General features: G+C 41.1%; 2 protein-coding genes across 4 annotated transcripts; both read left to right on the top strand.

Moving 5' to 3' along the window:
• Window positions 1-9,088: 9,088 nt before the first annotated feature.
• NXPE3 (neurexophilin and PC-esterase domain family member 3) lies at window positions 9,089-58,953 on the top strand. 2 transcript variants are annotated; one of them, XM_082654131.1, is made up of 7 exons: window positions 9,089-9,245; window positions 9,890-10,001; window positions 11,310-11,598; window positions 32,279-33,033; window positions 37,290-37,363; window positions 54,092-54,298; window positions 57,422-58,953. In XM_082654131.1, the coding sequence occupies exons 3-7, from the start codon at window positions 11,506-11,508 to the stop codon at window positions 57,970-57,972; spliced, it is 1,680 nt and encodes a 559-aa protein (XP_082510257.1). In that variant the 5' UTR covers window positions 9,089-9,245; window positions 9,890-10,001; window positions 11,310-11,505; the 3' UTR covers window positions 57,973-58,953. The 2 variants fall into 2 exon arrangements, with proteins under 2 accessions (XP_082510257.1, XP_082510258.1); XM_082654132.1 differs by lacking the exon at window positions 54,092-54,298.
• Window positions 58,954-81,814: 22,861 nt separating this feature from the next.
• NFKBIZ (NFKB inhibitor zeta) lies at window positions 81,815-104,829 on the top strand. Of its 2 annotated transcripts, none has more exons than XM_082655228.1 (12): window positions 81,815-82,206; window positions 84,560-84,699; window positions 85,222-85,252; window positions 85,375-85,478; window positions 85,576-86,354; window positions 87,287-87,392; window positions 87,782-87,928; window positions 88,121-88,184; window positions 88,475-88,644; window positions 89,533-89,643; window positions 89,774-89,941; window positions 104,708-104,829. In XM_082655228.1, the coding sequence occupies exons 1-12, from the start codon at window positions 81,918-81,920 to the stop codon at window positions 104,801-104,803; spliced, it is 2,205 nt and encodes a 734-aa protein (XP_082511354.1). In that variant the 5' UTR covers window positions 81,815-81,917; the 3' UTR covers window positions 104,804-104,829. The 2 variants fall into 2 exon arrangements, with proteins under 2 accessions (XP_082511354.1, XP_082511355.1); XM_082655229.1 differs by lacking the exon at window positions 104,708-104,829 and adding an exon at window positions 92,273-93,392.
• The last annotated feature ends 10,086 nt before the right edge of the window (window positions 104,830-114,915 follow it).

The raw sequence follows: 114,915 nt of genomic DNA, 5'->3' as shown, positions 1-114,915 counted from the left end.
TGATTACTATAGCTTTACACTAAGTCTTGAAACCAGGTTATTTATTTATTTATTGCCATCAGAATAAAGCTCTTTATTCATCTTCCTTGTTTCAAAGAGTCATGGTAGTTCTTACAGTACAGATATCATTTATAGCACATGGTAGCACAGAGCCAAGGCACGCTCAAACACGCTGAGCCCCAGCATCTCCCTGGAGGCGGTCAGTTACAGAAAATCCAAATAGGGACAGAGGGGAAATGCCAGTGAAATGAGAACCCTAGGTCAAGGCTCGGCTTTAGACTTGGGCTGTGATCCTGGGACATCCAGGCAGGACCAAGCTCAAGCCAGAGAGCAGGTCATTCCCAGGAAGTACTGTGACTGGCCTGGATACAGGTCCCCACAGAGAAGACTCATTTAGGAGTATTCAGCAGGCTGAGAGTGCAAGCCACAGAGGGACACAACTTGCTTCTCCCTTGGGGAAACTTGCTCTGGCCTCTCAGCTCCAGAAGGCCAAGGGCCTTTGGCTCCTTTGTTCATTCAGCATAACTTTACTGTTGTCTACTCTGTGCCAGGCCCTGTGCCGGGTGCAGTGGACAAAGAGAGGAATCGGACACAGTCCTTACTTGCAGGGAATTCAGAATATAATAGAAAAATATATTTATAAATAAGTTGTCATGATTCAAGGTAAAAAGGATGCAGAAAGGAGTCAGACAAACTTGGCCCTCAAGGAGTTCACAGCCTAGCAGAGGCCTAGGCTAGGTCAGAACATGGACAATAACACAGGGCAGCCTGTGATAAGGACCAAAGAGAGGCTCAGGCCATGTGCTCTGGCAGCACAGGGAAGGATGACACAACAGCCACTGGATGACGCAGTGGAGAAAATTCACAGTTTATCAGAGAAGACTGAGCAGCCTAATCTGGCCAAAGTGGAAGTAATGAATCCTACTGCCTTGGGGAGGGGATTGTGCAGCCTCAGGCTGACCTTTGTGCATCCCTTGGGCTACCCAACAGGCAGGGTGCAAGGTCTCTTATCTATGGATGCAGCTGCATGATATCCTGTGGATATCTGAGGGGAGACTGGTGACCAGGGGGAACAGGTCCAGATAACAAGGGCCCATAGTAAAAGTTAGAAGCCTAGGAATGAGTGAACCAGGAGGGCCTCGGGGGTCAGAGGACCGCAGCCTACACAGATCCCACATGCCATGGAGCAACTAAGCCCGTGCACCACAACTACTGAGCCTGTGCACCACAACTACAGAAGCTCATGAGCCCTAGAGCCCGTGCACTGCAACTACTGAGCCCACATGCTGCAACTGCTGAAGCCCACGTGTCTAGAGCCTGTGCTCCACAACAAGAGAAGCCACCACAATGAGAAGCCCATGCACTGCAACAAAGAGTAGCCCCCGCTCACTATAACTAGACAAAGCCCACATGCAGCAACGCAGAACCAGCACAGCCAAAGAAAAAAAAGAAAACAGAGGGGATTGAAAGCAAGTCAGCAGAATAACACGGCTTTCTGTGTACTTTCTCTTTTGTCTTTGAAGGAAAAGAAAATCTTTTTGCACCTCAAAAAAGATTCTTCTAGGGGCTTCCCTGGTGGTCCAGCGGTTAAGACTCCACACTTCAACTGCAGGGGGCACAGGTTCGATCTCTGGTTGGGGAACCAAGATCCTGCGTGCCACATGGTGCGGCCAAAAAAAAGATTCTTCCAAATTTAGATAATTTAACATACAGAGCTGAGAGAGGAGTCCTTTTAAAATGCCGTAAACTGAAGCTGACTCCCAATTTGGTGATTAGGTGGATATTGGTTAATTGTTTTAGATATATCTGAATCAGCAAGAGTAATCGTTTCCAAACTTTTTGCTAATCAAAATATTGGGAGTACATATTGCATGATTCCATTTATATGACATTCTGGAAAAAGGCAACACTATAGGGAGAGAAAACAGGATTAGTGGTAGCCGAGAGTTGAGGGCAGGTGAGGCTGCTCGTGGGAATTTTTAGGTGATGAAACTATTCTATACAGTACTGTGGCTGTGGATACATGATTCTAGATATTTGTCAAAACCTATGCAACAGTACACAAAGACTGAAGTTTTACTATATGCAAATTTTACCCCCCATCTTAACTAGGATATCAGGGGATCTCAAGATGGAATGAGGACTATGACAAATGAATTTTTTTTTTTTTTTTTTTTTTTTTTTTTGCGGTACACGGTCCTCTCACTGTTGTGGCCTCTCCCGTTGCGGAGCACAGGCTCCGGACGCACAGGCTCAGCGGCCATGGCTCACGGGCCCAGCCGCTCCGCGGCATGTAGGATCTTCCCGGACCGGGGCACGAACCCGTGTCCCCTGCATTGGCAGGCGGACTCTCAACCACTGTGCCACCAGGGAAGCCCCAAATGAATATGTTTTACAGATGTATGACATAAACTCACTGAAGGGGATAGGAAAAAGGGAGATGACCTAAGTAACTTTGGAAAATTGTTTTGACTGTATACTGTGTCAGTCCGTTTGGGCTGCTATAACAGAATACCATAGACTGGGTGGCTTATAAACAACAGAAATTTATTTTTCAGTTCTGAAGGCTGGAAATCCAAGAACAAGGCATTCAGTGTCTGGTGAGGGCCAGCTTCCTGTTTCATAGATGGCCATTTTCTCACTGTGTCATCATATGGTGGAAGGGGTGAAGGAACCCTCTGGGGAGAGTGGAGCAAAGGAATACGCATTAAGTCTGAAACAGGGAAAAATACTCCCAAACAAGGCAACAAGCTCAGCACAAGCCACAAGCTTTTACCTCTTGGTCAGGAAGTGTTCCAAGCCAAAGCCTCATGCCTGAAAGACTGCCTTTCCCAACAAGAGGCAATTAAGGTTAAATGAGATCATAAGGCTGTGGCCCTAACCTGATGAGAATGGTGTCTTTATAAGAGGAGGCAGAGACACCAGAGAGTTCTCATTCTCTCTGCCATGTAAGGACACATTGAGAAGGCTTATCTACAAGCCAGGAAGGGAACTCTCACCAGGAACTGAATCAACTGGCATCTTGAACTGGGGCTTCCAGCCTCCAGAACTGTGAGAAAATAAATTTCTGTTGTTTAAGCCACTCAGCCCATGGCACCCTGAGCAGACTAATACAGGCACCAAATACCTCTTCTAGTCTCCACCCTTGGCAGCATCCTCTCACTGTCTGTGGTGTTTTGGAATAAGGTGGTTGGTATCCAATGTGACAGCAGTCACTTATTTTGAACAATGGCTTGATGGTTCTTCTGGCCCAAATTTCAGTCACTTGTTCAAAAAGAGGAAGCAAAGGAACTGAATCAGGAGCTGACATGGACTCAGGAGTGCTTATGCAGCAAGCTTCTGCCATCAGAGATGGAGCCAGACTTGCTGGTGAATACCTCTCAAGTTAGCTGCATCATAAACAAGCTTAATTTGCTTTTGTTTATCTAAACTTAGGATCCGTTCTTTGTTTTACTTAGAGAAATAAAATTTAGTAACATTAGCATCTAAACCATTTCTGCAGACAGGTCAGAAATGACCAGTTCCTTCGGTTTCATAACAAAATATACAAACCTATGTTCTCATTTTTTTCTCCCAGCTCAAAGTTAGGTTATCATAAATGCAACATTTAGAAATTCCTTATGCTATGTCATAACCTGAGATAGGGAATTCAACAGGAAGAGATTTGGGACACTCTTTTAGGTACTTTTCATTTGTCTTCTCACTTATTCCTAAGTGCAGGTGGTGTTGCCCCTAATTTACAGTTGAGGAAATGAACTCAGAGAAATTAAGTACTTTGTTTGGGATGGCACTGCTAATAAGAGACAAAGCTGTGAATTAGACTGAGTCAGGCTAGGATCCAAAGTGCATGTTTTTTTTGTACAGTAGTACTCTCCACTGGGAGTGTGGTGACTTTGCAGTCAGAGATCTTTTAAGAATCTAGTAGTGATGGACAGGCATCTCTGGTCCCTGCCACTCTTGTTTGTGTCTGTAATAACTGTAAAATATAAGATCACTAACATGCCTTAGGGTTCTGAGTGCCTGTGTGAATGGGGGTTAATAAGGCTCACCAATGGTCCAAAATCATGACTAGGAGCCAGCATGTCCTATTTAAGTATTAGCCACTTGCCAGACAGCCAAACTGTGAAAGACAGGTGGCAGGGAGTCCACCTACTGGAAGATGGGACTTAGAGCAGAAGCCTATTATATGGGGCTGTTGATCATTAGGCACAGAGGCAATGGAAACCACCTTTTATGAGTCCAAAAGGCTGATCCTCGAGAAAGAAGAATGAAATGATTACTCCAGAAGAGACTGCCCCATGTAGAACCTCCTTTTATTCCAGTCATATGGGTCACCCATGCATGCAGGTCTGACATGAAAACTTCTGAATGAGCACATAGAGTCCATTGTGGTCAGTAAATGTCAAATATTTTGACCTTGGAACAATAGTCTTGGGCAGTCTACTTTTGGTTTTTTTTTGTTGTTTATTTGTTTGTCTTTTTGGCTGTGTTGGGTCTTCGTTGCTGTGAGCAGGCTTTCTCTAGTTGCAGCGAGCGGGGGCTACTCTTCGTTGTGGTGTCGGGTTTCTTGCTGTGGTGCCTTCTCTTGTTGTGGACCATGGGCGCTAGGGCCAGGGCTTCAGTAGTTGCAGCACACCTGCTCAGCAGTTGGCAAGGGAAGGCCCTGGAGCACATGGGTGGGGCAGTCTACTTTTAGAGGCTGCGTTTTGCTGGGATAAACTGGGGTTAACCCCACTGTGTTCCCAGCCCTGAGGAACACGGAGCACCCCTGCCATCTCTTCCGGTTTCCTGAGCAAGTGCTTCTGTCTTCAAAGGGCTCTCAGTTCCTGAACTTCACATAGTTGCTACAGATGTTTTACTGCTTAGAAGAAAGTCCAAAATAGGATTACCTAGAATTCGGGTGTGTGTGGGGCGAGTATTCAGGTCTTTTTGCTGGAAGACCCATGTCACGTACAGGGCGAGTAAAAGCAAAAGGGTTGTTTTAAGGGCTAACAGAATACGTCCACTAATTTCAAGCAAGGAAAGATTCAAGGACCCAATGGCTCTCTGCTGGAGCTTGGCAAATCTTTTTTTTTTTTTTAATTAATTAATTTTGGCTGCCTGGGGTCTTCATTGCGGTGCGCAGGCTTCTCATTGCAGTGGCTTCTCTTTGTTGTGGAGCATGGGCTCTAGGCATGCAGCCTTCAGTAGTTGCAGCACGCGGGCTCAGTAGTCGTGGCTCACAGGCTCTAGAGCGCAGGCTCAATAGTTGGGGTGCACGGGCTTAGTTGCTCTGCAGCATGTGGGATCTTCCCGGACCAGGGCTGGAACCGTTGTCCCCTGCATTGGCAGGTGGATTCTTAACCACTGCGCCACCAGGGAAGCCCCAGCTTGGCAAATCTTATTTCTCTGGTGCAGGGAACAAAACATTGCGCCACTGAGCGGAAAGACGGCCCAAGTAGGGGCATCTGGGGTTTGGTCACTTAGGCAGAGAAGACAAAAGCTTCGAAATGGATGCTCCCTGGGGAAACCCTGATGTCTGAGGGCGACAGGAGCTGGGGTCCTGATAGGGGCCAGAGCTCAGACCACAGGGCGACAGCAGCAGGACACCCTCCCGCGTGAGCCCAGTGGTGCGGAGCTCGACAGGCGCCAACTCTGCGTCCTTGCTCCGGGGGACGCTTGCGCTCCAAGCCCGCGGCTGTCAGTCAGCGCCCTCGGTCCGCCCCTCCCAGAGCTTAACCAATCGCAGCCGGGGGTCGGGGGTGAGGCGACACAGCTGGTCCCGGAAGCCGGGGCCAGGCGGCCTGGTGCAGCTGCGGCGGGCGTTGGGGTACCCGGCAGCCGGAGGGCGCACGTCGGGAGGCCAGAGCGGAGGTGAGTGCCAGCCTGCGGCTTGTGCTCCAGGGCCGGGCCGGGCCGAGCCTCTGCCGCCCGAGCGAACCATTGCCTGGCTCCTCCCGGGCGCCTCTCGGCTGCTAAGCCCCTTCCTCCGCGCTTTGGCTCCCGAGCTCCCGGCCCGGTGCAGAGGAGCTGCAGCCTCGGGGTCATGGCTGGGGCATCTGAACCTGGAACGGGAGGCTCCGGCCCAAGGCGGGGCAGAGTTAAAGCCACTGGCTGCCGCAGCCTTGGTCCGGAGTAGCCCGAGCTGTAGCCGGTCCCTGGGCGGGGCTGGGCGCGAGCATCTCCATCCTCAGCTTTCTCGACTTGCTGCAACACCCGCAGGAGCAGCCGCAGCGCGGCGGAGCCCAGACTTCCGGGCCGCTAAAGACCCCTTCCCCTAATACCTTTTCTAAGCGAGTGCGGGGCACTTGGAGACGCCTCCCTCCTCTGCCCGCATCTCCAGTCTAATCGCTGCTCCGAGACCCCGCTGCCTCTTGGCTGGCGGTCCTCTAATGCGTTGGACTATTCTGGTTTTACTGAGCTGTCGTTTTGGGACATCAGATTGAGGTCACTTGGGTAAAGTGTGACTCTACAAGGTGTGATGTGGAGACTCTGCCTGGCCTGTCGCTCATCTCCACTTGATCAAAGACCACTAGTGTGGTGGTAAGAGGGGTTCACAGGATTTATACAAAATTTGTAATTGTCTGTAAAATTTTCCTTGCTTTCATTATTTATTCTAAAGGAGGATTGTTGCCACATTTTCTAAAGAATAAAGGATCACGCTGCTCTGATGGATCTCTCCCCTTCTCACTGTGGTTAATTATCATTCGGAACATCAGCGTGCTCTTGAAGCTGGCGGCACTCCCAGACCCTGGTAACTGTCTCAGTCCACGCAGTAGAACAGCACACTGTTCCTCCATAGTGTTTGGGCTCCGCTTTCCTTTGACTGTGTTTAACATCTTCTGTGTCTTTCATCCTCACAATCTCTCTGGGCCTGATACAGTGCAGTTATTTGTTATTGAGAAAGGAAACGAAGGGCTAGATCCCTGAAGTAGGGTTGGCTATCCCCATTGACCCAGAATCGGATTGTCCTGGAGGGACAATGTAAGTTACAATTCAAGCATCATTTCTGAAAGGCCATCCCTGAGCAATTTGTACAAATAAGACCCTCTGGCCACTCTATACCATTGGTTCTCCTAGCTGGCAGTGTATTATAATTATCTGCAGACCTTAAATAAAAACTGTTTCTCGGGCCCTACTCCTATGGATTCTGATCCAGTTGGTTGAGTGGAATGCAGGCATTGGTATTTTTATAAGCTTCTGGGATGATAATTAATGGGCATGCAAGGTTAAAGACCACCGCCTATCAACATGCCCTATTTTTTTCTTATAGCGCTTATTGCTCTGTGACTTATTTAACTGATTTGTTTACTTCTCTACCCTACTGCCCCCGGGTATTATGAAAGCATTGGGGTGCTGCTTTGAAAGAAGAGAAGGCCTATGTGAGTCAGCATTTTGGGCATGTGAGATGGGGGTACATGAAAGAGAAATGGAATGGAATATGGGGAAACAAGTCCTGTAGACTTCTGTCCCTGTGTAGACTCCTGTCCCTGCTTCATTTTTATCCAAGGATTGATCTTATTTGGTTGACCCATCATCATCATGGTCTTGGATGAGTCTCCAGTTCTTTCTCTAGACGTTCCCCTGTTAAGTTTCAAGGTTTTACTCAGCACCCTATGAAATACAGCTGATCTTTGGAAAGTTCGAGATATGAACATTTAAGTCGGGATATATTCCATGTAAATCTGTGCTTTTGTCTTTTATGTGTGGGGTCCTTGTATTCTGAATTAAAATTCTAGATACTTGCTCTGACAAGTACATCTATGTGGCTGGCAGGTCAGAGTATTTAGGATGGGGACTGTTCCAGAAACTGGGTGTGTGGTTGTTCAGTAATGTATTGTTTTTGTGTAGTGGTTGTCTAGGATCGTTAGCCCCCCCAGAGGGTGGGGTTGCTGCCTAATTTTTATTTATTTATTTTTGGCTGCGTTGGGTCTGTGTTGCTGCGCGCGGGCTTTCTCTAGTTGCGGCGAGCAGGCTTCAGTAGTTTAGCACGCGGGCTCTAGAGTGCAGGCTCAGTAATTGTGGCACACAGGCTTAATTGCTCCGTGGCATGTGGGATCTTCCCGGACCAGGGCTGGAACCCGTGTCCCCTGCATTGGCAGGCGGATTCTTAACCACTGCGCCACCTGGGAAGCCCCTAATTTTCTTTTTAGTACTGAACTCAAGTATTTCATTTGTGTTACTGACAATTGTAATTCCAAGTGATATAAGCAATCACTTTGTAATTCTCTTGTGAGATGGGGGTAGGAGGTCAGGTGCCTAATGGCAGTATAGGGTTGTTGCCACAGGCCATAAAGAATTTAGATTGGCTGGTAAATAGTCTTAATCAAAATTTGGCAAAACAGACCCAGCAGACCATGGATTTTACTTTTTGCTTGTCATTTGAACATAAATATGAAGCATGGATAAGTGGTGCTCTAACATTTCAGAAAGATTTGAAAACAAGACTGCTCAAGTTGAGATTCCTCATGGAGTGATCACAACTTTTAGATGTGTCCAGATACTTCTTGTTTTCTCTAGTGGTAGGATGGGTCATTGAACTACATGATGATTCTAGTCTATAAGAAAATAAGGACCTACTGTATAGCACAGGGAACTCTACTCAATACTCTGTAATGGCCTATATGGGAAAAGAATCTAAAAAGGAGTGGATATATATATATATATATGTATAATTGATTCACTTTGCTGTACCCCTGAAATCAGCACAGCATTGTAAATCAACTATACTCCAATAAAAATTTAAAAAAAAAGAAAAATAACATATGGAGCTTTCATCTGTGGTTTATATTTTTTCCAGTTATGTTGCTATTTATAAGGTTTTGACCTTTAGCTCAGATCTGAGAATGATTTGCCCTATGTAAGTTCATGAATATAAATAGCCACTTATTGTTGGGTTTTTTTTTTTTATTACTAGGAAAGGAAATGTTCCTATCCTTATTCCGCCCACTACTTTGTACTGAAATCTATGTACATCTCTTTGCTATAAAATTGTATTCTTGATTTCAAATATATTTTCCTTTGCTTCATTTTCAATATCTTTAACCTGTATTTCATGTGCTTATCTCTGTTGCAGCAGGAAGAATGGTATAAAAATGAAAAACTTCAACATGTGCTTCGAATGTGACAAGAAAAGAATAAGGGCTCTCACAATTGCTTGAGTTCAGATTTTACACTGGAAGGAAAGTTAGATGTAAACCCTAATTTCTTAGTTCTAATAAGTATCTCTTCTTGGGAACTGGAAATTTCCAAAAAAAAAAAAAAAGGTAAATTAAATTCAATTATATTTTTTAATTTTTTGGTTGATCTAGGAAACTTTTTTTTTAGAGTCATTCCTATCTAGCACTGTTGTTCTTACTCAATTCTAAGGCAATTTGAGATACCAAATGATATTTTCCTGCTCTCTTTGCAAATAGATTTCTTGCTATAATGCCTAGGTTTTATACTTGTAGGAAAAACCCAGAAATCTGTTACAGATTTCTTTTTTCACTTTGGAATCTTTCATTTTAAATTTGTTTTCTCATATCTGATTTAATGCCTTGTTTCTCCTTATAAGCTCATCTTTAATTATTACTTTTAGAAACCAGCTTTTTTCTTTATATTTGTGAGTTTTATTTCCTGGTGAAGATGAAGGAGAAAAACAAAAACCACCCAGAGGTGACAACCATCAACATTTTAGTATGTGTCTTTTCAAAGAGAGGTCTGTCTAGTACACCTCATCTAGTAGTACACCTGTATCTACTTAGGTGTACAGATGGATCTCTCAATCTCAGTGTTCCACCTACTTGTAGCAGGAAGTCAGATCTTTTCCTGGCATGACCTTCCATGATGATTTTTATAAGAAGTCCCTGGCTGTGAGGGGCTTCTTGCATGTTTGCATTGCTGCCTATAAGGCCTTTCGTTCCTTCAGCTCTGAAGTCTGCTGCCCTTGTGCCGTCCTTCTGCGCCACTGACCATTGCTGTGCTGCTGCTGAACAGCTCTGAACCACACTGACGTCCTCTGAGCTGCTGGCCTTTCCACAGTACGTAGACCACGGCTAACGTGGTGCAGTGGAGTATTATCTTTGGTATATCATGTAAAGAGCTAAGTACTGGGAAGGAATCAAAAAGTATGATACATTGTTATCCTTAAGTTGCTTTTCTCTGATATATAGTTTCTGTTTTTTTTAAAATATAGTCTTAATTCGTATAGAGTAGTTGGGGAGATGAGAAATGAATAGAAATACAGAGATCAGCTGAGAAGTGAAAAACGTAAGTGTTGTGGGAATTCTGAGGATGGAAAGCATACTGGAATAGCTTAGCCTTGTCTCCTTTATGAAGCTGGGGTGAGGAAGTGTTGTTGTATGTCCTTGTGGTATGGGACTTGTGGTATGGTAACGTATTAGACCAGAAGAGTGGAGGAGTGAGGGAAGAGGGGGCTTGCCAGGTCCAACACAAAACTGTAGGAGTATTGGTACAGCTGAGGGAGTCTGAAGTCCTCTGCACTGTGGTTATGCACCCTTTTCACCTTTACCTCTCTATCCTGCCTTGCATGGAAAGCCTCACTGGGAACTAAACACTAACATTTTCACTGCTTACCTATATCATAAAAGCAGCTGGGGAGAGCATTTTAAAATAATTACGTGGAAGAACAGTTAGGAGCCACATACTCTCAAGTCTTCTGCCTCTAGCAGGTGTGATGAAGGATTTCGGTGAGCTGTTACTCCTGAAGCTTAGCTTTCCTCTCCTACATCTTCAGGGCAGGTGTCTTTCCTCCTGTGCCTTGTTACTCAGCTGAGGGGGCATCAGAACCACATGTGTGGTGAGGGAGCCAGAAACCCAAAGGGTGTTTCCTGTCTCCTGCCATACAGAGGGATGGCATCCCTGTTTTCCAGAGGTTATCAGAATGGTTTGCACCTAATCCCAGATCTTCTCATAAAATCACAGGTTTTCTTCTTACTGCTCTTTAAATATAATTACTCTAGTAATGTAATAAAACTTAAACTGTAAGGGAAGGGAAGTGGTTTTATTTACTTAGACCTCTTTAGAATATTAACACTTGAATTTTGTAATTTCTAAGGGTTTGAAGATACTCTTCTTTGCTCTCTTAAAAGTTAAAACCTAAATAGGTAGTAGGACAAATATCCCTGTATTTACACAGAAGCCTGGAGCTGGGTTTAAGTAGATTGTCCAGATATGGAATAGATGTTACTGTGCTCTGTTTCTTTGCTTTCTCTTATGACTTTGGGTCTTCAGTAAGGTTAAGGAAGAGGAAATATGGTGTCTTTCCTTTTACTCCACTCTAAGCTGTTGTAATTGGTAATCTGTTTTCTCATCTCCCCTCTTCGAAGGAGTCCTTTGGAGAAAAATGTGCTTCTTAAATCAACCCCAGTTGCTCTTTTATACAAAGAACTCGTAAGTAAACTAGCAGAAAAGAAGCAAGTCAAACTGAAAGCTCATCTGCCGCTCAGAAAAACAAAGACATGGCGTTTTAAGGAGTGAAGGGAGCATGGTGTCGGCCATGGGTGATCAAGACACAGCCAGACAATGTGGATCAGTTTCTTCAAACTACGTTTTTTCTGCTGTCTGCTTGCAGTATTGATGGTGGTAGTGCTGGTCATCAATGTCACTCAGGTGGAGGTGAGTACTCAGCATGCTGCTTCATAACTAAGGGAACCAAGTCGAGGGATTTGGGGCTAATTAGCCTGGAAAGTGTTGATCATCCGGAAACTTATCTCAGTCACAGTTCCCGTTTTCATTCATTCAATAAGTGTTTGAGTGCCTTCAATGGTTATATACTGTGCTAGTCACCAAAGGTGTGGTGGTTTCTTCACTATGGAGTTCGTATTCTAAATGTGCATGGGAGAAAATAAGAGTAATAAGTAATCATAGAATATAATAATAAATGATAATTAGAAATTGTGAGAAGTACTGTAGAGAAAAGAAAGTGGGTTCTCTAGAGTAGCTTTAGAGTGATGAAAGAAAGTCTTTCAAGGAGGGGACCTTTTAGCCGACTCCTGGCAGAAAGCTGGAGTATTTCAGGGGAGGGAGATGATGATGTCTGTTTGTTTTTTGTTGTTTTTAAATTTATTTATTTTTGGCTGCTTTGGGTCTTTGTTGGTGTGTGCAGGCTTTCTCTAGTTATGGTGAGCAGGGGCTACTCTTCCTTGCGGTATGTGGGCTTCTCATTGCGACGGCTTCTCTTGTTGTGGAGCACGGGCTCTAGGCGTGCGGGCTTCAGTAGTTGTGGTGCACGGGCTTAGTTGCCCTGCGGCATGTGGGATCTTCCCAGACCAGGGCTCGAACCTGTGTCCCCTGCACTGGCAGGCGAATTCTTAACCACTGCGCCAGCAGGGAAGTCCGATGAGTCTGTTTTGAAGACTGGGTGTGGTGCTCAGGACAGGGACCATGTCTTATTGAACCCTCACAAGTGCCTGGCATCGAGAAGGTACTTAGTAGTAGTCGCCTCTCCCCCCTCTTCCATTCCCTTCATGAACTCACATATCACCAAAATTTGTAGAGTATTTTTTATATAAACTGATGCTGTACTTTTAATTTTGTTGGCTTGTGGTACTTCTCAGGTTATAGGTTGAACTTAATTATGGTATTTTTTTGGTTTTTGGATTTTGCTGTAGACTGAATGTTTGTGTCTCTCAAACATCCCGGCCCTGTGGGAGCTCAGGTTACTGTTTTCTCTCATGGTTTCGTGTGGTTCTTTCCCCAGCCTCCAGGAGTTTCCTTACACACATGTGCTCTTCAGTACTCTGCTGAATACTTAATTAGGACTCTCTGTAGATCTCCTGAGTTCTGTGTGCAGCTGTCTCCTACTGTTACTGTCCTGTGGATTCTAATCAGCTTGGTCTTTTAAGACTCTCAGCTCATCTCCTCAATTTAGGGGGTTTTCCAGGCTCCACCTGCGTTCCCCTCTTGCTGCTGCAGCCTGGAGGTGCTCTCAAGGCTGTAAGCAAAGGGCAATCAGTCATAGGGATCACTTCCTGTATTTCCCATCTTTCAGGCGTCATGTCTTTTGTTGTCTGATGTGCGGTGTCTGGAAAACCACTGTTTCAGGTGGAGGAGTGGATCTCACTGTTTCTGTATCTTGGCTGCAAGTGGAAGTCTGAGGGACTTGCATTTGAGGGGAAAGAGTTCATAGAGGAGCTGGAGAGAAGGATTAATGGACCAAGGGGAGGAGGAGAGGATGGGACCTAGAGTACAGATGGAGCAATAACTATGTAGAATGAGGGACATGGTACACTGTGAGTGTTCTTGTTATCATTTTATTATTAATTATGTAGGAGGAGCCATGCTCCTTCCTCTGACCTAAGAGGGAAAAATGTCATAATGGTTGGCAGTGTAGATACATTTGCTGCTGGAAGGTAAGACATTGAGGGAGTTCTTCCTTAGACAGGAGGTGGAAGGTGGAAGGAGGGTGGAGCCCAGGAGGTTGGTACATAGGGGCTTGAAAGAATGGGGGTGGAAGATGGAGCTGACCCTGCACGATGATAGCGGGGCAATAACTTTCAAGATCATATGTGTGCATGGCGCTTACTTGCATTGGTTTTGTGAGTGTGTGTTTTGTTTTACCACGTTCAACAGCCTGGGTGTAAGAAAAGAGAGGATAGTTGTGTAGGTCTAGGATGGCCGAGGAGGTAGGCGAAAGAGAGACTTGAGAGGTTAGGCCATAGTCCCACGTCGTTATTGTCATTATACTCAGGAAGAAATGTTAGGAATTATTGTTAGGAATTCCCCTAATAGCCCTGCTGTAGTTCTTGGAAACTTCTGGAGAATGTCCGCTAACAGCTGTAGCTATCTGCACGAACACAAACTGAACAATAATGGAGAAGGGAGGTGCCAGTAATATAAATGATGTAGGACAATTTTAATATTGAAAATATAAATAGATCTTTTAGTGGAGTGTGGTGAGACACTTCCCCTCGTCTAAAGAGGTTATCTTGTCCAGGCTGAGAGTACTGTTATGACTTCTAAACTGTTCAATTTATTACTATGATGATAATTGTTAAAGAAGCTTGGGGTGGGGATTGGGGAGTGGGAAAGGCTCTGATCCTTGGCCGTCTCCCGTCCCTTAATCCCTGGTCTGTCCTAGGCTTCTGATCCTGATTGTACTCTCCTTGCAATTACAGTATCTGAGTATTTTCTAAAAAGCACAGATTCAATTTTAATTAAAAATATCACATAAGAAAATTAACCATCACAGGTGGTAAGGGGAGAAAAAGCATTTTCAAATATGCCAAATTCAGAGTTGGGTAAGATAAACAAACAACAAACAACACTAAATGCAGCAAATATTCTTTCCATTGGTAACAGGTCTCTTTCATGTTTTTGTTTCCTCATCTCATGCTCAAGTTAGTCTCCCTTATATTGTATATGCGGAGTTTTTTGAAATTTAAGAAAGGAATATTTCCTTTGTCACGACTATTACATTTTTACTTAGTTTTCCAACATAAAATGTGGTTAGATACTTTAAATTCTTCAGCTTCTGAAACATTAATAAAGATTTATTGAATGAAAGTTGAATAAATTTGAAATAATTCATGGGTGTTTAAAAAATACAAATCCTGGGGCATCCCGTCTGCTCCATCTCAGATGTATCACACCAAAATCCCCACATTTCCTAAGATTTGGCCAAATTCAGTTAAACAAATAGAGGAACAAATAAGATCCACAAACTAGCAAAACCTCTCTAGTTAGGTGATTGTGAGTAGAGCAACTACTATAGTGAATTCACAGATTTCTGAATTTCTAGACGTCTCCGAATGTAAAGGACTTATTATCATGTTGGTATATACGGTAGGCTGAATAAAGCCCCCAAAGATGTCAGTGTTTGAATTCTCAGAACCTGTGAATATGTTATCTGATAAAAGAGACTTTGCAGACAAGTTTAAGTTAAGAATCTTGAGATAAGGATATTATTCAGGATTATTTGGGTGGGCCCAATATAATCACATGGGTCTTTATAAGAGAGTGGCAAGAAGGTGGCGGTGATATGTTGATGGAAGTGGAGATTAGAATGATGCAGGTAGAAACCATGGGAGAAAAAATATCACATATGAGAAGGAGATGTATATCAATATCTAGCAAAAGTTTGTAGGGAGAATTCTCTGTTAGTTCTCTGTTAACCTCTCATTGAGCATGGCCTGTATTTATTTGTTTTTTCCTTATTCATTGATATTTTAAATATATATGTTTTCTGATTATGAAAACAATACCAGTGTATTAGGGCTTTTGGCTGCAAATAAAGCTGATTCAATCTGGCTTTAATATTAAGGAATAATATTCATTTAGAGTAGAAGTCAGGAGGTATAGTTGGGCATAATTCATTTTGCTACGTTGAGCATAGTTCAGGCTCCATTTCTCTGTAAGTCTCTCTCAGCTGTGCCCTCTGTGCATTAGCTTTGTCTATGGCATCCTCTTTCATGGTTGGATTTTAGGTTGCTGCCACAGCAACAGGTGGTTGCTTTCTTGTACATGTCCAGCTTGAGATACAATTTTTTCCCCAAAAATATTCTCAAGAGTTACTTGCATTTTTTTCATTGGCAAGTAAAATTCAGAGAGCTGTTCCCAGAGTACTGGTGGTGTCTGGATTCGGGTGCATGAATCCATCAGAAACATGCAGCAGCTTTTCATAGAACAGAATTGGGTCGCAGGCCCATTCCTGAATCAGTCACTTGGGATTATTCTTTGATCAGTCAGGCCCGCCCCTGAGCTGACAGGTCAGTAAACAGCAGTGTTGTGTTTCAGTAGACAGGAGTAAAACAGGCCTGTGGGACAGGCAAGCATAGTGTTCATTCCAGTCCACACCTTACAGTGGCTCCAGGAGAGACCATTAGTGTTTCCTCTTGGCTCTGAATCTAAAAAGATGGCAGACCTTGAAGCTGCCCTTGTTACTGGCCTAGAATAGGGTTATCATTTGGGAAAATTAAGTAAATTGACATTTTTGCATTCTTTTTCATTTTTAAGTAAAATTCAGGTGACTTAGCACCAAGCATCTGGTGATTCTTGGATTGGGCTGTATGGGTCACTTTGCTGGCCTTGAGTTGGTAGCTGGTGGCTACCCAAGGAACAAGAGTGACCATGGGAGAGGAAGAGAGGAAAAAGAAAGGAGAAGGAGGCATGCTGTGAGCACACAGTGCATGGTTTGGTCCTTAGTGGTTTGTCATAGCCTCACAACAACTAAAAATGAGAGGGAGGCTGGAATATTTCCTAAAACGTAATCAGTAGGTAAGGGAAATTTTTCTGTTTTTAAAAAATTGAGATATAATTTACATATAACGTTGTGTAAGTTTAAGGTGTATGATGTGTTGATTTGATACATTTATATATTGTAATATGATTACCACTATAGTGTTAGCTAGCACTTCTATCATGTCACATAATTATCATTTCTTTTTATGGTGAGAACAATTAAGATCTTGTTTGTTAGCAACTTTGAAGTTTGTTACATAAACTTATTATATTTATATTAATACAATAATACACTATTGTTGACTACAGTCACTATGCTATGCGTTTGATCTCTAGGACTTATTTATCTACTAGTTGCAAGCTTGTACCCTTAAACAATATCTCCCTAATTCCCCAATCCCCTAGCCCCTGGTAATCATTTTATTCTTTGTTTTCACGAGTTCAGCTTTTTTTTTTTTAACACTTTATTCCTTTTTTTTTTTTGGCCGCACCACGTGGCTTGTGGGATCTTAGTTCCCCAACCAGGGATTGAACCCGGGCCCTTGGCAGTGAAAGCATGGAGTCCTAACCACCGGACTGCCAGGGAATTGCGGAGTTCAGTTTGTTTAGATTTCACATATAAGTGATATGGCGTATTTGTCTTTCTCTGTCTGACTCATCTCACTTAGCATAATATTCCATTGTGTGTGTGTGTGTATATATATATATATATATACACACACTGCATTTTCTTTATTCATCCATCAGTGGACTTAGGTTCTTTCCATATCTTGGCTATTGTGAATAATGCTACAGTAAACATGGGTGTGCAGATATCTTTTTTTATACCTTTTTTCATTTCCTTAGGATATACACCCAGAAATGGGATTGCTGGATCATATGATAGTTAAATTTTTAATTTTTTGAGGAACCTTCATGCTGTTTCCTGTAGCAGCTGAACTAATTTACATTCCCAACAACAGTGTATAAGGGTTCCCTTCTCTCCCTATCTTCTTTATCTTCCTTATGGTAGCCATTCTAATAGGTGTGATGTGATATCTTATCATGGTATTGATTTGCATTTCCCTGATGATTAGTGATGTTGATCATCTTTTCATGTACCTGTTCACCATTTGGATGTCTTCTTTGGAAAAAATGTCTATTTAGTTCCTCTGCCCGTTTATTTATTTATGTATTTTTGGCTGTGTTGTGTTTTTGTTGCTGTGCACAGGCTTTCTCTAGTTGTGGCAAGTGGGGGCTACTCTTTGTTGCAGTGCGTGGGCTTCTCATTGTGGTGGCTTCTCTTGTTGCAGAGCACGGGCTCTAGGCACGTGGGCTCAGTAGTTGTGGCTCGTGGGCTCTAGAGCACAGGCTCAGTAGTTGTGGTGCATGGGCTTAGTTGCTCCACGGCATGTGGAATCTTCCCGAACCAGGGCTTGAACCTGTGTCCCCTGCATTGGCAGGCGGATTCTTAACCACTGTGCTACCAGGGAAGTCACCCTCTGCCCATTTTTAAAATTGGATTTTGTTGTTATTCTTATTGAGTTGTATGAGTTCTCTATATATGTTAGATAGTCACCCTTTATCTGATATATAGGTTGCAAATATTTCTCCCATTCCATAGGTTATCTTTTCATTTTATTGGAGCTATCTATTGCAGTGCAGAAGCTTTCTAGTTTGATATAATACCCCTTGTTGATTTTTGCTTTTGTTGCTTGTGCTTTTGGTGTCATATCTAAAAAAATCATTGCCAAGACCGATGCCAAGACACTTCTTCTTCTAGTATTTTACAGTATCAGATCTTATGTTTGTTTTTAATCCATTTTGAGTTCATTTTTGTGAGTGGTGTAAGATAGGGGTTCAATTTCATTTGTTTATTTGTGGTTAACCAGTCTTCCCAGCACCATTTTTGAAGAGACTATGCTTTCCTCATTGAGTATTTGTTTGCTCCCTTATCAAATGTTAGTTGACTGTTTATGTGGAGGTTTATTTCTGAACTCTTGATTGTATTCCATTGGTCTATATGTCTGTATTTATGCCAGTACCATACTGTTTTGATTACTATAGCTTGTAGTGCAGTTTGAAACCAGGATGTGTGATACCTTTAGATTTGTTCTTTTTTCTCAGGATTGCTTTGGCTATTTGGGATCTTTTGTTGTTCCACATAAATTTTCGGATTGTTTTTTCTATTACTGTGGAAAATGCCATTGGAATTTTGATAGGGTTTTCACTGGATCTATAGATGACTCTGTTAGTATAGGTGTTTTAACAATATTAATTCTTCCAATCTATGAACATGGGCTCTCTTTCCATTTGTTTATGTCTACTTCAGTTTCTTTCATCAAAGTTTTCATTGTATAGATCTTTCACTTCCTTGGTTAAATTTATTCCTAATTATTTTACTGTTTTTGATGCTACTGTGAATGGGATAGTTTTCTTTATTTTTTTCCAGATGTTTTGTTGTTAGTGTATAGAAATGCAATTTATTTCTGTATGTTGATTTTATATCCTGCAGCTTTACTGAATTTGTTGATTAGTTCCAACAGGTTTTTGATTGAGTCTTTAGGATTTTCTAAATACAGGTGACCCTTGAACAAGATGGGTTTAAACTGTATGGGTTCACTTATACATGGATTTTTTTCAGTAGTAAATACTACAGTACTACATAATCCACAGTTGGCTGAATCTATGGATGTGGAACTGCAGATATGGAGACATTGTGTCTAAGGAGGGCTGACTATAAGTTATATGCAGATTTTCGACTGTGTGGAGGGTAGGTGCCCCTAACCTCTGCATTGTTCAAGGGTCAACTGTATGAGATGATATCATCTTCAAATAATGACAATTTTACTTCTTCATTTCTGATTTGGATGCCTTTTATTTCTTTGTCTTGCCTAATTACTCTAGCTGACACTTATAGTGCTATGTTGAATCAGAGTGGTGACTGTGGACATCCTTGTCTTGTTCTTGATTTTAGAATAAAAGCTTTTAATCTTTCACCATTGAGTGTGATATTAGCTGTGGGTTTGTTGTAAATAGCCTTTATTAAATTTACCTTCTATACCCAGTTTGTTGTGATGTTTTTATCACGAAAGGATGTTGTATTTTATCAAATACATTTTCATTCTATTAATATGGTGTATCACATGTATTGTTTTGTGTATGCTGAATCATACTTGCCTCCCAGGGATAAATCCCACTTGGCCATTCTACTTCCCTGAGGTGTAAAGTTAGGTTGCATGAGATAGATCTGTTTTCTTAATATATACATTTGTTGCTGTGAACATTCCTCTCAGAACTGCTTTTGTGGTAGGTTTTCCATAGGTTTTAGTATGTTATTTCCAGCTTCATTTGTTTTGAGATATTTAAAAATATTCTTTTTCAACTTATTCTTTGATCTATTGGTTGTTCAGGAGTACGTTGTTTAATTTCTACATATTTGTAGATTTTCCAGCTTTCCTCTTGTTGTTGATGTCTAGTTTCATACCACTGTGGTCAAAAAGGATAGTTGGTATGATTTCATTCTTCTTAAATTTGCTAAGACTTGCTTTGTGGCCTCTCATGTGATCTAAAGTGGGGCATGTTCCATGTGCACTTGAGAAGAATGTGTATTCTACTGCTGTGATTGAATGTTCTATAGACGTCTCTTAGGTTCATTTGATCTAATATATGGTTCCAGTCCAATGCTTCTTTATTGATTATCTGTCTGGGGGATCCATCCATTGCTGAAACTGGGGTATTGAAACCCCCTACTATTACTATATTGATGTGTATTTTTCCCTTCAGTTTTGTTGGTATTTGTGTAATAGATTTAGGTGTTTTGACATTGGGTAGGTATAGATTTATGATTGTTATATTTTCTTGATGTATTGACCCATTTATCATCATATAATGATCTTCTTTATCTCTTGTTACTGGTTTTGGTTTAAAGCCTATTTTGTCTCATATAAGTATAGATAACCCCCTTTCTTTTGGTTTCTATTTGCATGTAATGTCTTTTTCCATCCCTTCATGTTGAGTCTTTTTGTGTCATGAAATCTAAAGTGAATCTAGGCTGCATGTAGTTGGGTCTTATTTTTTTATTCATTCAGCCACTCTGTGCCTTTTGGTGAATTCAATCCACTTACATTTAGAGTATTTATTGATACATAAGGACTTATTAATGCTATCTTATTAATTGCTTTCTATTTGTTTTGCATTTTCATTGTTTCTTTTCCGCTCTGTTTGTGCCTTCCTTTTTTTGTAAATTAGTGATTTTCCATGGTGGTATGCTCTGTTTTCATTTCTTTCGCTTTTGTGAATTTTCTTTATGTTTTTGTTTCGTGGTTACAGAAAACATTTCATAGGTAAAGCAGACCATTTTAGGCTGATAACAGCATAACTTCAATTGCACACAAAGCTCCACCTTTTTATTCCCTCCCTTTTATATTTTTGATGTCACAGTTTACCTCTTTTTGTACTGTGTATTTGTTAACAAGTTATAGTAGCTGTAGTTATTTTCTTTAACCTTTATACTATAGTTAAGTGGTTAACACACCATCCTATTACAGAATTAGAGTTTTCTAAATCTGTATATTTATCTTCACCAGTGTGTTGTATACTTTTGTATGTTTTCATATCACTAGCATCTTTTCATTTCAGCTTGAAGAACTCCTTTCAGCATTTCTTGCAAGGCAGGTCTAGTGGTGATGAACTCCCTCAGCTTTTGTCTGTCAAGGAAAGTCTTTATTTTTCCTTCACATCTGAAGGATAACTTTTCTGGGTATTCTTGGCTGGCAGTTTTTTTCTTTCAACACTTTGGATATGTCATCCACTCTCTCCTGGCCTGTTTTCTGCTTAGAAATCCGCTGAGAGCTGAATGGGCATTCTTTTGTAGATTACAATAATTTTTCCTTTGGCTGCCTTTAGGATTCTCTCTTTACGCTTGTTTTTTGACAGTTTCATTATAATGTGTCTTGGAGAAGGTCTTTTTGCATAGAGATAATAGGGTGATCTCTTAGCTTCTTGAACTTGGTTGTCCAAGTATATCCCTAGGTTTGGGAAGTTCTCAGCTATTATTTCTTGAAATAAACTCTGCCCCCTTTTCCCTCTCTCCTCTCTCTCAAACCCTGATTATTCTAATATTTGTACATTTGGTGGCATCGCACAGACCATGTAAGCTTTCTATGCTCTTTTTCATTCTTTTTTTCCTGCGTTCTCTTCTGATTGGTTTATTTCAAAGTTCCTGTCCTCTAGCTCCCTTATTCAGTCTTCCATTTGATCTCCTTTGCTATAGATGCTCTCTATTGCATTTTTTTCATTTTATTCATGGAATTTTTCAGCTCCAAAATTTCCATTTGCTTCTTCTTTATGATTTCTATCTCTTGGTAAGTTTCTGATTTTGTTCATGTATATTTTGACTTGTTTGTCTCTGTTTTATTGTTGCTCATTGAGTTTCCTCAAACAGCTATTTTGAATTCTTTATCTTCTAGGTTGTTAATTCTGTGCCTTTGAGCTTGGTTATTGGAGGATTATTGTTGTCTTTTGGTGATGACATGTTTCCTTGATTCTTTATAGTTCCTTGTACATTTGCATTGCTGCTTTCACACTTGAAATAGCAGATACCTCCTCCCGTCTTACTAGTTGCCTTTGGATGGGATAAAATGTTCATTAGTCCTGTTTTATCTGTGGTTTTTTCTGCCCTTGTACGGGTACACTTGCTTCCCATGTCTTGCTTCTTCTTGTGGCGCAGTTCTTAACCTTTTCTTACAATCCACCAGGCTAGCTGCTGTTAAGCTTTTGTTTTCCAGAAGGAGGCACTATGGCTTAAGTTTGTATTTCTCCCTTGTCCACAGAGACTGATAGTGTCCTGTTTAGCAGAGTCTCACTTACTGCCTCATTTGGGAGCATGCACAGGAGCTGCTGGTTCCAGAGTGTGGGGAGGTGTGGGTTTAGCACTCAAGGCATTGGGAGTGCCCGTGGGCTCTGTGGAAAGATTGTCGGGTGAGGGTCTCCCATGGGCTCGTGGGCGGACTCCCTGCTAAAGTCCTGAGCACAGTTAGCAGGAACTGCATCCCTTCAGTGCCCTTTGGTATTCTTATCTGCCTCTTTCCTGATCCCTTCCCTCCCTCCAGTCATGGAGATCCCACCTCAGTACTTGGGGTGCTGCTGAGTTAAGTGGGTTTCTCTCACAGTGGGGGTAGCTGGGCACTAACTTGCCACTCTCCTTTTCCCTCTTGGAAGAGAGCGCTCCTGGGTTGTTCAGCCCTGGGCTTGTTATGTGTGGGGAGGGGCAGTGCTGGCAAAGTTCCTCGTACCCTCTTAGTCACATCCAAACTTGTATTTTTTTTCTTTCTGGGATTTCCCCTTGGGAAGTCTGGATTTCTACAAATTCGTTCTCATCTGTTGGTATCTGCCTGGGTCAGCACGCTCCAGGTTTTCCCTGACTATGGCCAAGAGGGATTGGGACAAGTTCACTGGCTATGCTGTCTTCACTGAGGTTTATCTGCCTATTACCAGATACACATGTGGTCGAGACTCCTCCTAGGTCCCTTGGCATGTGGTACTGGATCCCACAATTCCCACAGAGGCACTTTTGTTTTTGGATGGGTGCCTAATTTGTTGTTAAAAAGGGGGACAAAAAAGGAGGAATGTCTTATGCCATGTCATGGCGCTGATGTCAACTCTGCCAGGGAAAAATTTTCAAAGTCATTATTACCCTTTTTAATGAACAAATAATACTGTGTGTTCCTTTAAAATGAAGGAGCCCAATGAAATTCTTCCATTTGAGAGTGTCTGGATACAAGTGTAAAATGAAAGGGAAAAAATACAGAATCTAAGAAGATCATTAAAAATCCTTTTGTATTTTGGGATTATTTTTACCTTGTTTGGCATTATGTTTACCTCGTATAGGATTTTTTTTTTTTTTTTTTACATCTTTATTGGAGTATAATTGCTTTTCAATCGTGTGTTAGTTTCTGCTTCATAACAAAGTGAATAAGTTATACATATACATATGTTCCCATATCTCTTCCCTCTTGCGTCTCTCTCCCTCCCACCCTCCCTATCCCACCCCTCCAGGCGGTCATGGGGAGCCTGAGGCCTTGTTTAAGTGGTTTATAACAGGTAATACTAGCTATTGAGGAGAGTGATTTTCAGTTTTGCTTTGCTGTTGTTGTTTTCCCTTGCAATTTAACTTATTGCATAATGTCAGATTCAGTTCCCTGGGTTAGGTACTAAAAAGGTCCTACACCCAATTTCCAATGTGGGTAGGGGGGATTTTTCCATACCACCAGGCAATTCTTGGACACCAGCAGGGTGACCTACAGTTCAAATCAATTCTGACACTGTAACTGAGCAGGACCCTATGGGCCCTTCCTGGACGGACCCCCTCCCCCAGGTCCTCTGCCTGCCTCTCCTTTGTAGAAAAGCTGTAGTTTCTCAGGCCTCCCGAGAGTCACAAAAGCCTGGCCCAAGAATTAATGATTGAAAGGACAATATAGTGACAAAAGTAGCAGTTGGGCCAGGAGAACTGGTAACAATTGACACAGTAAATCAGCCACATGGCAGTCACAGTGTCCATAGTTCCTCCCTGAAATACATAGATAACAGTATCTGATCCACATTCCTGAGTTGTTTTACAGATGCTAAAACCCAAATGGAAGAAGTTAACTATTTGATGATCATGAGCACATAGCCCCCAGACCATCTGGAACCTGAAGATTGGTAACGTTAACCCCTGTGACACCGCCTTGCTACCACACCATCAACCAGTCAGAGAATTGTGCACGAGCTGATCATATACTCTGTGACTCCCCTCCCTCACCTTCCCTTTAAAAATGCTTCCCTGAAACCCATTCGGGAGTTGGGGTGTTTCTGAGCACTAGCTGCCCTGGACTCCTAGTTGGGCGCTTTACGATAAACGCTGCACTTTACTTCCCCACAACCTGGTGTCAGTAGATTGGCTTTACTGTGAGCAGGCGAGTGGACCCAAGTTTGGTTTGGTAACAACACTGTCTATCTGGAGATGGCATCAAATCCCACAGGTTAAGGGCTCAGTCCTATAAGACTCTCCCCCAAGCCCAACTTCAGATGCCAGTCACAAGTCCAGGTTGTCACCTGTGCTTCTGACTGACTGTAGATCAGAAGTTCCAATGGTCTCTGCCTTGGCTTCAGTTGATTTGCTAGAGCAGCTCACAGAAATCAAAGAAACATTTTACTTACAAGATTACTGGTTTATTATAACCAATTATAACTCAGGAACAGCCAGAAGGAGGAGATGCATAGGGCAAGGTATATGGGAAGGACATAGAGCTTCCATGCTCTGAGTGCACCATTCTCCTTGAATCTCCATGTGTTCACCAACCCGGAAGCTCTCCAAACCCCATCCTTTTGGGTTTTTATGGAGGCTTTATTCCATAGGTGTTATTGATTCAGCCTCCAGGGGTGGAGGTCCAGGATGGGACTGAAGGTTCCAACCCTCTAATCATGGTTGGTTCTCCTGACAACCCAACCAGCCCCCATCCTCAGGTGCTTTCCAAAAGCCACCAAAGTAACATACACCCTGCTGTGGTGGAAAGGGGCTTGTAATGAAGAACAAGGCACCCATTTCCCCTTTATGACTCTGAAGTGTTTTCAGGAACTGAGGACACGAAACCAAATATTACAGCAAAAGATGCTCCCATTGCTCTTATCGCTGCCAAGGATTTTGGGAGCTGTGAGCCAGGAACTGTGGATGAAGACCAAATGTATATTTCTTACAAATCACAGTATTGCAGGTACATAGCTATTTTTCCCATCCATGTGTTCATCTGTCCTTCTGTCTATTAAGAAAATAATTAATGAAAAGTATAAAACACTTGAAAAAATAGAGAGTGGTATTAAGTACATAAATGAATTCCCTCCCCAGTCGTCACTCTCAATGTTGTTTCTTGGATGTAACTGCTTGTTTTTAATTATTTGCTTAGTTAGTGCTAATTACACATTACACAGTTATATCTTGTTCTGTCAGCTTTACACTGTACCTTCTGACCTTTCCACATCAGGCAGTACAGCATGGATGGTTAAGTTAAAACACAGACCGAACTCAGACTGCTTGGGTTCTAGTCCAGGTTTGCTGCTTCTAACCTATGTGACCTTGGGCAAATTATCAAGCCATTCATTGCCTCAGTTTCCCTGTCTATCATATGGCATAATAATAGGACTTATCTCATGGGATAATTTAAACATTGTATTAAAAGATTTATGTAAAGTCTTCAAAAGAGTGTCCGGCACATAGGTGCTTAGTACATGTTGGTTGATACTGCTGTTCCTGTTAAGATAATGAAAGATGAGGTCTTCTGCTGACTCACACTTTCTGTCACTCTCTTTCTAAACTTTATAAAATTATTTTTATTTCTGTGCATTAGAATAATGTATTTAGACCTTTTCTTTCCCTAATAGCATTAGATAGCACATTTTAACTCCCTCCTGTAAGTGAGGAAGAAAATCACTTCTGCATTATTTTACATTTGACTTCCGTTAGCTAGCGTATAACTTTTGCATCATCAGGCTTTATAATCTTTAGTTTTATTGCTCTAACTATAATTAAGGCTAACGTGTAGCCTTAATTATATCAATCTTTATGGATTGATTCTTTTTTTTAAAATTTATTTATTTAATTAATTTATTTTTGGCTGCATTGGGTCTTTGTTGCTACACACGGGCTTTCTCTAGTTGCGGCTAGCGGGGGCTACTCTTTGTTGCGATGCGCGGGCTTCTCATTACGGTGGCTTCTCTCGTTGTGGAGCATGGGCTCTAGGCGCGCGGGCTTCAGTAGTTGTGGCATGCAGGCTCAGTAGTTGTGGCACACGGGCTTAGTTGCTCCGTGGCATGTGGGATCTTCCCAGACCAGGGATTGAACCTGTGTCCCCTGCATTGGCAGGCAGATTCTCAACCACTGCACCACCAGGGAAGCCCTGGATTGATTCTTATACTTAAAAAAAAATAACATTATGATAATCATGTAAATGTTAGTCAATATAGAACATGATCCTTTGAAACCAAATCTATATCTCTTGATGGAGAATTTCCCAAACATCAAGGTCAAATGGATCTTTTTTATACACTACCTCAGTTGCTTAATCATGCTGCATTTTAATTTGCTTCATATTTTAATGATGACTTTCTTATACCTCTTCTTGTTTTTTTTTTTCCTGGAGTGCTAATTGCTTTTTTTTTCTGTTGAGAGAGAATACCACCTTCTGTAACATGTCATGAGGATTTTCCTTCATATGATTTGTTGAATTGAATCCACTTGCTTCTTCTCCTTTTTTTTTTTTTTTTGCGGTACGCAGGCCTCTCACTGTTGTGGCCTCTCCCGTTGCGGAGCACAGGCTCCAGACGCGCAGGCTCAGCGGCCATGGCTCACGGGCCTAGCCGCTCCGCGCCATGTGGGATCCTCCCGGACCGGGGCACGAACCCGCGTCCCCTGCATTGGCAGGCGGACTCTCAAACACTGCGCCACCAGGGAAGCCCCTGATGTGGACCATTTTTAAAGTCTTTATTGAATTTGCTACAATATTGCTTCTGTTTCATGTTTTGGTTTTTTGGCCGTGAGGCATGTGGGATACCAGTTCCCTGACCAGGGATCAAACCCACACCCCCTGTATTGGAAGGCGAAGTCTTAACCACTGCACTGCCAGGGAAGTCCCTCCACTTGCTTCTTCAAGGCATTTTGGTTCTTTTTCCTCAGAGCCCTCTATCTTCCTGTTGCCCAGCTGTTGCCCAGCTGTTATTCTGAGTTTGCTTTTCATTGAATTCCTGGGTTGGTTTCACTCTTGCTCATGTCTTTCACTTCCTTGGATTTTTCTTTCCATTTTACTGGGTTAAATCTTCAAATAATGTTTTTCTGTTGCCCAGCTGTTGCCCAGCTGTTGCCCAGCTGTTATTCTGAGTTTGCTTTTCATTGAATTCCTGGGTTGGTTTCACTCTTGCTCATGTCTTTCACTTCCTTGGATTTTTCTTTCCATTTTACTGGGTTAAATCTTCAAATAATGTTTTTCTGTTGCCCAGCTGTTGCCCAGCTGTTGCCCAGCTGTTATTCTGAGTTTGCTTTTCATTGAATTCCTGGGTTGGTTTCACTCTTGCTCATGTCTTTCACTTCCTTGGATTTTTCTTTCCATTTTACTGGGTTAAATCTTCAAATAATGTTTTTCTGAAAGGGCACATGGGAACAAAGCTTACATGTCTGAAACTGTCTTTATTTTGCCCTCATGTATGATTTGTATTTAGAATGCCGTATTCAAAATCCTTTTCCCTCAGAACCTTACAACTTTGCTCTACTGTCTTCTAGTGTCCAGTGTAGCAAAAGACAAGGCTAATGCGAATCTAATTCTTGTTTTTTTATTGGTAACATTGTTCTCCTTTCTGGAAGCTATTAGGACCTTTTCTTTACCTGTGAAATTTTACAAGGCTCTAAGGTGAGGTGTTTTTTTTTTTTTTGGTAGAAAACTTTATTATCAAACAGGCAGATCTGCTCACTAATAAGAAAAGAGCTTAAAAATCTGAAATTTAGAGATAGAGTATAAAATTTTGAGATACAAAATATTAGAAAGCCATTGTGTTGTACGATATATAGAGCAAAATGCCACAATATAAATAGCAATTAATGTCCAAACTAGAAAAGACTGAAGTCCTTATAAGGTTGTCTTCTAAGCAGAAAGGCCAAAAGTGAAGATTAAGGACCAGTTCTAAGAGGGTGTAAGACATGGTCTTTCGGAAGCACTGGAGTTCTATTAAGGCACTTTCTTGCATACCTGGGATAAATCTCACTTGGTCATGGTGTATAATTCTTTTTACACATTGTTGGATTTGATTTGTTAATATTTTGTTGATGATTTTACATCTGTGTTTATGAGGGAAATTTGTAGTTTTCTTGTAATGTCGTCTAGTTTTGGTATTAGGGTAATGCTGGCTTTATAGAAAGAAGTATTCCCTCTGCTTCTATATTCTGACAGAGAGTGTAGAGAATTGATACAATTTCTTCCTTAAATATTTGGTAGAATTCATCAATGAATCCCACCTGGACCTGGTGGTGTCCGTTTTGAAAGGTCATTAATTATTGATCCAGATTCTTTACTAGAGATTATAAGCCTATTCAGATGATCTGTTTCTTCTTGCATGAGTTTTGGCAGAGTGTATCTTTCAAGGAATAGGTGCATTTCATCTCAGTTATCAAATTTGTGGGTATAGAGTTGTTCGTGGTATTCCTTGATTACCTTTTTTTAAAAATTAATTTATTTATTTACCTATTTATTTTTGGCTGTGTTGGGTCTTTGTTGCTGCGCACGGGCTTTCTCTAGTTGTAGTGAGCGGGGACTACTCTTGGTTGTGGTGCGCGGGCTTCTCATTGCGGTGGCTTCTCTTGTTGCGAAGCATGGGCTCTAGACAGGCAAGCTTCAGTAGTTGTGGCTCGCGGGCTCTAGAGCGCAGGCTCAGTAGTTGTGGCGCATGGGCTTAGTTGCTCCACAGCATGTGGGATCTTCTCTGACCAGGGCTTGAACCCATGTCCCCTGCATTGGGAGGCAGATTCTTAACTACTGCACTACCAGGGAAGTCCCTTGATTATCCTTTTAATGTCTATGGGATCTATAGTGATGTCTCTTCTTTCATTTCTGATAATGGTAATTTGTGTCTTGTCTGTTTTCCATAGTTAGTCTTGCTGCAGGCTTATTGATTTTATTGATATTTTCAAAGAACCAGCTTTTGGCCTCATTGTCTTTCCTCTATTGATTTCCTGTTTTCAGTTTCATTGATTTCTGCTCTAATTTCTAATTTCTTTTCTTCTCCTTACTTTGGAGTTGATTTGCTTTTCTTTTTCTAGTTTCCTAAGGTTGGAGTTAAGATGATTGATTTTAGATCTTTCCTCTTTTCTAATAATGTGCATTCAGTGCTGTAAATTTCCCTCTAAGACCTACTTTTATGGCATCCCATAAATTTTGATAAGTTGTGTTTTCATTTTCATTTAACTAAAAAGATTTAAATTTTCTATTGATATTTCTTCTTTGACCCTTGTTTTATTTAGAAGTGTGTTGTTTAGTTTGTTTTATTATTTATTTATTTATTTATTGGGCACCCCTCATGGCTTGTGGGGTTTTTTAAGTTCCCCAACCAGAGATTGAACCTGGGCCCTCATCAGTGAGAGCGTGGAGTATTAAGCACTGGACCGCCAGGGAATTCCCAGAAGCGTGTTGTTTAATCTCCAGGTATTTTGGGATTTCCTAGCTATCGTTCTGTTATTAATTTCTCCTTTAATGCCATTGTAGTCTGAGAGCAGACATTGTATGGTTTCTGTTCTTTTCAATTTTTTATGGTATGTTTTATGGCCCAGAATATGATCTGTTTTTGTGCATCTTTCATGGGAGCTTGAGAAGAATGTGTATTCTGCTGTTGCTAGGTAAGTAGTTTATAGATGTCCATCATATCTAGTTAATTGGTGCTGTTGAGTTCAACTGTGTCCTCACTGACTTTCTGCTTGCTGGATCCATCCATTTCTGATAGTGGGATATTGAAATCTTTAACTACAATAGTGAATTTATCTATTTTTTTCTTGCAGTTCTATCAGTGTTTGCCTCACATATTTGACTTTCTGTTGTTAGGCACATACATGTTAAAGATTGTTATGTCTTCTTGGAGAATTGACCCTTTTATTATTATATAATATCCTTCTTTATCTCTGATGACTTTCCTCGCTCTGAAGTCTACTCTGCCTGAAGTTAATATAACTATTCCTGCTTTCTTTTGATTAGTGCTAGCCTGGTATATCTTTCTCCATCCACTTACTTTTAATCTATATAAGTCTTTATATTTAAAGTAAGTTTCTCAGAGACACCATATAATTGAGTCTGACAACCTCTGTCTTGTAACTGGTGTCTTTAGTCCATTGGTGTTCAAGGTGATTATTGATATAGTTGGATTAATATCTACCATAGTTGTTACTGTTTTCTATTCATTATCCTTGTTCTTTGTTCCTATTTTTGTCTTCTGCTCTTTTTCTGACTCTTGTGGTTTTAATTGAGCATTTAAAAAAAATACTTATTTTATTTATTTATTTTTATTTTTGGTTGCGTGGGGTCTTAGTTGTGGCATGAGGGATCTTTCGTTGCTGCACGCAGGCTCTTCTTGCAGCATGAGGGCTACTCTCTAGTTGTGGTGTGCGGGCTACTCTCTTGTGGCGTGCGTGCGGGCTTCTCTCTAGTTGTGGTGCACGGGCTTCTCTCTAGTTGTGGTGCGCAGGGTCCAGAGCGCGTGGGCTCTGTAGTTGTGGCCTGTGGGCTCTCTAGTTGAGGTGCTTGGGCTCAGTAGTTGTGGCCGTGGGCTTAGTTGCCCCGCAGCATGTGGGATCTTAGTTCCCCGACGAGGGATGGAACCTGTGTCCCCTGCATTGGAAGGCAGAATCTTAACCACTGGACCACCAGGGAAGTCCCTAATTGAACATTTTATAGATTCCATTTTGTCTCCTTTCTTAGTGTATCAGTTATACTTCTCATTTTGCTTTAAGTGGTTGCCCTAGAGTTTTCAGTATGCATTTACAAGCAACTCAAGTCCACTATCAAATAATACCATACTGCTTCATGGGTAGTGCAGGTACATTATTAACAACAAAATATTCCTAATTCCTCCCTCCTGTCCCTTGATAATTGCTGTATTTTTTTCCTTTTAGTATGTCTTGTAATTTTTGTTGAAAGCTGGACATGATGTACTGGGTAAAACGAACTCCAATAAATAGGCTTTTAGTGGTGTGGGGGTGAGGTGTAAGGGAGGTGAAGCATTTTATAGTCCTATGATCCTCAGTCCTTTAGTGAGTCTGTGAACTTCAGAATTGTTTTTTAGTCTTACCCCCAACCCTTAAATTGGATAGAATGGTTAGAGTGGGCTGGAGTTGGGTATGTTCCTTACCTCAGTTTGGTTAGGCTCTGATAAAACCTCAGTAGGTTAGGCTCTGGTAAAACCTCAGTAGGTTAGGCTCTGGTAAAATAGTTTGGCTTGAGGGCAGGCCTTGTTAAGAAGAATGGAATACTCTGGTATTCAGTACTCCCTCCATCCACTGTCTTGCTTTCTGTGGTGTCATTTACCCATGGTCAACCATGATCTGAAAATATTATATGGAAAATTCCAGAAATGAACAACTTACCAGTTTGAAGTTGTGCATTGTTCTGAGTAGCGTGATGAAATCTTGTGCCATCCTGCTGTTTCCCACCCAGGATCCTCAACCACTGACATCACTGTAGCTCAATCCACGATCACCTGACACAGATGATCCTTCTTCTGATGTGTTGTCAGAAGGTCAGTAGTAGCCTAACACTACGTCACAATGCCTACATCATTCACCTCACTTCATCTCATCACGTAGGCCTTTTATCCTTTTACGTCATCACAAGAAGAAGAAGGACAGTACACCAATAAGATGTTTTGAGAGAGGGACTTCCCTGGTGGTCCAGTGGCTAAGACTCTGTGCTCCGAATGCAGGGGGCCCGGGTTCGATCCCTGGTTGGGGAGCTAGATCCCACATGCATGCTGCAACGAAGACTTCGCGTGCTGCAACTAAGAGTTTACATGCTGCAACTGAAAAATCCTGCACACGGCAATGAGGACCTTGCACACGGCAACAAAGATCCTGCATGCCGCAACTAAGACCCAGCGCTGCCAAATAAATTTAAAAAAAAAGATATTTTGAGAGAGATCTCGTTCACATAACTTTTATTCTAGTATATTATTATAATTGTTCTATTTTATTATTATTGTTAATTTCTTACTGTGCCTAATTTATAAATTAAACTTTATCATAGGTATATATGTATAGGAAAAAGCAGTATATATAGGGTTTGATGTGACGCAGTTTCAGGCATCCACTGGGGGTCTTGGAAATATCTCCTGTGGATAAAGGGGGACTACTGTCCTTCAAAATGATTCCTTTTCCCTTTCTCCTTCTGGAAGCACCAAAGGGATTTTTCTCTGATATTTGCTGTGGGAATCTGTAAAACTGGTGAGCTGTGGTTTTTGAAACAATGTCATCTCAAGTAAGTTTTATTAAAATTTAAGCTGAAGCAGGGATTTATTTGTTGACTATAAGGAGATTTATTGTAGCTGTGGTTTCTGTTGTTTGTGTCTTTCTCTTCAGTACTTGGACCATGAGACTGCATCAGCCACATTCATCGACAGTGGTGGACAGTTTGTTTTCTCCCAGGTGACAGGAATTAGCCGGAATCCTTACTGTGGCTATGAGCACCAGACTCTGTCCAGCCGGGAGCGCCTGGAGGAGGACTCCTTGTTGGCCGCCTTACAGTGGCAGGTGCCTGATGTGGGCCCAGTCCCCTTTTTGAAGAGCACTGACCCTTCTTCCAGCTACTTTGTCATCTTGAACTCTGCAGCCTTCTTCAAGGTGGGAAGCCAGCTAGAGGTGCTGGTTCATGTACAGGATTTTCAAGGAAAGCCCAAGAAGTATGGTGGAGACTACCTGCAGGCCAGAATCCACTCCCCTAAGCTGCAGGCAGGGGCCGTGGGTAGAGTGGTGGACTACCAGAATGGGTTTTACAAGGTCTTTTTTACTCTGCTCTGGCCAGGCAGAGTTAAAGTGTCCATATCTCTGGTCCACCCCAGTGAAGGAATCAGAGTTCTTCAGAATCTACAGGAAGAGAAACCAGACAGGGTCTATTTCAAGAGCCTCTTCCGTTCAGGAAGAATTTCTGAAACTACAGAGTGTAATGTGTGTCTTCCTGGGAGTCTTCCCCTGTGCAACTTTACAGATCTCTATACTGGAGAACCCTGGTTCTGCTTCAAACCAAAGAAGCTCCCTTGCAGTAGCAGAATTAACCATTTCAAGGGCGGATACCTGAAGGGCCTCCTAACTGCTGCAGAGAATGCTTTCTTCCAGAGGTATGTGCTCCTTGCTCTAGGGGGTAATTTAAGAGGTCCCTTTTCATTGTCTTTGTCCTACTTAGGAGACTTTCTTGTTTTGGTTATGTGCTTCTTATATCTTTCTGAACTTGGCCCAATTCAAGAGAGGTGGTAAGAAAATAAATATATTTTGTGATTAGTGTGCTTATTTCGGTTCAAATTAATGACCTTAAATTTTTGTTCTTTTACCCTAATATCTTTAACTTCAGAATTGCATAGTATATCTGTATAAGCAAGATCACTTATTCACAGAACAGATAAAAAAAATCATCCAAGAACAGGGCTGCTAGAGGTCTTATAGTCAGGGTAGTGTTTTAGCTTCATGTCTAATAAACTGAAAGAAGTTTTATATAGTCAGGGTAGTGTTTTAGCTTCATGTCTAATAAACTGAAAAAAGTTTTAAGTGACATATTATTAGTTGTTAAAATCATATAAACATTTATGGATAGGAAAAAGACTATGAATATGGTAACATTGCTGGACTGATATAATGATAAGCATGGGAAGCCAGGAATACCACAGCAAACTGTATTTTTGAAGGTTAATAATTGTTGAAATTATTGCATTCCATATAGTTCTGAAATAAAATAACATTCTTAAGTAATAAAAAGAAAAATAACATAGAAAGTACAATTACTTGAGAGAATGTAAAACATTTTTTATTTTTAAATGAAATCTGTACTTTAAAAATATTCCCTTGGGCTTCCCTGGTGGCGCAGTGGTTAAGAATCTGCCTGCCAGTGCAGGGGACACAGGTTTGAGCCCTGGTCCGGGAAGATCCCACATGCCGCGGAGAAACTAAGCTCGTGCGCCACAACTACTGAGCCTGCGCTCTAGAGCCCATGCTGCACAAGAGAAGCCACCGCAAAGAGAAGCCGGCGCACTGCAACGAAGAGTAGCCCTCGCTTGCTGCAAGTAGAGAAAGCCTGCACGCAGCAGCAAAGACCTGACGCAGCCAAAAATAAAATAAAAATAAAAAATAAAAAAATTTATATAAAAAAATATTCCCTTGTAGAGAGGGATCACATAAGATGTGTGGTCTGTATGAGCTTCTAATATAAAACTCTGATTTTTTACTCCCTGAGTCAGCTTTTGGTGGTTAACAGTTTTAAGTACATATTTGATGCCATGCTTTCAGAAGGCCAGCAGAGGGAGCACTACTCCCAGTGTATTCACTGTACTCTTGAGGGGACTGCCTAGTTTTTTGTGGCTCAGTACAAAAGGACTTTAGGTTTATTCTTGGGTTCAGATCTTAGACACATTATTTATCAATGACTATGAGCAGATGATTTTATTTCTGTGTACTTTTTGCCTATGTATGAAGACTTTTCAGTTACCCCCTTTTATTTTATTTTAAATAACTTTTTTTTAAAGTTTTTTTTTTTTTTTATGTGGACCATTTTTTAAAGTCTTACTCCCTTTTAGAGTTGTGTTGTCAGTCTACTTAGTGGCTTAGCAAAGAGGAGGAAGCATAGCATGTAATTTACTGAAATTCCACGTGGAAAAAAGTGGGAAAAAGGTTAGAGAATTAAGTTCGTGTAAAATTTAAAATGTTCCTAACACTAAATCCTACCATTAAAACCAAAGAACACCTGTGAATCCAGAAGGATAAAATAATGTCTGCCCCTGCCTTTACTTGCATATCCTGGATGAGGCTGGCTGAGGGTACTTTGTAGTAGAATCATTAAAAAAGGTTCTACTTACCTGGAAGTTTTCCGGGAAAGCATTTGAGGTGGCATAAGTTTTTGGAAACCAAACATTTGACAGAGTCCTGATACAGATTTTTTTTTTTGCATTGTTTGCTCTGTTAAAAATCTGAAATTTTGCATTAGGCTAACTGAAAAGAAAAAGAGAAAGATTGAAATTGATCATTTGAGGGATCTTTGAGTGCAGTATTTTGAGCTCATGGCCTGAATATGTTAAGCTACGCTCATTTTTACCTCTCTTCCTTGGTGGCTCGTAATGTTGTTTAATTCAGAAAGGATTAAGAAGCTTAGCCTTGGTCTTTGGTTCCCAAATGACAGTTGGACAATTAAGGTGATCTAATCTCTCGAGGAAAAAAAAAAGTGTTGGTTTTAGGAAGAACCATAATACTTTGCTTAAAAGATTCTGATAATAAGAGGACGTCTTTTGAAAGAATGAGCTTATCACATTAAAAGCTTCCCTTTTATTTTAGCATGATTTATACTTTTTTTTCTTTCTAACTTTGTATTAAAAATGTTCAGGGGCTTCCCTGGTGGCGCAGTGGTTGAGAGTCCGCCTGCCGATGCAGGGGACACGGGTTCGTGCCCCGGTCCGGGAAGATCCCACATGCCGCGGAGCGGCTGGGCGCGTGAGCCATGGCCGCTGAGCCTGCGCGTTCGGAGCCTGTGCTCCGCAACGGGAGAGGCCACAACTGTGAGAGGCCCGCGTACCGCTAAAAAAAAAAAAAAAAAAAAAAAAAAAAATGTTCAAATCTGTAGAACCCCTGCAGGAATAACAACAGTGAGCACCCATATACCTTTAACTTAGACTCACCATTGTTATGTTTTGCCGCATTTGCTTTCTCTCTATGTGTTTATATGTGTGTATTTGTGTATAATTCTTTCCCCTCAGACCATTTGAGAGTAAGGTGCAGACATCATGGCACTGCACCCCAGGCGTATGCATCTCCTAGGACCTTCTCCAACGTATAACCATGACACAGTGATCACACTTGGGCCTTTTATCATTGACACAACATTGTTATTTAATATGCAGTCTATATTCAAGTTTATCCAGTTGTCCCAATAATATCCTTTATTGCTATCTCTTTTATTTTAACTGAGTCTCTGATCACATACAATCTTTTTAGTTGTCTCTTTAATCTTTTAGTCCAGAAGAGTTCTCTAACTTGTTTTGGTTTTTACGACATTGACAATTTTGATGTTGCTGTTTTTGTAGAATATTTCTTAAATTGGATTTGCTGCTTTATTGTTTCTGCGTGATTAGATTGAGAGTAAACATTTTTACAAGCAAATTACAGTGGTGAAGGTTTTTTCTTTTCCTTACCTTAAAGCTTTAAACTCATGAAAGTAGTTTATATGTGCTCTCTTAAAGTCATGTATATTAATTGTCTCTTTTATAATCTATGAAATGCTGTTATTCTCTAACATAGCCCCCTATAATTCTCCCTCATTCATTAGAATGTCAGTGCCATGAAGGAGGAGATGCTGTTTTTTTTTTTGTTTGGCTGTGCCACTTGGCTTGTGGGATCTTAGTTCCCCAACCAGGGATCGAACCTGGGCCCTCGGCAGTGAAAGCCTAGAGTCCTAACCACTGGACCTCCAGGGAATTCCTGATGCTATGTGTTTTGTTTACTGTTATATCCCTAGTAGCTAGAATAGTGCCTGGCACATAGTAGAAGCTTAAGAATTATTTAAGAACAAACCTGTTTTGAATTGATTTTTGATGAAATGAAATATCGTGACTGCAAGTTCCCATATCGAGTTTGGAAAGTTAACATTTTATTGTTTTGTTTGTTTTTGGTCTAAGTACAAGAGGCCTAATTATTATGAGCCAGTTTCTGGAATAGTTACACCATGTTTTCAGTATACTTCTCCTGGACTCCACTGTCCCCCACCTTTTCACACAGCCCTCTATCAGATATTTTCTGAGCATGGACTCTAGTCCAGGGCCTGTGCTAAGTACTGAAGATGAAAGATGAATGGGACATAATCCATGTCTTTGAGGAGTACATGTTTTATTAAGGGGAACAGACACTACAGAGCCATAGTAATGATGAACAGAGTACATGCATGAGCACGTATCTGGGGACACATGTCCCTAGGTAGGACTCAGCTCTGGGCAAGGCCTAAGGAATCTGACGTATTACTTAATGCTCCGTAGTCTTGCAGCCTGAAAACTAAGTAGTGACAAAATAGACATTCTCATCAGTGTGAGCCATTCTCTGAGTCCAAGGGAGGTAAGTAATTCAAACAGAATTTGTCATTTTGGAGTTTGCACTCTAAGGGTGAAGCAGTGAAAAATTAAAAACTTGTTTAATTCTTATTCAGTTTATGTATCCATATAACCTGCTTATTATAATATACCTAGTTTATTAATTATCAATTTTATTGAGTAACATTTATAAGAATATTTCATCTTAGTAAAGCTTTGTGAAATCCTGTCCATTTAAAAATTTGAAAATAAAGATACATATTAGAAAATAAATGTTCCTGAATCTAAGCTTGTACTCTTTTTATTCCTCTTTCAAGTGGTGTCAATATCAAAATGCCAATCAACTCCAGTGGACCTGATTGGGTGACTGTGATTCCCAGCAGTATAAAAGGTAAAAAGGAATGAGCTTGATGATTTGTTGTTTTTCCTGCTAAGTGTGTTGAGGCTCTGTAGTTACACTGATGTTACAAAGCCCTTTTTTTTTTCCTTTTTTAATATGTCCCGGTTACTGCTGGGCACGGTTTTAACTCTGTTTTAACAAACGTTCCAGGTGATTCTGATCCATTGTATAGGATACTATTAAGAGTAAAAGAATGAAATTTAGAAGAGTAAATGTATGTGTTTTGTTTTTGCATAATAGGTATAATGAGCTATAGTGACTTGTAGAAAGAAAGGATGAACATTATTAAGGAGGTTATGCAGATGGAAGGTGATCACTCCTTGGCCTTTTGGCTAAGATCAAGTGCAGATGGCAGACGAGGTCCTTTTAGCTGTTGAAAGCATGTATGTAGTATCCTACAGAGCAGATAGTGCCAACACCAATGCCACAGGGATGAGGTATATAACACATATGAACCCACCAGTGTGGGTATTGACTCACACTGGAGCTGCAGAGCAAGGGCCATCTAAAGGGGGAGCTGCAGAGCAAGGACCATCTAAAGGGGGAACTGCAGAGCAAGGACCATCTAAAGGGGGAACTGCAGAGCAAGGACCATCTAAAGGGGGAACTGCAGAGCAAGGACCATCTAAAGGGGGTGTCCGCTCAGTTCCTATGTTGCTATGCAAACATTGTTGCTATGCAAAAATGTAGACCCAGCATAGCCAGATCTATAGATTTTTTTCATGAAAAACCAGAAATCAATTTTTGAATGTTAATATCTCCAGATTTCAAAACATTGGCATCCAGTTAAAAACTTTAAAACTATTGTGTGGGCTAAATAAAATTTGAGGCCCAGATGCAGGCAGGACACTGTCAGTCTGTATCTCTGGTGTTCACTGTCATGTGCCACAAGAAATCCTGATCTTTTCCTAGTGAAGAGCTGTATTTGATTTACTTGAACCCAGTAAGTTACTAATTTTAGAGGGTACATATGCGAAACATCGTTAATAGAAATTGCTTACCTTTTATCTGCCTGGCCCTCAACCCCACATCCGAGATATCAGTAAACATGGGATCACCCAGTAGTGCTCAACCCTTCATATCCTCACATCTGACACCTCCGGAGGCCCCGTCCCACTACCAGATCTATCCCCCTCTTCCACAGCCCTGGTTATCTGGCTCACCCACCTTGTGATTCCCTGGCTGTCCAGTGGGAGGAGCTTTGGGTGGTTTACTTGCACCTGACAGGTCTTGGGATTCAGCCAGGAAGTGGTTGTGCGTTTGTGATGTACATTCTGTTTAGAGAGAAGAAAGATTCAGTAACTAGTGGGGCTTTTGATGGATTTTTAGAGGAAGAAAGAAACCATGAATCAGTAGGAGCAGGGTAGCCTGGCTTTGATAAAACTGTCTCAGAGCAGGTAAATAATTGGAAAGAAAAGAGAAGGACAATTACTTTATAAATCAACGAAGTCCGGCTTGGGGGAACTTCACCTAAATTCACCTTAGTGACCAGCAGGGGGCACTCAAAGATGCTAAACGAAGGGCTCACATTCTTTCTTCTTTAATTCCTTCCTTCTTCCCTCTCTCCCTGCCTTCCTCTCTTAATTCCTTCATTCCCTTTGTTCTCTTTTTAAAATCTTTTGTTTTCAGATAATTTTAGACTTAAGGAAGAGTTGTGGAAATAGTACAAAGTGCCCATATAGCCTTCACCAAGTTTCCCTTATGCTAATTTCTGATTAATCGATTAATTGCTTGGCTGTGCTGGGTCTTCATTGTGGCATGCGGGCTCTCTAGTTGAGGTATGTGGGATCTTAGTTCCTGACCAGGGATCGAACCCAGGCCCCCTGCACTGGGAGTGTGGAGTCTTAACCACTGGACCACCAGGGAAGTCCCCCCTTATGCTAACTTCTTAAGAAATCACAGAATCAAAACCAAGAATTTAACATCCATATAATGTTATTAACTAAACTATAGAGTTTATTTGGATTTCGTCAGTTTTTCCACTAATGTCCTTTTTTGTTTCAGAATCCAGTGCAGATCTCACATTGCATTTAGTTGCATGTTTCCTCAGTCTTTCCTCTGTGACAGATCCTCAGGCTCTTATTGTCTTCCATGACTTTGACACTTTTGAAGAGCATTGGTCAGATAGTTTTTAGAATCTCTCTAAACTTGGGTTTGTCTAGTGTTTTCTTTTGATTGGAATGAGGTTATGCATTTTTGGAAAGAATAGGACAGAAATGATGTTGTATCCTTTTGAGGGGGTACATGATGTTGATATGTATTGCTAACAATGTTAACCTTGATCACTTGGTTAAAGTGGTGTCTACCTCGGTTTTCCACTGTAAACTAATTAGTTTTCTTTCTTTCTTTCTTTCCTTTTTTTTTTTTTTTTTGGCTGTGCCTCTCGGCTTGTGGGATCTTAGTTCCCTGATGAGGGATCGAACCCAGGCCCTCAGCAGTGATAGCATGGAGTCCTAACCACTGGACTGCCAGGGAATTCCCTAAACTAATTATTTTTATCTTTGTATTTACTCAGTATTCTGGGGAGGTACTTTGAGACTGTGGTAGGCTGAATAATGGCCCCTAAATATATCCAGATCCTAATCCGTTGAATTTGTGAATGTTACCTTATATGGCAAAAGAAACTTTACAGATGTGATTAAGTTAAGAGTTTTGAGCTGTGGGGGAGATTATCTGGATTATCTGAATGGGCACTAAATGCAGTCACAAGTGTCCTTTTAGGAGGGAGGCAGAGGGAGATTTCATACAGAAGACAGAAAGCCATGTGAAGACGGAAGCAGAGAGAGATTTGAGGATGCCATGACATTGGCTTTAGAAATGGAGAAAGGGGCCATGAGCCAAAGAATATAGCTCTAGAAAAGGCAAGGGAACAAATTCTTCCCTAGATCCTCCAGAGACAGCGTGACTCTCCTAACACCTTGGTGTTGGCCCAGCGATACTGATTTTGGACTCCTGGCCTCAGAACTGTAAGAGAATAAAGTTGTGTTGTTTTAAGCCACTAAATTTGTGGTAATTTGTTACAGCAGCTACAGGAAACGAATACAGAGACTATGTAAACATTCTGTTTCTGCTTAACCTTTCACCTACTAATTTTAGCATTCATCATTCGATCTTCCCTGCAGCAGTTATTTCTGTTGTGTTCTAATGGTGACTTGCTCTGTCTCTCATTTTTAAGACATTTATTAATTGAAATTTTTCTGTAAGAAAGAGTTGTCCCTTCTTCACCATTAATTTAATTTTATCAGCATAGACTCCTGACTATTTCATTCTTTGGATTATAATCCAATTCAGTTGTTCAAATTGTTCCACTTTTGGTAGTTGAGAACTTTTTTAGTTTGGCTTCTGTGCCCTTTTGACATGCTCTCATTCTTTTTTTTTTTTTTTCCATTCACGTATGTTTTAATTCAATGCAAATAACTTACATTTATCTATCACTTATAATTTTATTTTCAATGTGATAAGTAGGACAGGGATTGTTATTTCCATTTTATTTTATTTTATTTTTACATCTTTATTGGGGTATAATTGCTTTACAATGGTGTGTTAGTTTCTGCTTTATAACAAAGTGAATCAGTTATATATATACATATGTTCCCATATCTCTTCCCTCTTGCGTCTCCCTCCCTCCCACCCTCCCTATCCCACCCCTCCAGGTGGTCACAAAGCACCGAGCCGATATCCCTGTGCCATGCGGCTGCGTCCCACTAGCTATCTACCTTACGTTTGGTAGTGTATATATGTCCATGCCTCTCTCTCGCTTTGTCACAGCTCACCCTTCCCCCTCCCCATGACATGCTCTCATTCTTTTAATTAATTAACTTATTTTTTTTGAGCACTTCCTTACTTTATGGTACCACAGGATATTTCAGGTCCATCTTATATTTTCTTTGCCCAGGCCTTGGAAGTGTTCATAATATTTACACTTATATTATTTCACTTATGAATCCTATATTTTGAAGGTTTTATTTTCCCTATGACACTTCATAATTTATATATTAGTTAATTGATTTTTGTACAAGGTAAAACTCTTCTCAGGTGCATGTTTAGAGTCTGGTGGATTGCTTGAGGCTGCCAGTGCTACCCCCATGCACACATAATTCCAGTCAAAAGCAAAGAAACACAGCTTTCAATTAGACTAGACTATCTTATCAAGGGCAAGCATCTGGTTTCTGACAGGCTTTTCCAGTGTCAGAATTACTACTGAATTTTCATAAGCATCTGCACTGTGGTCCTCAGACCATTATAGCCTAATGGTGTGGGACCTTGATGGCTTCTAACCTCATCAGCAACTAAACTAGAGCTCATATTTTTGGGGGAGTTTACTGAAAGTTTAGGATAGGACTAGATTTAATAGCAATAGGATAAATATCAACATCTTTATAGCTTTTTACTATTTTCTCTGTTTATTGAAATTTATCTCATATGCAATAGAGCACACAGATCATAAGCATACAGTACGACGGAGTTTTACATGTGTACATATCTTTGTAGGGTGAATTCTAAGATGACTCCCAATGATCCATGCCCTTATATAAACCAGTCCCTTCAATTATATGACAAAGTTGACTTTAAAAATTAAAGATAGATTGGGCTTCCCTGGTGGCGCAGTGGTTGAGAGTCTGCCTGCCGATGCAGGGGACGCGGGTTCGTGCCCCGGTCCGGGAGGATCCCACATGCTGTGGAGCGGCTGGGCCCGTGAGCCATGGCCGCTGAGCCTGCGCTTCCGGAGTCTGAGCGCCTTAACGGGAGAGGCCACAACAGTGAGAGGCCCGCGTACCACCAAAAAAAAAAAAAAAAAAAAGAGATTTTCGTGGGTGGATCTGACCTAACCAGATAAGTCCTTAACAGGGACCAGGTTCTTCCAGAAGAAAGAGATTGAAAGTGTGAAAAGGATTCCATGTGAGGGAGATACTTCATTGCTGGCTTTCAAGATGAAGGAGGCCATGGGGCAGGGAATGTAGGCAGCTTCTAGGAGCTGAAGGGCATTCCCTGGCTGACGACCAGCAAGGAAATGAGAAACTCAATCTTATAACCACAAGGAACTGAATTTGGCTAACAACTTGAACAAACTTGGAAGCAGATTTTTCTCCAGAGCCTTCAGAAAGGAACACAGCCCTGCTAACATCCTGATTTCCACCTGTGAGATCCTGAGCAGAGAACCTAGCCATACCACGTGCAGATTCCTGACGTGCAGAACTGTGGGAAAAGAAATGCCCCTTGTTTTTAAGCCGTTAAGTTTGTGGTGATTTGTTACACAGCAATAGAAAACTAATTAACTACCACCCAGATCAAGATATAGAATGTTTACAGTGTATAGAATATTTCCAGCATTCCAGTATGGCCCCTTATTGTGACAACTGCACTTTCACACTATTACAGTATCGAATTTTCACAACAGCCCTTCAGAATAACTAGTAGTTTGTCCGTTTTACAGATAATGAAACCAAGGTCCAGGTCCAATTAACTTAGGAAATCAAAGGACTCACATCCTACACATAACATCCAGCAAACTGATATCATTTGGGGAAAGGAAGCCCACAGCCGTTTCAATAATAAATGTAGGTCTCTGTAAATGGTCCCATCTCTGCTACCTCCTGTCTCTTCAACTCTGAGAAACGTTGGCAAGTCACTCTGACTTGCTTTCTTTACCTCTAAAAGATATTTGGACTAGCTATTCTCTGAGGTCCCTTTCAACATTCTCTGAATCTACAGGTATTTCTACCTCACATAGCATTTTTATCTTTCCTTTGTAAAATGCATAGTTTTAGGGGACTAAAATAGAATGGAAAAAAATCAATTTCCCAAGGTTTTGTGGGGGGAAACTCAAACCAGTATGGTGGCTGAGTAGCTAGGACCTCCTCACATTCCCAGCACTGGACGGGGCATGCCCAGAGCTTGGCACGCTATCCTCACTCCTTAACCTCCCCGAGGTGGTGCCCGGGCACTCCTGTGCTCATGTTCCCTGGCCAGGGAATTGTTTGCCACGATTTCTTCTCTGACTTGTCTTTCCTTCCCCTCATGAACCACGTTCTCCCTTTGGTCAGCCTTTCACTGTTCTTACTTCTAACTCCATGCCAGAAAATTAAGGGACCTGTGTTCACACCTCCAACCCTTAATTCACACAGTATCCCTCTCGTCCAGCTCTTTCTAGATCATTTAGGAAAATTTATCTCTGCCTTTTTCGCTCTCGTTTTGTCACATTTGTGGTCCAAATAGCCCTTATTATGGCTAATGAATGATATGGGATGATGCCCTTTGGAGGAAAATGTAAGCTGTCGGCTTTTAAAGAGAAGCCAGGACATTTTATTTTATTTTATTTTATTTTATTTTATTTATTTATTTATTTATTAAGCCAGGACATTTTAGAGAAGCAGGGACCTTACTTGCAAATAATCAAAACTGTCCCTCCTGATTTTGCATAAAGATCTTTATATCTGCTCTTACAATCGCCTGCCTGTAAACTTCCTTCACCATCAATGTTCAAGACAACCATAAAATTGAGTAATAACTCATTTTTGTTTTTTAATTATTTTCATTCCACTTGTACAGTACATTAAGAATTATATTATTGATTTAAGGGGCTTTCATATCTCAGATATCTTATGTGAAAATGCATTCTGAGCTCCAAGCAACACTGACTTTTTAAACAACTTCAGACTGCTTGAAATCATATTAGTCAGGAAATGTTTTTGTCCCAGTTGACCATAAGAGGGCAATGTAGGTAAACACATTTCACTTTAAAAATATGTTCTGTTATCTAGCGCTGCATGTTTAAAGAATTAATGTCAGGTTCAGTAATTGATTTGCTTTGCTTGACTTAACTCTGATAGTAAATATAATTAACATTTGAATGGAAATGGTAATTGTTTCCTGTATGATATACCCGTTTCTTTATGACCCTTATTTGACAGTAGACTCAGCTACTGAGTCTACAGACTTAACTGTGGTAAATATTGTGACTTCAAAATCACTTTTAATTCCCATTCCAGTAAATGTTTTCTTTATGCCCCAGGTGTCTGCTCAGGAGCTCTCTGGCCTGTGCAGCCTTGATGTGATGATACAGTGAGGAGCTCTGGGCAAGGTGTGGTGACATGGTAAAGCCACACTTGGTAGCATGTTGAGAAATTGCTTTTGAATAAGCCAAGCGAGTGTTTACCCTAACCCTCATTTTTCTTTGATAATCACATTGGCCAAAAGAGCATTTACAATTCTGTGTACTTTTCAATTTAGACCCTGAACCTGCAAGCATTAGCAGATACCTAAGAAAAAAGATTAAGTATGCACTGTCAAATAGGGCATCTTCTTTGAAGGGAGTAAAACCAAAATAATTTTTTTCTTTTTTTTTCTTTTTTAACACCTTTATTGGATTATAATTGCTTTACAACGGTGTGTTTCTGCTTTATAACAAAGTGAATCAGCTAAACATATACATATATCCGCATATCTCCTCCCTCTTGCGTCTCCCTCCCACCCTCCCTATCCACCCCTCTAGGTGGTCACAAAGCACCGAGCTGATCTCCCTATTTCCCAATAGCTATCTGTTTTACATTTGGTAGTATATATAAGTCCATGCCACTCTCTCACTTTGTCTCAGCTTACTCTTCCCCCTCCCAGTGACCGCAAGGCCATTCTCTGCGTCTGTGTCTTTATTCCTGTCCTGCCCCTACGTTCTTCAGAACCTTTTTTTTTTAGAATCCATACATATGTGTTATATATGCGGTATTTGTTTTTCTCTTTCTGACTTAATTCACTATGTATGACAGACTCTAGGTCCATCCACCTCACTACACATAACTCAATTTTGTTTCTTTATATGGCTGAGTAATACTCCATTGTATATATGTGCCACATCTTTTTTATCCATTCATCTGTCGATGGACACTTAGGTTGCTTCCATGTCCTGGCTATTGTAAATAGAGCTGCAATGAACATTGTGGTACATGACTCTGTGAATTATGGTTTTCTCGGGGTATATGCCCAGTAGTGGGATTGCTGGGTCATATGGTAGTTCAATTTTTAGTTTTTTAAGGAACCTCCGTACTGTTCTCCATAGTGGCTGTATCAATTTACATTCCCACCAACAGTGCAAGAGGGTCCCCTTTTCTCCACACCCTCTCCAGCATTTATTGTTTCTAGATTTTTTGATGATGGCCATTCTCACTGGTGTGAGGTGATACCTCCTTGCAGTTTTGATTTGCATTTTTCTAATGATTAGTGATGTTGAGCATTCTTTCATGTGTTTGTTGGCAATCTGTATACCTTCTTTGGAAAAATGTCTATTTAGGTCTTCTACAAATTTTTGATTGGGTTTTTTGTTTTTCTAATATTGAGCTGCATGAGCTGTTTATATATTTTGGAGCTTAATCCTTTGTCAATTGTTTCATTTGCAAATATTTTCTCCCATTCAGAGGGCTGTCTTTTTGTCTTGTTTATAGTTTCCTTTGCTATGCAAAAGCTTTTAAGTTTCATTAGGTCCCACTTGTTTATTTTTGTTTTTATTTCCATTTCTCTAGGAGGTGGGTCAAAATGGATTTTGCTGTGATTTATGTCATAGAGTCTTCTGCCTATGTTTTCTTCTAAGAGTTTTATAGTGTCTGGCCTACAGTTAGGTCTTTAATCCATTTTGAGTTTATTTTTGTGTATGGTGTTAGGGAGTGTTCTAGTTTCATTCTTTTACATATAGCTGTCCAGTTTTCCCAGCACCACTTATTGAAGAGGCTGTCTTTTCTCCTTTGTATATTTTTGCCTCATTTATCAAAGATAAGGTGACCATATGTGCATGGGTTTATTTCTGGGCTTTCTATCCTGTCCCATTGATCTATATTTCTGTTTTTGTGCCAGTACCATATTGTCTAGATTACTGTAGCTTTGTAGTATAGTCTGAAGTCCAGGAGCCTGATTCCTCCAGCTCCATTTTTCTTTGTCAAGAGAAAAGAATTTGGCTATTTGGGGTCTTTTGTGTTTCCATACAAATTGTGAAATTTGTTGTTCTAGTTCTGTGAAAAATGCCAATGGTAGTTTGATAGGGATTGCATTGAATCTGTAGATTGCTTTGGGTAGTAGAGTCATTTTCAAAATGTTGATTCTTCCAATCCAAGAACATGGTATATCTCTCCATATATTTGTATCATCTTTAATTTCTTTCCTTAGTGTCTTATAGTTTTCTGCATACAGGTCTTGTCTCCTTAGGTAGATTTATTCCTAAGTATTTTATTCTTTTTGTTGCAGTGGTAAATGGGAATGTTCCTTAATTTCTCTGTCAGATTTTTCATCCTTAGTATATAGGAATGCAAGAGATTTCTGTACATTAATTTTGTATCCTGCTGCTTTACCAAATTCATTGATTAGCTCTAGTCATTTTCTGGTAGCATCTTTAGGATTCTCTATGAATAGTATCATGTCATCTGCAAATAGGGACAGCTTTACTTCTTCTTTTCCGATTTGGATTCCTTTTATTTCTTTTTCTTCTCTGATTGATGTGGCTAAAACTTCCAAAACTATGTTGAATAACAGTGGTGCGAGTGGACAGCCTTGTCTTGTTCCTGATCTTAGAGGAAATGGTTTCAGCTTTTCACCATTGAGAACAACGTTAGCTGTGGGTTTGTCATATATAGCCTTTATTATGTTGAGGTAAGTTCTCTCTATGTCTACTTTCTGGAGGGTTTTTATCGTAAATGGGTGTTTTTTTTTTTTTTTTTTTTAAGATGTTGGGGGAAGGAGTTTAGTAATTTATTTATTTATTTATTTGCTGTGTTGGGTCTTCGTTTCTGTGCGAGGGCTTTCTCTAATTGTGGCAAGTGGGGGCCACTCTTCATCGTGGTGCGCGGGCCTCTCACTGTCACGGCCTCTCTTGTGGAGCACAGGCTCCAGACGCGCAGGCTCAGTAGTTGTGACACACGGGCCTAGTTCCTCCGCGGCATGTGGGATCCTCCCAGAACAGGGCTTGAACCCGTGTCCCCTGCATTATCAGGCAGATTCTCAACCACTGCGCCACCAGGGAAGCCCATGGGTGTTGAATTTTGTCCAAAGCTTTTTCTGCATCTGTTGAGATGATCATGTGGTTTTTCTCCTTCAATTTGTTAATATGGTTTATTTCATTGATTGATTGATTGATTGATTTTGGCTGCGTTGGATTTTCATTGCTGGGCATGGGCTTTCTCTAGTTGTGGTGAGCGGGGGCTACTCTTTGTTGTGGTGCACAGGCTTCTCATTGCAGCATTGGCTTCTCTTGTTGCAGAGCATGGGCTCTAGGTGTGTGGGCTTCAGTAGTTGTGGCACGCAGGCTCAGTAGTTGTGGCTCGCGGGCTCTAGAGTGCAGGCTCAGCAGTTGTGATGCACGGGCTTAGTTGCACCGCGGCATGTGGGATCTTCCTGGACCAGAGCTCAAACCTGTGTCCCCTGCATTGGCAGGCAGATTCTTAACCACTGCACCACCAGGAAAGTCCCTATCACATTGACTGATTTGCATATATTGAAGAATCCTTGCATTCCTGGGATAAATCCCACTTAGTCATGGTGTGTGATCCTTTTAATGTGCTGTTGGGTTCTGTTTGCTAGTATTTTGTTGAGGAGTTTTGCATCTATGTTCATCAGTGATATTGGCCTGTAGTTTTCTTACTTTGTGACATCTTTGTTTGGTTTTGGTATCAGGGTGATGGTGGCCTCATAGAATGAGTTTGGGAGTGTTCCTCCCTCTGCTATATTTTGGAAGAGTTTGAGAAGGACAGGTGTTAGCTCTTCTCTAAATATTTGATAGAATTCGCCTGTGTAGCCATCTCATCATGGGCTTTTGTTTGTTGGAAGATTTTAATCACAATCTCAATTTCAGTGCTTGTGATTGGTCTGTTTATATTTTCTATTTCTTCCTGGTTCAGTCTCAGAAGGTTGTGCTTTTTTAAGAATTTGTCCATTTCTTCCAGGTTATCCATTTTATTGGCATATAGTTGCTTGTAGTTATCTCTCATGATCCTTTGTATTTCTGCAGTGTCAGTTGTTACTTCTCCTTTTTCAATCCTAATTCTGTTGCTTTGAGTCTTCTCCCTTTTTTTTCTTGATGAGTCTGGCTAATGGTTTATCAATTTTGTTTATCTTCTCAAAGAACCAGCTTTTACTTTTACTGATCTTTGCTATTCTTTCCTTCATATCTTTTTCATTTTTTTCTGATCTGACCTTTATGATTTCTTTCCTTCTGCTAACTTGGGTTTTTTTTTTGTTGTTGTTGTTCTGCTTTCTCTAATTGCTTTACGTGTAAAGTTAGGTTGTTTACTTGAGATGTTTCTTGTTTCTTGAGGTAGGATTGTATTGCTATAAACTTCCCTCTTAGAACTGGTTTTGCTGCATCCCATAGGTTTTGGGTCGTCATGTTTTGTCATTTGTTTCTAGGTATTTTTTGATTTCCTCTTTCATTTCTTCAGTGATCTCTTGGTTATTAAGTTGTGTACTGTTTAGGCTCCATGTGTTTGTACTTTTTACAGATTTTTTCCTGTAATTGATATGTAGTGTGATAGTGTTGTGGTCAGAAAAGATACTTGGTACAATTTCAATTTTCTTAAATTTACCAAGGCTTGATTTGTGAGCCAGGATAGGATATGTCCTGGAGAATGTTCCATTAGCACTTGAAAAGAAAGTGTATTCTGTTGTTTTTGGATGGAATGTCCTCAAAATATCAATTAAGTCCATCTTGTTTAATGTATCATTTAAAACTTGTGTTTCCTTATTTATTTTCATTTTGGATAATCTGTCCATTCGTGAAAGTGGGGTGTTAAACTCCCCTAGTATGATTGTGTTACTGTCGCTTTCCCCTTTTATGGCTGTTAGCATTTGCCTTATGTATTGAGGTGCTCCTATGTTGGGTGCCTGCATATTTACAATTGTTATATCTTCTTCTTGGTTTGACCCCTTGATTATTATGTAGTGTCCTTCTTTGTCTCTTGTAATAGTCTTTATTTTAAAGTCTCTTTTGTCTGATATGAGAATTGCTACTCCAACTTTCTTTTTATTTCCATTTACATGGAATATCTTTTTCCATCCCCTCACTTTCATTCTGTATGTGTCCCTAGGTCTGAAGTGAGTCTCTTGTAGATAGTGTATATATGGGTCTTGTTTCTGTATCCATTCAGCCACTTCTATGTGTTTTGCTTGGAATATTTAATCCATTTACATTTAAGGTAATTATCGATATATATATTCCTATTACCATTGTCTTAATTGTTTTGGGTTTGTTATTGAAGGTCTTTTCCTTCTCTTGTGTTTCCTGCCTAGAGAAGTTCCTTTAGCATTTGTTGTAAAGCTGGTTTGGCGGTGCTGAATTTTCTTAGCTTTTGCTTGTTTGTAAAGGTTTTAATTTCTCTGTCGAATCTGAATGAGATCCTTGCTGGGTAGAGTAATCTTGGTTGTAGGTTTTTCCCTTACATCACTTTAAGTATGTCCTGCCACTCCCTTCTGCCTTGTAGAGTTTCAGCTGAAAGATCAGCTGTTAACCTTATGGGGATTCCCTTGTATGTTATTTGTTGTTTTCCCCTTGCTGCTTTTATTATTTTTTCTTTGTATTTAATTTTTGATAGTTTGATTAATATGTATCTTGGCATGTTTCTCCTTGGATTTATCCTGTATGGGACTCTCTATGCTTCCTGGAGTTGATCAACTATTTCCTTTCCCATATTAGGGAAGTTTTTAACTATAATCTCTTCAAATATTTTCTCAGTCCCTTTCTTTTTCTCTTCTTCTTCTGGGACCCCTATATTTCGAATGTTGGTGCGTTTACTGTTGTCCCAGAGGTCTCTAAGACTGTCCTCAATTCTTTTCATTGTTTTTTCTTTATTCTGCTCTGCAGTAGTTATTTACACTATTTTATCTTCCAGGTCACTTATCTGTTCTCCTGTGTCAGTTATTCTGCTGTTGATTCCTTCTAGAGAATTTTTAATTTCATTTATTGTGTTGTTCATCATTGTTTTTTTGCTCTTTAGTTCTTCTAGGTCCTTGTTAAACCTTTCTTGAATTTTCTCCATTCTATTTCCAAGACTTTGGATCATCTTTACTATCATTACTCTGAATTCTTTTTCAGGTAGACTGCCTATTTCCTCTTCGTTTGTTTGGTCTGATGTGTTTTTAGCTTGCTCCTTCATCTGCTGTGTGTTTGTCTGTCTTCTCATTTTGCCTAACTTACTCTGTTTGGGGTCTCTTTTTCACAGGCTGCAAGTTCGTAGTTCCCGTTGTTTTTGGTGTTGGCCTGCCGTGGGTAAGATTGGTTCAGTACATTGTGTAGGATTCCTGGTGGAGGGGACTAGTGCCTGTGTTCTGGTGGTTGAAGCTGGATCTTGTCTTTCTCATGGGCAGGACCGTGTCCGGTGGTGTGTTTTGGGGTGTCTGTGACCTTATTATGATTTTAGGCAGCCTCTCTGCTAATGGGTGGGGTTGTGTTCCTGTCTTGCTAGTTGTTTGGCATAGGGTGTCCAGCACTGTAGCTTGCTGGTCGTTGAGTGGAGCTGGGTCTTAGCGTTGAGATGGAGATCTGTGGGAGAGCTCTCAGTGACTGATGATATTACGTGGGGCTGGGTGGTCTCTGGTGGACCAATGTTGTGAACTCGGCTCTCCCACCTCAGAGGCTCAGGTCTGACACCCAGCCGGAGCACTGAGAACCTGTGAGCCACACGGCTCAGAAGAAAAGGGAGAAAGAAAGAAAGAGAGAGAGAGAGAGAGAGGGAAAGAAAGGATGGATGGAAGAAAAAAGGAAGGAAGGAAGGAAGGAAGGAAGGAAGGAAGAATTAAAATAAAAAATTAAAAAGTAATTATTAAAAATAAAAAAATTAAAAAGTAATAAAAAAATGAAAGAAAGAAGGGAGCAACCAAACCAAAAAACAAATCCACCAATGATGATAAGTGCTAAAAATTATACTAAAAAAGAAAAACAACAGAAAAATGGACAGAACTCTAGGACAAATGGTAAAAGCAAAGCTATACAGGCAGAATCACACAAAGAAGCATACACATACACACTCACAAAAAGAGAAAAAAGAAAAAAATATATATCTATTAAAAAAAAAGAGGAAGAGAGCAATCAAATCAATCAATAAATCTACCAATAATAATAATTTCTAAATACTAAACTAAGATAAACATAAAGCCAGAAACAAATTAGATGCAGAAAGCAAACCCCTAGTCTACAGTTGCTCCCGGAGTCCACCACCTCAATTTTGGGATGATTTGTTGTCTGTTCAGGTATTTCAGAGATGCAGGGTACATCACGTTGATTGTGGAGATTTAATCCGCTGCTCCTGAGGCTGCTGGGAGAGATTTCCATTTCTCTTCTTTGTACACACAGCTCCTGGGGTCCAGCTTTGGATTTGGCTCCACCTGTGCGTGTACGTCACCTGAGGGCGTCTGTTCTTCGTTCAGACAGGACAGAGTTAAAGGAGCAGCTGATTGGGGGCTCTGGCTCACTCAGGCCGGGGGGAGGGAGGGGTACAGAATGCGGGGTGAACCTGCGGCGGCAGAGGCTGGCGTGACATTGCACCAGCCTGAGGTGTGCCGTGCATTCTCCCGGGGGAGTTGTCCCTGGATCACGGGACCCTGGCAGTGACGGGCTGCACAGGCTCCCCGGAGGGGAGGTGTGGATAGTGACCTGTGCTCACACACAGGGTTCTTGGTGGCGGCAGCAGCAGCCTTAGTGTCTCATGCCCGTCTCTGGGATCCGCGCTGAGAGCCGTGGCTCACAGCCATCTCTGGAGCTCGTTTAGGTGGTGCTCTGAATCCCCTCTCCTCGCGCACCCCAAACAATGGTCTCTTGCCCCTTAGGCAGTTCTAGACTTTTTCCTGGACTCCCTCCCAGCTAGCTGGGGTGCAGTAGGTCCCTTCAGGCTGTCTTCACGCAGCCAACCCCAGTCCTCTCCCTGGGATCCGACCTCCGAAGCCCGAGCCTCAGCTCCCAGCCCCCGCCCACCACGGCAGGGGAGCAGACAAGCCTCTCGGGCTGGTGAGTGCCGGTCGGCACCGATCCTCTGTGCGGGAATCTCTCCGCTTTGCCTTCCGCACCCCTGTTGCTGCGCTCTCCTCCCCGGTTCCGTAGCTCCCCCCTCCGCCTCCCGCAGTCTCCGCCTGCGAAGGGCCTTCCTAGTGTGTGGAAACCTTGCCTCCTTCACAGCTCCCTCCCACTGGTGCAGTTGCCGTCCCTATTCTTTTGTCTCTGTTTTTTATTTTTTCTTTTGCCCTACCCAGGTACGTGGGGAGTGTTTTGCCTTTTGGGAGGTCTGAGGTCTTCTGCCAGCGTTCAGTAGGTGTTCTATAGGAGTGGTTCCACATGTAGATGTATTTCTGATGTATTTGTGGGGAGGAAGGTGATCTCCACGTCTTACTCCTCCGCCATCTTGAAGGTCTCCTTCCAAAATAATTTTTAGTATAGAGATAATATCAAGAAGTCAAAGAAGCTGAAAATAGTCACAAATAGGAGACTCACTTAAATTTAAATTTCTGAGTCATATTTAAATTTAAATTTCTGAGCATTTGGATTTTAAATTGTGGTTTAACAGGTGAGACTCTAAAATTACTGGAATATGATCAAGATTTCAACTTTGGGCTGTGTAAGGGAGTGATATAAAATGATTGGTGGTTATTTGAAGATTGCAGGTTTGAATAATAAATGTTAGAGATGAATAAATGTACTCTTTCAGGAAAAAAGCCAAAAAGAAAGATATCTATTAACATCTCTTTTTGAGAGGCGATGTAACACAGTGGTTAAGAGCATGGGCTTGGGGGCTCACCGGCTTGGATTAGATCCTGGCTTTGCTACATACTATCTCTGGATCAAGTTGCTTAAATGTTTTGAAAGGTAGGGATAATAGGACCTACCTTAAAGGGTTATTGTGAGCATCCCATGAGATAATAAATTTAATTGCTCAGAACAGTGTCTGGTGCAGAGTAAACCTGCAAGAAATATTAGGCATCCCTGTTGAAGCACGTAAAGTGTGCCATTTTTGCAGTGGCATTTTCTGAGGGAGGTGTTAGGGCAGAAAGGTGTTGAGTTTCTCTGAAAGGTATCCCGGCACTTGTGTTATCATGTGTAGCTAGGCTACAACCATGAGTACACACTGCTGATACAATTTGAATATTGTTCATTGTGCATAAAGACTTCTGAACCTTTTGTGTTGTGGGCAGTAAATCTTTAGAATGTGTGTCATTGGTTTGTTTTCTGTATTCAGTGGTGGTTTTCCGAGTTAATATTTGATTGTAGGACCCATGGATTGAAACTTTTCTTTTTAATGGGCTGAGAAACAGTGTGCACTAATATTATTATGCATATGTAAAATATGAATTTAAATTTTTACTTGCCTCACAGGCATTTGGATGAGAAGTTCTTCTCCTGTTCTGGGATAGTGCTGGACAATGCTTACATCTACACATTTCCTTGGTTTTGGCCTGCCTTTATTTTTGGCTTTGAGAAAAACATGCGTAATCTGAGGGAATGATCAACGTCCCCTTTCCCCTTTGAGCGTGTCCACAAACACCCTCACACCCACTTCAGATCTTCCTATTTTTGTGCAAAGGAGAACTTTTTGTAGGAGGGGGGAAGTCTGGGATTTCTTTGAGATGTGATGGCAGGAAATGTTATCCGTAGCCAGCAAACTAACAAACATAGGGGCATAATTGTGTTTCTTGGAACATTTTTTAGGTATGGTTTGTTGGAGGAGAATTTCAGAATATCTTTTTTTTTTTTTTTTTTTCCAGAAACCAACAACCTAGAACTATCTCAAGGCTTAGGAACTTTTCCTTCTGGCTATTATTACAAAAATCAGTGGAGGCCCAGAAAGTTTAAGATGCGCCAGTTTAATGACCCTGACAACATTACAGAATGCTTACAGAGAAAAGTGGTGTATTTATTTGGTGACTCGACAATCAGGCAATGGTTTGAATACCTCACTACATTTGTTCCAGGTTGGTACTTTGCTTTTTGTTTCATAACTCTTTCCCACACATACAAAATTCAGCTTTGAAATAAGCAGACCCAGTCCGGTGCCTGAAGAAAGGCATCAGGTGAGGAAGCAGTTATTTCTCTGTAGGACTGAAGAGGTGTCCTAACCTTGGAGAGATGAGTGATAGTTTCTGATCAATGGTGGGGCTGTGACGCATCGATGAAAGCACTGGCTGCTTGTTGAAGTTCATACCACTCCTGAGCTGTGTGACCCTGGACGAGTCTTCTACTTCTCAGGGCTTCACTTCTCCAAGTGTGAGCTGAGGCAGCAGGACACTATCACCTCACAGGTGTCTTTTACATCTAGCATTCTGGGCTGTGAGATAGAAGTGAACATTTCCAGTTGTTTCTCTTCTAGTTCTGTTTGGTCCAACTCCAAGTCTATCATAGATTCAAGTGGAAGGAGGCAGCGAAACTGTCACGCATTTTAATGCATCCATGCGGCAGAGCCATCACTGCTCACCCCTTGGGCTGTCCATTGGTGTGACTCTGAGGTGGAGCTGCCTCCCAGCAAGGGAGATTCTGGTCAGTCCCAGTCTTCTTAGCTTCTTGGTCTCCCTGCTGGGCTCTGGGGAAGCTCTCCAGACTTGGAATAAAACCCCACTCATGGGAGGGCCATCCCTTATTCACAGTGGGCCTTTTCCTCTTCCTGGAAGTGGTGTGGGTGGAGTGAGGAGGGATGGATTTGGGGCAGCAGGACTAAAGGCCCCACTTAGAGTTTAGAGAGCTGATGAATAGTTCTGTGGGAACTGGCTTTTTTTGTTTGTGTGTTTTAAATTTTTTTTTTAAACTTTTTATTTTTGGAGTATAGCCGATTAACAATGTTGTGATAGTTTCAGGTGTACCGCAAAGCGACTCTGCCATACATATACATGTATCCATTCTCCCCCAAACTCCCTTCCCATCCAGGCTGCCACATAACATTGAGCAGAGGGAACTGTTTCTGGACAGGGCTTTTCATAAAGCAACTTCCCACAGTTGGGAGTGGTTGTGTGTGATGTTTTTCTTTTTTCTCTTTTATTTGTTACATCAACTTAGTTTCAAATTTAATTTTTAGAAGGAAGGAAAGGAGGAAGTAGATATGACCCCCCAAAATAGAAAGTTAATTCCGGTTTTGATTTGCTTGCTTTTTTTTTATTGAAACAGACATAGCAGAGTTCTAGTTGATGAAGCGTAAGTTCAAAAGCAGGAGAAGGGAAATCATCTGTATGACATGATGCTAGGCACAGTTCGGTGTTGACCAGGCAGGGCCCTCCAGGAGCCTGCAGTTGCTTGATTCTTTTCTTTTTTTTAAATAGATTTATTTTATTTATTTTTTTTGGGTGCGTTGGGTCTTCCGTTGCTGCGTGTGGGCTTCCTTTAGTTGCGGTGAGTGGGGACTACTCTTTGTTGCGGTGCGAGGGCTTCTCATTGCGGTGGCTTCTCTTGTTGCAGAGCACAGGCTCTAGGCACACGGGCTTCAGTAGTTGTGGCACACGGGCTTCGGTAGTTGTGCTCGTGGGCTCTAGAGTGCAGGCTTAGTAGTTGTGGCGCACAGGCTTAGTTGCTCTGCGGCATGTGGGATCTTCCCGGACCAGGGCTCGAACCCGTGACCCCTGCATTGGCAGGTGGATTCTTAACCACTCTGCCACCAGGGAAGCCCCAGTTGCTTGATTCTTAAGTTCTAATGACGTAACTTGGTATTTCCTTTCATAGCAATGATCACATCGCGTGTCTTGAGCATTTTCCACCCTACCCTTTGCAGACAGATCTTTACCCGATAAAGCCTTGTGTTGGGCTTGATCTTAATCAAAAGAAAGAATGGTTAATTGAGCTTCTGTTCAATTTAAGTGGGGCCACATGCTAAGTAGTAATGAATTAGGTATGAGAATTTAGAAGAGGAGCCTGGGAACTCATGGAGAAAAAAGTGAAACCTTGACTTTAACCCTTAAGAGTAAATAATATGGGACAATTATAGTTTGATGGTACTTCTTCAGAATTGACTATAAACTCCTTGAGGGCAAGGACTGTGACTTACCCATCTGAGCATTGCTGGCTTTTTTTTTTAAAGCTGGGAAACTATTTTAATTTATTTTATTATTTTTTTATTCTATTTTTTTTTCTTTTTGGCCATGCCATGAGGGATCTTAATTCCCTGACCAGGGATTGAACCCATGCCCCCTGCAGTGGAAGTGTGGAGTCTTAACCACTGGACCGCCAGCAAAGTCCTGCATTGCTGGCTTATAGCACAATAGTGCTGGCACGGAAGAGGTGCTTAGGAAATGTGAATTCAGTTTGGCTGCCAAGGGTTACTTAATCTGGTCTGTGTAAGGCACTTATAGGAATATTTAGGGATATGACACAGACCCTCTTTCCTCATGGGGTGAATGTTCAGTGATGAATTGTACAGCCTTTTTGAGGAGTAATAAGGGAGAATAATCATTGATTCCTGGGATCTTCAGAGGAGCAGGACTTGGAAACACAACCTAGATAAAGTAGAGGGAGAGAAGGGAATTCTAACTTGTGCTGCTGTGTTTGTTATGACAGAGAGAGAGAAGTTTTCTAAGACATAAACAGGGTTTTCCATCCATAGGGTGAAATTGAAAGTCAAAAGAAGCGTGGTTGCTTCTTTCTTTTGCTTATTTCAAAAAGAGGTATTTGGTTACTATTATGTGTTTGTAAAAAAGCAGAAGTTATATAGTTCTTGACCTGGAAGAAATAATTTTGATCTGTTAGAACAGTAATGTGTAAATGCCAAATCGATGTTTAGATATTCAACAGTCAGTGCAAACAGGAAGATTTCTTGGCCTAATAATTAGAGGTAAACAGGTTATTTTGCTTCTCAGGTCTAGAATCAATTGCTGATGGTATTACTTGTAATGTCATGCTTATGGAGTGATTTAAGTAATAAATATGTTAAAATATAAAGGTCCATTGAAGCCAAGGGGGCCACAGTGACGTGCAATAGGTGTTTCCTTTACATTTGTATTGTACCTTTTTGTTGTTTTATTTTAAAAAATTGTTCTTTGAAGCCACTAACTAAAGAATAATCAAAATATATCGCTTGGTTTAAACATTCTTATGAATCTGAGTTTCCCTTGTTTCAGATTTAGTGGAGTTTAACTTGGGTAGCCCGAAGAATGTGGGTCCCTTCCTTGCGGTGGACCAGAAGCACAACATCCTGCTCAAATACCGCTGCCACGGTCCACCAATCCGCTTCACGACCGTCTTTAGCAATGACCTCCGTTATGTGGCGAATGAGCTGAATGGCATCGTGGGAGGGAAGAACACAGTCGTTGCCATAGCTGTGTGGTCTCATTTCAGCACCTTCCCCTTGGAAGTGTATATCCGGCGGCTCAGGAACATCCGTCGAGCCGTGGTCCAGCTCTTGGATCGAAGCCCTAAGACTGTGGTAGTCATCCGGACAGCCAACGCCCAAGAGCTGGGACCTGAAGTGAGCCTTTTCAACAGCGACTGGTATAACTTTCAGCTGGACACCATCCTTCGGAAGATGTTCTCAGGAGTTGGGGTATATCTCGTTGATGCCTGGGAGATGACCCTGGCCCATTATCTGCCCCACAAGCTACATCCGGATGAAGTTATTGTGAAGAACCAGCTGGACATGTTCTTGTCCTTTGTGTGCCCCTTGGAGAGCTAGTCTGCCCTGCAGGAGACTGGAGAAATCACATTCAGTGACCTTCTCTATCACCTGCACTACGGAAAGTTTATGGGTGGCCCTATGGAGAGATGGCTGCCATTGATATGTATTTAAAATTTTAAAAAAAGAGATGGACTTTATATAATGACTTGTAAGGAGCTTAGAAAATGCAGATTACATTTATACCTACCTATAGGATTTTTTCCCATCTTGACTTATCTATGGGGGAACGATTATTAACAGCATTTACACACTATATTGCCCTCGTAACCAAAGATACTAATGAGTGTGTTTGAACTAGCTTCTCCTGGGAGGGGAGGGGATACTGTGCTAAAAAGTGTGAAAAATGTTGTGACCTAAGTGGAAGGGACAAGTTTGGTTGGCAGTGGAGTGTTTGTATCTTGTCTGGTAAAGGAAATTGAGCACATCTACATGAATAGCATAATTGGTACATCTTCAGTGGGAAGTGAATTAACCCCAAGGCTTTTAGTCAGTGGCTCCCGTAACACACTGAAGACTGCTGTGTCTTAGAAGTTTATCTTCATGATCCAGTTTTTTCTGGATTACTTGAAAAGGCCAGTGTCCTTGGTCAGAACTTTCTAATGAGAATATTTACAGTGTCTGGCTTTTATCTAGAAAAGAAGCAAAAGGGAAATATGAAAGCAGTATATATAAAATCTGTGCATTGAATTGATATTTGCATTGGGTAATTGCTACTTATCTGATTCAGCTAAATTTTACAGGATGAATACTTATTCTAAAATAACCACTTTTGGAGCTGGAAGGGGAAAATCTATAAAGGAAAATTTATTTTTGTGTTCTGAAGTTTGAGGGTTTTAAGAATTGACTTTTATGTAAAGATTGGTATTGTTTGTTATAAAGTTGTAGAAATTATTTCCATCAATTTTGAGTATTTCTTTTTTGTTTGTTATTTTGAATTGCATACCCAAATTAGAAATTAAAATCTAATTAAAAATTAAATTTAGATATTGAAATCTGTGATGGGTTGATTTGGGCATAAGGTACACACATTCTGTCATGCTTGGAAGTAAAAGGTGCTGTTCCTATTGGCTCTCTTAAAATAATTGAATTATCAATTTTACTTGACTGTCTTTACCTTATTAATTTTAAATAAGTTTAAATTAATTTGTGCCATTTTAGTAAGTACTCTTTTCTTTTTGAGCTACAATATAGTTTTGTTTACCCCTAAGTGAACATGTGAAGAAACTGGGGAGGCTTTAGAGATGAAGACAGATGCCTAAAGCATGAAAAAATACACCCTTAGAAGAATGGGTCAAAGAATCTGGGTTTTGGGCTTCTCTGGTGGCGCAGTGGTTGGGAGTCTGCCTGCCGATGCAGGGGACGCGGGTTCGTGCCCCAGTCCAGGAAGATCCCACATGCCGCAGAGTGGCTGGGCCCGTGAGCCGTGGCCGCTGAGCCTGCGCATCCGGAGCCTGTGCTCTGCAGCGGGAGAGGCCACAACAGTGAGAAGCCCGCGTACCGCAAAAAACCAAACAAACAAACAAAAAAAGAATCTGCGTTTTTAACTTAAAACAGAGAGTTTAAGATCTTTCTTTCCTAGCCTTGAGGGCCACCTTCAAGTTTATAAAATAAATAAATATGATTTTAAATTATTTTCTGAGTCTGAAGTGGAGCAGGTAGTTAAATATATTAAGATGGCTTAATTTTAATGGCCTTTAACCTTTAGAATGTCTAAGGATCACTCTGAATATTTTTTTTTAAGTTTTTTTTTAAATTAGTTTTTTTTGGCTGCGTAGGGCCTTCATTGCCGTGTGCGAGTTTTCTCTCGTTGCGGTGAGCGGTGGCTACTCTTTGTTGCGGTGCACGGGCTTCTCACTGTGGTGGCTTCTCTTGTTGCTCAGCGTAGGCTCTGGGCGTGTGGGCTTCATTAGTTGTGGCACATAGGCTCAGTAGTTGTGGCTTGCGGGCTCTAGAGCGCAGGCTCTGTAGTTGTGGCGCATGGGCTTAGTTGCTCTGTGACACATGGGATCTTCCTGGACCAGGGCTCGAACCCGTGTCCCCTGCACTGACAGGCGGATTCTTAACCACTGCGCCACTAGGGAAGTCCCTCACTTGGAATATTTGATAAAAATGCAGAATTAGGGGCTATGCCTCTGGGAATTGTGGAATCAACCTTAGTGACAAATGCCCAGGAGTTCTGATGCAATGGTGGTGTTCTATGTTTTGAGAAACACAGAGGGAAGATAGAACTAAGGAAATAATATTTTTTGTCTATTATTTTAGGAGCTTCTCCCATAACATTTAATTCTGATCATGGTCTAATAGTGCAGATAATAGTTCCATTTTATAGATGAGGAACTTGAGTTTAGATTTGAACTAAGGTATGTGAGAGTCTATAGCCCTTTTCAACTAGAATTTTTTGGATTTTGTAAAGAGGTTTTATTTTTTATGAAAGAACTTTTGAGCATTTACTCAAGGATCATTGGAGGAGGCTGAGTCATGTCTTCCCAGGAGAGTTTCAATTTCTACTGCCTCTCCAGAGCTTCGGAGTGGTACTACTTGTTTGTGCAAATGATTTCTCATGATCTCATCCCGTTAATTTTTTTTTTTTTTTTTTTTTTGCGGTACACGGGCCTCTCACTGTTGTGGCCTCTCCCGTTGCAGAGCACAGGCTCTGGACGCACAGGCTCAGCGACCATGGCTCACGGACCCGGCCGCTCCGCGGCATGTGGAATCTTCCCAGACTGGGGCACGAACCCGTGTCCCCTGCATCGGCAGGCAGACTCTTAACCACTGCGCCACCAGGGAAGCCCCATCCCGTTAATTTTTGATTTAGTGACATGTCCTAAAGATCTGATGACACAGTTTCTTAAAGTATTCTCATTCACTCTGTCCTTCTAATGTGTCTTTCTATGCTCGTGTGGAAGTTAAAAAAAATGCCTAAGTGTAGAGTTTGGAATATTACCTAAATCATTCTCAGAACAATTTTAATTTCTTCTGAAAAGTTTATTTTAAGCCAATACCACAGAGTTGTGTTTCCATTATAAATGTAAAGGATATTAAATAAACATATTGTAAAATCTAGAAAAAGAAAATCTATGGATAGAATCCATAATTCTATCATCTGCGATGAGCATTAGCAGTTTGGTTTATTTTCTTCTAGGTTTTTTAAATCACACAGCTGTAATCACAGAGAACATGTAATTTTTATCTGTGTTTTTAAATTTAACATACAAATATTTTTCTATGTTTTCATGACTTAATTATAAAAGTCTGCCTAACAGTTTAGCTAAATGATATCATTATTTACATAGGTTGGCCATTTAGATTTATAATAAAATATTAAAATGGTGATTAATATATAATTTCATTGGGTTAAAATATCGATTTTTATTTTGGAATGACAGCATTAACTTCATTTAGTGAATCTCCTCATATTCTAGAACTCAAATGATTGATTTGATGCTACTTATGAAAGGGAGAATCCATAATAAGGCTCTTCTGTGAAAATTATATTTTATAAAAGTTAAGAGTAACTTTTCTTTAGCAAATATAAGTTTGTTGTTCCAAATGATCCATTTTACCTTTCTGAACAACCATCATTTTGTTAAATACCAACTGACTGATACTTCCCAGCTTCAGGTATTAAGTTTCAGATTGATCCATCTGGGTACTTGCCAAGAATGTGTATGGTAAGCCTTTATATCCGTGTGTTGCAAGCCAGAGGTGAGTCTGCTTCTGGGCCCTATTAAAGGAAATAGCAGTTACCCAGAAAGTACTAGGAAATAAATCTCCAAGGGAAACAACAGAAATAAGACCTCCCCACTCCGTTCCCACCCCCGTCCCTTCCCCCCCGAAGAAAAAGGTGCTCAGCATTATCTTTGTAGATCTGGGTAAATTCAGCTTTTAAAGATTAGCTAGTCGCTCATGCCAGAAATCCAAGTGTATTCATTCTCTAGTGTTAAACATTATTCTCTCCAGGTTTTATGTCTTCAGTGGAGTGCATTTGCCTGACTCCTCAGTGTGCAATAAATAAATAAGTTCTGGAAAGTGTTCTTTTCCTCTTTGAAAGTGAGACCACAGTCCCAGAGTGCTAGGGGCGCCTAGGAATCCTGGGGGAGGACGGGGGTGAGGGTGGAAAATCAGAGGGTTGTTGAGGGCATCAGTTTATAGGACGCAGGAGGTAGAAGGGCACAAAATGCACTTCAAGTTCACTTTGTCTCAGAAGTGCACTTACAGCTTTTTAGAAAACGTGTGAACTTAAGTGTGTTACATTTTGCTTTTCAGTATTCTGCGTGAAATGAAAGGAAGTCAGGCTTCTTATAAGAAGGACGGTCTGCTGTCTTAAAGTTTTAAGGATCTTCTGGTGTTTAGGTCTAGATGCCCATTCCTATTGGAGAAGCAGATATTTCCTGTCTAATTCTAAAGCTGGATTGTAAGACTGCCTTGGGGGGGGGCGGGGGGGCGGGAAGCAGTACAGAGATGACAGTCGAAAGTGTCCTAAAAGAAAAAGAAGCCACAGTGAAACCTAATGTCGTAGAAGATATCCTTTCACTGTTGCGCAATGGTTCATTCTCTGTTTAAATTCACCCCACATGAAAATAATGTAATCTTCATGTTACGGGACCACTGCTTTACTTACATCGCAGATTCCTTGTCCTTTAGTTTGTCAGTGAAGGCACACGATGGGGACACTACTTTCTGATTGCCATATTTGAAAAACCTTGCTGTAGAAAGCATCCCCCTCCTCAGCCCCCGCACTTAAAGGCTGTACAGAAAAAGCGAAAGAAGCAGAGAAGGTGAATCTAAGGAGGGGGCAAGGCCAATGCAGGCAGTAAGTTCACTGAGACGTTTAAAAAAGGCATCCCTAAAAAAAAAAAGTTTTGCTTACAGATTTGCTTCTGATTCCTCTGCGCGGTTCCAGTCCAGGTCTTGGAGCCGACCCTTAAGGGGAATGTCCGGGACTAGGGTCGGTACCTTTCTGGCCTGGGAATTTCCAGGGTGCAGAAAAAAAAGTCCACGAACAAAGTCCTTGCTGCTCCCTTCCCGCCGTCTCCGCCCCTCCTCTGTGCCCACGCAGCCCCTTTCGAATGAGAGTTGGACCGTATTCTGTATTTTAGGAAACAGGTCCTTAGCGTCCCCCGCCCCCATCCCTTTCTAGAGCGGTGAGCAGCAAGCGAACGCTATAAAGGGGGCCAGGGAGAGGGCCTGGCCTTCTCTTGCCAAGAGGTCAGACGCCGGCGAGTTCTTAGAGAAAAAGGCTGCATAACTGTCGCTGCTGCTTATCATGTAACCTCAAAAGGAAACTGATCATCTTTCTCGTGCTCTCACGTACTTGGGTTATTATCGCTGATTACAGCTGGAAACAGTTGATTTGCCTTTTACGTATTTGTATGACTTGACTCTTCAAACACAAAGGTATATTTTTATTATTTTATATTTAGTATGAAAAAGTATCTTAAAAGCTTTTTTTTTCTTTTCCCATATTCAGATTCTTTACTTTGGAGTCACTTTCTGATATTTGGGTGATCATACTTGTTTTGGGGCAAAATATTAGGGGGCAGTATTTTGGGGAAGGAAAATTTGGGATGTTTTTATAGTTTGGTAATGACTATGAATTGTTTCTGTTCGCCTTGAAGGCCCAGGAAAGACTAAGATGCTGATGGAAGAGGTTGGTAGGATGGGTGATGAAAGTATCATAAATCTAATGTAAAAACTTTTATTTAGCCAGTGAAGTAGCCTTTGATACTCCTAGTTAGAAATCTCCCAGGAAGTTTGAGTGTGGGCTTAGAGGTATACTTTCTCACCAAGGGTAGGCATAGAACTATATCTTTATGGAAAAATATATCTGAGTAGATCAAAATGTTGTATAGCATGTAGTTCTCATATTACCTTTGTAAAATGAAAGACATGTATTACAAGACCATTGTATGAACAAAGGAAATCTTGAAGTTTGATGACTTGGCTGAACCCCCAGATCTATTACAATCTGGGATTTTGTGTGAATAAAAGTGCATTTCTAGGTAGGATGGATTGAGATTGTCTCCAGGAGGATTAGGGAACTGATGTATGGGGGTGGAGGTGTCTCAGAGGATGACATTTATTATGTAAATTTTAAGCACTTTGTAATATATATTCCCTCACTTTAAATCTGGCATCTAAAGAAACACATTATTGATCAGGTGGAATAATTTTGTTTTTTTTTGGCCTCTCCTGTCAGTAGGTTGTTTAGACAATAAAAGAAGAGAAAAATTTCAAAGGCTTATTCATTCCCCTCAACAATCCCTGATAGAGATCAACCGCACAGATCACCTAAACATTCAGATAACCCTTAAGTCCTTTTATTTGGCTTCAGAGTACAATGTATGATCTACCACCTCTCTTCATTATAACATCAATTTGCTTTGGTTAAAGACACAGTTGGATAGGGTACAGAGGCTATAAGAGAGACAGTCTGGGAAGAGTTAGCACAAGAGCTGGGTGCACGGAAGTCCCCTGGTAGCCTAGTGGTTAGGATTCCAGGCTTTTAATGCTGGGGTCTGGGTTCAATCCCTGGTCGGGGAACTGAAATCCGGCAAGGCATGCAGCGTGGCCAAAAAAAAAAAAAAAAAAGTGGGCGCACAACAAACCTCGTGTTAAACGTTTAGCGCTGTCCTTCCCAGCATGGAGGTGATGACCCTGCTCAGTATAATTTAGTTGTCCAGCTACAGACTTTTCCTCATTGAGGAAGTTGAGGCAAACCTCTCTCATTTCTACTTTGTCCTGAAAGAAGTCTGGAACCAAAGGAAACCCTCTCAGAAGTTAAAGAGCTGTGGAGAGCACTACTGAGAGGGAAGATTTTCTAATTATTCTGAGATGCACAGTGAACTGCTCCTGAGAAAACCATTTACTTTTGGCTCTTAGCTGACATTGATCTGGTGGCCTCTTGATTTTCCCCCCCAGGTTAATAGGAAGATCAGGAGGCTGACTTCACCTTTTGGCTTTCTTGGCCTGATGCTGAACTCCTGATGGTGTGAAAGGTGGATATTCCTAATTCCAGATGTTACCTGGGCCTTGACTGATGTAGTCAAAGTGGGCAGTGGGATGTTTCTAAAATTTCTATGGTTCTTGGATCCCTTAATCAAATTTTGAAGTTGCCTCAAAGTTACTATGAACTTTGTAGGCATTGTACTGTGATTTCTTGTGAACTAAGATTTTTTTGATGGTTTAGCATCTTTTTAACCATTTTGAATTTCCACTATTTTCCATGAGAAGAGGACGCGTGCATACATCTAAGAGGGGAATTCAGCTCTCTGCTGACTGGCAGTTTCGGGGTTATGTAATCTCTAACAGGCTCAGAGAGCATCATGCTCTCTACGGTTTTGGTGAAGCCCGTCATTAAAGCTTGCATACGTGGTTTCTGATTAAAGCACTTCCTGTTCCTTTAATTTGGGACTGTCTGTGAGGTAAAACAATTTCTTTCCAAACTAAGTGGATGAAAATACGCTACTGCTTCCTGGGGGAGTTAGTGGATAGGGAATTAACATTTATTAAACACTTGTTTTGCGAGTTGACCAGCAAGATCTCATTCAGCCCTCATAATGGCATCGGAGGCAGGCATAATTAGTCTTATTTTATAGGTGAGGAAATTGAGGCTCAGAGGGATTGACAGCTGGTTCAAGATCCCCCAGATCGTAAGTGGCAGAGCTTGGATTTGAATCTGAGGGGCCGTGTCCCCATAGCCAGTGCCCTTGCCACCAGGCCACTGGGATATTAGCGGAGGTACAATGGGGAGAGGTCAACCTCTTTCCAGGGCTCTGATTTCCCTAGGGTCCTTCCTTTTCCCTAGCTCACACCTGGCTACCATCTACTCCCTGTTCAGTTTTAACTGGTAGTTAGGGTAGTTAATAACCACCATAACCCTTCATATTTTAAGAAGACCACAGGGAAAATCTTTCAGACCAAAGAGTGAAGCTATATGGTGGAATTAATGGGAGTGGTTGGGCTAATGTTTGGGGAGAGGCAGCCTCTTAGTTATTGAGTCAGTTTTGGACACAACAGCTGGGATTATAAAGAAAGGGGAATCCTGCTGCTTGCTCACATTACTCCTCGCAGGATGTTTTCTTCCATGCTGAAAAACTAAGGCTTGAAAGAGCATTCTTAATCACACCTCTGGTGAAGGGCCATCTGCTGCTGCTTCTGAAGAGAGGAGCTGCGGGCATCTGGCAAACCCGTTCACCTGCTCTCAACCAGCCCTGCTATTTTTTTTTTTTTTTTTTTTTTTTTGCAGTACGCGGGCCTCTCACTGTTGTGGCCTCTCCCATTGCGGAGCACAGGCTCCGGACGCGCAGGCTCAGCGGCCATGGCTCACGGGCCCAGCCGCTCTGCGGCATGTGGGCTCTTCCCGGACCGGGGTACGAACCCGTGTCCCCTGCGTCGGCAGGTGGACTCTCAACCACTGCGCCACTAGGGAAGCCCCATCCCTGCTATTGCAGAGTGAGTTAACTACCTGAACTAACTTCTTTGAGGGGGTAGGCCCCAGGATAGAAATTTGCGTGTTTTGTATCTGGTGATTTTTAAAAATTTTTGCATGATTCTTTTCCAGTTTACACTTCCTAAAGGCTCCGTAGTATAGGATGAGTGGAGTAATAAATAAATCTACTTGGATGGTATTTGTCTTTTAAGGCAGTGTTTCTCAAACTTTAATGTGCATAAGAATTACCTGGCGATCTCATTGAACTACAGATTCTGTTTCAGTCAATCTAGGGTGGAGCTTGTAATTCTGCATTTATTTATTTATTTTTTTTGTGGTACGCGGGCCTCTCACTGTTGTGGCCTCTCCCGTTGCGGAGCGCAGGCTCCGGACGTGCAGGCTCAGCGGCCATGGCTCACGGGCCTAGCCACTCCGCGGCATGTGGGATCTTCCCGGACCGGGGCACGAACCCGCGTCCCCTGCATCGGCAAGTGGACTCTCAAACACTGCGCCACCAGGGAAGCCCTAATTCTGCACTTTTAATAAACTTCCATGTGATGCTGATGTTGCAAGTTCCACACTCTGAGTAGCAAAATCATAAGGCTCCTTAAATTCCAGGTAATAAGAAAAATTATGGAGTTTTTCTATAAAATCTGCATATGTCATTTTACCAGGTAGAAAAATAAACTATGTCATGGTTATGTTACCATTACAATGGTAATGCTACATTCTCTATACATGATATCAAATATCTGAATTAAACTTCTCAAAAACCTGTTAATCAATTAGATATTATATCATCTCTACAATGGCAATTTCTGGATACTTGGAGACACTAAAAATGGATTTCTCACTTTTTGTTCAGTTGTTTAGTAGTGTGCAGATACTTTTAACATTGGCGATAGACTTTTGGACACATTTTAGTGTTGGTTAGTATGTGTGCATTCCCAGCTCTCTATTTCAGTCAGATTTGCTATTTGTCATGACACCCATTTTTTAGAGTGGCTAATACTGCAAGTCATGCCTTCTCAGAGAGGGTGATATTGCATACAAGAGGGCAAAATTGGTTCTTGGGGGGCAATATCTCAGATATCACAATGGTTTGTGGTCCTCTAAAGGACCATTGTACATAAAGAGATATATAGTGTATCTGTGGTTTTATTTATTTTTTTGGCTGCGTTGTGTCTTCATTGCTGCACGTGGGCTTTCTCTAGTGGCTGTGAGTGGGGGCTACTCTTGGTTTTGGTGTGCGGCCTTCTCATTGCAGTGGCTTCTCTTGCTGTGGAACATGGGCTCTAGGGGCATGGGCTTCAGTAGTTGGGGCACGCGGGATCAGTAGTTGTGGCTCACAGGCTCTAGAGTGAAGGCTCAGTAGTTGTGGTGCACGGGCTTTGTTGCTCCGCGGCATGTGGGATCTTCCCGGACCAGGGATCGAACCCGTGTCCCCTGCATTGGCAGGCGGATTCTTAAGGACTGCGCTACCAGGGAAGTCCCTATCTGTGGTTTTAAACTTTCATCAGGAGACAATTAGGGAAAAAAATATCTACAAACTTCCTTAGTGGGTATGATAATGAAAGAAAGGTTGAAACACACAGCTGTGAATGCTCTTACACATACTTATTCAATTGAGGTCAAAAAGATTTTCCCCTGGCCTTTTGTCTCTTTGTGTTTTGCTTTGTGTCTGCATCATTGCCATGGATTTTTAAAGTACCTGCTTCTAGAAGAGGGATGATTCCTTTTTTTTCATATTTCTTTATTTCAGGAACATTTTCTTCTATTATATCCTTAAATGTTTTTAATATTTTAAGAAATTGTGATAAAGTATACATAACATGAAATTTACCATCTTAACCATTTTTTATTTTTGCGGTACACGGGCCTCTCACTGTTGTGGCTTCTCCCGCTGCGGAGCACAGGTTCTGGACGCGCAGGCTCCGCGGCCATGACTCACGGGCCTAGCCGCTCCGCGGCATGTGGGATCTTCCCGGACCGGGGCACGAACCCGTGTCCCCTGCATCGGTAGGCGGACTCTCAACCACTGCGCCACCAGGGAAGCCCCATCTTAACCATTTTTAAGTATACAGTTCAATGGCATTAAGTACATTCACATTGTTGTGCAATCATCATTACTATTCATCTTTAGACATTTTTCATCTTCTCAAACTGAAGCTTCACATCCATCGAAAAATGACTCTCCATTCATCCCTTCCTCGGCCCTTGGCAACCACTGTTCTACTTTCTGTCTCTGTGAAGTTGACAACTCTACGTACTTTATATAAGTGGAATCATATAATATTTGTCCTTTTGTGACTTGCTAATTTCACTTAGCATAATATCCTCAGGTTTCATCCAAGTTGTAGCATGTGTCAGAAATTCCTTCTGAGGCTGAATGATGTTCCATTTTATGTACATACCCTGTTCTGTGTATCCATTCTTCCCTCGATGGACACTTGGGTTGCTTCCACCTTTTGGCTACTGTGAATAATGCTGCAGTGAACATAGGTGTATAAATAATCTGTTTTTAGTCTCTGCTTTCAATTCTTTTGGGTGTATACCCAGAAGTGGAGTTAGATCATCTGGTAATTCGATGTTTAATATTACCATTTTCTATAGCAGCAGTACCAGGTTGATTTCTTTTTAATACATTTTGTGCAGTGTTTGGCCGAGTGCAGTGAATATATGACAGAAAGTGATATGAAGTTCAGGGTAAATAATCTGCTGAATGATTCAGCACCATGACTATTAAATCAGCATCTCCTACACACTCACCCTTGCATACCCACGTATTACAATGTATGCACTTTTCAAACAAGTTCATGGCTGGGAATTTAGAAAATATGGGTCAGATCCTTTTGAAAATGTGGACTATTTACCATGGAATCCCACATTTAAAAGAAACCTAGAAAGGCTTGTGGGAGATTTAAAGGGGTCAGAGCTACAAAGGTGATCCACAGATGTGAATGAAGATTAACCGAACCGAGAACATGTTGAGGGTAGGAATTGCAGGAGTTTGGATTTTCATCCTCCTTTCCTTTCCTCCATCTCTTTCCCTCACCTCTGCAGTGTATGTGCATGGTCACTCCATGAATTTTGGTTGAATAAATAACCTAGAGTGGAAAAAAGAAGTGAAAGAATTGTTTGTTTTCTAATCTGTGAAAAGCTATTTTGAAGACTGTAAGAAATTTCTATTTTATACCTCTGTCCAGGGTAAAGGAGGTGGGTTTGATTAGTGGTGGAAGACAAGGTTTGGAGAGATGGAAAACGAGCACTGGGCAAGGCTGCTGAATTTACCCTTGGCATCTCTAGTGTCAGGGTAGAAGAACTGGAACTATCTGAAGGATGGCTGATGCTGATGTATCATGGACCTTCCCAGCCCTGCTGTTCTGTGCTGATGTGTCTCAGCTTTTAAACAGCCAACGAAAACAATTTTGTTTTTTTTTGCAGTGTTGAACAGCATCCAGCATTAAGATAAGAAAGTGGTTCTTAAACACAACACTAATGTCAAAATCTAGGGATGGCACCAGATTGCAGCCAAAGTGTTCGTAGCAGCAGGAGGTGGAATGTGTAATGATAACATTTGCTAAAGGACATGCTGTCTCCATCCCATACCTCACTTATGTTTGTCAATTATCCACGTTTCTTGTTGTTCATCTTTGGAGCAGGGGCTTTCTTAAAATGAAGATTAGCCCTTAAGAAAGGTTACAGTTTATATCTTTGTGTAAATTAATTTTGAAATCCCTTCTTGCAGTTTTACTGGAAAAGAAGGGCACCTGATCAGACTGCAGATATGGGGTGAGATGCAGTGGCAGGAGCAGCACAGGGAATGAAATGTGAGGGTTAAAATCAAGCTTGATGCCTCCCCTGTGCTCCTGCATCTTCACCCAGCCCCCATGTTTCTGTTCATGGTGCTAGCACTCAAGCAATCTCAAGGCCTTCCTTGGAGAGACCTCTGACTCTGTCCTCCCTTTCAGTGTTCAGTCTTGCAGACTACATGTCTGAAATATTTCTCTAAACAATTCTCCCCTCTTTACGTTCCTATAAGCACCACTCAAGTTTAGTTCTTTATGACCTGTCACCTCTAGTATTGCATGATGTCTGTCCTGATCATCTACACGCAGCTGTCACTTTATCCTTCCTAAAGCATGGCTTTGATCATGCTTTTCCTTGGTTCAAAAACCCTGACTGGCTCCCCGTGGCTTATCACATTAACTCCAATGTTCTCAGGTGGCATCAGGCCCTGTAGGGTAGGGCTCCAAGCTTCTCTCCATGATTCTCCTCTTCTATATTCTCTTCAGGTTGGGCTGGTGGTCCAAAGAGGCCAGAATGCTTAACAATCTGGTATTAAATGGAGCTTTGAAAAATGAATATCAACTACAACTATCACCATTGAATGTATGCTGTGTACCAGGTGTTGTGTTGGGCATGTCATGTACACTACCTCATTTAACCTACATATTGACTGAATTTGAATTCAGTGATGTACCCATTTTATGGATGAGAAAACAGAGTCTTAGAGAAGTTAATTAAAGCCACAAGGCTGTTAAGTGAATGAAGCTGGGATTTGAATCTAGTTTGTTTGACTTCAAAACGCTGTGCTTTTAAGAAGGGATGAAGAATATTACAGGCAAGAGTTCTAGCTTGGATAGAAGTTTGGGACAAGAACTAATGTAGTGTTTTCCAGGATCGTTTGTAAGACTGCATGTTGAGTAGTAGATAGAACTATGAAGGGATAGTGCATTAGTCTGCTAGGGCTGCCATGACAATATTACAGACTGGGTGGCTTAAATAACAGAAATTTGTTTTCTCACAGTTCTGGAGGCTGGAAGTCCAAGATCAAAGGGCCAGCAGGTTTCTCCTGAAGCCTCTCTCCTTAGCAGATGGCTGCCTTCCCACGTGTGCACATACGGCCTTTCCTCTGCACATATGTCCCTGGTGTCTCTCTTTTAATAAGGACATAAGTCAGATTGGATTATGGCACATCCTAATGGCCTCATTTTAACTTAATTATTTCTTTAAAGGCCCTTATCTCCAAATACAATCACACTCTGAGATACTGGGGACCAGGGCTTCAACATATGAATTTTGGGGGTACACAATTCAGCCCATAACACATCTGAGGCAGCTGGATTTTGAAGGGTATGAAAACGAGGCATAGAGATTTAGTTTTGATATGGGAGGTCATAGGGTCCAATTGTGGTCGAGCAGGGCTTTCCCAAACAAACTTCCAGCTGTTCTTAAATGTGATGCTTTTGAGCATGAGGACTACAAGATATGTGGAAAGCATTTTGGAGAAGGAAATTTTAGTACTTTTTTTTTTTTTTTACAGTGGAATAAAGGAGCAGAAAGAGACAAAACATTAAGTCCTCTACACAGTTCTAGAAAAATGAAGATAGTCTTTTGGTGGGGGGTAAAGGAGCCAAGGGGGAGCTAGTTTGGTTTTAGTTCTGTCTATTATACTCTTGGCATCATGGAATTAGAACTCAGAGGAAAGGTCAGAGCTGGAGATAGGGATTTGGAGTTTTTAATACAGGTCAGAGTTGAACCTGTGGGAGTGGGGAAGCTTGCTCAGAGTTCAAAACAGACAGGAGACAAGAACTCTCAGGTCTCAAACTGCTTTGCCATCACATAGGTTTGGAAGATAATACAGAAGTTTTCCAGGACCTCTTTGGCTAAAATAGAATCTCTAGCTGTCTCCCTTTGCCTTGCTTTGTTTTTCTTCACAGCACATTATCACAACCTGGCTTTATACATATTTTTTTAAATTTTAAATGTTCTTTTTCTTTATTTTGTTTTTGGCCGTGCCATGTGGCTTGTGGGATCTTAGTTCCCTGACCAGAGATAGAACCCTGGCCACCGGCAGTGGAAGCGTGGAGTCCTAACCACTGGACCACCAGGGAATTCCCGTTTATATTTGTATAGCTATTTTATTATTGTCTGTCTTTCCAAGTGGAATGTAAGCTCCATGAGGGCATAGACTGTTTTTGTTCAATAGTTGTGGCACATGGGCTTAGTTGCACTGTGGCATGTGGGTTCTTCTTGGAACAGGGTTCAAACCCGTGTCCCCTGCATTTGCAGGCAGATTCTTAACCACTGTGCCACCAGGGAAGCGCTGTCCAATAGAATTTAAACTGATGATAGATTGCTGGATATTGCATTTTTATCTTCTCTTATAATAAATTTTTTTTCCTTAACAATTATCTTTAGATAAATGAACACACAGATGCATGTATTTGAGACTCTTGAAATATACAGGCTAAAAACTTAGTTTTGTTTCTGTTTTTCCTTAAATTCTGCTTTCCACAAATCATGATCACATAGTCCCTTCTCTGCAGTAGAATCTCGTTATGAGAAAGTAGGTGTGACTTTCTTTAAAAATCCAGGTGTTTTAGCAATCTGGTTACTCTTATCGGATTATCTGTTTGCATCTACTCTTTTTGTTGTAATTTTCATTAAGGTTACTTGTCGAGTCCTTGGTTTCTGTCAGATCTCTCTTCCTTTTCCTCATCACACCTGTATTTAAAAATTCACCTCTCATTGTACCTATGTGGGTGCTAACAGTCCATTCAAACATAAGCCTATCACCTTTCTCTATAATTTTCTCCAGGAGGGCTGCTGGTTATGGTATGGTGTCTCATAAAATACAACTATAGGTAGGCTAGGCATTGAAACCAAATCCACCCTCCTTCTATTTTCTAATGAATCATAATCAAAGGTAAACCTGAATCTGCTTGTATTTCATACAGGCGAAGACTCTTGTTAGATCTAGTCCCTCTTTTTCAAGTAGTCTGAGTGGTATAAATGGCATTAGAATTTTTTTTTAAACATCTTTATTGGAGTATAATTGCTTTACAATGGTGTGTTAGTTTCTGCTTTATAACAAAGTGAATCAGTTATACATATACATATGTCCCCATATCTCTTCACTCTTTTTTTTTTTTAAATTATTTATTTTTGTCTGCATTGGGTCTTCGTTGCTGTGTGTGGGCTTTCTCTAGTTGCAGTGAGCAGGGGCTACTCTTCGTTGCACAGGCTTCTCATTGTGGTGGCTTCTTGTGGCGGAGCATGGGCTCTAGGCACACAGGGTTCAGTAGTTCTGGCTCGTGGGCTCAGTAGTTGTGGCACGTGGGCTGTAGAGTGCAGGCTCAGTAGTTGTGGCACATGGGTGTAGTTGCTCTGTGGCATGTGAGATCTTCCCAGACCAAGGCTCGAACCCGTGTCCCCTGCATTGGCAGGCAGGTTCTTAACCACTGGGCCACCAGGGTAGCCCTCTCTTCCCTCTTGCGTCTCCCTCCCTCCCACCCTCCCTATCCCACCCTTCTAGGTGGTCACAAACCACGGAGCTGATCTCCCTGTGCTATGCGGCTGCTTCCCACTAGCTATCTGTTTTACGTTTGGTAGCGTATATATGTTCATGCCACTCTCTCACTTCGTCCCAGCTTACCCTTCCCCCTCCCCGTATCCTCAAGTCCATTCTGTAGTAGGTCTGTGTCTTTATTTCCGTCTTGCCCCTAGGTTCTTCATGACCACTTTTTTTTTTTAGATTCCATATATATGTGTTAGCATATGGTTTTTGTTTTTCTCTTTCTGACTTACTTCACTCTGTATGACAGACTCTAGGTCCATCCACCTCACTACAAATAACTCAATTTCGTTTCATTTTATGGCTGAATAATATTCCATTGTATATATGTGCCACATTTTCTTTATCCATTCATCTGTTAATGGACACTTAGGTTGCTTCCATGTCCTGGCTATTGTAAATAGAGCTGCAATGAATATTGTGGTACATGACTCTTTTTGAATTATGGTTTTCTCAGGGTATATGCCCAGTAGTGGGATTGCTGGGTCGTATGGTAGTTGTATTTTTAGTTTTTTAAGGAACCTCCATACTGTTCTCCATAGTGGCTGTATCAATTTACATTCCCACCAACAGTGCAAGAGGGTTCCCTTTTCTCCACACCCTCTCCAGCATTTAGTGTTTGTAGATATTTTGATGATGGCCATTTTGACTGGTGTGAGATGATATCTCATTGTAGTTTTGACTTACATTTCTCTAATGATTAGTGATGTTGAGCATCCTTTCATGTGTTTGTTGGCAATCTGTATATCTTCTTTGAAGAAATGTCTATTTAGGTCTTCTGCCCATTTTTGGATTGGGTTTCTTATTTTTTTGATATTGAGCTGCGTGAGCTGCTTGTAAATTTTGGAGATTAATCCTTTGTCAGTTGCTCCATTTGCAAATATTTTCTCCCATTCTGAGGGTTGTCTTTTGGTCTTGTTTATGGTTTCCTTTGCTGTGCAAAAGCTTTTAAGTTTCATTAGGTCCCATTTGTTTGCTTTTATTTCCATTTCTCTAGAAGGTGGGTCAAAAATGATCCTGCTGTGATTTATGTCATAGAGTGTTCTATGGCACTAGAATTATTGGGTAAAGTAATTTAAAGCAATAGTTGTCCAACAGATCCGGAATTCCTCCTTAATGGTCTATCACAATCACTGGGGAGGTGTTTTCAAGGGCCATACAACCCCATTTTGAAGATCGTAGTGGCCAGAGAAAACCTTACTGGTGGGAGTGTATCATACCTCTCAGGTGTGCTGGGGGAAGAAAGGGGTTGAGAATCACTGGTCAAAGATTCTGAGAGTTAGAACAGAACACATGAAACTAAAAGATGACTTTGTTTCTATCTATTCTCTACTCTTTATCACAGGTTGGTCTTTTGGTCCCCTAGACCCTGTTTGCTAGCATTTATGGAACGTTTAAACTGTATAGGATGATGTAGGCTGATGGGAGGAGGAAACTCTGCAGGGCAACATGTAATCCAGAATGAGGTTAAGAGATGAAATTTGAGCATGGTTGTTGGAAATAGAGAAAAGTGGAAGGATGTTAACAGGAGAATCTGTCTACTGAACCTCATGTCTAATTTAGTGCATCTTTGTTCATTATAATAGTTTTCTGACCTACAACTTCTACAGTTATGATTTAAAAAAAAATACATTGAGTTTCTTCCTAACAGTTGGATTGCACAAGTGGGAAAGTGCTCTGGGGGGGAATGTTATGCAGACAAAAGGTATGAAAAGTTTTTGTTCAATATGTAATCTATTCTCCCTGCTTCTCTCAGCCACACACGTACAAGTAGGTTGGAGATTCACTCAATGGTCAAAATAATTTATGGGAACTGGAAGGGAACTAACATGAAGTGTCTAGGATGTGTCAGATACTTTACACACGTTGTACATTACCTCATGTGGTCTTAGCAATTTGATTTAGATACTAATAGTCCACTTTATATGTGAGTAAACTGAGGCTCAGAGATGAAGGACTTGCCCCAAAACACATAGCTGGTCAGTGCTAGAGCTGAGTTTGCAGGCTTCAAAGCCATGACATTGCAGTGCTTCTGAGCACTTTTGCTTAAAGCAAGGGTTCGTAAACTTTTTCTGTAATGAGCCAAATAGTAAATATTTTAGGTTTTGTGGACTAAGAGACAATATAGAGGATATTATGTAAGCACTTATATAACCATTTAAAATGTAACTTTTAAAAAATGTAGAAACCATTCTTAAGAGACAGGCTGTGCAATAGGCCAGATATGTCCTGCAGGCCATAGTAGTAAGCAAAATCAATTTTGGGGGAGGTGAGGTGATTGTTTGAATGAATAATTGTCATTAATGTTATATGAAATTTGCATAGTCTTTTAGTAACTGAGAGTTCAGATTTCCTCATTAATGAATTCCAATGTTAAATTCTCCTTTCAATTCACAACAATCCATGTTTGACCTAAGTGCCCATCATCGGATGAATGGATAAAGAAGATGTGGCACATATATACAATGGAATATTACTCAGCCATAAAAAGAAACGAAATTGAGCTATTTGTAATGAGGTGGATAGACCTAGAGTCTGTCATACAGAGTGAAGTAAGTCAGAAAGAGAAAGACAAATACCGTATGCTAACACATATATATGGAATTTAAGAAAAAAAAATGTCATGAAGAACCTAGGGGTAAGACAGGAATAAAGACATAGACCTACTGGAGAACAGACTTGAGGATATGGGGAGGGGGAAGGGTGAGCTGTGACAGGGCGAGAGAGAGGCATGGACATATATACACTACCAAACGTAAAATAGATAGCTAGTGGGAAGCAGCCGCATAGCACAGGGAGATCAGCTCGGTGCTTTGTGACCACCTGGAGGGGTGGGATAGGGAGGGTGGGAGGGAGGGAGACGCAAGAGGGAAGAGATATGGGAACATATGTATACGTATAACTGATTCACTTTGTTTTAAAGCAGAAACTAACACACCATTGTAAAGCAATTATATCCCAATAAAGATGTTAAAACAAACAAACAAACAAACAAAAAAACAAGTGATGACCCACTGCATTCATATGTGAGCTCCAGCTATGGGATCCTGGACAAGTGGTGCTATCTGTTTTAGTTTTCATATCTTCACCTATCAAATGTAGGGAACAATTCCCACATCAGAGAATCATGGTGAGAATGAAATGAAATAAATGATTTGCATGTGTTAAAAAAAAAAAAACCCCAAAACTGACAAATACCCAAATCTGAATAACCAGTTTGTCTGTCAAGTAAAATTGGTATTCCATAAAAAATAGAGACTAGTTCAGCTCACAACTCAAACAGTATTTGATTAGAACAAATGGCATTGTCATATCATATCATTCAACCTAGTAGACCAAATGCCTTTCCAGACAATTGTCATAAAATATTAAAGATATATATATTTCAAGGGTCAAGTCTTAATAAAGTTAGTAATTATTACTGTTTCATCTATGACTTTCTTAAGTGAAACTGGCTTCTCTCTCTTTTATTTCCTTTTTTCTGCAAATGGGTAGTGGTAAAGAATACAATGATGACTAGTTCATTTTGTTGCCATTGCCTTCACTTGTTGTAAGGCACCAGCAATTTTACCCACCATTGCTTTAGTACCATCAGTGCAAATGTCAACACAACTGTTCCAGGATAAATGATGAGATTCAAAAAAATTATTGTATACTTCAAATGATTCAGCACCTCTTTTTTAAAAAAAGTATTTTATTTTATTTATTTTTGGCTGCGTTGGGTCTTTGTAGCTGCAAGCGGGCTTTCTCTAGTTGCAGCGAGCAGGGGCTACTCTTTGTTGTGGTGCGCGGGCTTCTCATTGCTGTGGCTTCTCGTTGCAGAGCACGGGCTCTAGGTGCACAGGCTTCAGTAGTTGTGGCTCGCGGGCTCTAGAGCGTGGGCTCAGTAGTTGTGGCACACGGGCTTAGATGCTCCGCGGCATGTGGGATCTTCCCGGACCAGGGCTCGAACCCGTATCCCCTGCATCGGCAGGCGGATCCCTAACCACTGCGCCACCAGGGAAGCCCCGATTCAGCACCTCTATGTTTGTTGTCAAACATTCATATGAAAGATCTTTGATAATTAGTTGGTGCTGATACCTGATGAATACAACCAGAATAGCAACACAGTCAGCAGATCTATCCATTTCTAAGGCAAAAGTGCAGTTCTGCAGAAAAGATCAGTTTTAAAGTTTGCAGTCAAATCTTTAATTTGATGAGTTACTATAACATTGAAAAGTGGCAGTGCCATGGTTTCTTTTGCTGACTTTTCCTCTAGAAGGCATTCAGCAAGATAAACTCTGTCAGGCTTTACTGTTCTCTCACCTATGATGTTCACTTCTTCAGCCAGTTATGCTGTAAGATACTTCACTGGATTTTTCTCCTCAGGTTTGAAAAGCTGCACCAAATAATTTTTGGCTTCTCAAAAGTTCATTACATCTTCATTTAAAACGTCAGTTCTTTTTTAAAAACTCTGAATGACTGGTCTCAAAATGGTGTTGCAACTTAACTGGCATCATATTACTATGCAGAAATGTTCTATTGCATAAGACACAATAAGGTAAATTATTAACATCTATAAAGCCAAGGAAAAGAGCATCATCGTATTTTTATTTTATACTTACAGTTCCTTCCAATTGCTTTGGAATAGTTTTCTTCCTTTCATGAGTCAGGGAACTCTCTGATCTGTCATTTTCATCGTTTTCTATATCTTTAGATGTAGACCGTGCCTCTGAGCCTTGAGGAAATGAGTCTTCTGATCTCCCTTTCTAAAGCAAAAGATTGGGCTCCAGACTCAGACAGATAAGGATTTTAATCTCTTCTCCACCTATGATGAGCAGTGTAAACTGTGTAAATTCTCAAAGGCTCATTTTTCAAATACTGTTTCTGTGGTCAGGAATCTGGGAGTGGCTTTGAAAGGGGTTTCTAACTCAAGGTTACTCATACGACTACCTTCAAGATGCTGGTCAGTGCTGCAGCCATCTGAAGGCCAGATGTGGAGCTGGAGGATCTGCTTTTGGAATGGCTCACTCACATGGCTAGCAAGTTAGTGACTGTTGGCCTCAGTGGACTTTTCCAGAGAGTCCTCATAACATGGTTAGCTATCTCCACAGAGTGAATGGTACACAATGTTTGATTAGAACAGTGGCAGTGTCATATCACTCAACCTAATAGACCACACTGAGTTTATATTTCAACATTGAAATGAGCATTTAAAGTTAATTTTTGTAGTGATATTAACAAATAACCATTCTTGACTGTGTGTTGTGGTCTTTTTTTTTTTTTTTTTTTTTTGTGATACACGGGCCTCTCACTGCTGTGGCCTCTCCCGTTGCGGAGCACAGACTACGGACGCGCAGGCTCAGCGGCCATGGCTCACGGGCCCAGCCACTCCACAGCATGTGGAATCCTCCTGGACTGGGACATGAACCCGTGTTCCCAGCATTGGCAGGTGGACTCCCAACCACTGCGCCACCAGGGAAGCCCAAGGGGGGGGGGTGGTTTGTGGTCTTTTAAAACAGTATGATTGCTTTGATATTTCGTAGAAAACTTTATTTTGAAACATTAGTCTACTGACCGTATTTATCTATATTAAGTTCTACAGAAGCCATGATTTTGAAGTTTGAATTTTTATATACCAAGTGAAACAGGAAATAATTTAGGGGGAGAATTAATTTTTTTTTTTTTTTTTTTTGCGGTACGCGGGCCTCGCACTCACTGTTGTGGCCTCTCCTGTTGCGGAGCACAGGCTCCGGACGCACAGGCTCAGCGGCCATGGCTCATGGGCCCAGCCGCTCTGCGGCATGTGGGAATCTTCCCGGACCGGGGCACGAACCCGTGTCCCCTGCATCGGCAGGCGGACTCTCAACCACTGCAACACCAGGGAAGCCCAAGAATTAATTTTGTAAAAAAAAATATTGGCCGTGAATTTATTTGGATGGCCATTTAAGGCCTTTATTATACATAAAATGTTAGTGGGAAGGAAAAAAAATCCAAATAGATTTTATTGAGAAAGCCTATTATCTCATTTGGAGCATCTTTTAAGCCATTTTGGTTTCTGAGGAACTGCAATTACTGGAGCCTTGTTTTCTGCAGATACATCAAGGGAGCTGTTTTCTTTTTATTTTTAAAAAAATTTACCAAAACTCAAAAACTGGCAGGAGGGAAAGGCAGCAAGAAGTTCCTGGGGCAATACAACATTTGTGAGAAACAAGGAAATATTTACTTTAGCACCTGCACCAGGGTCTTGTAACACCTATCAACACTGAATAACAATTCAAGCTCTTTGTCTCCCTCCTCCCCTGCCTCCCTCATTTCTTCCTCTTGGGACCCTAACAGTCTACTTTCCCTGATTTCCCTGTGATCTGAAGTTGGCATCCCTATTCACATGGTCATCCAGCCCCAAACCATAGCCTGGTTGGGAACCCCTTCATTGCTGCCCACCTCCAACCCGGTGCGACCTGCGCATTCTGCTTTAGCAATGCTGCGCAGGCCTGTTTTCTTTCTGCTTACTTTCTTCTTTCCCACTGCCTCTGCCCCAGGGTCACGTCAGTTCTCTCTTGGGCCATTACAGTGGTTTCTCTCCTCCTTTGAGCTGCTTCCGGATTAATTTTGCCTGCCCCAAATTCTTTCATGTTCACTCAATGTTTATTAAAGACCAGTGTGTCAGCCTGTTACTGGAGGTGCTCCACCCAAAAACACCAAGTTACCTTTCACATTTAATGTTATGGTCTTCCCTTGACTATCCTAGAAGGGACTGTAAGCTTTTATCTGACACCTTTTCTTTAATTCTTTGCTCATTGTTTTTCCCTCTTCCTATAAATGCTGTGGATTGAAACCTCATCCATTCTTTGGGGCCAACCTCAGATGTCACCTTCTTTGCAAAGATTTTCCTCATGACCTCATCTTGCCCTTCACTAGACGTTCTTTTTAGGACACCCACTGAACTTTGTATCCTTCCTGATATTTAATCATAATTGGTTTCTTTTAATATAGCATGTGTGTACTTACCTTATCATTCTTAAAAGATTATAATGTACTTGAAAGGACAGACATAATCATTCATCTTTAGTTCCTGCTAACTCCTAGCCACGGTTTTAGCAAGTAATTGGACTTCACTACAAAAATTGTGTAACTCCATTAAAGTATTTAAGATAGGAAAGAGCAAAATTCCTGTGCTTATCCGACACAATGGACAGCTGTGCAGCATAAAGAAATTACATATATGTAAATAAGCACATACATGTATGTATACTTGTCATTTTGCTAAGACGTATTTGTTTCAGTATGGAAGTTTACAGGACACCAATTTTTATTCCTGGGCTGCATCCAAAAAAAAAAAATTGTTGCCCGGATTATAATTTGAGGACAGAAAAAAATGACTTCAACATCTCTTTCAGTTTGGGATTTGGCCAAAAGGTACGTTGGCAAACGCTTACTAAACTGAGAGGAGACGGGCCTTTAAGAACCTCCCGGAGACTCCTTGGCTGGGAGACGCTTTGGCTGGGGCTGGCGAGACGCTCGGCGCAGGGCGGCGGGAGGGCTGCGCGGCGCGCACCTTCCAGCACTTTCCTACGCCACGGAACCAGGCCAACCTGTTCCCACCGCCGCCTCCCGCCTCCTCGCCGCCCAATGAGGGCGAGGCCCACGCCACGCGCCCTCTTCCCGGGCGCCTAGGCCAGGCTGGGAGCGCGCCGAGGCTGCGCCGGCCCCGACATCCGTCGGCTGGCGGCCGGGTCGGGGGTCCGAGGGCCAGGTGGCCGCGTTCCATCGGGGTTTCTAGGTGAAGGGCAGGAAAACAACCGGTCGGTCTGGGCGGGGCCGGGAGGGCGGAGCGAGGGCGGAGCGAGGGCGGAGGGCACATTGCCTCATCCTGTACATTTTACTGGAAATGGGGCGCATCCGGAGGAGGGGCCGGGAGGCTACCCCGACGCCGCGAATGGCCCGGCCGGGCGCGGGGGAGGCTGGCGAGGCGGTGGCCTCTTTTCTCCGCCCCTGGCCTCGAAGGCCGGTTAAATAGTCGGGCAGCCCGGGGCCACGCCCGTGCCCGCGCAGTCCTCCAGCCGATAAGTCCTCGAACCCATCACGGCCACAGCCGCAGTCGGGAGGCAGCCGCGCGCAGCGAACCGGTGGCGCAGGTGTCTGGGGTTCCCGAGCACCGATCCCGGGAATATGATCGTGGACAAGCTGCTGGACGACAGCCGCGGCGGAGAGGGGTTGCTGGACGCGGCCGGCGACTGCCGCCTTATGACCAGCCCACTCAACCTGGCCTACTTCTACGGCGCGTCGCCACCCGCCGCCGCCCCCGGCGCCTGCGACGCCGGCTGCTCGTCGTCTGGGCCCTCGGCGCCCGGCTCGCCCGGCTCCGACTCGTCCGACTTCTCTTCTGCCTCGTCCGTGTCCTCCTGCGGGGCGGTAGAGTCCCGGCCGAGAGGCGGCGCCCGTGCCGAGCGGCTGCAAGGTACCCACCGGCCCCGGCGGGGCGGCCCCAGGACCCCTGTTTGCGGGCGGCCCACCCGCGGGGAGGGGGGGTCTGGGCCGCCCAGAAGCGAAGTACCTTGGCCAGGTGTTAGGTGGCCTCGGCGCCTGCTTTAGAGGAGGTACATAATCACACTGGCCGTTATTATTAGGCCACTACTGGATGCCTTGCTCCGTGCTGGGCGTTGAATATCACTCGATGCCCTTTGACCGTCTGTGAAATCTGGGCGCCTTCTAGCTGTCCTGGTAACTTGAAACACAGAGCTCTGACTTCGGGTGGGGGGAATGGACCACGTTGGGTTTTCTCTTTTTTTAAAAAAAAACTTTTCTTAAGGTATAATTCACATGCTATGGCGAGATTTTGGATCTGATGTAGGTGTACCTTTTTCTTGTGGCTGTTTTAGTGAAAGGCTGTAGCCGGCGATAAGGGTTTGGGTACTGGGTTGAAGGTCGTGATTTATTTCTTTCTAAGTACGTATTTGTGGAAATTTTCAGTAAAAGGACTTTATAAAGAAAAGAAACCGATATTATTAAGATGTAAGGTGAAGCTGGACTGAAAACCGGTTTATACCTTGAGTCTGTGATTTTCCGAAGTCTGCCCAGAATTTCTTCGGTTTTTGTTTTGTGTGCTTTAGAATGGTTGAACCGTCTGTAGCAGAGAAAGGCGTAACGTTTCCGTTCTGCGGCTGTGAATTGTTAGCTTCTTTTCTTAATGAACGGAGTTGCATAATTTGGGGGAAAACAGGATGTCGCTGTAGGTGAACCAAAGAACGTCTAGATAATCTCAAATTTTGGAAAATCTATTCAGCATGATTTTAAAGAGCGTTCTCTTTCAGGTATTCCCCACGGCTGGCCACTCCTGTTTTTTGCTTGTGTTTTAGTTTAAAATGTGATTTGTCATTTTTATTTAAAAAAGTGATTTAAACCACTCGGTTGTATAACATGCTCCCTGTATGTTAAGTGTGTAGCAAATGCCAAAGTTGTGTGTGTATTTAGACCCTTTTTCTCCTCCACATTTGGCCTTCATCTGGCTGAAACTATTTTGTTAGTTCTTTGGTTTACCATAGGGGATTTCTGAAACTGAATTTTTCTCCCTGTGACGCTGAGTTATTAACTACTGTCATTCCAGAGAAATGCCGTGTTAGATTCTGGCAAGATATTCTTAGACTTAAACATAAAACTAACTAGTGTTTAGTTTGTTCTATCATTGAGTTGTTTCTCTCATGTATTTGATTATATATATGTGTGTGTATATATCTATATATTTAAAATTATGCCTTGTTTTTTGTCCCATCTTATTTTTTTCCATTCTCAATGGGGTTGCTGAATTATTCATTTCCTGACTCTTTGTGTGTTTACTTTGTGTTCAGCTCATCCCAAGAGGTTGTGACATAGTAGTGGTCAGAGTAGAATGCTGTACTCATGTACTGCATTTTTTTTTTTTTTTTTTTTTTTTGTGGTACGCGGGCCTCTCACTGTTGTGGCCTCTCCCATTGCGGAGCACAGGCTCCGGACGCGCAGACTCAGCGGCCATGGCTCATGGGCCCAGCTGCTCCGTGGCATGTGGGATCCTCTCAGACCGGGGCACGAACCCGTGTACCCTGCATCGGCAGGCGGACTCTCAACCACTGCACCACCAGGGAAGCCCTCATGCACTGCATTTTAAAGTGTATTTTAAAGCTTAAATATGAAATGAGATTATTTCCTTTCTACTTAGAAGGCCTATGTGATCAAAAACAGTCGGTGAGGGGAAATCCTGTGTGCATATGTGGAAATGCGTTTAAGCTCAGTGAATTTAGGTAGCTTTCTTGGCGTAGCTGAACAAAGGGAAATAATAAACTGAGACATTGTTAAATGTTAGGCTTTGGTACATTGAGATCTTTGGGAGAAGTTTGTTTTGTACCTTCTTAGGTGAGTGGAATTGATAGACTTTATAATTTCTATGTGGACATAAAGCCTTTGGTTTGAAAAGCTAAAAATTCATCATTTATTCCTTGCTCCCCCAAGGTTTTTCAAAAGTCTAGAATAATTACAGATTTATGAGAGTCAGGGTGGCAAAATCTGTGATCCTGTCTCATGCGTGGATAGGGCTGAGAGACAGAGAATTAATTTGGGTTTATCTCTCGGCTCTGGGGTTCCCTGAAACAATATTTTTATGAGCTTTAATTCATTAGGCTTCCTGGTGGGGAAAGGTATGAGGCAAGCGAGTTGAAGAGGCTTTGCGGTCTGTTAGTTGGGAACTTTATCACGTTGGATAGCTTTTGAGATTATTAATATTCATGTCTGTGAAGACACTTAATTGGGATATGTTTTGTTTTGTTTTGTTTTTTGAACAGTTGAGCCCCATATGGGGGTTGGAAGGCAGCAGAGAGGACCCTTTCAAGGTGTTCGCGTGAAGAACTCGGTGAAGGAACTCCTGTTGCACATCCGAAGTCATAAACAGAAGGCTTCCGGACAAGCCGTCGATGATTTTAAGGTGGCACCTAATTTATGTGTTTTGGGTTGGGGGATAGGGAGGTTAGCCTGTCAGTGTTATTACTCTCTGCTAACCTAGGTTGGGCAAGTCTTTTGTAGACCACGAAGTCCATAGTACAGAGAACGTATTTGTCCTGCTGTCTGCTATATTGCTGTCACTTGGCCCACTGCTAGGTGCTTGGCAGGTGTGCAAGAGAAATTTAATGAATAAATAAATGAAGGCAAGTTGGGGGCAAGGATATTAATGTGGTTCAGTTAAAATGGAACATTTTGACTAGAAAGGGAAAACTCAAGTGGCCTTATTAATTTTATCTTAACCTGAGTTGAACTAAGGTGAAAGTGCAAATGGGGGAAGTTGCAAGATAGGATGGAAATTAACATAGAAAATAAATATTGCTAGAATAGCTATGTCAAAGGTTTATGGTGAACTGTAAAGAGGGGTAGAGATAAGTCTGTTTGTTGATGTATGTTAATCAGGAAACCATTTATCACACACTAAATTGGAAACTTTTTTTCCTTATAGACACAAGGTGTGAACAGAGAGCAATTCACAGGTAAGAGTTACCTCTATTTATAATATCATGGGGGCTGTAGGGTAAAACAGTGTAGTGTAATTATGGGTAAAAATTTGTGAAATAAAATTATCACAGATTCCATATTCCTTTCTTGGGTATAGAATTGAAGAACACAGTATCATATAGTGGGAAAAGGAAAGGCCTTGATTTATCATCTGATGGACAAGCTTGCAAAAGACCAGCTTTGTTACATACCCAGTTTTTGGTACGTATCTCACTATTTTCCTCTGAATACCCATTGGAAATTATTCCTGGAATAATTTTGGAAGGAAGTGCGCAACTTATTTTTTCTCCCTTTCCAGACGCCACCTCAAACACCCACACCCGCGGAAAGCATGGAAGATGTCCATCACAATGAATCCAAACAGGACAGCAGTGCTGATCTGCTTCAGAGCATTATCAACATTAAGAATGAATGCAGCCTGGTTTCCCTGAACACTGTCCAAGTTAGCTGGATGCGCCCTGGGGTCCCTCCAAGCTCCCCCCACGAGCAGTGTCAGGACTTCCACGGAGGGCAGGTCTTCTCTCCACCTCAGAAATACCAACCCTTCCAAGTCAGCAGCTCCCCACACGTGATGGATCAGGCTTCCATGTACCAGTATTCTTCACAGAACCAGAACGTGCAGCAGCTGCCGCCACAGCACTACACCCACAACCCAGCTCTGGAATACAGTCCTTATTCCAGGACTTCCCAGTCCCCCAGCTATGAACCAAACATCTTTGATGGTCAAGAACCACAGTTCTGCCTGAACCAAAGTTTTGCATCCCTTCTAAGTGGTCCCAGGGAATCTGAGAATATTGCTGTTCCCCCACAGACTGCCCCCAGCGTTCAGCAGCAAAATGATGCCCACGTGCAGGACTTCAACATGATGTCACACAGTGCCTGTGAGGCCCTGGCGAGGCATGATGCAGGCTCTGCCCCTTTAAACACACCACTGCCCTTCCCGAACATCGTCGGAAATCCAATGAACACCACACAGTTAGGGAAGTCATTTTTTCAGTGGCAAGTAGAGCAGGAAGAAAGCAAATTGGCACATATCTCCCAAGACCAGTTTCTTTCAAAGGATGCAGATGGTGACACGTGAGTATGTCCCTTTATCTCATTGAGCTGATTTGGTAAGCCATGCTTGCTGGACATAGTGGGCAGAGAATTTCTCTAAGGGATGCCAGCTTAGATCTGAGTAAGTGATTGGCTAAACAAGATGACTAGTGGGGTAGAATGATAGCTCATATTTCAAGCGAGAGTTTTCCTTTCTTTTTTTTTCTGGCTGAACAAATTACCTGTTCTAAATTAATAAAAATGTACATGTCTTTGAATAATTGGTTTTGAAAGATTAGCATAGATTGTGTCTGTAGAGCAAAATCAGATCATGGTTAGTTGGTCATGATCAACTGTGAGTTGATTTGTAGATTGAATACTGATCTGTCCTGACATCTTTGTGGTGTTGGGCAAGTTGTTTTTGTTTTTGTATTTGTTTTTGTTTTTTGCGGTACGCGGGCCTCTCACTGTTGTGGCCTCTCCCGTTGCGGAGCACAGGCTCTGACCATGCAGGCTCAGCGGCCATGGCTCACGGGCCCAGCCGCTCTGCGGCATGTGGGATCTTCCCGGACCGGGGCACGACCCTGTGTCCCCTGCATCGGCAGGCGGACTCTCAACCACTGCGCCACCAGGGAAGCCCTGGGCAAGTTGTTTAACCTCTCTATGCCTCAGTTTCTGGGCATGTAAAATGATAATACCTCCCTCAGTGGGTTTTTATGAACATTAAGAATAATGGATTTAAAGCAATCAGCATGGTGCCTGGCATACTTATTTTTTCTGGTAACCTAATTCATCTTGTTGCAACTCAGATGTATTGTCAGCATAGCAGAAAAGACAAATTATGCTCTGTACTGTTTGATTTGAGTACACCAACATATCAAGAAAGGGGCTAAAGGAAGAATTTTTTTTAAAAAAGGATGAACTTAGTGAAATAAATAATTCACTTCTTTTCTTTTCCTTTTGTTTTTCCCCAGGTTCCTCCATATTGCTGTTGCCCAGGGGAGAAGGGCACTTTCCTATGTCCTTGCAAGAAAGATGAATGCGCTTCACATGCTGGATATTAAAGAGCACAATGGACAGGTGAGGATCTTGACAGAGGGAAATGGCAAAGTGTGGTCATGGGGACAAGATGACGGCCGGTCTCATATTTATGTGTAGATCATTTCAGAGTTCCAGACCAAGAGAGTTTAGTTAATATTAACTTCTGGATGTTGACTCTTTGTCACTGCCAACCTTGAAGTTATTAACTTTAACTTTGTAGTTATTTGACCAAAGACTAACTGGGTATAATAAAGCTGCACCCTAAGCTTATTTTAGTTTCCTTGTGTTACAGTATCTTATTGCTTATTAACAGGATTTATCCTCTCTATGTGGGGTTTTCTCCCCTCAGTCTCAGTTTAGGTTCATATTCTTTGTTACTATAGTGTTATGGGTTTTAAAAAATATTTTTTTCCTCTGAATGTCCACAGAGTGCCTTTCAGGTGGCAGTGGCTGCCAATCAGCACCTCATCGTGCAGGATCTGGTGAACCTCGGGGCCCAGGTGAATACGACTGACTGCTGGGGAAGAACCCCCCTGCATGTTTGTGCTGAGAAGGGCCACTCCCAGGTGCTTCAGGTAAGAGGCAGCGAGCCAGGCTCCCATTACCATAGGGCCAAAGGGGTACAGCTTGGATATTAGGAGTTGGATGTAGATTGCCTGTTGCAATGCTCTCTTTTGAGTTGACTTACTCCTTTCTTGGAACACTAGTAGATAAATATTTGTGTAGTTTGTCTTTTGCTGATAGATGTCTGTTTTTAAATTCTGCAGGCAATTCAGAAGGGAGCAGCGGGGAGCAATCAGTTTGTGGATCTGGAGTCAACTAACTATGATGGTAAGTGATTGATGCATTATTGGGTGAAGAAACGTTCAGAGAGAGGGGCCCATTAATTCTAAGGGTATTAAGTTCAATACCAATAAGGAAGGGAGGTAATTAAAGCTAAAATATTCTATAGATAAAATTAGCACTAAGACCCAATGGAGGGATTACTCAGATTACCTTACTAGTTCTTGTGGAGCCCATATGTAGGTCATGTGAGAGGCCACCCTCAAGGTTTGTAATTATAGAACAACTAAAAGAATTGATGGGATGCTTGACCACTGCTTTCTTATGCTTTTTTCTAGGCCTGACCCCTCTACACTGTGCAGTTGTGGCCCACAATGCTGTGGTTCACGAACTCCAGAGAAATCAACAGCCCCATTCACCTGAAGTTCAGGAGCTTTTGCTGAAGAATAAGAGTCTAGTTGATACAATTAAGTGTCTGATTCAAATGGGAGCCGCAGTGGAAGCTAAGGTAAAATTCACAGAAGAGTTTGGAAATGGGATGTGGGAGAGACGTGGTTATAGCCGAAGACCTTCTTCCCAAGTGTAGATGAAACCTTCTCCCCCTTTTTATTTTATTTCTGCCATCTTTTTAAATTAAGGGAGTAGCAATGTATGGATAGTTAAGCTTAGATTTTAAAAGATCACCTCATCTGCTTTCTTGATTTGCTTTTAATCTATGGATTATTATTCAAAAGATCATTTAGCTGTGAAACGAATGTCTTTATTTGAAAGGAAAAGAAAACGCTTGAAATTGATATTTTCATTTTGCTTCCATTGTTATACACAGATACTAAAGGTAGTGCATTTTGTAAGGGTTTCTTCATTGTTGTTGGATCTGGACTTAATCTTCTGTTTTTTAAACTGGAAAATATTTTATTATCTCTAAATTTGAGGTTTATTTGCTGAGTATTTGCTGTGTACAAGGCTGAGGTACTGAGTTAGGGGCGCTAGGGGAAAATACCTAAATCATAAGCCACTTGGGTCCTTGGGAAGCTTACTGTCTAGTAGAAATGGTGACAGATATAGCTAATTTTAAGTCTACAGGGTGGCCACCAAGTCTGGAAACATAGGCGAATACACAGTAAATGATTTCTTATATTACAGCACATGATAAAACAGCATAGTCTATGTTTCTATATTTTATGGCCACCCGGTATACAAGGGTAGATGTGATAAAAGGGAATTAGGAGGAATGAGAGATTCCATGGAGCTTGGGTTGCAGTAAGGGTTTGTGGAGAAGGGGGCACTCTGAGTGAGTCTCCAAGGGTGAACCAGACATATGAGAGACTGGGTGAGAAGCATATCCAGGGCATGGTTTCTGGATGTTCATTTTTTTCCCCCTCTTGCCTTTGACAAGGATCGTAAAAGTGGCCGCACAGCCCTGCATTTGGCAGCTGAAGAAGCAAATCTGGAACTCATTCGCCTCTTTTTGGAACTGCCCAGTTGCCTGTCTTTTGTGAATGCAAAGGTACTTTTAGAAGTGTTCAAGAACTGCACAAGATTTGGAATAACCTTCTTTATACCTTCTTCAAGCTTTTGAGCTGCTTTCATGAAAGTCTCCCTTCCTGATGGGTGTCGTTTTGTCTCTTTGTCTTTAGGCTTACAATGGAAACACCGCCCTCCATGTTGCTGCCAGCCTGCAATATCGGGTGACACAGTTGGATGCAGTCCGCCTGTTGATGAGGAAGGGAGCAGACCCAAGTACTCGGAACTTGGAGAATGAACAGCCAGTACATTTGGTTCCTGATGGCCCTGTGGGAGAACAGGTGAGGGCCACAGAAGGGAGAAGAAATACTTTGAGGCATTGTTCCGAAACATAAGGGGCAGGGGCCAGCTGGCACTCTCCAGGTGGGCTTTATCAACATCTGTGTCTCAACAGTGGTCACTGTAGCCCTTTAGAGTCAGTTGCTTTGTCTCCAAAGGAAAAGTAAGAAATTTGAGGGTTTATGCATGGACCCCAAATGGTCAGAAGTCAGGTAGTCTTTCTTTTTCTTCCAAGACACAGACTTGGGTTTGGGCTAAGTCAGAATGGTTTGACATTTGGAAGTTGATGAAAGAGGAGGAACCAAGGTTCCTGCACACACTAAAGAAAGAGAATCTTAGTTTTGTGAGTAAGTGATGATCCGTCAAATATTGTGCATATTAAATGAGTCAGTATTTATAGAGTATTCAGAATAGTCCCAGGCACATAGTGGGTGCTGCTCAGTAAACATTAGCTGTTAACAATGATTTCTGTCTACTAACTGATCCTAAATAAAAAATGGGAAGGTTATTTATATAATTTAGAACCTAGAAATATTTTATACTTTAAATAAAATTATGCTTTTCTCATCATATGGTTCTACTGGATTGGCCAGAAAGTTCGTTCAGTTTTCGCTGTAAGCTGTTACGAAAAAGTTGAATGAACTTTTTGGCCAACCCAATATATTATATTTGGGGATTGAACAGTTTCATATGACTAAACTTTTCTTGATAACAAGAACTGACTCTTTTTAAGAACTTATATATTTTTAATTTATTTTTTTAAGCAGCAGGTTCTTATTATCCATTTTATGTTATCCATTTTATGTTTTATGTTATCCATTTTATGCTTATTAGTGTATATATGTCAATCCCGATCTCCTAATTCATCCCACCACCACCAACCCCCCACCGCCAGTTTCCCCCTTGGTGTCCGTACGTTTGGAAGAACTTAAAATATTTTTGATGAAACTCTTTTCCTGGAGGAAACGAGATTGTGGCTGTGGGTTGTTACATACTTTAATAATCACAAAATAAAATATATGGAATGCAATTTAGCCTTGCCTTTGATTTACAGCCCTCGCTATGGCCATAATATTATAGTAACTCATATTTGTGGAGCCCTTTATAGCTTAAAACGAATCACTTGATGATTTGTAGAGTTTTCCTGTATATTATACCACTTAATAGTTAGGAAAACTTTGCAGGGTGAAGGTTCACCTGGGAAGACTGAGCCTCAGAGTGGGTCCAGCCATAGGGACCATCATTAAATAGTAAATGGCAGAGTCCTAAGCACACTGTTCACTTCTGGTTTGCTGTTTGTGGTGTGCAGTCATAGAGTGATGTTCTCAGGGAGTATTGAGCATGGAGAGCTGCTTGACTCTTTGCTAAATGTTCTTGGATTACTCTCCTTCCTGCTTTTGTATTTTTTGTGTCTCTGTGTGTGGAGGGAGGGTCTTTTCCTTTGCTTTTATTGTCAGACCATGGTCATTGTGTCTCCTAGCAGCTGTCAATTTCATCCCCTACTCCAGTCTTCTTTCTTCTAATTTTTTGCTTCTTATCTGCTGTGGGCTGAGAGACAGATCATAAAATTTGTCAGGCTGGGGTATAAAATCAATTACTAGACTCTGAATGAGCCTGGGGGTTTCCTGTGATCCATATAGTCATGCACAGATGCTTTAATTCTTGGATGTCACAGCTATCTTGACTCGAAGGGCATTATAATTTACTTGTGTGTGTAACGTGGGCTCTCGGTTCTTGGTTGAGGCTGACATCAAGGTAGGTGAGATATTATAATAACCATGATTACTGCATTATATTAAATGTTCTCACAAATAACAGGAGTAAAGATTAGGAAAAGAATATAGGTCTTAGTTAAACTTTTGGAGATTTTCAACCTCAGATTATTTTTTTATTTTTTTGCCGTACGCGGGCCTCTCACTGTTGTGGCCTCTCCGTTGTGGAGCACAGGCTCCGGACGCGCAGGCTCAGTGGCCATGGCTCACGGGCCTAGCCGCTCCGCGGCATGTGGGATCTTCCCGGACCGGGGCACGAACCCATGTCCCCTGCATCTGCATCGGCAGGTGGACTCTCAACCACTGCGCCACCAGGGAAGCCCGGCCTCAGATAATTTTTAATGGAGATGCTTTACTTTCTTGTACTCAAAAATCATTATAGCAGGTCTGTAGTAAACTTTAAAAGGAGTTGTAGTATTTTTATTTGTCCCCTTAAAATCTTGACACATACTGTTGCATATTTCTTCATATACTTACTTACAAAGAAACTGAAGGAGATGTGGTACTCTGATCGTAGAAAAAAAAAAAAACCCTTACAAATCCTATTGGTTTCCTTTCCAGATCCGACGTATCCTGAAGGGAAAGTCCATTCAGCAGAGAGCTCCACCGTATTAGCTCCATTGGCTGGGAGCCTGGTCAGCAATACTCACTGTCAGTTAGGCAGTCCTAATGTATCTGTACATAGACCATTTGCTCTGTATTGGCAAATGTAAGTTGTTTCTATGAAACAAACATATTTAGTTCACTATTATATAGTGGGTTATGTTAAAAGAAAAGAAGAAAAATATCTAATTCCTCTTGGCAGATTTTAATATTTCATACCCAGGTATCTGGGATCTAGACATCTGAATTTAATCTGAGTGGTAAAATTGACTTCAATTTAACAGTAGCTTTTGGGTAGGAGAAGGCTTTGATTTGTGGCATAAGGCATTGCTTATGTAGCTATTGCCAGTTTAAAAGGAGGTGAATTGTAAACTTTTTCTTTAAAGAAAAATGAAAGCATTTGGAAGTTAAAAAAAAAATCTGGACGTAGTGTTGAGGCTTCGTTTGGCCTGATGCAGTACCTGATAGTTATTGGTGTTGGAAAGTCTCTAGTCGTTGGACTAGACGGAGGGTACCATGGTTAAAGTTTGATCTTTGCAAACTGTATATAATTGTTATTTTTGTCTTTTAAAATATTTATACAAATATTTGTACATTGGTCATTAACATGGCCACATTTGAAATGTGTAAATCAATAAACTAGAAAAGAACAAGTGGATTTTCACTATTTTTAAAAATCATATGCATTCAGAGGAGCTGTGTAATCACCATCTCTGTAGATGAAACAGATGGAGAGTTGTTCCTTTAGTGGCTGGCAGAGCTCTGTTTGAATTGTAAATATGCTTTGAGATGAGATACATTATTTGTAGGGAATTGCATGCTGTTAAAGAGAACACCTTTTTATGACTCACTTTCTAGAGTTTATGATTTACTTGCTCTGTTGGAATGTTTCTTTTACCTTTATAAGAACAACAAAAAGTCAATATTGAAACATGTTTTACTGGTTTTCTGTTGTCAAATAATGATAACGTACCATGATGTTTCATATTACCATTCAGAAAAAAAATGCCTAATTTTTTAGTAACTTTAATTCTAATAATATTATTTTGCTTATTTCTGGCATACCCCGAGGAATGTATTTGGCTTTGATTGTACATTAATTCTTTGTAATAAATTTGATTCATGAAAAACCCTTCTTTATTTCTTTTCTTTAAAAAAATTTTTTTAACATCTTTATTGGAGTATAATTGCTTTACAATGGTGTGTTAATTTCTGCTTTATAACAAAGTGAATCAGTTATACATATACATATGTTCCCATATCTCTTCCCTCTTGTGTCTCCCTCCCACCCTCCCTATCCCACCCCTATAGATGGTCACAAACCACTGAGCTGATCTCCCTGTGCTATGTGGCTGCTTCCCACTAGCTATCTATTTTACGTTTGGTAGTGTATATATGACCATGCCACTCTCTCACTTTGTCACAGCTTACCCTTCCCCCTCCCCATATCCTCAAGTCCATTCTCTAGTAGGTCTGTGTCTTTATTCCCATCTTGACCCTAGGTTCTTCACGATCATTTTTTTTTTTTTTTTAGATTCCATATATATGTGTTAGCATACGTTATTTGTTTTTCTCTTTCTGACTTACTTCACTCTGTATGACAGACTCTAGGTCCATCCACGTCACTACAAATAACTCAATTTCATTACTTTTTATGGCAGAGTAATATTCCATTGTATATATGTGCCACATCTTCTTTATCCATTCATCCGTTGATGGACACTTAGGTTGCTTCCATGTCCTGGTTCTTGTAAATAGAGCTGCAATGAACATTTTGGTACATGACTCTTTTTGAATTATGGTTTTCTCAGGGTATATGCCCAGTAGTGGGATTGCTGGGTCATATGGTAGTTCTATTTTTAGTTTTTTAAGGAACCTCCGTACTGTTCTCCATAGTGGCTATACCAATTCACATTCCCACCAGCAGTGCAAGAGTGTTCCCTTTTCTTCACAACCTCTCCAGCATTTATTGTTTCTAGATTTTTTTTTTTAACATCTTTATTGGGGTATAATTGCTTTACAATGGTGTGTTACTTTCTGCTTTATAACAAAGTGAATCACCCATACATATACATATATTCCCATATCTCCTCCCTCCTGCATCTCCCTCCCTCCCACCCTCCCTATCCCCCCCTCCAGGTGGTCACAAAGCACCGAGCTGATATCCCTGTGCTATGCGGCTGCTTCCCACTAGCTATCTACCTTACGTTTGGTAGTGTATATATGTCCATGACTCTCTCTCGCTTTGTCACAGCTCACCCTTCTCCCTCCCCATATCCTCAGGTCCGTTCTCCAGTAGGTCTGTGTCTTTATTCCTATCTTACCGCTAGGTTCTTCATGACATTTTTTTTCTTAAATTCCATATATATGTGTTAGCATACGGTATTTGTCTTTCTCTTTCTGACTTACTTCACTCTGTATGAGACTTTAGGTCTATCCACCTCATTACAAATAACTCAATTTCGTTTCTATTTATGGCTGAGTAATATTTCATTGTATATATGTGCCACATCTTCTTTATCCATTTATTGTTTCTAGATTTTTTGATGATGGCCATTCTGACTGGTGTGAGATGATATTTCATTGTAGTTTTGACTTGCATTTCTCTAATGATTAATGATGTTGAGCATTCTTTCATGTGTTTGTTGGCAGTCTATATCTTCTTTGGAGAAATGTCTATTTAGGTCTTCTGCCCATTTTTGGATTGGGTTGTTTGTTTCTTTGTTATTGAGGTGCATGAGCTGCTTGTAAATTTTGGAGATTAATCCTTTGTCAGTTACTTCATTTGAAAATATTTTCTCTCATTCTGAGGTTGTCTTTTGGTCTTGTTTATGGTTTCCTTTGCTGTGAAAAAGATTTAAGTTTCATTTAGTCCCATTTGTTTACTTTTGTTTTTATTTCCATTTCTCTAGGAGGTGGGTCAAAAAGGATCTTGCTGTGATTTATGTCATAGAGTGTTCTGCCTATGTTTTCCTCTAAGAGTTTGATAGTGTCTGGCCTTACATTTAGGTCTTTAATCCATTTTGAGTTTATTTTTGTGTATGGTGTTAGGGAGTGTTCTAATTTCATACTTTTACATGTACCTGTCCAGTTTCCCCAGCACCACTTATTGAAGAGGCTGTCTTTTCTCCACTGTATATTCTTGCCTCCTTTATCAAAGATAAGGTGACCATATGTGTGTGGGTTTATCTCTGGGGTTTCTTTCCTGTTCCATTGATCTATATTTATGTTTTTGTGCCAGTACTATACTGTCTTGATTACTATAGCTTTGTAGTATAGTCTGAAGACAGGGAGCCTGATACCTCCAGCTCCATTTTTCGTTCTCAAGCTTGCTTTGGCTATTCGGGGTCTTTTGTGTTTCCATACAAATTGTGAAATTTGTTGTTCTAGTTCTGTGAAAAATGCCCTTGGTAGTTTGATAGGGATTTCATTGAATCTGTAGATTGCTTTGGGTAGTAGAGTCATTTTCACAATGTTGATTCTTCCAATCCAAGAATATGGTATATGTCTCCCATCTATCTGTATCATCTTTAATTTCTTTCATCAGTGTCTTATAATTTTCTGCATACAGGTCTTTTGTCTCCTTAGGTAGGTTTATTCCTAGATATTTTATTCTTTTTGTTGCAATGGTAAATGGGAGTGTTTTCTTAATTTCACTTTCAGATTTTTCATCATTAGTGTATAAGAGTACCAGAGATTTCTGTGCATTATTTTTGTATCCTGCTACTTTACCAAATTCATTGATTAGCTCTAGTAGTTTTCTGGTAGCATCTTTAGGATTCTATATGTAGAATATCATGTCATCTGCACACAGTGACAGCTTTACTTCTTTTCCGATCTGGATTCCTTTTATTTCTTTTTCTTCTCTGATTGAACTCACCTGTGAAGCCATCTGGTCCTGGGCTTTTGTTTGTTGGAAGATTTTTAATCACAGTTTCAATTTCAGTGCTTGTGATTGGTCGGTTCATATATTCTATTTCTTCCTCATTCAGTCTCAGCAGGTTGTGCATTTCTAAGAATTTGTCCATTTTTTCCAGGTTGTCCATTTTATTGGCATAGAGTTGCTTGTAGTAATCTCTCATGTTCCTTTGTATTTCTGCAGTGTCAGTTGTTACTTCTCCTTTTTCATTTCTAATTCTATTGATTTTAGTTTTCTTCCTTTTTTTCTTGATGAGTCTGGCTAATGGTTTATCAATTTTGTTTATCTTCTCAAAGAACCAGCTTTTAGTTTTATTGATCTTTGCTATCGTTTCCTTCATTTCTTTTTCATTTATTTCTGATCTGATCTTTATGATTTCTTTCCTTCTGCTAACTTTGGGGATTTTTGGTTCTTCTTTCTCTAATTGCTTTAGGTGCAAGGTTAGGTTGTTTATTTGAAATGTGTCCTGTTTCTTAAGGTATGATTGTATTGCTATAAACTTCCCTCTTAGAACTGCTTTTGCTGCATCCCATAGGTTTTGGGTCATCGTGTCCCCATTGTCATTTGTTTTTAGGCATTTTTTGATTTCCTCTTTGATTTCTTCAGTGATCATTTGGTTATTAAGTAGTGTATTGTTTAGCCTCCATGTGTTTGTATTTTTTACAGATCTTTTCCTATAATTGGTATCTAGTCTCATAGCGTTGTGGTCGGAAAAGATGCTTGATACGATTTCAATTTTCTTAAATTTACCAAGGCTTGATTTGTGAGCCAAGATAGGATACGTCCTGGAGAATGTTCCATGAGCACTTGAGAAGAAAGTATATTCTGTTGTTTTTGGATGGAATGTCCTATAAATATCAATTAAGTCCATATTGTTTAATGTATCATTTAAAGCTTGTGTTTCCTTATTTATTTTCATTTTGGATGATCTGTCCATTGGTGAAAGTGGGGTGTTAAAGTCGCGTACTATGATTGTGTTACTGTCGATTTCCCTTTTTATGACTGTTAGCATTTGCCTTATGTATTGAGGTGCTCCTATGTTGGGTGCATAAATATTTACAATTGTTATATCTTCTTCTTGGATTGATCCCTTGATCATTATGTAGTGTCCTTCTTTGTCTCTTGTAATAGTCTTTATTTTAAAGTCTATTGTGTCTTATATGAGAATTGCTACTCCAGCTTTCTTTTGATTTTCATTTGCATCGAATATCTTTTTCCATCCCCTCACTTTCAGTCTGTATGTGTCCCTAGGGCTGAAGTGGGTCTCTTGTAGATAGCATATATGTGGGTCTTGTTTTTGTATCCATTCAGCCAGTCTGTGTCTTTTGGTGGGAGCATTTAATCCATTTACATTTAAGATAGTTATCAATATGTATGTTCCTATTTCCATTTTCTTAATTGTTTTGGGTTTGTTATTGTAGATCTTTTCCTTCTCTTGTGTTTCTTGCCTAGAGAATTTCCTTTAGCATTTGTTGTAAAGCTGGTTTGGTGGTGCTGAACTCTCTCAGCTTTTGCCTGTCTGTAAAAGTTTTAATTTCTTCATTAAATCTGAATGAGATCCTTGCTGGGTAAAGTAATCTTGGTTGTAGGTGTTTCTCCTTTATCACTTTAAATATGTCCTGCCACTCCCTTCTGGCTTGCAGAGTTTCTGCTGAAAGATCAGCTGTTAACCTTATGGGGATTCCCTTGTGTGTTATTTGTTGTTTTTCCCTTGCTGCTTTTAATATGTTTTCTTTGTATTTAATTTTTGACAGTTTGATTAATATGTATCATGGTGTGTTTCTCCTTGGATTTATCCTGTATGGGACTCTCTGTGCTTCCTGGACTTGATTAACTATTTCCTTTCCCATATTAGGGAAGTTTTCAACTATAATCTCTTCAAATATTTTCTCAGTCCTTTTCTTTTTCTCTTCTTCTGGGACCCCTATAATTCGAATGTTGGTGCGTTTACTGTTGTCCCAGAGGTCTCTGAGACTGTCCTCAGTTCTTTTCATTCTTTTTTCTTTAGTTTGCTCTGTGGTAGTTATTTCCACTATTTTATCTTCCAGGTCACTTCTCCATTCTTCTGCCTCAGTTATACTGCTATTGATCCCTTCTAGAGTATTTTTAATTTCATTTATTGTGTTGTTCATCGTTGCTTGTTTCCTCTTTAGTTCTTCTAGGTCCTTGTTAAATGTTTCTTGCATTTTATGTATTCTATTTCCAAGATTTTGGATCATCTTTACTATCATTATTCTGAATTCTTTTTCAGGTAGACTGCTTATTTCCTCTTCATTTGTTAGGTCTGGTGGGTGTTACCTTGCTCCTTCATCTGCTGTGTGTTTTTCTGTCTTCTCAGTTTGCTTATCTTACTGTGTTTGGGGTCTCCTTTTTGCAGGCTGCAAGTTCATAGTTCCTGTTGTTTTTGGTGTCTGTCCCCAGTGGCTAAGGTTGGTTCAGTGGGTTGTGTAGGCTTTCTGGTGGAGGGGACTAGTGCCTGTGTTCTGGTGCATGAGGCTGGATCTTGTCTTTCTGGTGGGCAGGTCCATGTCTGGTGGTGTGTTTTGGGGTGTCTGTGGCCTTCTTATGATTTTAGGCAGCCTCTCTGCTAATGGGTGGGTTGTGTTCCTGTCTTGCTAGTGGCATAGGGTGTCCAGCACTGTAGCTTGCTGGTCGTTGATTGAAGCTGGGTGCTGGTGTTGAGATGGAGATCTCTGGGAGATTTTTGCTGTTTGATATTATGTGGAGTGGGGAGGTCTCTTGTGGAACAGTGTCCTGAAGTTGGCTCTCCCACCTCAGAGGCACAGCACTGAGTCCTGGCTGGAGCACCAAGAGTCTTTCATCCACACGGCTCAGAATAAAAGGGAAAAAATATAGAAGGAAAGAAATAAAGAAGATAAAATAAAATAAAGATAAAATAAAATAGTTATTTAAATAAAAAATAATTATTAAGAAAAAACGTTTTTTTAAAAGTAAAAAAAAGAACAAAAACAAATCGGACGGACAGAACCCTAGGACAAATGGTGAAAGCAAAGCTATACAGACAAAAATCTCACACAGAATCATACACATACACACTCACAAAAAGAGGAAAAGGGGAAAAATAATATATCTTGCTCCCAAAGTCCACCTCCTCAATTTGGGATGATTCGTTGTCTATTCATGTATTCCACAGATGCAGGGTACATCAAGTTGACTGTGGAGATTTAATCCGCTGCTCCTGAGGCTGCTGGGAGAGATTTCCCTTTCTCTTCTTTGTTCGCAGAGCTCCCGGGGTTCAGCTTTGGATCTGGCCCCGCCTCTGCGTGTAAGTCGCCCGAGGGCGTCTGTTCTTCGCTCAGACAGGACAGGGTTAAACGAGCAGCTGATTCGGGGGCTCTGGCTCACTCAGGCCGGGGTTAGGGAGGGGCACGGTTACGTGGCGAGCCTGTGGAGGCAGAGGCCGGTGTGACGTTGCACCAGCCTGAGGCGCGCCGTGTGTTCTCCGGAGGAAATTGTCCCTGGATCACGGGACCCTGGCAGTGGCGGGCTGCACAGACTCCCCGGAAGGTGGGTGTGGATAGTGACCTGTGCTCGCACACAGGCTTCTTAGTGGCGGCAGCAGCAGCCTTAGCATCTGCTGCCCGTCTCTGGGATCCGCGCTGTTAGCCGCGGCTCGCGCGTCTCTGGAGCTCCTTTAAGCAGCGCTCTTAATCCCCTTTCCTCGCGCACCAGGAAACAGAAGCAGGAAAAAGTCTCTTTCCTCTTCGTCAGCTCCAGACCTTTTCCCCGGACTCCCTCCCGGCTAGCTGTAGCGCACTAACCCCTTCAGGCTGTGTTCACGCCGCCAACCCCAGTCCTCTCCCTGTGATCCGACCAAAGCCCGAGCCTCAGCTCCCAGCCCCGCCCGCCCCGGCGGGTGAGCAGACAAGCCTCTCGGGCTGGTGAGTGCTGGCAGCACCGATCTTCTGTGCGGGAATCTCTCTGCTTTGCCTTCCGCACCCCTGTTGCTGCGCTCTCCTCCGTGGCTCTGAAGCTTCCCCCTTCAGCCACCCGCAGTCTCCGCCCGCGAAGGGGCTTCCTAGTGTGTGGAAACTTTTCCTCCTTCACAGCTCCCTCCCTCTGGTGCAGGTCCCGTCGCTATTCTTTTGTCTCTGCTTTTTCTTTTTTCTTTTGCCCTACCCAGGTACGTGGCATGGGGGGGGCGGGGGGGAAGTTTCTTGCCTTTTGGGAGGTCTGAGGTCTTCTGCCAGGTTCAGTAGGTATTCTGTAGGAGTTGTTCCACGTGTAGATGTATTTCTGGTGTATCTGTGGGGAGGAAGGTGATCTCCGCGTCTTACTCTTCTGCCATCTTCCTCAACCTTCCTTTTTTTCTTTTAAATGAGAAGTCTCATAAGCAATTTACTGACTAGTCATCTTTGTAGCTAAGTGCTTAAATCCTTTGAAGAAAAGATAACCTTTGGACCGATCACATTGTTTGACCCAGTATGTCTTGTGGACAAAAGTTAGTTATAGTTATTTGGTATCTGAAAGTATGGCTGTGATGTGAATCTGTCCATTCACACTCACGGAAAAACTCATGCATGTCTTTAAATAAACATTAATTCAGTAATACTGTTCTTCTTAAGGATATGCATTTTCTTTTCCTAGTCCCTTATTTATGTTTCCCAAGGTTGAAAAGTGCTATTAATTACTAATCTAAATCCTTTAAATTAGCCAATATATATTAATTTGGGTTTTTTTGAGAATGAGTTTCCTGAAGTTACATAAGATTTAACATGAAAAAACTCTTTGCCAAGTTCTTTAGTAGAGATTTACTAGGTTCTGAAAATATCATGGAAGATTAAAAGCTATTGTTGATCTATAGAAGTTTATGTGCTAAAAAAGATGTCTTTATGTTTATGACTGTATTTTTCATACTTTATTTTGTGGGAGCAGTGAACTTAGAAAAAACGATTTAGAGATTACCAGGATCATTCCGAGAGATGTAAACCTGGGAAGAGCAGTAAATGGGGTCCCTCCATTTCCCAACATCCCATTTTGACAAGTGAGAATAAACACGTCAACATCTGTCAACATCAGTCAATCACTGCACATGTATTCTAGTTCCTGTAAACTCTTTTGAGAATCTGGTGTGCGTATACGCACAAATGCTGTTTACGATATCGGGGTTTCACAACCACCAGAGGCCCATGACTCACAGGTTGAGAATGTACTGTAGGGCTTCCCTGGTGGCACAGTGGTTAAGAATCAGCCTGCCAGTGCAGGGGACACGGGTTCGAGCCCTGGTCCGCGAAGATCCCACATGCTGCGGAGCAACTAAGCCTGTGCGCCACAACTACTGAAGCCTACATGCCTAGAACCTGTGCTCCGCAACAAGAGAAGCCACCACAGTGAGAAGCCCGCGCACCACAACAAAGAGTAAACCCCGCTTGCCACAACTAGAGAAAGCCCGTATGCAGCAACGGAGACCCAGTGCAACCAAAAATAAATAAAATAAATAAATTTATTAAAAAAAAGAGAACGTACTGTAGTTGTATTTCTGTACATCAAGTATAATTTTTCTTCTCTCATATAAGTGAAATCTCAAGAGCAGTTTGTATTGCAAATGCAACCTGATTACCAGAACAGTGGAAATGATATACCTCCATTGAACATAGATATACTGTGAGCTTTTTCCCAAGTGAGCTTATATGTTCTCTCTTAATCTCAAATTCTCTCATAATTAATTAACTGAACCAGTGCTTAGCAAGTATGTGATTGTGTGTGTGTGTGTGTGTGCGCGCGCACGTGCATGCAAAGCTGTCTGATAGATAGTATGAGGTATTCGAAGACATAAAAGGCATATTTCTCATCCTTAAGATACATATGTGGGAGACATAGCATGTACTACATTAGAAAAAAGAGGAAGAAATATAAAGATTCTAAAGAGGAAGTCTTTATATCTGAAAGGGGAGCACTAGGGAGACTTCAAGGTAGAGCATTTGAGCTGTATCTTCAGAAGAGTCAATTTGAATGTTCATACAAGTGGAGAGGGAGGTGAATGAAACAGAAAACGACATGAACCAAGGCAATAGTATTCTGGGAGAAACCACAAGTGATTCATTGTAGCTTGGTTAGCATTTGGATGGCCAGTAAGTTTCATCTTGTGTTCTACCTCTAACTGGTAATATTCTCATGAGTAGCACGTTGAGAAAGATCTTCAGGCAGTCTAGGGGTTTGGCAGGAGAGGGTACTGTAATTGATTAGCGAATATCTGCTGTGTGGGTATAGAGGGTGGTTCTTGATGGAATGTTCCTTAAAGAATGATCCCCATAGGGCTTCCCTGGTGGTGCAGTGGTTGAGAACCCGCCTGCCAATGCAGGGGACACAGGTTCGAGCCCTGGTCTGGGAAGATCCCACATGCCATGGAGCAACTAAGCCCGTGTGCCGCAACTAGTGAGCCTGCGCTCTAGAGCCCACGAGCCATAACTACTGAGCTTGCGTGCCACAACTACTGAAGCTGCGCACCTAGAGACTGTGCTCCGCAACAAGAGAAGCCACCACAATGAGAAGCCTGTGCACCGCATCGAAGAGTAACCCCCGTTCACCACAACTAGAGAAAGCCGTGCACAGCAACAAAGAACCAAAGCAGCCAAAAGTAAATAAATAAAATAAATACATTTATTAAAAAAAAGAAAAAAAAATGACCCTCATAGAAGCCAAGACTACAAGCTCATTGCTGCAACATCAGTGCCTAGCAGAGTGCCTAGCATAGAGTAGGAACTTATAAAATACTGGTTAAATGAGTGAATGAATGTATGCCAATCCTGGTTGGGATCATTGGTTTTGGGGGAAGTGGTGTTTCAAGCCAGAGATATACTATAAAGTACTAATGAGTTAATGACTATCATGGTTCTAACTTAACCATATAAGAATGATATCAATGATATGTTAATGAAAAGTGGCGTAGCTGGCACTCTTTTTTAAAAAAAATCAGGTAGTCCTTCCGTGCAAAGGATTAATTCTAATAATGTAGTTTGGTGTTTCACTAAGGAATTCCCTCAAGTGTCAGAGACCAAATCTTCAGCTCTATTTGTTAATCAAATCAGTCGCATTTAATATCCTTTCTATATTCTTACTTAATCAGGAGTGGAGAATTTCCTCAAATTCCTCTAACCTTTAGTAAATGTCAACTTCTTAAACTCAGTACCACCGACTTTCATTTTCTGATAACATCAGTTCTGTATTGAACACGACTCCATGAAGAAATCAACTTCAATGACTAAGTTCTTGTTTGTCTCTCTGAGATCAGGCCTGGGTACAAGGCTTTACATTAGTTAGAACCAGACTACTGGGTTTTTGGTTTTCCTGCTAGTGCCCTGGACTTGTCCTTGAGAGGAGGCGAATGGCCATCTTATTCATCAGAGGCTCCACACCTAGCACAGTATCTGACACATAGGAGATGTTCAATAAACACTTTTTAAATTGAATTTAATTTCATGACTTCCTTTTTAATTTATATTTTCACAGTATATTTTATACCTCAATGTATAAACACTTTATCATTCACATGGAGTTTATGATTTAATCCCAGAAGACTTATCTTCAGCTATACACCAAGTCTGGTTTCACTTTATCTTCTCAGTCCCCTCACTCTACCTTTGCCGACTCAGAAACATTGCATGGGTGGCACATTTCCAGGAGGACTAAGTGGAGATTTCTCTCAGTGTGTCTAGCTTTCCTATGTGTGTCCTTTTTCCTCCAACCCCTTGCCCCCTGCTCCCTCCATCACACTATTCCCCTTGCCTATCAGCCCAAGAAGATTTTGGGGTAGAGTAGCTAGACAGCTAGTCCAAGATTTTGTGAAGCTTGTTAATTGTGCAAATGCCTTGGCTCCACCCCAGATGCCCTGAATCAGAATCTCCAGGGTTTTTAGGGCTTCCAACAGGTACATGTGAAGATGATTCTAGTGCACAGTTTAGTCTAAATTAGTTAGGAAATGCAGACTTTGGAGAGTACCTGTGGCTGGGCGGTAGCTGTATGGTGGTAACAGAATGGGTTGCTGAAATGCCCATGGGGATGAGGCGGCAAACTGATGAATGCCTGCTACGTGCCAGACATGTTTGATCCTGTGTTATAGAAACTAGCTGTGAAGGAGAGATCATGAGTCACCTAAGCTGTTTTTTTTTTTTTTTTCTCTCAGTAACCACTTTTCTAAGGTCATCTGGCTTTTAATCCACAGGTTTTAGTCCTGGGACTATGTAACAAATTACCACAAACTTGGTGGCCTAAAACAGAGAAATTTATTCTCTTAACAGTTCTGGAGGCCAGCCATCTGAAATCAAGGTGTGTCAGAACCGTGCTGTCTCCAAATGCTATAGGGGAGAATCCTTCTTTGCCTCTTTCAGTTTCTGGCAGCCCCAGGCATCCCTTGGCTTGTAGCATTATAACTCCAATCTCTGTCTCCATTTTCATATGGCCTTCTCCTCCTCTCCCTGTTTTTTCCACTGTGTGTCTCTTTTTTTCTCTTTTAGTCTGCACCGTGCAGCATGTGCGATGGAACCTGCGCCCTGGAAGTGGAAGCCCTGAGTCTTAACCACTGGACCACCGGGGAAGTCCCTCCACTGTAGTGTCTCTTATAAGGACACTTGTCATTGGACTTAGGGCCCACCTAGATAATCCACGATGACCTCATTTTGAGATTCTTAATTACATGTACTAAGACCCTTTTTCCAACTGAGATCACATTGACAGGTTCTGAGGATTAGGACATGACCATATCTTTTTTTGGGGGGGTACCATTTAACCCCTAGGGAAAGAGCCTTTATAATCTTTTCTGCTACTATTATTTCTCTCAAAGTGATTAAGATGACTACTTCTTTTTGAGCAATCCTGTAGTCTGTCTTCAGAATCTATGAGTATCTCTTATACATAATTTTTGATTTAATGTATGATATGTCATCTCCATTTCATTTATTACCTGTAACACCTGGCATTGACCAGGAGACTCATTTACCATTGATAAACTTTAATAGAAACAATAAAATAATTATTGAGATAAAATTTTAAAAATTACCATAATGATTTAAAGAGCTTTAATTGTTTGAAACTTATAACAAATCTTTGATGATCATTAGTCATTTTACTCTCTGGCACACATATGAATAAACCTGCTACTCTTCACCTTGGATCACACTATCTAGAGTTGTCCATGTGGGAAGCAACATGATCACAGATGAAATGCCTACATTTTAGACCATCTGACCTTGTAATGATAACACCAGAGTAAGCACTTACTGGAAACTGCAGAAGCTTGGAAGTGAAAAGTATCAAGGAAATCCACGGTTTCAGACAATAAATATTGATCCATTTTGCCAAATTCCATTAAAATATACTTTTTTAGGCCTAGATATTACTTTTCTAAGTGAAAAGGATTCTGCCTATTAATCTGAATAAAGATTTCAGTAGTTCTGTGGACGTGGTAATTAGATCCAGCATGTACTTCCTTTTGCAACAGCTTAGTATCTTTGGGCTTGACAATAGGGACACATTTCAGACTGTGAAATACTACTAGATTCCTTAGCTTAATTGATTTGGGGCTCAAGCTTGAAATTGCTATTTATTTTCTCAGTTCATGGTATCTTAATTCACATGTCCTTCTCTCTGTATTTGCAGCCAATATCTCTCAGGCAGGATTTTAGTTTCAAGTACTTGTATGAGAGTGTGGAGTCCCTCCTGACTGGCTTTCCTGGAAGTCTCTGGGGACTCACCACTCTGCAAGTGAACTGCTCCTCTCTCTGTGGACTTAAGTTTCTTTAGTTTGGGCAGTCATCTCAGTGGGATCCTCCCCAAGAGACCTGTCTCTTTCCAAATTGGCTCTCTTTCCAAATCGGCTCCAAATGTTTTTTACATTAGATATCACTTTCATTCATTTTTTAAAAAGTCTCTCTCTCCCTTTCTGCTCCTAAGAAGTATTCCTTCCAGAATTACTTTAAAATTGTCAAAAAATTATCCTTGTTAGGCTTTTGCATATATGGAAATGAGAATTATTAATCTTCAGGATAGCAATTTTGTCTGGTGTAACTCCTTATGTCTATCTAAAAAAATTTAAAATATATCACTTGGGAAAACAAGCAAGGATTTGAACATTTTGGGTGCTTCTACTCAAATCTTTCCAGGTTCCTGGAAAATTTTTATTTTTTATTTATTTATTTTTTAAATTAATTAATTAATTAATTAGACTACGCCAGGTCTTAGTTGCAGCATGCGGGATCTTTGTTGCCACGTATGGGATCTTTGTTGTGGCGTGTGGGATCTTTAGTTGTGGCATGAGAACTCTTAGTTGCGGCATGTGGGATCTAGTTCCCTGACCAGGGATCAAACCCAGGCCCCCTGCATTGGGAGTGCAGAGTCTTAGCCACTGGACCACCAGGGAAGTCCTTGGAAAACTTTTTTTTTTTTTTTTTTGCGGTACGCGGGCCTCTCACTGTTGTGGCCTCTCCCGTTGCGGAGCACAGGCTCCGGACGCGCAGGCTCAGCGGCCATGGCTCATGGGCCCAGCCACTTCGCGGCATGTGGAATCTTCCCGGACTGGGGCACGAACCCATGTCCCCTGAACTGGCAGGCAGGCTCGCAACCACTGCGCCAGCAGGGAAGCCCTAGAAAACTTTTTAAAAAGGTAAATTCCTGGGCTCAACTTGTAGAAAATTGAAAAATAATATACATTACCTTAAGAATAAAAATAAATGAATGATACACACCTACGGTCCCACAAAATGATTTTTTGTATAGAGCAAATGGGGCTATATTAGATAGGTAGATTTTTCCAAACAGACCCTCTAAATTTGATGAAAATCTGTCCAGTTTTTTCATGTGGTGCACTAGACAGAGTAAGAGATCCATAGACAGAAATTTAACTTACATAGTTTATTAATTTCCATACACATTCCAATCATACAGTCCAATGAGGTACATTGTTTAAAGTTCAGGAATTTATAGACAGTTGACAGGTTCTCTTTTATGACATTATTCTATTTCCAAGGCTATAGAAATCAGTCAGTTTTGTTTCTTCCCTCAGCTGAAGTTGTTATATCAAATCTGTTATCAAGGTCAAATGTATGCTGAATTAGTCAGTCTTTTTTTTTCTTTCTATTTTTCCTGTCACCACCCATGTCTAGGTTTTCCCAGATTACTACAATTGGCTTTTAAAAAAACCCATTTTATTATGGAAAAATTCAAACATACTCAAAAGTAGAGAGAATATTATACTGAATGCTCATGTACCTGGCATAAAGCTTCAACAATTATAAACATTTTGCCATTCTTCCCCCTTATTTTCTTTCTGGAATATGTTAAAGCCCAACCCACTCATCATAGAATGTCAGTGTGTGTCTCTAATAGGTAAGAAATTTGTGTCCCCCATAGCTTTCTAATTATTCTTTCTGTAATCTCATTTTTCTCACCAATCCAAAAATTTCCAACCATTTAGCATACTCCTACAGAAACCTAAAAGGGTTTTCAAAGGCTCAGTATTTCTCGTTGAATCAAGTTCACACTCTTGTCCTGGTTCACAAAGCCATCTTACTTTAGCTTCCCTCAGCTGTTTAACCTTACCTTCCGTTATTCCCCAACAAGCTATCAGGTGGGTCTCCTCACTGCTCAATAGATGCACTATTTATTCCTGTCTCTAGTCATGCTCTTGCCTCCCCAAATTATGTGCATTCTTGAAAGCTCTGCTTGGCTGCCACTTCCTTTATGAAGTTTTCCCCAGTTCATACTGACTTCTCTCTTCTCTGAACTCTTGGAATTTAAACTCAGTTCCTATAACTTTAAATATGATATTTTTATGGTATCCCAGTCTTAATTACTGTAACCTGGAAAGTGAACTCGGAATCACTGACTAGCAGCATTTGTTTTTAAAGACAACTTTACAATGTTTGGGTGAATAGTATCACTAGGGATACAATGAAGGTCAGTGGTGCTGGACAGATGAAGCATCAGTATGGTAGACAGAATTCTAGATGCCCATGACCTCTGCCCCTGGTGTTACTCCTGTGATTATATTATGTTACGTGGCAAAAGTAATTTTTCAGTTGTAATTAAGATTGCTAGTCAGTTGACCTTAAGCTAAGGAGACTATCCAGGCGCACCTGATCTAATCACCTGAGCCCTATAAAAGCAGGGAGTTTTCTTTGGCTGGTCAGAGATGAGGGAGTCAGAGAGATTCTAGGTCTAAGAAGGATTCAACCCACAATTATTGGCTTTGAAGATGGAGGAAGGCGCCCATAGGCCAAGAAATCCAGATAGTTTCTAGATAGCCAGAAAGAAAATGGGATCTCAGTTCTACATGCCCAAGGACGTGAATTCTGCCAACAACCTGAATAAGCTTGGAAGCAGCTCTTCCCCAGAGCCTCAGATAAGAGCTCATCCCAGTCGACATTTGAGTTTGTCTTTGTGATACTCCATGCAGAGAACACAGCCAAGCCCACGCAGACGTCTGACCTGTGGAACGGTGAGATAATAAATGGGGGTGGTATAAGCTTCTAAGTTTGTGGTAATTTGTTATGCAGCAATAGAAAACTAATACAGTAGGTAACACAGGGTTTGAGCTTGTAGTGAAATTTTACACATTTCCTGCTATTCTTTCTTTTTTGGTTTTAGTTTTATTGGGTTATAATTGGTATACAGCACTATATAAGTTTAAAGTGTACAGTATACTGACTAAGACGTACGTATATTGGGAAATGATTACCACAGTAAGATTAGTTAACATCCATCACCTCATATAGTGATAAAAAATTTTTGGTTTCCCTTGAGATAAGAACTTTTGAGATCTACGCTCTTAGCAGCTTTAAAATATATCATACAGCAGTGTTAACTATAGTCATCATGTTGTACATTGCATCCTTAGTACTTATTTATCTTATAACTGGAAGTTTGTAACTTTTGACCACCTTCACCCAATTCTCTTACCTCCCACCACTTTGCCTCTGGTAAACACAAATCTGTTCTCTTTTTCTATGAGTTTGGGCTTTTTTTTTAGCCTTCATATATAAAAATATGGAACACTACATGTATTTGTGCGTCATCCTGGTGCGGGGGCCGTGCGAATCTTCTCCGTATTGTTCCAACTTTAGTATATGTGCTGCTGAAGTGAGCATCCTGCTCTTTTTATTAAGGGTCCAAATCAGTAAGAGAGGTTTTCCAGTAAACTGAGGCACTTATCTTAACACACATGGTCACTGCACAGGCTAGCAGTGCCCTTAATTTATGACACCTCTCTCTTGTCCCTCAATTTCCCACTACAAATAGGAAAATTTCAAGAAAAGGAAAGTCCAGCTTCCCTATTGCCTATGTTTTCAAAAAAGTGTATAAGAAGGTCCTTGTGCAAAAAATTCTATGAGGGTCCTATATCCTATAAGAGGGTCCTTGAGGAGGGTGATTAGGACAGCCTATCTGACCAGCAGTAGAACTGGTTCACTATGCAGACTCTGACTATTTACCTCTGTTATGAGACTGGCGCAGATTTTGTAGGAAATGTTCCCCTAGATTCTGCAGCAGCCAAGATTTCAGATGGTGGAACTTGTTTATAAAATAAATCCAGACACTCACTTTAGGAACCGGTCAACAAATAGTTACTGAGGATGCTTAGAAAGATGAGTACTGAGGTTACAGTTTCTTTTGCAGCTTAGAATCAGAGATGATGGGCAGGAGCTTCCTTAGTTTTACGGGCTTCCGTTTCTCCAGCCACACACATTTAACAAAAATGAATGGTTAGACATTCATTTGGGGTGCTTGTGTATGATTCAAAAAGAACTTGTTCCTTATAAAATTTATTGTTAAATGACTCACTACAGGATGATGATGAAAATAAGCCTTCTAATTTAAAGAGTTATGCAAATATTCTTTTAAAAGTCAACCTTGTGAGGTATAATTTACATATAATAAAATACATATATTTCAAGTGTACCATTCAATAAATGTATACACTCACATCACCATCATCATAGTCAAGATATAGCACATTTCCTCACACCAGAAAGCTCCCTCATGTACATCCTTTGCAGTCAGTCTCTGCTTCCAACTACTGCCCCAGGCAAAAATTGATCTCATTTTTATCACTATAGATTAGTTTTTCCTCTTCTAGTATTCATGTAAATGGAATCAGACAGTATGCATATTTTTTGTGTTGAGTTCCTTTCACTCAGCATGAGGTTTTTGAGACTCATCCACATTGTTGCCTTTATCAGTAATTTATATTTTTATTGCCGAATAGTATTTAACTGTGTTAATAACACAATTTGTTAGCCTATTGGTGGATACTTGGGTTGTCCCAGTTTTGGGCTATTATGAACAAAGTTGCTATGAACAGTCTTTGGGTGGATATATGTTCTTTTTTCATTTTGGTAAATACCTGGGAGTGGAGCAGCTGATTCATATCATAAGTATGTTTAACTTTAAAAGAAACTGTCAAACCGTTTTCCAAAGTGGTTGTACTATTTTCCACCCTCAATAGCAAGATAACTAACTGTTCTCAATCTTCTTCAATACTTGGTATTGTCAGCCTTTTAAAAGGATGTGGAGTGGTATCTATCTAGTGAATATGTAGTGGTATCTGATCTTAGCTTTGATTTGCAATTTCCTTATAACTATGATGTTTAACATGTCTTCTTGTGCTTATTAGCCACGCATGTATCTTCTTTGGTGAAGTGTCTGTTCAAGTCTTCTGCCCATCAGAAAACAATTAGATTGTATTATTATTATTGAGTTGTAAAAATTTTAAACTATATTCTGGCTATAAGCCCAGTGTCATATACGTATTGATATTACACAAACTTCTCTCAGTCTGTAGCTTGCCATTTTGTCATTTCTTAAAAAAGTCTATTTTGCCCTACTTCTCACCTCCTTCTCCTTCAGGTCTCTAATTACATATATTTAGGCCATTTTCTGCTGTCCTACAGGTCTCTAAGGATATGTTTTTTTTCCTTCAATCTATTTTCTCTCTATTCATTAGCTTGGATAATTGCTATAGATTTGCCTTCTTATGTTCAAATTCACCAGTGACTTTTTCCCTCTCATCTCTGATCTACTGCTATTTTTTTTTGTCATGGTAATTTTTCAGTTCTAAAATTTCCATTTAGCTCTTTTTTATTGTTTACATTTCTATGCTGAGAGTCCCTACTTTTTAACTCATGATGTCCCTATTTTCTTAATTCTTTGAACATATTTATAGTAGCTGCTTTAAAGCCCATATCTTCTAAATCTATCACCTCAGTAATGTTGGGACTGGTGTTTTTCCCTTAACTATGGGTCATTTTGCCTTTTTTTGTTTTTGTTTTGTGCATGTCTAATAATTTTTTTTAACATCTTTATTGGAGATATATATAATTATATCTATATCTATATATATCTATATCTATATATATAATTATATTATATATATATAATTATATTATATATATATATAATATAATTATAATTGCTTTACAATGGTGTGTTAGTTTCTGCTTTATAACAAAGTGAATCAGCTATACATATACATATGTCCCCATGTCTCCTCCCTCTTGCATCTCCCTCCCTCCCACCGTCCGTATCCCACCCCTCTAGGTGGTCACAAAGTACCGAGCTGATCTCCCTGTGCTATGCAACTGCTTCCCACTAGCTATTGGTTTTACATTTGGTAATGTATATATATCCATGCCACTCTCTCATTTTGTCCCAGCTTACCCTTCCCCCTGCCCGTGTCCTCAAGTCCATTCTCTAGTAGGTCTGCGTCTTTATTCCCATCCTGCCCCTAGGTCTGCGTCTTTATTCCCATCCTGCCCCTAGGTTCTTCATGACCACTTTTTTTTTTTTTAGATTCCGTATATATGTGTTAGCATACGGTATTTGCTTTTCTCATTCTGACTTACTTCACTCTGTATGACAGACTCTAGGTCCATCCACCTCACTACAAATAACTCAATTTCGTTTCTTTTTATGGCTGAGTAATATTCCATTGTATATATGTGCCACATCTTCTTTATCCATTCATCTGTTGATGGACATTTAGGTTGCTTCCATGTTCTGGCTATTGTAAATAGAGCTGCAGTGAACATTGTGGTACATGACTCTTTTTTATGTCTAGTAATTTTTAAAATTGTGTACTGCATGTTGTTGGTGGTGCATTGTATAGGCTCTGTACTTTTGTTGTCTTCCTTTGAGAAGTGTTACCATTTCTTCTATTAGGCAGCTCATTTACTGGTTGATTACCTTGCACTCTGTAGGCTTGTCTTTATGCTTTGCTAGGGGACACCTATTGGAAAACTCAGCATGTTTCCCAAGGCCTTCTACCTTTACAGGTCTCAACCTCTAAATTCAGCTTTCACTGAAGATCTTTTAAAGGCTTGGTTTTAGACCTTGTTAGGGTGGGCATGGAGTGGACCTTACCCTAAAGCATGTTTCTAGTCTTCTCTGGTGTCCTAGATACATGCCTTTTGTGTTAATAAATTGATAACAAGGTCTTGCCACTCTGGCTTGGCCAGAACCTCCATGTCTTCTAGCACTGTTTTGTATCTAGTATCTTTATTCTGTTCTTGTCTCTATGGTGACTGTTCTGTATAGTTACTACAAGCCTCAGGTACTCTTGCCATGGACATGTGCATCTTAGGATTCACAGAGAACCTCCTGCACAACTTCTGGGTTTCTCCCTTCTCTCTAGCCCCTACATACCTGCTTTACTTTCTGATGCTTTGCCCTGCAGATTCTGATTGCTTCAGCTTTCCTGGACTCTGACCTCTGCCTCTTCAGCTCAGCGGGATCATTGTGCTCCGCTTGGATTCTAGCTTGCTATGTCATGGTTGGATAAGTGTGCCCAGGTAGAGATCCAGGGAAATCATGGGGCTCACTTTATGAATTTCTCCTCTCTCAAGGGTCACAACATTGTGTTTACTATTGTCCAATGTTTAAAAACAATTGCCTCATGCACTATCTCTAATTTTATTGTTTATAACAGAAGGGTTAGTCCAATACCAGTTGCTCCACATCTGGAAGTGAAAGGTTACAAGATGTGCTCTTAAGGATTCAGTTAGGTAAAGACGAATGGATTTATCCCCAAAGGGACCCCAAAGCTTCTGTTTGGACTGAAAAAGCATTTTTAATAGTCATGAACCCCGTCATATGGCTCAGGACCCTGGCCCTATTCATAGGAAGTTAGTATGGTGGGGTCGAGTATAGTTTCTCTATGTTGTTTCCAAAAATTGAGTCTAAGAGCCATCTATTCTCTCTAAGAAATTGAAAGAGGGTCTCTAAAAATAATTGTGTAGTAGTAGTTTTGGTAATAATAAATTACTATTATCGAGTACTTAATGTTCTAGGTGTTGTTCTTTTTTTATTAAAAAAATCTTTTTTGATGTGGACCATTTTTAAAGTCTTTATTGAATTTGTTACAATATTGTTTCTCTTTTATGTTTTGGTTTTTTGGCTGAGAGGCATGTGGGATCTTAACTCCCCGACAGAAGATCGAACCTGCCCCCCCTGCATTGGAAGGTGAAGTCTTAACCACTGGACCACCAGGGAAGTCCCTAAATGTTGTTCTTAAGGATTTATTTTTATTAACCAATTTATTCTTTGTAATAACCCAATCTTCAAGTACTAATTACTACCTGAATATTATAATTACTAATTAATAATCTTGTTTGGAGATTAGAAAATTGAAGTACTAATAGGTTAAAAAACTTTCCTGAGGTGACACATCTGGTAAGTGGTAGATATGGGAGGTCTATAGAAAGCCTTTGCCAGTTTCTGTCATAGAAATGTTACACAGCATATAGGATCTTAGAAACACTGTGTCTTTTCTTTCTTTTTTAACATCTTTATTGGAGTATAATTGCTTTACATTGTTGTGTTATTTGCTGCTGTATAACAAAGTGAATCAGCTATACGTATATATATATCCCCATATCCCCTCTGTCTTGCGTCTCCCTCCCACCCTCCCTATCCCACCCCTCTAGATGGTCACAAAGCACAGAGCTGATCTCCCTGTGCTATGCGGCTGCTTCCCACTAGCTATCTATTTTACATTTGGTAGTGTATATATGTCCATGCCACTCTCACTTCGTCTCAGCTTACCCTTCCCCCTCCCCATGTCCTCAAGTCCATTTTCTACATCTGTATCTTTATTCCTGTCTTGTCCCTAGGTTCTTCAGGACCTTTTTTTTTTTTTTTTTAAGATTCCATATATATGTGTTAGCATATGGTATTTGTTTTTCTCTTTCTGACTTACTTCACTCTGTATGACAGACTCTAAGTCCATCCACCTCACTACAAACAACTCAATTTCATAGAAACACCAAGTGTCTTAATGTGTAAATGAATAGGTGAGTTTGTGAGGGTGTTTGTGAACACGTATGAGCATGTGAGAGTGTGTGTGGGTACGTAAGGGCTCCTATCTCAGGGTCTTCCAAAATGCTGTTCTTTCCCTTGACTACCCCTCTTCACCTTCAGCCAACTCAATCTTATCCTTCAGGGTTTAACTTCAATATCACTGCTTCAAGGATGATTTGTTACATGCTTTCATAATATGTTATTCTTTATTTCTTCCTATCACTATTGTAATTGAATTTACAGAAATATTTATTTAATAGGTGTCTTTTCCACTAGACTGTAGGCTGCATGGGGCCTGTTTCCCACCATGTCTCCAACACGTAGCATGGTTTCTGTCATGGAGTATGTGCTCAATGTGTATTTGTTGAATCAATGAATG

The sequence above is a fragment of the Grampus griseus genome (assembly GCF_964374135.1).
Source record: "Grampus griseus genome assembly, chromosome: 5".
NCBI lineage: Eukaryota > Metazoa > Chordata > Mammalia > Artiodactyla > Delphinidae > Grampus > Grampus griseus.
The sequence above is the reverse complement of the archived record's forward strand: the minus strand, read 5'-3'. Positions and strand labels throughout refer to the sequence as shown.

Excerpts from the sequence above, each read along its gene's own strand:
- NXPE3 (XM_082654131.1), top strand. The coding sequence starts at position 11,506 with ATGTGGATCAGTTTCTTCAAACTACGTTTTTTCTGCTGTCTGCTTGCA. Across the intron at positions 11,599-32,278 it reads TCAATGTCACTCAGGTGGAG|TACTTGGACCATGAGACTGC; the intron begins GTGAGTACTCAG and ends CTTTCTCTTCAG. Across the intron at positions 37,364-54,091 it reads GATTCCCAGCAGTATAAAAG|AAACCAACAACCTAGAACTA; the intron begins GTAAAAAGGAAT and ends TTTTTTTTCCAG.
- NFKBIZ (XM_082655228.1), top strand. The coding sequence starts at position 81,918 with ATGATCGTGGACAAGCTGCTGGACGACAGCCGCGGCGGAGAGGGGTTG. Across the intron at positions 84,700-85,221 it reads AAGCCGTCGATGATTTTAAG|ACACAAGGTGTGAACAGAGA; the intron begins GTGGCACCTAAT and ends TTTTCCTTATAG. Across the intron at positions 86,355-87,286 it reads AAGGATGCAGATGGTGACAC|GTTCCTCCATATTGCTGTTG; the intron begins GTGAGTATGTCC and ends GTTTTTCCCCAG.